Raw genomic sequence first — 144,179 nt, forward strand, 5'->3', positions numbered from 1 at the left:
CTTGTTTTTGTAAATTTTGGAGACAATGGTTTGTATAAGTCATTATGGGCAGCTTCTTGTATATTTAAATGATAATGAAATTTTCCTTTATGTCGATTTGTCCATACTACGCTCATCTCCTTATTCTAATAGTTAAAAAAATGTACACTCGGATTTGACCATCCTTTAAGGTTAACACTCGAGTTTTTGGGAAATGAGTCATATACATGGGTCCTAAAAAGTCAGGGCGTTACATCCATGCATGCATAGATCCATAAGATGTGCAATGTATGTTGGTTCTTTTTTTGTGCATAAGCGATTTATAGTGGCGAAATCCTTATTGTATGGCCGATCTCTCTCTCTCTCTTTCTCTCTCTCTCTCGTTTTCTCTCTCTCTCTATTTGTAACACCTTGAAAATCGGGGGTCGTGCGTACGCTGGACTCCCGAGTTTCCGGGGTCACTTATAATCGGTTTTCATTAATATGCATATAATCAGGTTTAAATGTGCAGCCTGAAGTTCCTGAAACATGAAACACAAATGCACCTGTCGACTGAAATGAAAGAGAACTAGCATATATATATATATATATATATATATATATATATACACACATATACATGACCAAAAAATAATAATAAAGGGTCGCACATGGTGTCACCCAACAAAATCACAAAGAATAATATGTCCAAAAAGAATATAGCTGAGCCCTTTGCGTAGCAATCCAACGTGCCATCTACAGGTCCAATGAGGGCCCATTCATCAGTTGGAAGTAAGAGAACTCGTCCTCCTCCTCGAGGCTCGCATCGCCAGGCTCCACGAAATCTGTATCACCTACATCTATGAACGGGTCTGGTTGGTGTTTTAAAATACCGTCCGAGAGTAGGAGTGAGTGATCAACTCAGTGGGTGCTATTAGCCATAAGTTGTAACAAGCATCAATTATAATAAGAATTTAATGAAAAGTAATCAATCATAAACATCTATCTAGTCTTGTTAATGCGCATGCATGCAGGATGATATGATGTATGCCCTCGCCACAACACTCCCTCGAGCGACTCCATATAACAATCACGTATGACAACACTCCCTCAGTGCGACTTCGACTGCCGAGTCGCCAACCTAGCTAATGCCATGCAATGATGATGTTAACCAGGTTCTTAGTTAAGTCCATTCACCCAGCATATTTGAGAATCTGATACACCCCACGTATCAAATGCCCTGAACTAGTTGTGAGGCCAAGACCCCCCAATGTGTGAGGCCGAGACCCCGCGATCCTTGACCCCGTCGGGTTTCCCCCATCCCCGACTTCAAGCACATGGGGGGTGCTAAATGTGGGGTCGCTCGCGGTCACTACGGGGAGGCGCGTCACCCCAGTGTAGGCTGACAGCTCGGACACCGTGTCCCATTCCACCATGCCCGGCTCACGAGACTGTGGATCAATATTACATCCGGTATCGATGGGCTACAACGGTGGTAGGGTGTTCCAGTTTCCATACATATGTGAGCAAACAAGGTTAACAACCAAGTGGGTCAGCCAGTGGACTAAACCGCACAAGCCCAGGCAAGTACGTGGCGGAATGACATCAGGTACAAGCGACCCATGTAATTTAACTACTGCCGCCCACACGTACTCGCCCAAAGCCGTGGGTTTAGCCTCAAGGTGGTCCTACCAACGGAACCAACTTCGCTCTCCTCATGTTCCTGACCAACCCAAGGGTAGGAATAATGATTCTTAGCATGCCAACTACCAATGTAACATCAAGCATATTCAACACCATGTTCTCATGTTGCTCAACATACAATTCAAATTTCTCTAGCGAGCAAACTATTAATATCATGAATAACGTGTATGTGTGTGGTGTGGATTGGTGAGGAAGTTAAGCACTTCCTACACCTCAAGGGATCAAATACATAAGAGCAAATGAATCATACATAATATGAAGCAACACATATGAGAAAAAGAAATCATCCAAACATGAGCATGTAATCATCCATACACTAGATCATGAGAGAGACAAGATTAAAATCAAAGAGAAATAAACATGCAATTCAAACAATTTCAACAACATGTCATCCCTAAGTTTCCTCTAGATTCTTCAATACATCATACCTTACAAACAAAATCATTAAACTCCTACTATAACCGGTGTTAGGCCACCAAAGGATAATAGTCCGCACCTTAAGGGAAAATTTTCATTCTTTGAGATCTTAGGGTTTGGGGATTTGGGTAAAACCACCATTTCTTAAATCAAAATCAAGAAAGACAACATTAATGCCTAGAAATCTGCATTAAGTTGCTCTATTGAAGGAAAATATACCATTCTTACCCCCGCTTCTTAGCATGGGTGGGTTTGGTAGAGGTTTCATTGGAGAATGGGTAGAGAGTTGCAAGGTTGAGCTTCCTTGGGCCCCACTTCCTACCACATACTCATTTCCTTTCTTCTTCCTCTCTCTTTCTCTTCCTTTCTCCTCTTTCTCTTCTCCCTTTTCTCTCTTCTCTTTTTCCTTCTCTAGGGCAAATTCGTATGGGGAGAGAGGTGCCCCAAATAAGCCCCTTTTATAATGCCAGATTTGGTGCAAATGGCCCAAAGTGCTAGGTTTTTACTATACTAGACCTATGAGAGGGTCTTTTTACGCTCTAGGGCCCACTATGGGGTATACAAGTCGATATACACCGCAAAATAGTTAGCCTTAATGATGATCTACGTATGGATACGATCGGCCCGCCATTTGGATGCGCCGATCGACAGATATGATTAGAAATCTGTTCAACGGTCAGCGATAGTCGATCAGGACCGCGGCTATACGGATATAAGCAGGGAAATATCCTTACTCCATGGGTAAAGTTTGGTCGCAAACCGACGGTCCGAAATCCTCAACTTTGCATAAGAGTGGACGACTCAATTCACTTAAGTTCTAACTCCTTCCTTTAGGGTATTTGCACTTCTCATGCACTCGTCCTTTGGCTCAAGTTGACCGATTCTGGGCAGTACCCAGGTCCGACTCTCGCGATGGACATCAAGCCCAGTGAGACGGATATTATTCTATAGTTTTGGAACTAGTGGCCCACCAACGAGCGGTGTAGAGCTTGTTTGGAGAATCAAGGCAGTTTTGGTGGCCCTCTGGCCATGAAACTAATAAGATAGGTGCTCCATGGCCCGATGAAGGGCCATGCAAAATTTAGGGATGATCGGAGTTTGGTCGCACGGGTCTGATTCGCGATCAACGGTCACCGTGCCACGATCGGGACCCAGGATTTGTGGGCGGGCGTAGAAAAATACATTAGACCCTCATTGTAAATTATGAAGAAATCCAACGGCTGAAATGTCTTGCATCTCAGTTTTATTTACCCGTGTCAAATTCTAATTCTGTCATTGGTGGGGCGCATCTGGCAAGTGTCAGATTCCACTTCTGGGTGTCCATTGGGTCCGTGGTCCACGATGGTCCCCAAGCCCAGTGACACCTATGCTCCCCTAAATTTTTATAATTTTCTGACATTCCCGTGTCGCGGTATAGCCTGCACGGGTTGTCGCTAGGTGTTAACGGCCATCTGGCTTGGAGGCCCGCACCAGGTTCTATCAGGACCCGTCTGGTCTATTCAATTGGGTTAATCTTGGTCTAATTTATTTGTGATACCTCAGTATGAGTGACTTAAATGAATGGTCCTGTGACAAATCCTACTTGGACGCCCCATGACACTGTTCTGGTTGGGCGGGACGTTACACTACACTTGATGTTCAAGTGATCGGGCGGATTCATTGGCTTCCTACGGCTGATTAATCGGACTGGTGCGACTCTTTACTGGTACCATGCCTGTATACATTGACATTGAGTGCTAATGGTTATTAAGTAATATTTAAGTTAATTAAATAAACTTAAAAAAAAAATTGATAGATTTTTGGAAATCCAAAACAGTGAAAACTCAGGATGTTACACTATTTCTTTCTCCCAAATATTGTTGATCAAGGTGGCCCACTTGATGTGCAAGACACATCCAACCGTCCACCCTTGATGGGACGTCCCAATGTCCCACTTGCTAGACATGTGGAAATCCGCCTTGCTGTCCATTCTCACGTGCAAGGCCTGGGTCGATTGGAAGTACGTTCCATATGTGTGTGGCCCATCTAGGTGGCCCCACCTTAATGTATGTAAGGATTTTCTTGCTGAACTTTTATTTGTGGGCTGCACTAGGTAGCAATATACCTTGTTGTCCATAAATTTTTTACAGGCCTATGTTGCTGATTTTTGGGAAGTGTTTGGCCTTCACGTTTGAATTGTTTTTGAAGGATTTAAGGATGGGTCATTGGCATGTGGACCCCACCCTGATGTATGCTAAAAACCATCCCTAGCATCCCCTCTTTGGGATGCCCAAGGGCTGGGCCTAAGGGCCTGGACGGTCCAACATGTGGGACCGTCCAGCCATATATATGGGCTTGCAAAGCCCCTTTGTGGGCCATGTCTTGGGATGGTGGGCCACTGATGTGGACCCCACCTTGATTTACAACAGCTGAGGCATCTCTCCCAACCACTTGCCCTTGATTTTTATGGCAAGGGCCCACTCCATGGGTGATCCAAAAAGGGGACAACAACCTGTATTTTCTGCAACCTTGCTGTCCATAAATTGTATGAATTAAATAAAATACTTTTGCCACTCGAAAAATTCTAAAATTTTGCAGGGAAGTGGCCCACCCATGGTAGGACCCACCTACAAAATTTTGGGGCCAATAGACACCTGTACACATTGTGGCAAGGGCTGGACCGGCCACCATAATGGGATGTTCAGATCAGGTAGTATCTTAAGACAGATTATTTTCTTAAAATAAATTAAAATATTTTTAGCTGTCCAAAAATCATGAAAATTTACAGGGAGGTGGTCCACCCATGGTAGGACTCATCTACAAAATCTTAGGGTCAATGGACCCCTATGCACACCGTGGCAAGGGCTGGATCAGTCTACCATGTTGGGATGTCCAGATTAACTAGATTTTCTGAATAGTCTGTTTTATTTAAATTAATTAAAATACTTCTGACCGTCCAAAAATTACGAAATTTTTTGGAGGTGTGGCCCACCCATGGAAGGACTATCTTACAAATTTTCAGGGCCATCAAGCCCCTGTACCAACCATGGTGTAGCCTGCAAAATTGGGTCAGTTTTTGGCCAAATACCCAGACCCGTAGGGCTACCCACCATGGGACGCCCCTACCTTGGGCTGTTGCTGGGCTTGTATTCCAGCAGCATGGCCCACTTGTAATATGTGTTATGCATCCCCCTCTCATCTGGTGGGACCCACAGTGATGTGTGTCGGTGATCAAAAAATAAATATTATAAATTAATTTATTTGCTGAACTCCAACAAACCCAAGAAGCAGGTGGGCTGGAAATTCAGCAATGGGCCCAATGTTGCTGCCCATAAATGTTTGTTTGGGGCAGTATGGCCCACCAGATTTAAGGTTAATTTAATTAGTTATCTTGCCTTTTTCTTTCAGTATTTTTGGGCTTACTTAGTGCTTATTTGAGGCCCACCCAAGTTGGGTTTTATTGGATCATTATATATGGTTAGTTGCTAGTTCTTTAGGCCTTTTGGACTGAAACTTTCTAGATAGGCCCATTTACTTTTGGGCCTATACTCTTCTACCTATTGTGATGGGTTTATGGGCTATAATATGTAAGTAGTTGGGCCCTTAACTGCCCACCAAAATTAACCCTGTACTTGGGCTAAGAAGTGAGGCCCAACTCACTAGTATTAAATGTAAAATTGCCCACATGGTTGAACTACTGGGCTGCCCATGAGGCCCATCACAATATGTGGGTTTATGACCTTTATGGTTGGGTTCAAACCTTCCTTAAGGGCTCACCATATTACCTATGAGTTGGGTTTTGTGTACAGCCCATTGGGCCATGGACCTTACTTTATGCGTAGCGGGCTACCTTTGAGACCCAGTTGAGGTTGGATGTCCTCCTTGGTGGCTCTAAGGTAGGCCCATAAGGCTCCTTTGGGTGGTTGAAGGTCCACCTTGGGCCCTTGATTAGGACCGTTTCTTCCTTGAGATTATGACTTTCTTAGCTTGTGGGTCACTAGAGCTGGGCATCGGACCGAGTCAGATCAGATTGGGTCCAACTCGACCAGATCCGAAATCTCAATAGCCTGACCCGAACTCGTTCCGATCCGGACCGAGGCCGAACTCGTTTTGATCCGGGACCAAGTCCGTGTCACCTGACTCGAACGGATTCGGAATGTGTATGGGCTGATCCGAGTCCGACTAAAATCCTATCTCAAAACCCTAAAATTACCGACAGAGAGAGGAAAAAGAAGAAGAAGAAGTAGAAAAGAAGAAAAGAAAGCTCTAAATCTGTAGTCCTAAATTCTATCTCAAAACCCAAAATCTCTGGCCTTAAAACTCTAAAGAAAGCTCTAAATTATATCTCAAAACCCTAAAATCACTATTGAATAATGGATTCCATAACCATAAAAATCCTAAATCTGTGGCCCTAAAACTCCCAAAATTGGAAGCTCTAACTTGCTAATTTTTGCACTTGAGAGAATGAGAGATAAAGAGAGAATGGGAGAGAGATACCTAGTGCCTGATGGTGCGTGAGAGCTTTGAATGGTGTGGATTTAAAAATACATCATGGTGGGCCAGAGAACTTTGACGCCAACTAGCTGGCTGGTGCGGGGTCACCTTCAAAACGGCGTTTACACGCATCGACATAGGAGGCGGGGGTTGGAGCTTTGAGAGAGAGAGAGAGAGAGAGAGAGAGAGAGAGAGAGAGAGAGAGTGGGCGGTGAGGGTTTGGGAGAGGGAATCGGTGGGGGTGAGCGTTGAGAGAGAGAGAGAGAAGGTGCACGGTGAGGGTTTGGGATAGGGAATCGGCGGGGGTGAGCGATGAGAGAGAGAGAGAAGGTGATAAGGGTTTGGGAGAGGGAATCGGTGGGGGTGAGCGTTGAGAGAGAGAGAGGGAGCGAGAGACAGAGATAGGGATCGGGCGTGTTTTTAGATTAGGGTAAAATGTAAAATGCCCTTATATAATACCCGATTCCAGATCGGGTCGGGTCGTCGGTCCGGATCCACCCATACCCGAATTCGATCCGAAATTCGTTCGGATCTGAATTACCTAATCCGATCCTGACCGATCTTGACCGTCGGTTTGGGTCGGATCGAGTCTAATCAGGTCGGATCCACCGGATTGGATCTATTTTACCCACCCATATGGGTCACCCCAAAGTATTGGGCCCCCACCAGAGGGCTTCGCTTCTCCTTAGAGTACCTGTCTATGTACTTAGACCTTGTCCCTCCTTGGAAAAGAGGAATATATCCTACAGTTAGTGCACTTACATCATTATGACCTATATGCATCATCTGTATGAATTGATTGCATTGTATGGTGGTCATTGAGAGATAGAGTTTCTCCCCTCGTGCACAATGAGTGCCTGAAGCTTGTGCATGATCTGTATGTGTGACTCATGCATTGGCATTGCATTTCATATCGACACTGCCCTTGCTTTATCAGGGCCTTGCCTCCACAGGGATATTCGTGGATGGATGAATGTGTAGACAACGGAAATGATACTTAAGCATACCGGGTGCATAAGATGCCCATGGGTGAAATTTTCAAAACTTCCATGGTACTAAGGGACTGCCCCAACACCGTGACCAAGTGGAAACTATGAGCGCACGATGGCCTTATACCGTTAGGCTACGACTCCCACTGTCATGTAGTCGGTTGGGTAGGGATATGGCCTTATCCGCTTGTGAGGGAGGGCATTATTAGGCTGAGTCTGACTAGCTCGTGAAATGGGTCCCTGTTGTCGAGCCTTGTTGGTGATTGACTGTTCACAGGCGGGTAGTGAGGTCTCTTACGCTCATTTGACTATGCGGGATCTGTAGAGTGACAGTCATTCAACAGTGTAATGGACCCCGGTGATTTCCTTATGATTGGAAATGTACTTGATATGTGGTTTGGATATGAGCACTGACATTACTTGCATCGCATTAGCATTGCCTGCATAAGCCCCTTCATGTATTGCCTTGGTATGACGCCCAATACTCATTGCATCGTATTCATGATAAGCATTGGTAAGGCTTGTGATATTGTCATTGAGCATGTTTCTCTCCTTGTACATTCTGCTATTTTTCTATGCACCATTGTCACACACTTTCGCCACCCCTTAAGCTTCTATAAGTTTATGTACGATTGATGCGTGTACGAGATCCTAGACATGTGTCGTAACGATAGAACTTGGAGTAACGCTGAGCTCGAGGACCAAGTGTTGCAGACTTTCCTTTCCCTTCCTTATTCTATTATCTTATGTATGTCATTTTAGACCTCATGGGTATTTGTAAAGGTTCAAATTCATAGTGGATTTTGTGATGTATGCCTTTGTTATTCTTAGATATACTTTCTGTGATCTTGGGTATGCTCGTATTAGAATATTTATACTGTTATGGAAATCCTCCTTTTAAGATCCCAGGATCGGAATCTGCCTCAGGAGTCGAGAATGGGGTACTACGGAGGCTGTTGCGGCCAGAACTGCCCATCAGGTTCCTTGTGAGTCTGGTTACCGAATCTGGGGCGCAACACAACTTGATTCAAAACTTATGTGACCCAAAGAAGTTTTCAAAAATAAGGTGGCCATCATTGTCCCCACTACTTTAAGTGGTGTGGTCTAGTTATTTTCAGCGGCACACATACACCCCACAACTCAACACTCACGCGTAGTTCACCAATATGAGGACTTGAACCGTTGACCTCGTGTTAAAACTCTTGTGAGTTTATCATTGGGGTAAGGGTAAGGACCCATGGTATGGTCCCCTTGAGCTTTGGATGAGCTTTATTTTTGGCATTATATCTTAAAATAATCATGCCAAGTGGATGAATGGTTTAGATATAACACATACATCATAGTGGGCCCCACATAACTTGATGACATCAACACACCACCTACTTGGCACACCACGCAATTGGCTTCCCAATTTTATCATGTGTATAATACAAGGTAGTTCTTACTGGACGTGGATTGCATCCTACCCCCACTCGGATGGTAATCCATCTGGGCAGGGCTCTGTGGGGCCACCATGATGTAAGTGTTTTATCCACGCCGTTCATCATTTTTCTCATATCATTTTAAAGTATGAGCCAAAAAATGAGGCACATACAATGCTTAAGTGGACCACAAAGTGGGGATTGAACGTTCACCATTAAAAACTTCTTGGGAGTTGGAGAAGTTCCGGATCAAGTCGATATTTTTTTTTCTCACTTCATCCATGTCTATATGACCTTATGAATAGGTTGGATGGTTAAAAAATCATCATGGTGGCCCTTAGAAAGGTTTCAACAGTAGGTGTCATTATTGTTGCAGCTTCCTTTAGCGTGGTCCATTGGAGCTGTGGACCTGCTTCATTTCTAGGATTATATATTAAAATGATCTGATAAAAGTGATTAACGGCGTGGATAAAACACTTACATCATGGTGGGCCCCACGGATCCTTGGGTAGGATGCAATCCGTGTCCGGTCCTACCTGGGAGCGGATTAGCTGTTACCCGGGTGTTACCCTTACCTTGTGGCCTACCTTGATGAATGTGTTTCGTATCCATTGCACCCATGTGTTTTTAATTTTAATTTTTTTTTTCAGCTCATTTAAGATTGGCACATTAAATCATTGAAAAAAGTGGTGAATGATCGTTAAAAATTTATTTGTAGGCTACAAAAAGTTTGATCTTATCAATGGGTTGGATTGAAAATTTTAATGGTATGCATCCAATCATCACTGTTTCTAGTGGTGTGGTCCACCTGAGTTTTCGATATACTTAATATTTGGTACCGATCTCTAAAATGGGTTGGAAAAACGGATGAACGGAGTAGATATACAACATCTCGTTATGGTGGTCCCTACATCAAAGGTAACACCCACTAAGCTTTTACCCGGGTTACACCCAATCCGCGCCTGTCCTACCTTTACCACGGGTTGGATATCTTGCAGACGTGACATTTGCTGTCCACGCTCAATGGACGGCTGATTGTCGTAACCAAATTACCCTTCCTGCCAAAAACGCTATTTGATAATCTGGCGATTTATGATGCTTGATGCTCAGAAATAGTACACGTGGCATACATTTACTCAAATAAACGTGATAAATGGTGGACCACACTAAGTAAGTCACGGTCCCAATAGTGGTTGAACCATCTGATTCGTGGACACATGTTTACTGAAATAGAACCGTTGGATATTTTTCACATCAACCGTCTAAGAAACGTCCACCAATCTCATAGAAATAAATGTAACTTTTGGTTAATGATACATCTAAACTAAGAGCCACAATTTGGATAATTCAATTTGAATAGGAGTGCCACGTTTACAGTATCTTAGTGCCTGTGTATCATCCATCACACTATGCCAGAACATCAAAATTCATCCCAGAACCCAAAACCCTACTCCCTCCCGCACTTTCATTTCCTCAAGAGAGGATGAAGAAGCTGATGCTGCGAGATGCTGCCATTCCTCCTGGCTTTTCTGGCACGAATTCCAACACCGGAATCTCATTTCAATTTCTTCCGATTCCACGCTCCTGTTTGAATCTAATCGTCTCTTCTTCTTCTCCGCAGGCAAATCCAATCTTCCTTTCTTTAATTTCAGCACTTCTATCAACAGGTACCATCTCTTCTTCCCTTCTCTGCTTGATTTCTCCCTTTTTTTTTTTTTTTTTTACGAAATCATTATGCTTGAATCGACATCGACTTCTCCAAAACCTAGAAATTTTGGGAATCATAGTCCGTGGAACTACGGTGCCCCACATTCCCAGCGCCGGGCCGTTATCTTTTCTCAATCGCCCTTTGGGGACTCCAGCTTCTAGAGGAGAATTAGGAAATAGAAAGAGAGGGTTTTCCCTACATATTGGAAGTGTAACTCGATTTCACTCGATTTCGTGGGCCCCACTATAAATGGTTCATAAACCAGAAACTATACTGCTCTGATGTTTCTAGCAGACTGGTGGGGGGACAACTAATGGATGGTTAATATGAAAAGTGATGGATGGTCCTGATTCAATAAACGAATGCATATTAATCAGATGTTAGGATTGTCTGATGAATCTGATTCTTGGGTTGGCCTATTTAAAGTGGGTCCCGTGATTTGGACGGTTTGATTTGAGTTATATATACACCACATGTACAATTGTTGAGTGAGCCTATAGCTGTTATACTGTGATAGTGTGTCAAGTAACTCTCCAAGCAGAGATGTAAGAGGGCGGTAACTGATGGGACAAGGAATCATAAGATTGGTTGAGTCTTGAGAGAAGGCAAGTAGGATATGTCTAGTGTAAGTGTGTCACTAATAGATGCTAGCTAAGAGACCTAGTTTCTAATCTTCCCATTACAATCAGGGCCATCACTTCTCTTATTCGAGTGTGACGAGAATTTGTACCAGCCATGATCGATCACATATCCTATGATACAATGGTAGGGCATCATTGTCACTCTCACAAAATCCAAACTGTCAATCAAATGGCCCATGTAATTCTTGTGTAGCGTAGCGGTGTGTTGAGAGAAGGGAAGAGATCACCATATCTTCCTTAACAAGTATACTCAAATCCACAAGGAGAGAAAATCCTCTAAAATGAAAACTAGAAGCAGATAATTTTATCATATAAAATCTCCTTACAAAACACATCTGGTGACTTTAAGTAGGCAATGCACACCCAAATTGTAACTTGACTAAATTGAACAAAAATTTCAAAAGTAAAAAATTTGCGATAAATAATAACAATCATTTGGTTTTAAAATCTTAATCAAAATCCCAAAATAAATATATTGATGCAAGCAATGATGCTAAAAACTCTAAAATGCATAAAGAAACAACAACTGCAAAACTTACTAAAAATGGTAAGTTCTAACTCTGGGCACACAAAGTCAACCTAGTAAACGGCTTTTTTTTTTTTTCCACAAAATTGGTTGGGAGCAACTGCCTACACCAGTTGCTACCCTATAAAGCTCGTCGAGACCTTTTCTAACAATATTGGCCGACTGTAAGCCCCTTTGACGGTGGCAAGCCGTTTGTTGCCTTGATCTAATTGCCTATCAAGGCTGCAGTTAACTGAGCAATCGTTGCTTTATATCTCCTGCATCTCTTGCTGAAGGCTTCAAATTCAATCCTTAATGATTGTTCCTCCGGAGCACTATCTGCAAGGTTGCTACTGCCCATTCTGCTGTTGGAAGCCATTGATCCAAGGGAAAACCTTGTCTAATACCTAATGACATGGTGGTGCGTAGAGAGTAAGGGAAGAGATTACCATCTCCTCTTTAACAAGTATCCTTGAATCCACAATGAGAGAAAATCCTCTAAAATGAGAACTAGAAGAAAATACTTTTATTGACTAGAATGTCCTTGCAAAGCAGATGTGATGACTTGAAACAGGCAAAGCACACCCAAAACCCTAACTCAACTCAAACGAACATTTTTTCCAAAAATAGAAAATTTGCTAAAAATAGTAAAAAAAATGTTTGGGTTCTAAAATCCTTATCAAAATCCCAAAATAAATATACTAGTACAAGCAATGATGCTAAAACCCCTAAAATGCATAAAGAAATGGTAGCTGCAAAACTTATTAAAAATATTGAGTTCTAACGTTGGATGCAAATTTGACCTAGTAAATGGCCTTTTTTTTTTTTTGCAAAATCAGTCAAGAACAACCACCATAGAGACATTTCCAACAATATATTACAACAAAAATGGGAGTGAAAAGTTGCACCCGTTGGAACCCATAATGTGTGCTTGTCCATTTTTGCCCTGGATCGAACTTTTTGACATTCTTTCGATCCAAACTATCCAAGAAGTCCTCCGCTACTCATTCTACATCATTGTGTTAAAAATAACTCAAAATTTCAATGTTAACTACTTGATTTGTTTTTTGGAACGGTAATAGAAGTTTCATTGAAAACAAACAAAAAGTCAAAACATAGCCATTTGGAGGGCCACATTGTACACAAATTCCAAGAGAAACTAAACACAAGTGGAAAGATTACGAGGAATCATCCTTCTCTGATTATAGAAGAACTGGTTCTACACATTCCTCCAAAATCTTTCTTATGACAAGTCAAAAACACTTTTAGGCATGTAGTCCATGCAACCCTGTTCATTTTCACTCCTTTAAAGGCCTTGTCCGGAGATTCTTCCTTGTTTTGAAGTTTCCGTTGTTATGCTCTTTCCATATTGCCCACAACTATCCCAGAAGATTCAATCATTATGCTTTGCTCCCCCATTTTCTGAATCTTCCCAATTAGCACCAGAGGAAGAATAAATTGTCTAAGGCTGTTGCATACCCTCAGCCATCTAAAAAATATCTAAGCCTTTTACATTACTGTCTTCGAGAAGGAGCAATGCATGAATAAGTGGTCTGCTAAATTTGCATTTCACTAGCACATGATGCACCCATTTATGTCATGTGTCAACATCCTTACTTGGTGAGAGCGGTAGACATCTACCCTTCCATGCTGTCAACTTTCTCACCATTCTCTCAACATTACCTGTCATGAATGTTTTCGTTGGTTCCCCACACATAAAAAAAAGTCTGATGTAAGTGGAGGGCAATTCCTCCAACACTTGAAGGAGCCCACCGAGGCATTAAAACCATCCTCCCCTAACTCCTAAAATTTCTTTCGTTTACTTTTTCAATTCTTTTTTGTCTTTCCAAAACTGCTTCAAAAAAAGAATCTTCCTGAAGCTTGAAGCTGCCTCGGTCCTATCCACATAAAGACACGAGACTTTAATAACAATCCCCCACCCACCCACCCAAAACCGTTAATGAAACATTCCTTCTTTGGTTGTGAATTATTCTACTCAAAAGAGTAATAATAAAGAAAAAAGAAAAAGAAAAAAAAGAAAAAAAAACAAAGGTAAGATGGGGTCACTTTAGTGGAGCCCCCTTTACAACCCCCCACCCTGAAGAAGCCTTTAGATGATCTATTAATCAAGATACAATAGTGAGTCAATCCAACACATTCCATCATCTAATTTCTCGACCTAATTTCAAATCCGATTTGAGAATCTGTCTTTCAGAAAAGAAAGCCCATGTCATGATGAGCCAGAGACTATACAAATCAGTACTTATATTAGCCTTCAAGTGACAATCCTCCCTAAAATTTTAAGGGGCCCCATTACTGGGCATCTAGCTTTGGTCTTGCCCGCACCTTGCCAGATTATTATATCACTCATTGAGTTAAAGCAGACTCCTTTTAATTTTAGATATTCTTGGCCTTGGGCCATTAATAAAAATCATAACCTTTAGAACAAGGAAAATTTGTAATTTTATCAATGAGTATCATGGATTGTTCAATCTGAGAATTTTGGCTAACGATTCTTGTGGGAGTCGGATTTTAAATACTTCTCTACCCACTTATGCCAATGTGCGTGGAAGACCCAGATTATTCATTTGGTGGGCCTAACCGTCAGGCTGGTCCTATCATCAGCTGTGCCAATATGTATCTGAGGATTGATCAGTGGTCCACATACCATGAAATAATGCAGTCCATCTATTGACCAGACTGGCCTCGTTTTTGGGCCATGGCACATACACCATGGGGTGATCTGGATCTCATGTGTATATGCCACATTGACATGTATAGAGAGTAGGAATCCTGCTCTCACGAGTAGCCATAGCAGTGCTCTTGGGCAAAACATCAGTGTAGATAATGTTGCTCTTGTGGAAAGTTCAGGTGCTATGCTGCTTTCAACTTTGTTGCTGACGACTCCTCTGAGAAGAGAATACCTCACGGAGTACCATTGGAGAAGTTCCCCACTGAAACAGCTTTAAGACACTATTCACTGTCACTTTCAAGCCAGGAAGTTCCAGTAGTTCAAAATCATTCTGCTGAGGATGAAGATGACTTTACTGAATTGGGCTTGCCAGTGCCTGAAGATGGAGATGCAGGCTCCAATTTGGTGACCAAAATGCATAAAGCGTCTCTGGTATGTAAACAGTCTAATATATTATTCTTTCTTTTTCCCCTTCTATCTACCTAGCCGGTTCATATCCTAACAAACCCTTCCTCTGCTCAAAGCATTTCTATGAGAGGTGCAGGCATGGCAAAGCTTGTGTTTGTTCACATTGCTACAGGTACATGTGCCATAACATGAGTTCAAGCATTATGATAAGGCTATGTGCAAAACACATTGCCCATGCTTCTGAATGCAGAGTGCAAATCAGATGAACCTCAAATTGATGTTGTGGATTCTAAGTATCCTCATTTCTTGATGCAGGATGCATACATGTGGATCAATGGTGAAGTGAGATCAATTAGCAAATTAAATTAAATAATCAAAATCACAAATCATGTCAAAATCATTAAATATCTCAAGAATCCAACATGAAACTATGAATAGTCTAGGCCACAATCAAGAAACTACGCCATACATGATCATTGAATACTAGAAATTAGGATTTAATGGATGTAAGAACACCCAATTAGTATAGGAATAAGTCAATTTCAAAAGAAAATGACTATTACTACCTCGGGTTTGCTTGATTAGAATGTAGGCTAACCTAGGGTTTGAGGAATTTGGGAGAAAATGTAAAATTAAAGTTTAGACAGTTTAATTGGCTAGGGGATTTTGGGGCATGGGTATTACCTGAGGGGAATTGAGGATTTAAGTAGTTGGAGGTTTGGGGTTTTAGGTTTTAGGTTAATTAGGGAAATTGTGATTCTGGGGTTTAGAGTAGGGTTAGGGATGGAGAATCAAGGGGTTTTTATGAGGGAAACAAGGGTCTTGGGGTCCTCAATGGTTGTGTTCAGTTGGGGTTGAAGTTGGATGATGAAAAATTGAAGAAAAGATGATTTGGATAAGAAGGAAAGAAGAACGATGAAGTTTTGGTATGAAGCCTCACATCGCTGTTGAATGGGGAATGGAATTACACCACACCCAAGCTCCAATCACATGAAGCAGAGAAAACACAAAGTTTTTTTTTTCTTCGGAATAATGGCTTTAGGGCTCCACATGCCCCCCCCCCCCCCCCGTCTTCTCTTTTATAGTCTTATAAATAGGCTTTTATAAAAAAACCTCTCTCATGATAGAATTCTCATTAAAAAAACTCAATCTCAATTAAAACATATAATCGTCCAAAAATAATAAAATAAATAACAAAAATTGCTAAAAACAAATAAATCTAAACTATTTGTGGCCAATGGGGTGGTCCACGATCAAGATGACCCACGACTAAGAGTTGTCCAAAGGCCCGTCGTGCACACTCCAACGATCTGATCGATGCAAACACTCAATCTAATGGTCCACACTCCTCAAGAATGTAGCCCACATGCATCTTCCTAGTGTAGGGTTTTCGAAGATGTATCAAATGCATGTGGGGTCTTCAAAATAGGCCACTTGACCGACTTAGGCCCGCGTAGTGGTCATCCATCCAAAGGGAAACTGGTGATGATCTCCTCCTATGGAAGACACTGAATGACACTCTGATGTCCTCACCAACTCTCCCCAGCCGAGAAAGATTCGCCTCTGGTGAAATAAAACTCCGATAACGTTTCAGGATGTTGGGGTCAAGTCGTAGAAGCTCTGTCTCTATGATCCACATGCAATCTGACACCAACCTGTCATTTTACTTGACCAAGTACTTCTAATATCCACCATGTCTAGCGGAAACTGCTTCTTCATCTAAAATATTATATATTTCCTTTCTTCTCGTAGATATGGATTGTACGAGTGGTAAATGTTGTGAAGAAGGGTCAGGTAATGGCCACGGGATAATGGTTAGGTCATGGTTTATGTGAGGGTTTGAAAATGGGTCAAATGGTGAAGTACCAAAACCCTTATATCGTACTAGATCTTTTACATTGAAGGTAGAACTAATTCCCATGGTAGGTGGAATATCTACTACATATGCATCATGACCCAATTTCTTTAGTATTTTGTATGGTCTTGCATTATGTGCTTGCAATTTCTTAACGACTCCCTGTGGAAACTGTTCGGGCCTCATATGAACTATAGCATAGTCTCTTTCCTAGAATTTCTTAAATCTGCAATGAGAATCAGCTAGTGCTTTGTATTTTTTATTACTGAAATTAATTTGCTTCTTCATTTCACCATGCAAATCATGTATCTGACATGCAAACTCATGTGCCAACTCTGAGGACTTATGTGACACTGACATGAGTATGACATCTATAGTGGTCCTAAGCTCTCTCTACATGTCTTTCCAGATCCATTTCCTCCCTCGGACTTATTTGATCATGAGGAAAGTTTGGTTTAGTTAACGCATGAATTTCCCGCACGGGTGTAAGTTGATCCGACATGTCCTCTGGGACAACGTCACTGGACTCCCCTAATGCCAAACTCACCTCAAGTGGTAACTCTACACTACTATCGGGTGTAACATCAGGTGACATCTCCATACTAACCTTAGGTGTTACCTCAATTGCCACGTGGGCATATAGATATACTGTCAAATCAACTGTAGTCTCCCTGTTAGACTCTTCGGCAATTTTTATTTTATTTTTTATAAAGATAACGGGAATATATTGATTAAAAAAGAAAGAACAAGGAAAGGATCTGCTGAGATAGCAGAAAAAAACTAGTAGCCAAGGAATATGAGGTCGTAGTCCATAAAGCCATTTACATTAGCCACCCATTCTATAATTAGATTTTTGGCCCTAGAGCACACAGCTTGAATTAAGTATTGCTTATCATTGAAGCATCTGTCATTCCTTTCCTCCCAGACTGACCACCATATAGCTAGAATCGCCATTCTCCAAATCCGAGTTCTCTCTTTGCCCAGCTTGATCCTGTGCCAAGACGCCAGCAGGTTAGAGGAGGAGTTCGGGATACTCCAACTGATTTTGAATTGTTTGGAGAATTCCGACCAAATCTGGACAATAAATGGACAATGGACCAAGAGGTGATCAACCGTTTCTTCTTCTCTCATGTAGCATATGCATATATTGAGGAGTTGCATACCCCTCTTTCTTAGATTAGCAACAGTAAGAATCCGATTTTTTCCAGCCAACCAGCCAAAGCAAATGTATTTAGGGGGGGCTAAGTACTTCCATAGGAAAGGGGATGAGGGGCCCACTGGGTTGAGAGGAGGGTTTAGGTATGAGTAGAAGGATTTCACCGAAAACATACTAGATTTGTCCCGAATCCAGATAAGTTTATTTGGCGTGGCGTGGTTGGGCAGCGCCTTAGAAATGCAATCAAGAAGCTCCACAAATTCAGTTACCTCCCAGTCGTGAAGGTTTCTGATATACTTCACGTCCCACACGATGTTGGCATCCGAAATAGCAAAGCAGCTAGCAACAAGAATTTTCTTATCTGGAGCCAGTCGGCATATGTTCGGGAATCTAACTTTTAACGGCTTCTCACCCACCCACTGATCTTCCCAGAATTGAATGGCTGATCCATTGCCAAGCTCAAAGCTGATGTTGTTGATCCCTGCTTGCTTAGACCGCAAAATCCCTTTCCAAATGAAGGAAACCCTATAAGCGGAGGAGTCTTTAGTCCACCATCCACCAGAAGAAGTGTCATACTTATCCTTGACGAGAGTGTTCCAGAGAGCACCTCCCTCACTACCCAATCTCCAGATCCACTTGTCGAGGAGAGCCTGATTCATTATTTTCAGATTTTTAATGTTGGCACTCCCTTCCTGGAAATGCTTGCAAACCTCTTGCCAATCGAGGTGTAGTTTCTTCTGGTTATCCTTCCCACACCACAGAAAGTCTCGTCTAAGTTTATCGATGTGCAGAAGTACCGACGAAGGACATCTGAACAGGGACATGTAATATATGGGGAGGTTGGAAAGGGCTGCCTTGATGAGAGTAAGTCGGCCTCCTAGTGATAAATATTGGCACTTCCACCTAGCGAGGTACTTCTGAAATTTGTCTACTATTTTGTCCCACATCGACTTCGGGGGAGGGCCGATGACAAGGGGGAGCCTCACAAAAGTGGACGAGAAAGAAGCGGACGGGCAGCTGAGAGATACAACATAGCTGGATAGTTTTGAATTCGATAAGTTGACGCCGAAGATTTTTTACTTTGCTAGATTGATTCTCAACCCAGACACTGCCTCGAAGCATATTAAAGTCGTGCGCAGGTTGTCGATAAGGATTGGGTTCGCTTTGGAAAGGATGAGAGTGTCATCAGCAAACTGGATGTGGGAACTCGGAGGGGATACTCCTGGCATCGCATTCCCTTTGAGAATACCTTCAACCTGGCCTCTTAGCAACATTTGCGAGAGGGCCTCCCCCACTAGGAGGAAAAGGAGAGGGGACAGAGTGTCTCCTTGATGAATACGCCTCGAGTTGTTAAAGAACCCTTTTGGGGTGTCGTTGAGTAGGATTGAAAAATGAGCTAAGCCTACACACGCTTTAATCCACCTTCTCCATCTTTCGCCAAATCCCATTCGGAAGAACATGTATTGAAGAAATCCCCAATCCACTTCGTCGTAGGTCTTTTCGATATCCAATTTGCAGAAAATGCTCTTCACTCCAGACTTGTGACACGAATGAAGGCATTCATTTGCGATGAGGGCACAATCAACTATCTGTCTGCCCCGGATGAACGCATACTGGTACTTCAATATTAACTTCCCCATCACTTTAGATGATCGGGACGACAGGACTTTAGCAAGAATCTTGTATGGGCCCCCGATCAGGCTGATGGTTCTAAACTCAGAGAAAGAGCTCGCTCTTGCCACCTTAGGAATTAGCGCAATGAAGGAGCACCTATCCCTTTAGATAGCCTACCCCTATTATGAAATTCGTGTAGAAAATCCATCACATCTTCGCGGACAATTTCCCAGAATGTTTGGAAGAATACCGTGGGGTATCCATCGGGACAAGGAGATTTGTCTCCCCCCAGCGATGCAATGGCCACTTTAGCCTCTTCTTCTGTAAACCGAGCCTCCAGGAGATCCGCCTCTGTTCCCTCAAGAGAGTTAAATTGAATGCCATCGAGACGGGGTCTGATCCACTCTTTAAAAGACAGAAGGGATTTGAAATGAGGGATAGCTTGCTCTGCTATCTCCTGTTTGTCGTTGATACGAATTCCATCCACATTGATACTGAAAATGGCTTTAGCTCGGGCGTGCATATTGGCTATGCTATGGAAGTATCTGGTGTTCTTATCCCCCTCAGATATCCATCTGGCCCTCGATTTCAGCTTCCAGGATATTTCATCTTCCAGAGCCATGGCCAAAATTGATTGGATGATTTGGATGCGCCTGCCCAACACTTCTGGGGATATGGAAGATCCTTCTTCTTCAGAATCGAAGCGTTGGAGTTCTGCGAATGAGGCTTCCATATCGGCCTCTCGCTTGCGAAGCTCTCCTTCCTTCCATTCTTTGAGTTTTTCCTTGAGAAGTCTGAGCTTGCAACAGAGCCTGTGGCCAGCAAATCCTATGACCTAGAGAGCGGGCCACCACTCCTCAATCTTCTGGTGAAATCCTTTAATCTTGAGCTAGGAGGAACTGAATCTGAAGGGTTTAGGAACCCAATTATCTTCTTCCATCAGTAGCAGGAGCGGGCAATGGTCCGAGGTAGTTCTAGGGAGAGCCAGCTGTGACACTGTCGGGAAGGCCTCCAGCCACTCAGTGGACAGGACAAACCTGTCCAGTCTAGATTGAATTGGATTTCTGCACCTGTTACACTAGGTGAATTTCGCCCCTGACAACGGAAGATCGACCAGCTCCTGGGATTGGATCCACTCTGAGAAGGCCTCCATGGCCGAGGATGCTCTTCTCTTGTGTGAATGTTCCGCTGCAAATCTAACCACGTTGAAATCTCCAACAAAGCAACACGAACCTGTGAAAGACTGTCTAGTACTAGTCAGATCATCCCATAAATATGATCTGTTAGAATCCACATTAGGACCATAAACAACAGAGATGAGACAACAGAAGTTAGATAACTTATCTTGTAGGATTATTGACGCCGAAAAACCCCTATTGCGGAGGACTGGAGATCCCATTTGGATGATTTCCATGCAATTAGAATGCCTCCCGAAGTCCCTAAGGCATCTAGAGTAACCCACTTTGCGTCCTTGGCTTTCCATAGAGAGGCCAGAAGTCGATCTTTGAACAAAGGGACTTTGGTTTCCTAGAGGCAGATGACGTCCGGGTCTTTCCTACCAATGGATTCCTTGATCAGACACCTTTTCTGTTTGGAACCCACCCCCCTCACATTCCAAGAGATGATTCTCATTGTGGCACAGAGCTTCCCCAGATCCCCTTTCTTCCTTGCCTTGCGTTGGACGCTGATAATGGACCTGGGCTCGATTGAAGGCTTTGGAGTTCCCGATTACTGATGGATCTGGGAAAATGTTTGGTAGGAGTTCTGGGTTCTGAGAGTGATCTTCCTCTATTTTCGATACACTGAAATAGAGTGATGTAATCCTCTGCTCTATCCCCGAACGATAGCCCCAAAGATCTTTCGACGTGTCCAACCGTGTCTCTGATCCATTTCTTGTTTTGGATCGAGTCGAATAATTCCTCAGTGCTTTTATCTTCACTTGAAATCCTAACATTGGCTTCCTATTGGTGATGAGGGTAGTCTGCACGCATCTGCAGAGGCTCTACTTCTATCACATTACCAGGAATGTCTTCGTGGAAAAGGGTGATGGGACCTAGATTGGCCCAGTCCTGAGAAGGAGGTACGGAAGTGATCGGAGATGTGGGGAGTGAAGGGTATGTTTGGGATTCGGAGAATCGGCTATCTGGTTCTTCGCCTCTGGAAATATCGTTGCCCATGGTTGAAGGGGATTGTGTCCTGGCGAGAATGGAGGGCAGAGATTGCTGTAGAATCTCCCACTTCACCGATGGGGAGGTTGGTCTGTGGAGATGGGCGAGTATGTTGTCGGGAATGGGAGGTGGACGAGACTGGGGAACTGTTTTGGGGATGGGAATGGGGTATAGGGTCTCGGGTTTGGATGCCGATAATGGGTTAAAGGTGTTTGGGGAGCGACGGATCCGGGTTGAATACGGATTCGATTTTGCGGACCCGATATCAATAAGCGAGGTTAACCTCGGGCCGGTCGATCTAGGGGCCACGTGTAGAGAGCTAAAGCCTGCCTCGGGATGACGGGTAGCCACGCGTCTTAATCCTGTCGAGATAGCTTCTTCAAAGCTTGGGCGCCTCGGAAACTGGTGCGTTGAAAGCTGACGTGGCTGAATCTGCGCCGCACACGTACTCGTCCCCGCCGAACTCTCGATGGGGGGGCACTTCGCTCGAGACGCCAACGCTGCATGCGAACCACGTGGCCGGTTCTCCGACGCCGGCGTCTGCTTTTCCTTGAAGCAAGAGACATCGTCGTCAGGAAGCGACGTAGAGACCTCGACGATCATGCCATGTACCCCTCCGATGTGCTGGATGCAGGTGCGTTCTCCAATGGCAGCATAGGTGCTGACAGGTGTCTCAAACGGGGCTCCACTGGAGCATGGAAAGCGTACTCCATCACTTGCTGTCTTCTCCGGCCCAGGGTCTGGTGTTGGAGGAACAGGTTCCTTTTCTCTCCAAAGGTCACCCCACCTGGGGTAGACAGCTCCTGGCATCTCCTGTTGCACCGAGAGTTTGATTTGCCGATTGTTTACTTTCACCAGCAAGTGGGAAGGCAAGAGAGTCACCTTCTCCTTCTCACCCGAGCTCTAATGACTCCCAGTCACCTAGCTTCGTTTTGGAATCCATTTCTAGCAGCAATCCAAGACAGGAAGCTGCCGAGATGAAAAATTCATTGAACCAACATTCCAGTGGAATATCCCAGATGAGAACCCATACATTTTCTATCCCAAAGATGGAGTATTCTTCCCACGACATAACCTTAACAACCGGACCATATGAATGAAGATGGCCCGCCATTGTTAACATCTCAGGATTAAGGCCAGGACACACCTTGACCTTGTTGTAACCCAATGGTTTAATGATGTAGTTATCGGGATGGAAACCAGTACAATCTTTGATCCACTCCCTGACTTGCGATAATGGGGCTCCTTCTTTTGTTATGATGACCACTGTCTCCGCCAGGTTTGCTCTAGCTCGATTGAAACTCTCCTGATTGACAGTGAGGCTGAACTCCATCTGTTCTTCCTTGGCTTCCTCTTGGACCGACCTGGGCGAGACACTGGCTTCCATATCTATTCTAGGAGGGTTATTGGGTAACTCTCTTGAGGTTGGGTTATTTTGAAGAAGGACATCTCTGAATGAGTGACCATCCAATCTTGCTGCTTGTGAGCTAATGGGAATATTATTGTGTTCCTTATGAGATTCCGAGGAGGATGCCTTCCTCATTTGGTCTCTGTAATTAGGCCCGAACCTGGCCCGCTGGACTAGCATCGGAACCTCCCCCCCCTGAATCTCTCTCCGTGTAGCATTTCAATGGCCCTAGCCAGCTTCGTTTCTGAGCTCATTCGAACTAGGGCAAAACCTCGGTATGCTACATTACTCCGATCTCTCGGCATGACAACATTCCTTACTGCACCCACTCGCCCGAAAACCCTCAAAATGTTGATGGGGAGCCATCCTGCCGGGTATCCTCTGACAAAGAGGGTTGGATATGAGTTTCTCTTTCTTCCTGTTGAGGTTGAAGTCTTGTGATCGCGTTTCCTATTTGAGACGTTTTTCCATCCATTGTTACCCAAATCGTCCGAATCTGCATTTTCTTCATCACCATCAGCTAGGGCTGCCGGACCATCCGTAGTTCTTCCTCTGCTAGCCTCACCCTTTCCTACTGTTGATCTTGGTTCTATTGTCATAAAGTCTTCGTTTCTCCTTGCGCTTCGCATTCTTACCAATTGAAAAGGGCGACTCTCTGGCAATTTTTTTATAGGGAGAGATTCAAACTGGAATTTCCCTACATCTTCAGGATCACATTTCTTGGTGTCCTCCTTTCTCGGGGTGCTTTTGGGTGAGAGAGGCTTCATGACAATTCTTTTGCCTTCATACATAAACGAACATGTATTTGAGCGGCTGAATAATGTTGTGTTCCTGTCATACAACTAAGGCCTACCCAAGATGATATTACCTGTATCCATACGCAAAACGTCTCATCATAGTGTGTCCATATAAGAACCAAACTGGATGGGAATGGGACAACGCTGAGAGACCGGAATCGAAAACACATCAACCCATGAGACTCGATAGGGCTGAGGGTGAGGAATGACTAGCAAACCTAAGTGACCTACAGTGCTAATAGAGACCACATTGGTGCAATTACCACTATTAACGATCACCTTGCGGTTTTTGCCACCACACTTAGCATATGTGTGAAAAAATTGAATTCCTACACCAATCATCACTTTATACAATCTGGACCAAGGCACATCTAACAATTGCAAGTGGCGCGGTCTCAACTCCATCCTCTCCATCACTAGGACTCGCCTCAGGTTCGTAGACCTCTTCATCTTCAAATTCACCCTGCTTATCCTCAACCATCTCACCAATTACAAGCGCCTTGCCTGGCTCTTTAGTGGGGCATTGTTAAGCGAAGTGGCCATACTCATGGCACTTGTAACATCACGTGGAATACTCGGGCCGTGCACTAGTACTAGCCAACCGTTTACCCTTAACATCCCGAGGGTTGGATTGGGAACTAGTAATGGGCTTAGATTGACTCCCAAAGTTAAATTTAGCTCCCTGAGGAGTAATCTTAACATTTGAATCCCAAGATTCGATTCAAAGTGTTTCCCAAATTGCGACTTGAGGTAATGCTCGAGGTCTTGCACCACTTAGTACATTTGTTCCAAGATGCCGACGTCTCGCGAGGTTTTTTGTAAAAGTCTCTTTCTAAGGCCATAGAAGAGAAACTGTGGGTGTACTGAGCCCTAATGCCAATATTTTGAAAAAAAGAACTTTGTGTTTTCTCTTCTTCTTATGATTTTGAGAATACTCCATGTGATTTGGAGCTTGGGTGTGGTGTGATTCCATTCCCCATTCAATGGAGGTGTGAGGCTTCTCATATATCATATTCCTTCTCTTTTCCTTTCCATCCAAAAGAGGTATTTTCTTAAAACTTCATCTTTCTTATTCACTTTCCATCTAAAACCATCAAAATCATCTTTTTCTTCAATTTTTCATCATCCAACTTCAACTCCAACCGAACCTAACCATTGAGGACTCTAAAATCCTAGCCAACGACCCACACGTGTGACCATATGGCCACATGTGCGAGCCCCTAGGCTGACTTTACGAACAACCCATCAATCCCTCGATTTCTCCTCATCAAAACCCTTTAATTTCCCATCCCTAACCCTACCATAAACCCTAGAATCCCAATTAATCTAAAACCCCAAACCCCAAACCTCCAACCACTTAAATCTCTAATTCCCCTCAAGTAATACGCATGCTCCAAAATTCCTTAGCCATTTAAACCGTCTAAACCCGAATTTTACCTTTTTCCCCAAATTCCTCAAACCCTATGTTAGCCTACATTTAAATCGAGCAAACCCTAGGTAGTAATAGTCATTCCCTTTTGCTAATTGGGTGTTCTTATATCCATTAGATCTTAATTTCTTGTATTCAATGATCGTCATGGCGTAGTTTCTTGATTGTGGCCTAGACTATTCATAGTTTCATGTTGGATTCTTGAGATATTTGATGATTTTAACATGATTTGTGATTTTAATTATTTAATTTAACTTGTTGATTGATCTCACTTTACCTTTTATCCACATGCATGTGTCCTGCATCAAATTTGTTATCAGAGACATAGGTTTAGCATGGGTTATTTGTGTCACACGTAGGTTAGAGTTGCATCTATATTGGAACTTTACATATGGGGTTGTTAGTACATCCCTTGCATATAGGGTTTAGGATCATATTGCTGAATTTTCAGTTAGTGTTTTGATATTATACTATTGCTGAATTTTTAGTTAGCGTTTTTAGATTATACTATTGCTGAATTTTCATATTGGTAATCTCTGATTGTCCTATCGCTGAAATTTCAAAGTAGTATTTTCAGATTGACAGCTTGCTGATTTTTCAGGATAGTGTCTCCAGTGTGTCCAATTCGGCATCTAGGTTTGTCTTTGTCATAACATCAACGTAGGATCTAGGTTTCCTCTTGAGAGTTTACCTTGTGTATGCCCACTCGTTATGGGCATAGTTTTGATCTACATCCCACCATGAATCTAAAGCAGATTGCCGAGGCCCACTCAAAGCCATTAACAATCGTCCGACGGCCACTGAGGCTCACAATTGGACCACCGCTACTCAATTGACTGCGACTAACATGTGCGTTAATCAGCTAGAAGCCTCCCTCAAGGCGTACCTCGACACTAGGGAATATGTCAAATTTCAAGCTGGGGATCAAGTTGACGGACGATGACTCGGTCGTGGCCAAGTGGTTGGCCGTGGTAGAGCACATGCGCAACCATATCGTGAGGAGCATCGTGATTGCCATGACCTAGATGCGCATGTCATGACGAGCGTTAAAGTTGAGGCACCTAATTTTGATGGTCGCCTAGACCCCAAGGCATTCATCGACTGGATGGCGGATATAGACCACTATTTTGAGTGGTATGAAATGTATGATGCCCGTCATGTAAGGTTTCCCACGATGAAGTTGGTGGGCCATGCCAAACTATTTTGGATCAACACTGAGTGTAAGATCGAGTGGTCTGGAGATGCCCCTAATAGCGCATTGGGTAGAGATGAAAGAAATTTTCAAGGAAAAATATCTCCCCCTCTTACCATCACAAGCTCTTGGATCAGTGCTAGTCCCTTTGCCGGTGAAATATGCCTGTGTCTGATTACATCGCCAAATTCGATGAATACATGATGCGATGTGACATTGAGGACCTGATGATCACACTCTCCCGTTTTAGAACGGGCCTCCGAATTGACATTCAACGAGAACTCCTCTTGCATCAATTCTTCAGTTTGCACTAGTAGGCCCTATGGTTGTGTGATCCAAGTTGTTGATCTGATGGACTGAAACAGTTGACGGACCATGCCCCAAAAATCACCTTGATGGGACGATCCTATACCGTCAATTGATGGCCTGTAGATAAATGATTAAGGAAAGAAATACAGCACTAGTCCACATTGAAATGGAAAAAGGCCAAGGATTAGACAGCTAGGAACTTCCAGTCTGGGAGATTTTTTGGCGCATAGGCAAATCCATGGTGGGGTTCATAACTCTCATAAGATCAACATTATGGATCAGTGAACCATGGCGCCACTTGTTCAATTGAAAAATCTGAGATGTTGTGCATATCTTCGGATCAAGGATATTCTTGTTCCTCTTTAATTAAAATAGATTTTATGATGTCTAGCTGATCAACAAAAAATATTATTCGTATCTGGTTATTATTTACTGAATCATTCTCATCAAATCTTACATGCAAATGTTTTATACCCAACCTGGAGCGACTATTTCAAGCAGAAAGTAGAAACTTCCAGACAGCCTGTGGATACTGATCTTCAATGGGTCAGACAACTCTTATCCAAGATGAATTTCCCTCAAAGAGAGAACCCCAGCATGAAAGTCTCCCCAAAAGAGGACTACCACCCCCTGGGTTCTTTCTTCAAATCGGAGGACCGTGATGGTGTTTCAATCGTGAAGAATGAACCCAAATTACAGAAGTGGTTCTCTGAGAAAGGCCCTAATTACAAAACCCCGAGCTTCATTACTATTGAAGAGATACCCTCAAGCATCACCCTCTCTGAGTTGAAAGAGGCAGTCTCATTTTATGGGGAGATCTCTAGTGCTTCCATGAGAATAGCCCAGAACGGATCTAATAGCTGTGACATTGAATTTGAGGTGAGCTGGGATTTTATTTGTTTTTATCATAATGCTTCCTTTTCATTTTTCTTTCGGTATCTAAAATGTGCATTGCATATACTCTAGAATCTGGATTCGATGGAGAGAGCTCTTGTAGGTAGACATGTTACTGTGAGGAACTGCCACCTACCAATTCGTAGTCGTTCTGCTCCAAAGGTTGTTACTGTTAGAATTAGCAACATTAGCGTGGAGACTGCCGAACCCACCATTCACTCAGTATGCAAGGGATGCGGATCGGTGGAGGGTCTCTTAAGGACAAAGGAGGGTGCCATAGAGGTCTTATTCAGCGTCAAGGATTCCTCAGTTGCACAAACCATACTGAATAAGTAAGAAATCTGACCCATAAGAGTTTCATCTCTTGTCAACGATATTCTTTTTCATTTCCTTAAGTCTTCCTTTTCTTTTCCTTAAGTCTTCTTTTTTATTCTTTTCCTTTTCTTTCATTATTTTACTGTGTGGGCATGCATACACGTGTTGTTTTTGTTCATGATAACTTATTCTGCCCATGGTTTCACCCCTTGATAGTTGATACATAAGTCACCAAGGACAAGGTGCTCTGCATTCGAAAGCAAAAGAAAAAGTTTCTTACTTGACTTCCCGGAGTTCGCTCCCAGCATTATAGCCATCCCTACCCTCTCATGTCATTCCCATGACACTTGCATCAAAACACTTGCTTATAGTCTAACCTATTATTAACAGTTCTTGCTTTAAGTTGCATCTATGTGCGTGCTCATTTGTGCATTCTGTCATGAGCCCCTGCTAATGTAGACTGCACGAGTGAGATAGTGAAGGGACCTTGCCACACACGTGTCAGATCTGGTCCATTAATCTGATGGGGACCACCACGAACATGCCTTGGCCCAAATTCAGGGTATTACCTTCATCAGGGGAGCCACACTTGTATGAGACAAATGAACTATTAGAAAACAAGTGACCAACCGTTCACATTCAATGTACACTGTGGCTTTCTGATGAGCCAGCCGACCTGATTTTTTGGGTCAGGGCATGTTCACGGTAGGCCCAGCCCAATGAATGGCCTGGTTCTCTCAAATGCATGTCCTTATGGGGGCAAATGCCTTCTCACTCCATGATTCCTATTTGATTTGCGTTATGTGCTTTGATTTGTTGCTCTGTTGCATGTATGCATGTTTGTGTCTGTGTATGCTTTTGTGATCTGCATGCTGAGCTCATACCCTGTTTCCCTGCTCATTGCCATGATGGTCATGCATGCATGTTTATATGCAGATATTTTACTATATTTCTGACACTGACAAATGTCTACAATCCATTTCTATCTGTTCGATCCATGATGGTCTGCATGTATCTTCTTGGTTTATGCATGCATAAACACATGCATTGAATACCCCAACTGAAATTGTTGATGTTCACCATTTTCTGTCCTCCCAGATTGAATGATGTGTCGATCAATGGCTGTCGGTGGTCAGCTCAATTACTATCAAAAACCACTCCAAACTCAATAACTAATGTGGCCGATGCACAACATGGGGTTGGGTCCCAAATTATTAACCTCATTGGAGGCTTTAGAAAGCAATTAGAAATGAAGAGGATCTACCTTGAGGACTTTGAGAAGCTGCATCAAGCTGTGGTGCACATTAGAGAATGTCCTACTGATGGCCATCTATAGATCAGTGAGCTTCTTTAACTCATACATGCATATATCAACATCTGTTCATTACATAAGGAATCGAAGTATTAGCATGCATCCATTGTTTCACCTGGGATACTTTTTGGGCCTGTTTGGTTAACCATAAATGCATCTAGAGAGTGGTTAATAAGCAATTAAGACAATTGCTTGCTGTTTGGTTAAAAGGCGAATTCCACTTCAAAAAAGGAGCAAAACTCAACCTTGTAATAGGTGGGCCCCACCATGATGTATATGTTATATCCACACCATCTTTTTTTAAAGATCAATTTAGGGCAAGAGCCCAAAGAAGAGGCGGATCCAAAGCTCGAATGGACCACACTACATAAACAATAGGGATTGAATGCCTACCATTGAGTCCTTAGGGGCTACGGAAGTGTTGGATCTGCCTCATTTTTTGGCTCATGCCCTAAAATGATCTGACAAAATGAACGGACAGTGTGGATGAAACACAAAAATCACAGTGGGGCCCACAGAGTCTATTGACGCAATCAAGTCTCTTTTCAAGAATCATACCTGGCCTGTTTGTTTTTCAAAGTTCACAGTAAATGAGAAATTATTACTTTTTCTACCAGATTGGAAAAGAGGAAATGAGGTTGTAATTTCACCTTGAAATCCGTGGCGCAAAATGGTGTCATCTTACCAAAATTATGGTGGTAAAATTTGTGGGGCCCATCACTATACATGTGTCTGATCCACGCCATCCATATGTTCTACATGCTCATTTTAGGGCATGAGCCAATAAATGAGACAAATACAAAGATCAAGTGGTCCAGACCACAGAAAACAAGAGGAATTGATTGCCAGCCGTTGAAATTTTAAACGAGCCTAAGGCCCACAGGAATGTATACCTGCCATCCAACTTGTTCATAACACCACACGGACACGGATAAGGGAAAACAAAAACAATAAGCTTGATCTAAAACTTCTGCGGCCCCAAAGAAAAAATGAGTGGTAAGCATTCATTTCCCCCTCTTTCTTGTGGTGTGGTCCACCTGAGCTTTGGATCTGTCTCATTTTTGGGCTCATGCCCTAAAATGAGAGGAAAAACAAATGGACGGTGTGGATCAAGAAATACATAACAGTGGGCCCCACAAATTTTAGTGGAAAAAATGTTCGCCCTCTTTGTTCTAGTGCAAGAGCTTTTCAAAGAAGCTTCCTGTCAACATCAGGTCATTTTCAAGAGGTGGCTGTTGTATGTAAATACATGGGTAAATAATAATTACCCATTTACATTGCATTTACCTTGGGATTTGAAAAACAAACTGGCCCTAAGCATCAGCAAATACCAAGTAAACCATGATTACTTTTTTACCACTAATTTGCATGCATTTACTGCGAACCAAACAGGCCCTAAGGACTGAAGGGCCTGTTTGGTTCGTTTCTTAGTGATCACACTACCATCAAGTTTATTTTAGTTGAGCTTAGAACTTAAATGGTTTTAGATGTTTTCTCAAATGCTTTTAACCATTGATATTTTGTTTTCATCGTTAAAAATGGTTTTATCAAATTTGATGGATATCCAATAGTTGAGATCTTGTTTTCTGTCTCTTAGGCTTACTTGGGATATGGGCCAAGGATGAATGCCACTGTTCGTGGAGGGATTTGGTCAATTTGAGTACAAGGATAGGCAGAATTACAAGCTTTTTTATGTAGGGCATACCGAAGCCTGTAGTGGTTTGGATTTTGGTTATCTTTCTTCTTCTTCTTTCTTTTCTTTTTTTCCTTCCGAATTTAGGTATTCAGTTTCGGAAGCCTTTTCGGCGAAAATAAATAAATAAAAACAAAAGGTATCGGTTTTGGAATTCTTATTCCCAAGTTTAGGGCAAGTTTTTTACATGAAAACTGAAAGGTAGTTTTGTTTCTGTTCCCCACACTGTTAAGAAGAGAAAATTTCCTTTCCTCTATTTTTCGTTGGATCTCCTAAACCACATTGAATGTCATAAATAGCCCTTTCATAGCCAACTAACTTCTTGCAGAAAATTGTCTCTATGTCAGGCTTATTGTGTATTCAGGTATTGAATCAGCTGTTGTGAGTGGTCTTGGTCAGAACTCCGGCTTTGATGAGTTTGATTCCCAAAGGTGCATGCATGATCCAAGCTTGTCGCAACTCTGTGAGATCCGTGGAGCAATGCTTGATTTGTCCAGCAAGAGGCCTGGAACTCTACATACTGAATGCTAAACCACTGTCAAGCTAAGTGGCCATGGACCAGATTGTGCTGTGTCTGGGCCATGGATCTTGCTCCTTTCCATCATGGCCATTTTTATGTAATCAACACCTTTGAGCTTCGCTGCTTCTGTTTGTAGTAAGCATTGGCAATGACTGCACGAAGCTCCGAATCATCCACCATCTTTGCACCAATCTACAGGATCGTGTCACAGTACTGCCTTTTTCACAGCAATCTGCACCATTCAGTCAGGTCTACTTCGGACCCATTATTGCTTCCAAAAAAGGAAATGGTGAAAATTAAAGATTTTTCCTAGTATTTATAATGAGGAAGTAGCCTTTAAATTGCAATTGCTTTTCTCTCAGGTCTAACTTGTAACAAATGTTAATGTGATTTGGATCCCAAACCCTCAAATGTGATTGCAATTCAATTTGATTATGGTGATCCAGACCATTGATCTGATAGGCCCCACTGCCTATGGGGGTTCTTCAAGAATCGCCCAGATTGAAAGATATTTTGAAAATCAAAAGGGACTCTACTCAATGTCCACCCAGATGGGTCAACTCGAAGACTTGACTAAGTCTTTACTAGATTTGACTCCATTTTATAATTAAATTAAAAGCATTTAGAATAATAAATATTTTTGAAATTATTATGTTGGTATACTTGTATAGGATAGTTAAGGTTGACCGAGTGAGTGACTAGGCTCAAGCCATGTCGAGTCAGCCGAGTCATGAAGCTGATCTGATGGTTCTTATCGAGTCGGGACACTGACTCGGCTCAAAATCTCACCAATTCGAGTTGACTCGGCTGAGTCAAGTCGAGTTGGTGAGCTTTAGAACTATGATTGGAAGTTCCTAGCCCTTGGGCTCGTGGCTACAGAGAGTTTGAAAGTAACGGTTCCATGGGGCCCTCGGATCAAATGGTCTGGATGAACAAACCATAGTGGCTGGGAGCATCAAGGCAGGATTCTTAATCACATACTTCAGCATTCTAGATTTCCTCTCCATTACAAATTCACAAGTATTCGCTGCTATGATGGACGGTAAGGATCATGTGATATCAACCTCTTGTGGAATCAATCGCCAGGAAATTCTCAGCTTATATTGAGGACCTTAGAGGTTTGCTAGCTAAGTTTGCCACCTTGAGCAAGCATTTTGTTCTCTCTTTCTATCCCTTGATCAGCTGATGGGCTATCTCAGATGGACATACTTTTATAGGGTATCCACTATCTGAAGGAGGAAAACCGCTCTCTAGCCCTGCTGATCTACTGGATTGGATCTTTTCTTCATACATGTGGCCCACCATGTTGGCCTGCAGCCTGAGTAAAAGGGTAGATTGATGTCCGGATGATCAGTTTGCCAATTTACCATGTAAAAGCTAACCTCAAATTGGTTGGAGAAAGGTTTGGATGATGATGATGTCCGCAGGACCTGATGAGCAAACTGCCTGATATTTTAGTCTCGGCATGTGCACCGCGGAGTAAGGGTGGCAATGGACCAGCAGCCCACCCGACCTATTTTTAGATTGAGCCTGGACCTATTCGCTTGGGTGCGGGCCTCACATTATGGCCTGATTAATTTTTGGGTCTGGCTTGAAATTCTGGCCGTACCCCAACTGGCTTTAAATGTACATATGTTGTGTCCTACAAATAAGCATTTCCAATCCTTGGTCAAGCAACCCATCCATCTTGAATGTAGAAGGTTAGCTTCATTTCTCTAAATGTTTTTTTTTTTTTTTTTTGGTTTTCTCAGTGCATTTGTCCCACTTGATGGACGTATAGCTTAGGAATATTCGAATGGGGAATAGGAATTTTATTAATTTTTCGGCTGGGCTGGGTATGGTGAGGCTAGGTCTGGGCCTGCTTTGCTATGGGCATGCAGGTTTAAGTTGGGCTCAGTCCTGTGCCTTTAGTGATGGGCTGGGTCCTAACCTAGTCCGGTCCAAACACGGGCCATCGCCACCCCTGGCCTTCATTGACAAAAACTGTGATTATGAGAATCTTTGCTAGAGTATGTTTGGACCATGGGATTAGGTGTGATTAAGTGGTATGGAATTACATCTGGTCCCATGCAAATACCATATGGCGTTTGGAAATGACAGAAATGATTAGATTAATTTAGGTATTATATCATCCAGTCCTAATAGTAGTATGCATATACTGTGAGATCTTCAATGGATTTTGAAATCCACTACTTCTGTGGGCGCCACATTGATGCCTATGTTTTATCCATGTCATCCATCCATATAAGCCTTTACACATCACATTGAGTTGCATGTGTTTATGGCATCAGTGGTGAAATTGGGTTTGTTGATTATAATTTCATAGTCCATCAAATACAAGTTTCACTTAATATAGTATTTGAATTATTTGATCCCAAGTGTGAGATTCCACATTTGATCGTAAATGTGGAATTCGGCGGTCAAAATACCATGCCATTTGCAGACATGCAATCATTACACTATAACAATATTAATTTCATTTAATGCAATTTCATACCATTTTAATTGGCCTTCTAAACGGTCCTTAGTTGTGACTTAAAATTGAGTTCAAGTTATTCAATAGAGATCATGATTCTTCCGTTACCAAGATCATTTATGATGAACTCATTTTTAAGTGGCACCCAAACGGGTCTCAACTTTTAATATCCACGTGGTTTAGCTGGGAAAAAAGGTTTTTCTTTCCCAACAAATTAAATTAGAGTTATTCTTTTAAATTCGTTTACATTAAAAAAAAAAAAAAACTTTTGTGGATTAATTGAAAAGGAAGAATTTGAAAGAAATAAAGAATAATTTTTATCCAATATTGTTAGCCCAATCTGAATGTTGTAGAAATCGAATAAACCGTCCAAATATGAGTGCCAATTCAGAACTATCATGAATGATCATCCGACCATCAGAGTTGCAGGCATTTATTGGACGGCTAAGAATGAAAAGCATCCAATGGGATTGCTCAACCAATCTGATTTAAGATTGCAAGTTTGTAACTTAGCAAAGATACGTTCGACGATCTAGTCGTTTAAACCAGAGTAAATACAAGCGCGGCTTCGTGGATCTCCGGATCCACCGAGGTCGGTCGATCCCTGACTGTGGGGCCCACCTTGATATACGTTCCTTACATCCATGCTGTCCATCCGTTTTGACAGCTCATTTCAGTTTATGATTCTCAAAATGAAGCAAATCAAAATCTTAGATTAACCACACCACAGGAAACAGTGGTGATTGACCATTAAAAAATTCTTGTGGTCCAGAAGAGTTTTGGACCGAGTTGAAATTTATGTGGTCCTTTCATCCAGGTCTTTGTGTCATTATCAACAGGTTGGATTTCAAATAAACACTCCAGCGTCCCCAAGAAAATTTTAATGGTGGGGATTCAATAACCAACGTTTCCTGTGATGCTATCCACCTATGATTTAAATCTGATTCGTTTTTGGGATCATGCACTAAAATGAGCTTTTAAAACGGATGGACGGCATGGATGTAAGGCGCATACATCACGGTGGGCTCCATAGTCAGGGATCCACCGAAGCCACCCCCAATCAATACATGCCACGTGTACAGTTTCCTAAGTGAATGCCACGCCATGTTTCTGGGAAATATATTCCGTTCATCCATTTGGGGAGCTAATTTTAGTACAAGTGACCAAAAATGAGTTGGATCCAAAACTAAAGTGGACCACACCAGAGGGAAAATTGGGAAAAGAAATGCCTACCGTTGAAACCTTCTTGGGATCCACCTTGATGTTTATATGCCATCCAAACCGTTTATAAGGTCATTACCACAGGGATGAAGTGAAAATACAAAACAAAATAGCCTGAAACAAAGCTTTTATGGTCATAAGAATGTTTCAACGGTTCTCACCAAATCTCCAATGTTTACTCTCGTGTGGCCCACTTGAGTCTTGTATCCACCTCATTTTTTTTCTTTTGTACTAAAATGAGCTCACAAAACGGATAAACGGAGTATATTTCTCAAAAACATAGTGGTGGGCCCCACCCAGCAACCTTGCGCAGGAACTTCCTGCGAAAGGCTTTCGCAGGAAATCCGCGTCCGTGAATGCGTATTCATACGCAAACGGTGTATAAAATCTCTTTTTTAATGACCAAATTACCCCTTTGGTTGGTAGAAATGCTCGTCAAACCACCTCCGCGACTATTTCCAACTTTTACCTGCTCAGCAGCTTTCCTACTCCTTTGAAAGAAGAAGAAGAGGAGAGAGAGCGAGAGCGGAAAATGGCGAAATCTCCGATCTGCTTTGCTTTCGGAACCCTAACCCTAGCTCTGCTCTTCATATCCACCCTCGCCGATGATGTTGTCGTTCTAACCGAAGAGAACTTCGAGAAAGAGGTCGGCCAAGATCGAGGCGCTCTCGTCGAGTTTTACGCTCCGTGGTATGGATTTCTATCTTCTTCTTCTTCTTCTTTTCCTGATTTTTGCTTCTTTTTTTTTTTTGCTTTTCGAAATCGGATTTTTTTTTTTTTTCACGATACAGGCCCATTTGATTCTTGAGATTGAGAGAGATCTGATCTTGACTTGTTTTATGTATGGCTTTCGATTTCATTTGATCCAGATCTGTGAATTAGGGTTTGGTGTCTGTAATTACTCGATCTTTTGATCCGGTTAGGGTTAGTGATTTGTAATAGACTATCGGTTTGGTAGTCCCCAGGACTACCGGAATCTGTAGTCCGCGAGCCATCACCAGATACGGGTCCCATCCTTGGTGATCAGAACACTTAATCTGGTTGGCCTGTTGTGGATTGTCCACTGCATTGATGGGAGATCTCGATCTTTCCAGTTGGACTTTTTGTTTGTAGAATCGAAACCGTTGGCCTTTTTAGGTCTAACAGTTCATTTTCAGGCCGGAATGAGTCCCCACTTCCAGTCAATGAGATGGTGTGAGCTGTCTACAATGGGCCCACTGGATAAATGTTATTGGTCAAGGTTGCTGGACCACTTATGGGGGCCTGTTTGGATGCCTGTAACTTTTCTAAAATGTAACAAAGTTACGGGTGACTTTGTTACAGTTGGTGTTTGGGGGAGGAAAGTCACAGGCAACTTTCTCTCAACCTGTGACTTTCTTACAGGAGAAAGAGGCGAAAATCTTACAGGCGCTTGAGTCGTTTTTCAAGTTACCTGTATCTTTGATACAGGTAACGGTTGAAAATTTTGAAATGAAAATCGTTGGGAAGAACGCACATGCATTGAAGAAGCGTCCCTCTCTCAAGTCTCCTTCTCCCTCTCCCATCGAGCTTCCACAAGGTAGGAAACCCCTTCTCTCTCTCTCTCTCTCTTTTGCTTCTGTGTTGACGGACACAGCTTGGGGAGGTGGCGTGGATAATGGCTGATGATCTGTGGGGCCCACCATATTGTATTTGTTTTATCCATGCCGTCCATCCATTCTTTTGGATCGTTTTAGGGCTTGATTCCAAAAATGAGGGATATCTAGATCTCAGGTGGACCACACCACCGAAAACAATAATGATTGAAAGTCCACCATTAAAAAACTACTAGGGCCCACTGTAATGTTTGTTTCACATCCAAGCTGCTGATTAGGTCATAAAGACCTGGATGAAGGGAACAAAACAAATATCAGTTTGATCGAAAACATTGGTGGCCCACCAAAAGTTTTTAATGGTGGGTTTTTTAATCAACATTGATTCCAGTGATGTGGTCCACCTGAAATTTTGATGTACCTTATTTTTGGGTTGATGACTTAAAATGATATGGAATAATGGATAAATGGTGTGGATGAAACAAATACATCATAGTGGGCCCACATAACACGTCACATAGCCTTCATGGCTTACTTATAGTGATAGCATCATTTAAAAAATTTGCAAATCAAGTCACTGCTGGTTTATGGTTATACTTGTTGTATTTGGCTAGTCTCCTTTGTTAATGAAATCATTACCCTGAGCTTTGCTAATCCCACACATGCAGCCATACATGCCAACCTGTCATGTATGGGAGAACCAGGCCATGCATCAAGCGGGCGCCCTTGTGTAGAGATGTATTGGCCCAAACATAGGCCATTTTGCTCGGCAGATGGATTGTTTCAGTGGTCCACGTCCAGTGTATAAGTTGGCCTTCTGATAACTGGACCATTCTAATTTTATGGGCTAGTCATCGGACACAGTGGACCCATCTGATGGTCAGCTATAATGTCAAACACATGTAGCTCAAGTTTTTCCCACACATTACTAGCATTTTGAAAACATGGGTCCACTTTTATGGCCCACCTGTTGATTAATTTAGCCTAAGAATCGGCCAAACTATTCATTTACATGGGCTTAATAAAATGGAATAATTTTATCCCATTTTTTTTATGTGTCAATCTGATTTTTCAACGATTCCTTATTTCAACTCTATCTAGTGTGAATATCCAACTTATTATCTGTAACAAAGTTACAGGTTATCTAAACAGAAAAACAAAGTTACCTGTAAGTAAGTTACAACTTACATCCAAACAGGATTACCTGTAACTTACTTACACCTGTAAGTAAGTTACATGTAACTTTCTTACAACTTTAAAAAGTTACAGGCATCCAAACAGGCCCTGGAGGATTTCATGTACTAGTTTTGCTTTTCTTGCAACCATGTGCTTGGAGCCTGCACAGATGTATTTCTAAACTACAATTATCTCATCGGCTGAACCATTAGTAGCAGTATTTCTACTTGGAGATTGAGATGCCAGAATTTGTGAGTTGGAGTTAAGAATGTGTATTTTGGGTTTTGAAACTTGAAAGAAACCCAGTTGCCAAACCCCTTTTTTTCTTCTGCTTTCAGATTTCTTTTGTTACCTTTTCTTTTCGGGTTAATGGACAAAAAATTTGTTGATGAGAGAAAGACACAGAAAAAAGCCAATTAAATTTTAATATGGAGAGAAGACCCATTGCTGTCAAATGTCATCTATGTTTTGGAGCACTCAATGTTCATACATGTGGTACTTGTATGGGCTCTGGGCCTTTTAGCTGTTTGGACCTATCGTGGATTGGGTATGCATGAGAAATCACAGAAGTCAAGTGGTCCTACTGCTGATTGGAGGGTTCTTGTGGACTACAAATAGGTGTAATGAAAAGTCTAACCAAGGGTTGATATTCAATGGACAAAAGTCCTTCCAATCAATGTCCTATCAACTGTCGGGTACACTGGATGAACTGTCCGGATTTTATAGTGTGCCACGTGTACAAATATTGAGTGCTTGACAACTAACCTAGATATTGGCTGTTAGAATTTGTATTTTCTCTATTCCCTAAGATAAACATTTAGCAGAGATGTTTCTCCTGTTCCCTAGATGCATATTGTATGCATTGTGATTGAGAGATAAAGCTGGTTAAAGTTGTGCATTCGTAAGAAAAAGAATTGAACAATCAATTTTAAGCCTTTTTGGGCCTAACCTTTAAAACGTTTGCATATTTTTGTGGCCCTCTATTATGATTCCTAGTGCCTATTTTGATATAGTTTGAGAATCCAGCTTGGTTTTTTTATTTTTATTTTTATTTTTATTGAGTTATCATATGATTTGGCCTTAACTCTTTTGTCTGATTTTCTGTGCAGGTGTGGACATTGTAAAAAGCTTGCTCCAGAGTATGAGAAGCTTGGTGCAAGCTTTAAGAAGGCAAAGTCTGTTTTGATTGGGAAGGTCAGCTGAGTATTTGAACATGACATTCTTTTCTATGCACGTTATTCGTTTTTTTTAAAGATGCGAGCTTTATTAAAACAAAAGAAGCCAAGGCAAAAAAATAAAAAAAACAAATTCGAGTTCACCAAAGTCTCCATTCCAATTTCCCATAACACTGAAGAATGAGCAGCTGCTGGAATCTGGTCTGTCAAGTGTCCAAGTAATTATCATAGACATGATTCTCCCTCTTAGCATGGCACCGCATGTTAATTTGTCATAAACAAATAATGTTATTCCTTCCATATCTCCCACAGGATCGTGAAAAACACTGGAGAAGGTTCAACTATTTTTTTTACTCCCACATTTTTTGGTTATGAAAAACACTAGAGAAGATTCAAGTATTTTTTTTTTCTCCCTCATGTTTTGGTTAAGTGGTGCTCAAAATGCACATAGTGATTCAAGTATTTTTTTTTTCTCCCTCATATTTCTTCTCACTATTTTCTTGGTTGGTATAGGTGGACTGTGATGACCAAAAGAACTTATGTAGTAAATATGGGGTTTCTGGATATCCTACAATCAAATGGTTTCCTAAAGGGTCATTGGAGCCAAAAAAGTGAGTATGGTATTCTTAATGCTTTGGAGAATGTGTTTCTTCATGTGTACTCCTACTTTGAACCTACCTTTTACTTTTTATCCAGCCATTTGTTAATTCTTTAGCTCCCTTTGGATGATCAACAATTGAATGATGCCAATGCATTGGTATGCTTGTTTAGGTATGAAGGTGCACGTACTGCAGAAGCCCTTACTGAGTATGTGAATACTGAAGGAGGTACACACATGAATTTTGTAACCTATTGCTTGATTCTGATGAGATGAAGCATTCAGTTAAGGATCGTGCATTTCTGTTGTGGCATTTTGAAATATGCATGGCCATTGGGAAAAAATCTCGTACCAAAATTTAGACCAAAATTTTATGTGGCCATCTTGGTTGCTTGAGCAAGTTGATGTTATTATCACAATGTTTATTTCGATCCAATTATCCTTTTGGAGGTGTGTACATGTGTCATGCACCAGTGCTAAGATGCTGTAAAATGAACCTTAGGCAATCAAGATCTTTAGTTGCCTCGTTCTTTTAGCACTGGGTCTGTGTGTACACACACACACATGGTGCGTTTGTTTGTGAATTTTGGTGTAACCAAGAATGAGCATAGTGAATTAAGAAGCCTTCAGCACCCATATCATCTCTTTATTAAGGTCTTGGTCAACGTGTCGGTTTATTGTTTTAAATCATCTACTCCTGGGACTTCGTAGAACTTCAACTGGCCATTTGTATTATTTAAAGGGGGAGTAATTCCTGGAGGGAAATATTGGATAATTTCCTAATGAATGATTAGAGCCTGGAAAGGGATAATTGGGTGCATGGGCCCCATATAATTCAGGGGTAATTTTTATACTCACATAAAGGTTTGAGTCCAAAGGAGCAGTGTGGTGGGCCAGAGTTTGACATGGATCTCTTGCACCAGGGTTTTGGAATTCAACAGGCATTTGTCTACAGAATTGCCAGTACAGACCTGCACAAATGGAGGCTTGAGTTCCTAGAAAAATTTTGTTGTCTCAGGTTTCATGCATGTGGTTTGACGTCTTCTTTATGTATATTCATTGGTAACTTAGTGTAGATCTCTCTCCCTCAAAATCCAATGGAAACCCGTATGGTTGGAAAAATCAGTTTCTATAGCAGTAATGTTGAAGCTTGTGTGACCGGCTGCAACCAGAATCACGGCTACACCTATCCCTCTTAAAATCTCTGGTGACAGAATCCCTTCTCTTTGAACTTTTAAGAGTGGAGACAAAGAAGAGCATATTATTTCTTTTCATTCATGAAAGGTTATTTTCTTTAATAACTCTTTGGTAGTTCTTTGGTCTCCATCATATATCTCTGCACAAATTCTTGAGATGCAGTCTTTTCCTTCTCTCTCTCGAGGATGCTTTTATAATGCATCATATATCACTCCTTTCCTGTGGAATCCACAAGATGCAGCCTTGCACTAGAGTATTTATGAGTTAAGAAATCCCGATGTCTGTATTCATCAAGGTAAATGGTAAACGTTTTTAGTCTGTCTTAATGTCTTGTGTTCTTATGGTAAATCCTCCCATTGTCTTACCCGAAGTGTTTCCTTCCTCTATCAGTTGCAAGGTATTCAATAATGGTAGTGATGGCCATAACGGCTACTGCCATTACCAAGTTATTCTGTAACGGTAATGGTGGCCGTAACGGCCACCACCATTACTGTTACGATATGGGCCTTTACAGTCTCTTTTATTGAAAAGAAAAAGAAAAAAATTGAAAAAACTGTATCTGCCCTGTAACAGACTGTTTGGGGCCTTTATGGGCTGTTACGGGGGGGTCGTAATGGCGGTTACAGGTCATTTTTTCCATAATGGCCATTACAGCCTTTACTATCTCATAACATGTAATGGTTGCCACTGTTACCTTTACGTAATGGCCGTTACGGCACACCATGGTCATTACCATTATGATACAGGCTGTAACAGCCTTTAAAAAAAATACTTTAGCGGTCCCATACCAGCCATTTTTCTTGTAATGGTAACGGCTGTAACATAACAGTTTTTGGAAACCTTGATCAGTTTTATGTATTTTAGTGCAAAAGAAAGTGCTGACATTTCCTAACAGATCTTAGATGCATTTGAGTGCAGGGACCAACATAAAGTTGGCAGTCATTCCTTCCAATGTTGTTATACTGACAGCTGAGAATTTTGATGCGGTTGTTCTTGATGAATCCAAAGATGTGCTTGTTGAATTTTATGCGCCATGGTGAGGATACTTTCTCTTTGTACTTTTGTGATCATTCTATAAGCATTTTAACCGTCAAATATTTGGTAACAGTTGTGCCATATGGAGCAGAACCGGATTCACGTAGCCTACCCTAATTAATTGGGGTAAGGCTTAGATGATGATGATGATGATTTGTGCCATGTGGAGCAGCACTAAATGCATTTTCAGTCCTTTTTTTAAAAATTTTTATTTTATTTTTGAAAGAATGCATTTCCAATCATTGTTACCAAGATGTAGAAAATACCTAGTCTTGAGTCTTTTTTCCCCTTTTCTTTTCCCTTTGTTTTGCAGGTGTGGCCACTGCAAAAACCTTGCTCCTGTGAGTACATCGACATTTATCTGTCTGACACATTTCTTTTTGTCTAAATAAAGTTACTCTTACATCTTTGTTGACTTGTAGCTTAATAAACCCTGCCATTTGTTTACCAGATTTATGAAAAGGTTGCCACAGCTTATAAACAGGAAGATGATGTTGTAATTGCCAATCTTGATGCTGACAAATACAAGGATTTGGCTGAGAAGTGAGTACATAAATATGCAAATTTTATTGCCAGCAGGTTCTTTAGAACTTCATGTCTTGTTTACTTAAAGTTGCTCTGATTTTATTTATTTATTTTTTTAATTTTTTAAATACCAACCATCATGGTTGATTCTACTTTTAATGCAGTTCATCTTGAAAATGATGGCAGCTTTCTTTTCTTTTCTTTGGAACTAGCCTCAAATGTTGAGGATAGATCTTGCTTTTCTACCATGGATGTTCAATATGTTCTGATTTTTTTTTTTCTCTCTTCTTCTTACCGGCCATCAGATGCTTGATTTTACTTTAAAAATGCTGCTCATGTTGAAAATGGTGGATGGCGATTTATTTTTTCCTTTACTTTGGAACTTGGTGCAAGTTTTTTTTTTTTTTTTCTTTCCCTTTTCCTTTTCCATGGAAACATATCTACCTTGATCCTTCAAAAAAAGGGAAAATATATCTCCCTTGAAACTGAATACTAAATAATTGTAGGAGGAGATCTTTTGAAGAGACTAATTGCATGTCAATTTGTTGTGGGAAGATATTATCGCATTGGGGTTGCAATCTAGTGTCTAAAATCCAAAAGACAAGCTACTGATTTCCGAATGTGTAATGGTATATAGGTACAGAATATCACTAGGGCTGTCAATGAATAGGGGTCAATCTCATGATCCAGCAGACCTGGCCCAACTCGGATCAGTGTTTGGAGTTTGGAAAGGGCTATGAATGGGTAGCCGCAACCATGGATACCTGAAGTATCCAGCAGGCTTTAATTGGATCTGGATCCAGATTTTGGGCCCTGATTATAATCAGGACAGGAGGGATTCATCTCCATGGACTAAGATTCAGCTAGAAATTGGGACTGATTGGGTACGGGACCTGGTAGGTATCTGACTATATGATTTCTTTGGTTTATCCTTTGAGTCAGGTAGCTGAATGCATGAATTATTTAGTTTATCCTTCAATTCTAGTACCCAAATATATATATATATATATATATATATATGGGAAAAGGTACTATGCGCTCGACCTCACAAGATCGTCCCATGAGGTCGAGTTGTGTGGGCCCCACCGTGATGCGTTTCAAACATCTACCCCATCAGTTAGATGCACCATTCCATCGTGGGCCTAGATCTCAAAAATCAAGTCAATCCGTGACTTGTGTGGGCCACACCACATACAGTAGTGGGGAGGGCCCGTGCACCATTAAAACATTCATAATCATTTTTTGGGCCCACTGAGATGTGGTTTGCAAATCCAGCCCATCCATTATGTGTGTCCCACTTGGATGAGGGTTCAGACCAAGTTTCAGCAGCATTCAAAACTCAGGTGGGCCCCACCAAGTGCTTTTATATGTTTTTGGCATGTCTTCACATGATTTTAGATGGTATGGCTCACCTGAGTTCCGTATACGGCTGATTTTTGGGATATCCCATAATTTAGAGGGGACCCATCAAATGCACGGTGTTGATGGTCGACACACATCACGGTGGGGCCCACACAGCTCGACCTCACGGAAGCTTATCGTGAGGTCGAGCGCATAGTACCTTTTCCCTATATATATATATATATTATCTTTTATTTTACTATATTCATTATCTAGAACCATATGCCAGGCATGTTTCTAGTACAGGTCTCCAATCTGGATCTGAAAATGAACCTGAGTTCTTAATCTATTCTGAATCCAAACCCTAATTCGCCCTCAAGAGTAACAGACCTGTTAGGAGCCAATGGGATACCCGATTCTGATTGGATCTGGATCTGGTGCCTCATGCATGGCAGCCTTATCCAAGCCCGATAGGATCCTATCCAATTCCATTGGTTGGGTCCAAATATGGTACACCTATGTCTGACCCAAACCTGACCCGTTGACCCAAACCTGACCCGTTGACAGTCCTAAGTTTGGACCCACATTTGAGGTCTATCGTGTCAGATCCAGAACTATGGTGGGTCAGGTCAGTCCAACTTGTTGGATCCAAACCACAAAAAACTTATGGGTGCCTTTTCTTCTTTGTGGCCCATGGAATAATTGAAGTACAAGAATGAAGAAGGCAACCAAGCCCTGCTGCCAGTGTGATTCAGACCCCAGGGTGGATGGACCCTGTAATCCATAAATCTGTTAGAAGGTCTCATCATCTCTGTTCAGTCAGTCAATCATTCCTTAATCTTGCCATTAAATTGGGGGACCCCGTGATCAGATTGTTTGATTGTTTGTGGGCTCATGATTTGGCTGATCATGTTATACCGACCCAATTAAACTACCTGGGGCATCAAGTAGTTAGTGTGCCACTTTTCAGGTGCCAAATGATATCCAAATGACATGAGTGCCCTGTTTGAAAGCTATTGAGGTAGCCTTCAAATGAGTTGTGCAATTTGACATGAATTGAGTGATAACCCTTTTATAAAAGACTTGTGTGGTTTTGATGGGATTTACAGATAATTTTAGTCATTTTATAATATTTTATGAAAATGAATGGTTAGGATTAGGCTTTGCTATTGTTAGGATTATTTTAAGGTTTGTCTTTTGCGTTTAGAAGAGTATATATGCATGTAAAAGACTCTTTTTACGAATAGTTGATTGAAAATGGTAGTTCTCATGCATACATGGAGAGATACATGGAGAGATTCCCTTGCTTTGGTAGTGATTCCTCAAAACCTATTGAGCATGATGCTTGGTACACATGGTTTGATGTTATGCTCATCCTAAGTGTGATGCTTTGAGATTGGGATTGTGGGTCGATCATGACCATCCAATGGTCATCACCACACCAGGACAAGAGGAAACAATGGTGGGTTTACCATTACTCCCATCATGCGCTCCATCCCTCTCTCCTTCCTACTAAGTTAATATTCTCAGATCCGGGTCAGATCTGATTAAGCTTTCCATTTGTCCCATTCAAACTCAGATCTATGTAGAGGTTTTATCCAATTGGACTGACCCTGATTCAACCTGTTTACGTCCTTAAATGTCACAGCATTCTGAAAGTCAGTGTATGCTGAAAATTGGTTGTTATGGCAACATGGTCTATTATACAGATCTAGAAGGGAAAAAAAAGGTCTTATTCTTTCATTCTTTTTTTCTTTTCCTTTTTTTTTTTTTTTGTTTTTTTGTCTTTTTTGTTTTTGTTTTTGTTTTTGTTTTTTTTTGTTTTTTTTTTTGGTGTTGGAATCAAAGAAGCCAACGATGCTTGCTGATGAACATACAATAGTATTCTATTTTTAACAAAATTTCAGTTGCAGTAAAAAATTACTATTTTTAGTTGAAAGAGAACTTTTCCCCCCGTGTTTACAGTCCAAATTTTTTGCTATTCTGCAAACTTTTTGCTATTGACTCTGATCATGGGAATGGAAAATTATTTCTTATTAGTTCCTTCTCATCTGATATTTCTGAGTTTGATTTATACCTAATTTGCTGTCTTTAAATTAAATCTTTGTTTACCAGTCCCAAAAATGTGTGATTTTTTCTGCAAATGATTGTTTAGCAGTTCCAACAATTTATACCTAATTTGTTTAGCTTTCTGTGTTTATTTATACCTAATGGGCTACATACAATTAATTTGTTAAGGACATGTTTACTGCATAAGAATATTCTCTGGTTTGGGCCGAGTTAAGCCAATTATCGAATTCCTCCATTTCATTGGCAGCTTTAGTTTATAGTTCCTTTTTTCTTCCTTTATTCCGATGTGCCTTTAAGGTATTTGAATTGATGCCAGAGGCACACCATGATATTTCTCCACTATCAATACAGGTATGGAATCAGCGGCTTTCCTACACTGAAATTCTTTCCAAAGGGCAATAAAGCTGGCGAAGACTATGACGGTGGCCGGGATTTGGATGACTTTGTGACATTCATCAATGAGAAGTGTGGCACCAGCCGTGATGGAAAAGGGCTACTTACTTCCAAGGTTAGCAATGGGATAGATTTCAGAAGCTGTGATGTATGTTATTGATCTCTGCACCGTCCTCTTGATGTGTTGCTCTTTCTGTTGTTATAGGCTGGTATTGTGGCAAGTTTAGATGCTTTGGTGAAGGAGTTTGTGAGCGCTGCAGGTGATGAGCGGAAGGTAGTCTTATCTAAGATAGAAGAGGAGGCTGAGAAGCTCAAGGGTTCTTCTGCAAGGTAATATGTTCATCATTAGAAAAGATTGTTTGGATTTTCCTTCAAATATTGCGCAAGTTCATGACTTGGAGGTCAATATTGTTGAAAATGCAGTGACCGTCTTAGTCTCTTAATTATTTGATGCGGACAATTAACCACTTGCTTTAAAAGCTCGAACTGTTAGAGAATGGCGAATAAATCCCTTTATCTCATAGCCCAGGCCCCACATCTCATGGGTTATGACCTTGGTTGAACCCTCCTCGTGGGCCCCAAATCACATGTGTACCGCTTCACACGAGCCGCCCACCCCGAGTGTCCCCGCATCCCACAGGCTACCCCACTCGAGCCCGGTGTGAAATGCATATTAATCACCCTCGGTGAGGAATCTCGAACACGAGACCTCCCTTGTGGGCCCCGCCCACTCCGAGTGTGCCCTTGCATCTCACGGGCGACCCCACTTGAGCCCGGTGTGAAAATGCCCCTGCATTAATCACTCTCGGTGAGGAGTCTCGAACACGAGACCTCCCACTCTGATACCAATTTGATGCAAGACAATTAACCACTTGCTCTAAAAGCTCGAACTGTTAGAGCATGACAAATTAATCCCTTTATCTTATAATAGGCCAAACCCCACATCTCATGGGTTAGGACTTCGGCCGAACCCCCCTTGTGGGCCCAAATCACGTGGGTACTGCTTCACACTGGCCGCCCACCCCGAGTGTCCCCGCATCCCACGGGCTATACTACTCGTGCCCGGTGTGAAATGCGCATTAATCACCCCCGGTGAGGAGTCTCGAACACGAGACCTCCGCCATGGGCCTCGTCCACCCCGAGTGTGCCCCTGCATCCCACAGGCAACCCCACTCGAGCCCTGTGTGAAAATGCCCCTGCATTATTATTGGCCTTTCCTTTCTACACTATTTGTTTGTTGGTTCTGTGTTTTAATGGAAAAATTGTATGATGGATGCAGACCTTTGTGTCTAACATTCAAATTCACAAGCATGGCATGTGCATGAGATACAGATCATTCATTAGGTGGGTACTACAATGGTTATCCTAAGAATTCCACTGATCAAGCGATCCTAACCCCCCTGACCGAGGTCGTTCTATATCCGTTACGATATGGCCATAAAGGCCGAAACGCGATATGGGGGTGAAACGGGGCAGTTGGTTTTTTGGGACCGTATTGGCCGTTACATGGGCCGTTATGAGGCATAACGACTGTTACTCGAAAAATGGCCTCTTCTTTTTTAATGGAAATCCACTTTTCCTCATTTTTTGATGTTTTCATTCCAAAATTTTTCCTACATTTTACAGCAGAATTCGACTACTCATGCTATAGTTTTTTGGATTAAAATAGTAGATTGAGCTGATTTTGGAGAACAGAAGCTCCAAGGGCCTTTTAAAATAAAATAAATAAATAAATAAATAAATCGAAAAGTGTTTTATATGTATTTTTTTCCTTCTGATTTTTAATTTTAATGCTTGATTCGTGATGTGTAAACATTAGAAACACAACCATGTTCATAAATTCACCAGACAACCCAAAACAACACTCTCACCAAATAGTGGACCGTTATGATACCGTAAACATGCTTAAAACAAAAAAAAAAAAAAAATGAACACAGATTTGGAATATTTACATTATTTTAGATTTTCTGGATATTTTTCCAGAATTTTCTGGGCAAATTTTTTTTTTTTGAACCGTTATGGGGATCGTGACGGTCATTACGTCCCCATATTGGCCATTACGACCGATACCTAGATCAGTAACGGTGGTGACCGTCATGGCCACTATTACCGATATAGAATACCTTCCTCCTAACAGGGCCCTTGTCTTTTCTTTTGCCCCTTCTATTGCCTTCTTACGCTCCTGCTCAGACTGGATCATCCAGTCAGTGTGATTTTTGAGCTATGGCACCCTATTACAGGGCACCTTATGAATGGTCTGTATCTCACCTATTCCTTTTCCAACTAAGGACATTCGCTCCAATTTTTTTTAAAAGCCAAGGCCTTGTTTGGTAGACGCCCAAAAATGAGTTCATCATCTCGTTTTAGTTAACAGTAATTATGTGTTAGGGTTCCTGATCCTTAACACATAATGAGATGATCCGATTTTAGTTAACAGTAATTATCCATTAGAAATCTTGATTATGTATTGGAGATCTTATTAAGGATCCTGGTCCCTAATAAATAATTACTGTTACCTATAATGAGATGAACTTATTTTTTAGGCATCTTTTAAAGGGGGCCTTAAAGTCTAAATTGGTGAAAGGAGGAATTGCTGAGAGTGACCTGAAACCTGGTCAATGGCACTTGGATGGCTACAATAAATATAATTTGCATCTCCATGCGCTCCCAATTTTTTTCTAGCAGTACTCCCTACCGACTCTGAATTTAACTTGCCTTCACTTCAGGTATGGCAAGATCTACTTGAAAGCTGCTAAAAGCTGTGTGGAGAAAGGTGTTGAGTACCCCAAAAAGGAAATAGAGCGGCTTCACCGCATGCTGGAAAAGGTAACTAAGAATTTTTATCATTAACTATATGAAGCCCTCATATAGCCATTGACTTATTTCTTGCTAAATCACTATGAAACACATTGATCTCGGAGAGAATCCTAGAATGCTTCAGAGTGATTTGCTTCTGACTTACTCCCCATGCTGAGTTGATGGAACCTGTTGTGTCTTCCGTGCAGTCTATCAGCCCATTGAAGGCCGACGAATTCATCGCCAAGAAGAATATCCTATCCACGTTTGTTTAATCATGGACAGCACAAGTCGGGCCATTACCATTTCCAGAGCCTCACAAGTTTTTTGCTTGGTGACAGGCGATATTTCACTGTTAGTGTTAGTGAGCTATCACGGAACAAGTGGACTATTTTGACAGCCTCATTTTGAACATGCTTACACTAAAAAAAATAACAGAGGTATATTTAACAGCAGAGCTGTGCAATCAGTTTGACTGTGAGTTTTTTATACACGTTAAAGCTCAGCAGGGCACCATTTCTTTCCTTTTATTATTCGAAGGGGCACATGGTTCTGGGACAAGCATGATAGGTAACCACATCTAGTTGATATGATATTGGATTATTGCTCTTTGAGTTTATCATGACATGCTGACCCAATACCATTAACGCTGACATGACATTGGATTCCATAGCTTAGGGATGAATGTGTCACCAATGCAGACATTTATTATGCGTGGGTGTTTATCTCATATTTTGGGATGGATTTATTGCAGTGCATTCCCAGTGTGACACCATGCATTCTAATGTCTGCAAGCTTGATACTAATGTGAGTGGCATTCATGATCACTGTTTAATAATAATAAAAAAAAAGCAAAAAAAAAAAAAACCAGCTGATCTGCCACTATTGCTGGGTTGGACCGAAGCCCCAGTCGTTTGCTAAAAAATTGTGAAAGCTGCAGAGAATCTTGAAGACCAGCTGTTCTTTAGGTATATGCTGCACCAGCATTTTGAGCCTAATTGAATTGAAGAGTCCTGGGGATTCTGCACAAGCGAGACTAATGCTTTGGGCTTGCCCTCGTATTTACTTTTGGCTAGGAATTTATTCTACTCGCATGCACTGTTAAGACACCCACATGGAGAATGTCTTGCCGTCGCTTCCTCAATTTTCAATGACATCCTTTCCCTGCTATCTCTTTGATACAAGCTGGTATGTTAAGCTTTACTGTGTTAGGTGATATGGTGGATACAACATGCTGGTATGGTAGAGCTTACTTTGTAAGGTGCTGTGATAATGGACTATGGTTGATACAAGCTGGTATGGTGAGCTTGACCGTGTTAAGGTGCTGTGATAATGGACTATGGTTGATACAAGCTGGAATGGTAGACAATGGTTGATACGGACTCAATTTGGCTGGACTTCTGTTGTAGCTTCCGGAGGATGCAGCTTTTTTGTTGAAACGAAAACCATCTATTTTGGAGCCTTATTTTGTGGACTAGGTAATGAATCAAGCGAGTCTTTTGGACTGGGTAGCCTTATTTTGTATACTTAAAGAGTTACTTTAGATGTCTATGCGTTGTGTCCTCTCATATTAGGCTGGCTGCGTGTAGGGTGATCAGAACCGCCCATCTAATAGGCTACGCAATGGCCGTGATGCTTCCAAATTCTGCAACTGTTGGGTGATCCAGCATTCCAACTGACGAGGGAACCGGGACGTGCTGATCCTTGAAAAATGTATGAAACGAGGTGTCCACATGGGCTGGTGAAGGTGGCTTGATCGGATCCACTAGATGGGCCATCCAAATTCACGGCCCTACAAGCCAAGTCTTGAGTATGAGAAAATGACCACTGTAGACAAAACCTTTTACCCAGCGGTTTTTATGTTGGAATACAAACTTAAGTTACCAACTTCGACTAGCACGTGCGGACAGCGACGTTGAGGACGAAACTACCCCTCCTTTTCACTTTCACTGCGAAGACGAGCGCTGACGCTCCTCCAACTGACAGTTGTGCGAGCGGCTTAAAAGAGATCAAAGTTACATGGCCCCACAGCTATGTATTTATTATATCCACAACGTTCATCCATATTTCGAGATCATTTCGGAGCATTATCCAAAAAAAGAAAATCATATCCAATGATCAACTGGGCCACACCACACAGAGCAGCGGAAAATTGATTTTCATCGTTAAAACTTTTGTAGGGCCCACCATAACATTTATTTTCCATCCAATCTATTCATAAGGCCACAAAGACCTGGATGAAGAGGAAAAACGATTTTCATAATGATCCAAAACTTGTGTGGCCCCTAAAAGGGTTTCAACGGTCGACGTTCAAGTAGAATGGTAATGGCGTGCGGACAGCGATACGGATATAGCTACGGTTATAATCCGTAGCTATAGCAGTAAGTCGGCGATCAATCGTAGATTCCAGGATTCCACCGCAAGTTGCTGTCCCTATCGGCGATTAATCGTGAATCTTGCGATTCCACCCCCGATCTATAGCTACGGATTATAACCGTAGCTATAGCCGTATCCCACCACAAGTTGCTGTCCCTTTTGGCGATTAATCGTAAACCTGGCAATTGCACCCCTGATCTATGGCTACGGATTATAACCGTTGCTATAACCGTAGCTATAGCCGTATCCCAACACACTTTCTTTCTTTTTTTTTTTTTTTTTTTTTTTTAACATGGAGAATTTTATTCTACCTACATTTTTTTCTAACACATATTTATATAAATATGTAAATATAAGAATATAAAAAAAATCTCTTTTTTTTTTCATTTCTTTCTTTATTCATATAATAAGAATATTTTCTAAACCCAAATTAGTTACTTAACGTACCATATATAATTTTAGGGCTGAAAGTTGGGCGGGCTCAACCCGACCAACTTGTGACTGACCTGACATTGGGTTGGGCTTGGTCAAGATGTATCGAGTTTGGTCTTGGGGTTGGGTCATACAAACAACAACTCAATAAAACTTGGGTTGGGCTTGGGTTGAAGTCTTGGAAATTGCCAGGAAATGCATGGAAATGACCGTGAAATGAAGGAAAATGACCATGAAATGCATGTAAATGACCATGAAATGTATGGAAATGACCGTGAAATAAAGGGAAATGACCATGAAATGCATGGAAATGACCGTGAAATGAAATGGAATCGCTAGGATTGACCATGAAATGCATGAAAATGACCATGAAGTGAAAGGAAATGACCGTGAAATGCATGGAAATGACCGTGAAATGAAACGGAATCGTCGGGATTGATCGTGAAATGCATGAAAATGACCATGAAATGAAACGAAATCGCCGGGATTGACCGCGAAATGCATGGAAATGACCGTGAAATGAAACGGAATCGCCGGGATTGCCCGTGAAATGCATGGAAATGACTGTGAAGTGAAGGAAATTGATCGTGAAATGCATGCAAATGACCGTGAATCAAAACGGAATCGCCAGGATTGACCGTGAAATGCATAAAAATGACCGTGAAGTGAAGAAAATTGACCATGAAATGCATGGAAATGACCGTGAATCAAAATGGAATCGCCAGGATTGACCGTTAAATGCATGAAAATGACCGTGAAGTGAAGCGAATTGACCGTGAGTGAGGGAAGCTAGAAATTCAGCGAGGCATGGAAATGACCGTGAAGTGAGGGAAATGACCGTGAAGTGCATGGAAATGACCGTGAATCAACATGGAATCCCCGTGATTGACCGTGAAATGCATGGAAATGATCGTGAATCAACACGGAATCACCGGGCATGACCGTGAAATGCATGGAAATGACCGTGAAGTGAAGCGAATTGACCGAATTGACCATTTGATTAAGCAGGACAAACTCGAAAATGAGCGGGCCAAACAGAAAATGAGCGTCAAACTAGAAATTGAGCGAGCCAAATCGAAATTAAGCAGCCAAACCGCCAAACCGAAAATGAGCGGACAAACTAGAAAATGAGCGGGACAAACTGAAAAATGAGCGGGACAAACGGGAAAATGAGCGGGACAAACTGGAAAATGAGCAGGGGAAACATGAAATCAGCGGGGCAAACTAGAAAATCATTATGCCCACTGTTTCCTATGGTATGATCCACTTAATATTTTGATATGCTTCAATTTGGGGCTCAACCCCTTAATCAGATAGAAAAACAGATCGATGGCATTGATATACTACATGAAACGGATTGACTACTCCCCCTACCACCAGCTAATGGCTGGTGTTCGGTGCTCTGTGGGCCCCATCATGATGTATGTGTTTCAACCATGCTGTCCGTCTTTTTTATATATCGTTTTATGATATTATACAAAAAAATGTGGTATATCCTGATCTCAATTGGACCACATTATAAGAAACAATGTTTAATGAACATCGACCATTAAAAACCTTTTGGTGGCCATAAAAGTATTGGATCAAGCTGATCTTTGTTTTTAGCCTTCATCTGGGTCTTTATGATGTAATAAACAGATTGGATTTCAGATAAACAGTACAGTTGGCCTCAGGAGGATTTAAATGATGGATATCCAATCACTATTGTTTTCCTGTATTGTGGTACATCTAAGATTTATATCCCTCATATTTTTAGGAAAAAGCCCTGAAATGACAATAGGGAAGGATGAAGATTTCCTACTAAGCAGTTTCAGCAACATAGCCATTGGAATGTTGTCTATGTAATGAAGGACTTGGTCCCATGGCTGGCTAGTGGTAGACTCAGGACATGATTTAAGGTCTAATTTGAGGCCCACATATCTAATCAAATTCCATTGATTGGAATTGGTCCTACATATCCAGAACTGGTAGCCTTATTGTTGGGTTTATGCAAAAAACCATAGAGTATGGGAGGGTTTCATACAACCATACACATATCCAAGCCCATGCGGTTGTACATAGAAGAAGTAGTTGAGTGGGTTTTTGGAGTCATTAAGTTGGGACCTCTTATTAAATTTTCTTTCCTTCATGATGGATGGATTAAGTCGAGTTCGACTCGTGTCGAGGTGGGCCAAGCTCGGCTTGACTCGTCCATGCTGAGTCAAGTCGAGTTCGAGTCGAGTCGAGTTGCAATACACCATGGTTGAACTCGGCTTGAACTCAACTTTACTCGCCTCGAGTTGGCCTTTCAATCCGAGTTGTCTTAGGTTTGATGTTAATTTTGTAGGAGCTGTATATTGTTGTGAATGATGTCTTTACTTCACAGTCATTACCATGCATTTCACGGTCAATTACGGCGATTTCGTATCTTTTCACGGTAATTTCCATGCATTGTTCAGGTCTGTTCTGGCTCTGGAGGTGGATGGCCCGCTCAATTTCCGGTTTGTCCCGCTCAATTTCTGTTTGGCCCGCTCATTTTCCAGCTTGTTCCTGCTCAAATTCTAGTTAGGCCCGCTCAATTTCGAGTTTGGTCCCTCAATTTCCGATTTGGCCCGCTCAATTTCGATGGAATGGCTGAAATTCTAGTTTGGCCTGCTCAATTTCGAGTTGTCCCGTTCATTTCTATGTTTGCCCGCTCAATTTTCACTTTGTCCCACTCAATTTCTAGTTTGGCCCGCTCAATTTCCGGTTTGTCCCACTCATTTTCCGCTTTGTCCCGCTCAATTTTCGGTTTGGCTCGCTCAATTTCGGTTTGTCTTGTTGAATTTCATTTGTCCCACTCAATTTTCGGTTTGGCCCGCTCAATTTCTAGTTTGTCCCGCCCAACTTTCAGCCATAAAATCCTATATGATACATCAAGTAACTAATTTTGGTTTAGAAGATATTCTTGTTATATGGTTAAAGAAAGAAATGGAGAAAAAAGAGATAAAATTTTGTTTATATATTTATATATACATATTAATTATAACTATGTGTAGGTGGAATAAAATTCTCCATGTCAAAGAAATGAATACGAATAAAATTCTCCATGTCAAAAAAATGGATTAATCGCGGATCTTGGGATTCCACCGCAAGTCGCTGTGATGATCGGAGATCAATCGCGGATTTGGCGATTCCACCCCAACTCGCTGTGAGGTTCGCCGATCTATGGCTACGGTTTATAACCGTAGCTATAACTATACCCTGATTTTTTTTTCGTTTCTTTTAGATGGAGAATTTTATTCTACCTATATTTTCTCTTAACACATATTTATAAAAAGTTAATCCCACATGTGACTAGCAGGCAATTTCCTACATTTAAAAACATTATAATCATTCATTCATTTAATTACCACCTGCATAATTATATATACATTCAATGACAATCATTCATTCAATAATGAATCAATTACAATCCTTCATTCAGACTAAAACTTACAATTATAATCATTCGTTTAATAATGAATCAATTACAGTCCTTCATTCAATCAATTACAAGTACAATTACAATACTGATGAAAATACAAATCTTGGTGAGTCTGTGTGCACTCGCATATGGCCAGGTGCATCCTATGGTGAGTCTGTGTATATATATACATACATACAATCCTATGGAAAAAATAAATGAAAAGAGAGAGAACATATGAGAGGTGATCCTTATCTCCTTTGATGGTTCAAGCTGCATGTGCCTTACCCAACTTCTTATAAGGAGAAGTTATATGGGTCTTGGAATAATGTTGGTGACAAATCCACCTTGCCTATTAATATTATCATATTGTGTTAGGACATGACTCTAAAAATGAGATAAATCCAAAATCTCAAATAAACTATGCTATAAGAGATAGTGGAGATGGAAATTGATGCATTGTGATGCTTGAGTTCGAGTATGCTTGCCAACAAAGCAAGATTTTTTTGTTTGTTGCCATGTGATTGGGCTACATTATTACATCAATCAAGTTCGGGTTCGGGATCGGGTTTAGGTTTGAGTTTTCAAGTTTAGGTTTAGGTTTAGGTTAGGGAGTTGAGATTAAGAGTAGGTGTAGGTTTACGTTTAGGGATTTAAGAATACATTTAGGTTTTAGATTTAGGTTTAGGTTTTAGGTTATATGTTTAGGTTATAGGTTTAGGGAATTGATAATACGTTAAGGTTTAGGTTTAGGAAATCTGGTTCAATGTGTTTAACCTCCACTAAAACCATTTGCTTGTTTGCGTAAAAATAGACTTGTTGATGCTTTATGCCATGAGAGTTTCACCTTCTCTATTAATTGCATCGTACCACAACAACATAATCACTAAATCATGTGGATGATGAACAAAATCATGAAATCCAGTAAAAAAAATGAACCTCTTTGTTGCTAGCACTGATAACTCAACCAAACAAAGAAGAGACTATCTTCTAGCCAGCAAGATTAGAAAAGAGTGACCATGAAATGCATGAAAATGACAACAACTCGATAAAACTTGGGTTGGGCTTGGGTTGAGGTCTCGGGAATTGCCAGGAAATGCATGAAAATGACCATGGAATCGCCAGGATTGACCGTGAAATGAAATGGAATCATCGGGATTGATTGTGAAATGCATGGAAATGATCGTGAAGTTAAGGGAAATGATCATGAAATGCATGGAAATGAAACTAATCGTCGGGATTGACCATGAAATGCATGGAAATGACCGTGAAATGAAACAATTGACCAAACGACCGTGAAATGAAACGGAATCGCCGGATTGACCATGAAATGCATGGAAATGACCGTGAAATGAAACGGAATCGCCGATTGCCCGTGAAATGCATGGAAATGACCATGAAGTGACAAATAGAAATTGAGCGGACAAACTAGAAATTGAGCGGCCAAACCGAAAATTGAGTGGGCCAAATCGAAAATTGAGCGGCCAAACTCGAAATTGAGTGGGCAAACATGGAAATGAGCGAAAAAAACTAGAATTTCAGCAAGATGAAATTGAGCGGCAAACATGAAAATGAGCGGACAGATCAAAATCGAGCGGACAAACCGAAATTGAGCGGCCAAATTGAAATTGAGCGACAAACCGAAATCGAGGACAAACGAAAATTGAGCGGGATAAATTGGAAATTGAGTGGGATAAATTGAAAATTGAGCGGCAAACATGGAAATGAGCGGACAAACTAGAATTTCAATGGGCAAAATCAAAATTGAGCGAGCAAACATGGAAATGAGCAGACCAAATAAAAATTGAAATGAAAAAAATGAGCAGAGCAAACTGAAAAATGAGCGGGCCAAACTGGTAATTAAGGAATCTTAAGCACTTTCGTGGGTCCTAAAGGCAACTATCAGTAGTTTGGATAACTGAACAATGGCCCCCACATGTAGAACTCCTTAAATCCTGAATGGCATGTTGTATAAGCTTTAACAAACACTTCAAAAACCAAAACATGGCATACTATATTAGCTCAACCAATAGCTATTAAAAACACAATTGAATCTCTAAAAATATAAAAATAAGAAAAGACCTAAAAAGGGCCACAATCAACTGAAACCAAAACTTTTGTAGAAAACATAATCTTAGAAAAATCATAGACAACAAAGAAGAAGATTAATTAGATAACAAAGATTGATCAATCAATATGATTTTATATATTTATGCTCCATCGACAATAGGGCCCACAATAAATCAGCATTTCTGTATGATATAATCAACTGCATCTCTCCGAAAGTACCAGCTATCAGGGAATCCTATTCATTATTGCAGATCGTGGTTGAGACGGGTCTTATTGGAAGACAAGCCAGTGGATCTGTTACCATAACTGATGGGGAAACTGTAAGTTGCTATGTTTTCTTTATGTAGGCATGATTTATTTTCCCTTGTAAGAAATAGATTCTTTCATATGCATATTACTCCTTTTAGTTGGGGATTTATTTTAGTGCTCAACTAGTAGTCCTTGGAATATTCATTTGAGCGGACAAACCGGAAATCGAGCGACAAATCGAAAATTTAGCGGGCCAAATCGACATTGAGCAGACAAATCGAAATCGAGTGGGCCTAAATCAAAATTGAGCAGCCAAACCGAAATTGAGCGGGCCAAACTGGAAAATAAGCGGGACAAACTAGAAAATGACTGGAAAATGAGCGGGCCAAACTGGAAAATGAGCGGGACAAACTGAAAAATGAGCGAGACAAACTGAAAAATGAGCGGTACAAAATGGGAATTGAGTGGGCCAAACTGGAAAATGACGAGCCAAACTGGAAAATGAGCGGGATAAACTGGAAATTGAGCGGGCAAACATGGAAATGAGCGGGACAAACTAGAATTTTAGCGGGCCAAACTGGAAATTGAGCGAGGCAATCTAGGATTTGAGCGAGGAAAGCTAGAAATTGAGCGAGGGAACCTACAACAATGCCGACGCTGAGACTGTGCGGCATTTCTACACTTCAATTTGAAATCCAAACATAAAGTCACTGACCTTTGACCTAGCATTCAAAAATTCCCTGATACCCTTTAAGGTGACTGACATTAAGAGGATTTTTGGTCAGTTGGGGTTCTCCCCAAGTTGATGAAAGAAAGAAAATAGATGGATTCTTGCTTCTTCCAAGCTGCATTTGCAGTTCTACTGACAGTTCTTGGCCTTAGCACCATGATCTGATGAACATTTGCATTGCATGCAGTCTGCAATACTTATCCATTTATGTCGTCAAACCTGTACTTTTTTCTTTTAAGTTGTTTCTTTATTTCTTAGCATATACTTTGAAGGACAAAAATCCTTCATATCAATGACCTTGCTTTGATTTTGTATTATGATTCAATAACAGTCACTTGAATGGGTTGCTTTCGAGTTTCAACACTTGATGTAAAAGTGCATTTGGATTTCATAGTTCCCATGGTTGTCATAATTCATTGCAGAACATACTGACATAGGATGGTCTTGGTGGTGTGGGCTATTTTTTTGCCTATTTTGCATCTTCTATTTCTCTTGATTTGGTTACGTTAGGTCACTCTTTTCTAATCTTGCTGGCTAGAAGATAGTCTCTTCTTTGTTTGGTTGAGCTATCAGTGCTAGCAACAAAGAGGTTCATTTTTATTTATTTTTACTGGATTTCATATTTTGTTCATCATCCACGTGATTTAGTGATTATGTTGTTGTGGTACGATGCAGTTAATAGAGAAGGTGAAACTCTCATGGCATAAAGCATCAACAAGTCTATTTTTACGCAAACAAGCATATGGTTTTAGTGGAAGTTAAACACATTGAACTTGATTTCCTAAACCTAAACCTTAACATATTCTCAATTCCCTAAACCTATAACATAAACATATAACCTAAAACCTAAACCTAAATCTAAAACCTAAATGTATTCTTAAATCCCTAAACGTAAACTTACACCTAATCCTAATCTCAACTCCCTAACTTAAACCTAAACCTAAACTTGAAAACCCAAACCTAAACCCGATCCCGAACCCGAACTTGATTGATGTAATAATGTAGCCCAATCACATGTCAACAAACAAGAAAATCTTGCTTTGTTGGCAAGCATACTCGAACTCAATCATCACAATGCATCAATTTCCATCTCCACTATCTCTTATAGCATAGATTATTTGAGATTTTAGATTTATCTCATTTTTAGAGTCATGTCCTAACACAATATGATAATATTAATAGACAAGGTGGATTTGTCACCAACATTATTCCAAGACCCATATAACTTCTCCTTATAAGTTGGGTAGGACACATGCAGCTTGAACCATCAAAGGAGATAAGGATCACCTCTCATATGTTCTCTCTCTTTTCATTTATTTTTTCCATAGGATTGTGTGTATATATATATATATATATATATATATATATATATATTAAAACTAGATTAGGCTCAACCTAGACTATACTTAATTGAACCCAACCAATTTTAACTAGCTCTAAGATGATGAACTCGTCTAGCCTCAATTTCGAGTTTGGCCCGCTCAATTTTCAGTTTGGGGTCAAATTGGAAATTGAGTGGGACAAACTGAAAATTGAGCAGGCCAAACTGAAAATTGAGCGGGATAAACTGGAAATTGAGCGGGCGTCGCTCAATTCTTCAGTTCCCTCACTGAATTTCTAGGTTCCCTCGCTAAATTCCTAGGTTCCCTCACCAAGCACACTGGAAGGATTGCAAATCTAGGGGGTTTCTAATCTTGGGGGTTCCAAATCCAGGGTTTTACAAATCCACGCTCCCAAATAGGCCTAAGGATTGTTAAGTAGCTGTAATTTTTGAGGCGTAAACGATCCATGCTGATTAGTAAATATGGATGGACAGATTTGCACCTCACACTGCCAAGTGTACTGGGTATAGATGGCTTTACCATACTCCGATTTTTTCCTCTCCTCTATGTCATCGCCCTTTGGATATGCCCACTACAAGTTCAACCGGAATACGTAGATGCGCCGAACGCACTGAAGCAAGCCTACCCATCGGCCAACCGACACACTCATGTTGAATGTATACCGTCGGTTATCATTGTTTCAACCGTCCATTTCTTTATACATGCCTGACCCACCCAACCAACGAAAATTTTAAGAAACAGAAAATTCACCATCAGAACCACCTTTATGAGCGCCAATGATCCCACAAGGACGCGGTTTGGTCGGTGACCCCAGCACCAGCCGGATAGTTGGTGTCAAAGCTATGTGAGCCACACCATTATGTATGTGTTTTATCAACAATCTATCCAATTTATTTCAGCTCATTTTAGGCTATGAGCCAAAAAATGAGGCAGATCTAAAGCTCAAGTGAACTACCCCACAGAAAACTGTGGGGATTGAATGCTTACTATTGGAAACTTCTTTAACGCACAAAAAAGCTTTGGATCAAGTTGATATTTGTGTTTACCCATCGTACATCGTGTGAACTCATGAGCAGGTTAGATGGCAAATAACCATCACTTTAGGCCCTGGGAAGGTTTCAAATGTGGACATCATTCTCACTATTGTATCTTGTGGTTTGATCCACCTGAGCTTTGGATCACTTCATTTTTGGACTCATGCCTTAAAATGAGCTGAAAGAATGGATGAACAGCATGGATTAAACACATACTTCATAGTGGGGCCCATAGCTTTTGCACTAGATAGCTGGCTCATGTTAGGTCACCTACTAGTTTTTAATGGTGGATATTCAGTCAACATTGTGTTCTTGTAGTATGGTTCACCTTAGATTTGTACGTCTCATTTTTTGTCTTATGCCATAAAATGAGCCGGCTAAATGATTGAACTGAGAGGATAAAAGAGATACATCATCATGGAGCTCACAGATCAGCTAATTGGCTGGTGCTGCGGTCAATAGCCTAATTACATCCTTGATCGTGCGTCAGTAATCAGCAGTCCTATTCTAGTTTCGATGGACTGCTTTTGATAGATGAGCCTGATTAGCCAGGGTTTAGAACATATGAAAGCCTAATTAGCCAGGGTTTAGATTCATGGTCATTTCAATGCACTTCACGGTCAATTCCCTTCACTTCACGGTCATTTCCACGCATTTCACGTTCAATTTGCTTCACTTCACGGTCATTTTCATGCATTTCACGGTCAATTCCGACGATTCCGTTTAGATTCACGGTCATTTCGATGCACTTCACGGTCAATTCCCTTCACTTTGAGGTCATTTCCATGCATTTGACAATCAATCCCGCCGATTTTATTTCCAAGTTTTATCGGTTGGTGTTTGTATGATGGCATATCGAGGGTTTAGAACATATGGAAGCCTAATGGACAATAGGGTATTTTCTCGTATTCCTCTTGGTTTTTCCTCTCTGCAGTTTCGGGATGCCTCTACACTGAGAGAGTTCCTCTTTTTATAAAGAGAATCTGAGAGGATTAGGAAGAGTTGGTTTACAATAGGGATAAGGTCTTTGTATCCAACCTCATCTCTATCCCCTTTCAATTAGATCCCAATTTGAGAGAGAGGCATGCACATAGATAAAAGGATATCTACTCAGAGATATTCCATGGGAAAACCATGTAGGACCCGCTCAATTTCCAGTTTGGCCCGCTCAATTTTCAGTTTGTCTCGCTCAATTTTCAGTTTGGCCCGCTCAATTTTCAGTTTGGCCTACTCAATTTTCAGTTTGTCCCGCTCAATTTCTAGTAAATTTCCTTCACTTCATGGTCATTTTCATGCATTTCACGGTCAATTCACTTAACTTCACGGTCATTTCTACGCATTTCACGGTCATTTCTAGCGATTTCGTTTAGATTCACGGTCATTTCGATGCACTTCACGGTCAATTCCCTTCACTTCACGGTCATTTCCACGCATTTCACATTCAATTCGCTTCACTTCACGGTCATTTTCATGCATTTCACAGTCAATTCCAACGATTCCGTTTAGATTCATGATCATTTCCATGCACTCGATCAATTCCCTTCACTTCACAGTCATTTCCATGCATTCCATGGTCAATTCGCTTCATTTCACGATCATTTCCAACGATTCCGTTTAGATTCGTCGTCATTTCGATACACTTCACAATCATTTCCACGCATTTCACGGTCAATTTGCTTAACTTCACGGTCATTTCCATGCATTTCACAGTCAATTTCGACGATTCCGTTTAGATTCAAGGTCATTTTGATACACTTCATGGTCAATTCCTTTCACTTCACGGTCATTTCCATGCATTTGACGGTCAATCCCGGTGATTCCGTTTCCAAGTTTTATTGGGTTGGTATTTGTATGGCCCAACCCCAAGACCAAACCTGATACATCCTACCCAAGCCCAACCCAATGTTGTGTGGGTCACAGGTTGGTCGGGTTGAACCCGCCCAACTTTCATTCTAAAATCATATATGTACGTCAAGTAACTAATTTTGGTTTAGAAGATATTCTTGTTATATGAATAAAGAAAGAAATGAAAAAAGGTGAGAAATTTTTTTATATGCTTATATATACATATTTATATAAATATGTGTTAGAGAAAATGTAGGTAGAATAAAATTCTTCATGTAAAAAAAAAAATAAATAAATAAATAAATTGGATAGTGATACAGTTATAGCTACGGTTATAATCTGTAGCCATAGATCGGGGGTGGAATCGTGGATTCCGCGATCCATCCCCAAATCGTACAGCAAGCTGCGATGGAATCCCGGAATCTGCGATTCATCCATGATTTTTTTTTTATATGAAATTTTCGTTGCTTCTGTGGGCCCCACCATAAGGTTTGTGTTATATCCAAACCGTCCATCTATTTGGCGAGCTCATATTAAGGCTTGAGACAAAAAATAAGACAGATCTAACTATCAAGTGGACCACACTGTAAAATGGGAAAATTGAACGTCTACCATTGAAACCCTTTAAGGGGTTACAGAAGTATTGGATCACTATGAAATTTGTTTTTCCTCTTCATCCAGGCCTTTGTGACCTTATGAATAGATTGGATGGAAAATAAATGTTATGGTGGACCCTACAAAAGTTTTAACGGTGAAAATCAATTTCCCCGCTGCTCTTTGTGGTGTGGTCCAGTTGATCTTTGGATATGATTTTTTTTGGGGATAATGCTCCGAAATGATCTCGAAATACGGATGAACGTTGTGGATATAATAAATATATAGCTGTGGGGCCATGTAACTTTGATCTCTTTTAAGCCGTTCGTACAACTCTCAGTTGGAGGAGCGTCAGCGCTCGTCTTCGCAGTGAAAAGGAGGGGTAGTTTCGTCCTCAAAGTCGCTGTCCGCACGTGCTAGTCTAAGTTGGTAACTAAGGTTTGTATTCCTTCATAAAAACCGCTGGATAAAAGGTTTTGTCTACAGTGGTCATTTTCTCCTTGAGTATTAGGAAAGGGTGCCCTTTATCTTATATCTGACCATACAGATTAGCTGATTGTTAGGATCTCCTGACCAATGTGATTTACCGGCCGTGGCCCATCCGATATGGCCTTAGCGGCTGTAATAGGCTGGGCTGGCCCCTCCTGACCAACCGTGGGATTAATACAATGTAAGATATTTTTCCTTTTTGGTTTCCGGTATCACCAAAATACAATTAGTTTGCATAAACATGTCCTTGATCCGAAGGTTAACGTCTTTATGAAGTGGATTGACCATGCCTTGGTGGCCCCACCGTGATGTTAGTTTTTGATACACGCCATCCATCCATTTTGCCAGCTCATTTAGGGCATGAGCCTAAAAATGAAGCAGATCTAAAGTTCAACACACCGAAGAAAAACAGTGGTGATTGAATTCCTACCACTGGAAACTTCTTTGGGGCTGCAAAAGTTTTGGATCAAGCTGATATTTATGTTTACCGTTCATCTAGGTCTGTGTGACCTTATGAACAGGTAGGATGGCAAATAAACATTACAGTGGGCCTTAGGAAGCTTTCAACGGTGGTGGTCATTATCCCTACTAGTTCCTGTGGTGTGTCCACTTAAGCTTTCAATCTGCTTCTTTTTTGGGCTCATGCCCTAAAATGAGCTGGTAAAATGGATGGACGGCGTGAACATAAAACACATACATCACGGTGGGCCCCTTATCCCAAGGGCCAATCCTTTAAATGGGAACCGTTAACAAGTGCCCGAGACCTTCCATTCTTCCCATGTAAAGGTGGCCCACTTGATGGTTGGGCTGGGCCAATGGGCCAAACCCTAGTCCCACCATTGTCATTCCTTTACGGCCGAGACTCGGTAGTTTTTTGCTGGTCCCACACACGCCCATCCTGGCGTAGCCCGTAGGTCATCAAAGCTGAGATCAACTGGGCCCGCCCCATACATGATACCGCCCTCAATACGGACACGGATTCGGTAGTAACCCCTCCTAAGTGGTTACTGGTCGGTGCTCTCTGGTCCCACCATGATGCATGTATCCACGCCGTCCATTCATTTTTCTAGCTCATTTTAGAGCACGGCCCCAAAAAGAAGGTACATTCAAATCTCAGGCGGACCACAAAAGAAATAGTGGTGATTGAATGCCCACCACTAAAAACTTCATAGGGCCCACTGTAATGTTTATGTGCCATCCAACCTCTTAATTAGGTCACACGGACCTGGATCAAGGGGAAACACAAATATCTACTTGATCCAAAAATTTTGTGTCCCCCAAGAAGTATTTAACGGTAGGCGTTCAATCACCACTATTTCCTGTGTGTGGTTTATCTGAGATTTGGATCTGCCTAACCTTTTTGGCCTCATACCCTAAAATGAGCTGGAAAAATGGATGGACGATGTGGATATAACATATGCATCATGGTGGGGTCCACAGAGCACCTACCAGTACTTGTGGGTGTGTTTGGCCGGGTGCTGGATATGGTATTAGATGGGATTAGGAGGGTTATCCTGTGCCATCTCATCCCATCCCCCGTTTGGGATGGCGGGATATACCTCGCCGTCGTAAACACTGCCGTAGCTAACATAGATTCTGCCCATCCCATTATGTGAATTTTCATCTCTATGTGGAGCCCACCAAGATATCAATGAGATATTCACTCCGTCCATCATTTTCACCGCCCTACATTTAGCCATAAACATGTTTTAAGGCAAATATAAAACAGTGAGTAAGACACACTACAAGAAGCAGCTTAGCTGCAAACCCATCCATTTGGGACGGTCCAAACAGGCTGCTGTATATCCCATGGCTATACCCAAACCCATGGGATTAAGGGACGAACACTGACACCACCATCATTACCTTAAAATCCATTCCATCCCACCTAATCCCATGGAATTGGTCCGGCCAAACACGCAGCGACGAGGTGTGGGACAAAGATAGTTAATAGAAAAACATTTATCGCAAAGATAATCGTCCGTGCATGTGGCATTAATGTATTAACTTCTCATCCATCAACCTATCTCCCAAACTACCTTAGCATTCTTCACTCCCCTCGACACAACTTAAAAAAAGAAAGGCCCGCCAAAATCTCCAATTCCCGCCACTTTTTTTTTTTTTTTTTGGTTTTTTTCTTCTGTTCTCGGTATATATAAATACCCAAAAATCCCTTCAAATCCTAATAAAATCAAAATACTCAAATTACCGATTCTCTGAGGTTAGGGTTTCATTTCTTCCTCCTTTCTCTTCTCTTCCCTTCCTTAAATTCGATCCGTTCCTTTTCTTTTCATTTTCAGATTTCACAAAGGAAGAAAACCCTAAATCAGATCACCTCATTTCCAACAGAACTCGAAAAGGTACGTCTCGGATCTTAATCGCTCACTTTCTTTACCTATATATAACACTTCCATGTGTTTGATGATATTCCTCTCAAGAAATGTGTTTCTGCACCTTCTCTAATGTGAGTGAATTTTGCTTTTCTGATAAGAACGGATATTTCACTTGATCTTAGCCAAAACTCGCTGCACATGCGTCAACATGGCATGTGTGCACGAGATCAAGACTGTTCATCGGGTGGTTCCCACCGAGTGCGTGCTCTGGCACAAAAGTTGTGCTGCTCTTCTCATCTGGTGGGCTGCACGGGTTGGTTGGATCTGGACCATTGGTCAATATCTTCAACGGTATGCATGTGGGCCACCTGATGAGAGGATCGCCATCACTTTTGGAACAGGACAGATATCCAGTCGGGCATGCCCAATGAATGGCATGGATCTTGCTCGCCTGTAGTATGCTGCATATATGTGGCAACTCCAGATGCAGTTACCGTACCAACGTCTCTTTTGCTTTGGTTGATGTTTCCATTGCCTTTTCGGTGGTTTCAGTTATAAGCTTTTTAGAATCTGGATTTGCTGTGAAATGAGAGCTGCAGCAGTTCTAACTCATACACTACGTAGCATGCACAAAGCACTGAATGCATCAAATGTACCTCGAAGATCATATTTCACAGTTTATGACTATTTTATACTATATAAAATCACTAAGAAATGCTATAGACATCCAAGCTGCTGCTACATACACCCATCCTTTCTACTTATTTGTTATACAATAATAGTATGATACTTGTAAATTGTGAAGCCAAAAGTATAGAGGAAGGGTTTATTTAGCAGTTAAGGGTGTTTTTAAGTTGGATTTTGCATATCAGATCATTCACCAACTATAGGCGGACATGTCGCCCTGGTTTGGGACTGTATTGCTTATGGACAACGCCACTACCAAATTACTGGTTCCGGACTATATGTCGAAACTTGGACATAGTGGTTGTACATAGAGATTCCCAAATCATAGTCAGAGTGGGTGTAAATAGAGGTTCCTAAATTGTAGTCAGAGTGGGTGTAAATGGAGGTTCCCATATTAAACCGAACGGGGTTTGGGTGAATGGCAAATGTTGTGGGTGTGCTCCCCATAAATGCAAGTTCAATTCCCCTCCCCGGGATTACCTGATGCCTGTGGATTGCAGGTGATTGCATGGATTTGCAGGGAATGGTCTCCTGTCAAAATGGGGTGGGGACACCCTAATGTCATTAAAAAAAATAGAGGTTCCCATATTGCTTCTTGCATTACTTTCTATATGTAATCTAGGAAAGATTTTAATATGTATATTGACTTTAATGTTCAAAAAGAAAAAAAAATTTAAGTGTGTAATTCCTAATTTATTATTATTATTATTATTATTTTTCCATATTCCCTGAGTCTCCCTTTCACATGTAGGGGCACAACAAAGATGAACTCGACAGTAAAAATATGGAATGCATTGATAGGATTGGTCAATTTATCACATTGCCCCAATGGTATCTTGAACGTCATTGAAGCTTTTGATTTGCAGCTCAAATGCTTTATTAGGTACATAGCCTGAATCTGATAGTGGCATGATGGGAAGATTGAATTCATGGTTCTTGATTGATTCACCATAGAACATGAAACTTCTAAATCTTGAATGTTTGATAAAATGAAAAAAATAAAAATAAAAAATCGTGTTAATGTATTGTGGAATTGTGTCTTTTGATTGAGGTGTCTGTTTGGGATGATCCTGTTACTTTCGAGGAGTATTGGTATTGTAATTTTGAGGTCCTATCAAAACATCATCATTCCCTCTGGTCAATGGCCAGAATCAACAGCTCAAGAGGTTTACTTGTCCCACATGCAGCATGCTTTCAACCAGGCATGTGTGTGGGACATCTGACAGTGTTTAGGTTGCACTGCCTTGAAGAAGGCAGCAATTAAAAATAAGTCTTCTCCATCCACCTTAGTTAATGTTGTTCTGCAGGATATGGATACGTCAAGCCCAGCTGTCTTTGTCAATGGAGAGCTGTTAAAGCTGTATGTAGGACGGCGAGTTCGGGCACTAGTGCAGGTTATGCGAAATGAAGGTGGAGCCATGATGGGGCAATCGACAGATGGCCATCAATTAACTATAAGAGGCTCTCAGCCATTGCCTAAGTCACATTTTGTAGAGGTGATTGGTATTGCTGATAACAGTCAATCTATCCGCGCCGAAATATGCACAGACTTTGGTGAAACATGTGGTATGATTCTAATTCCTCTCTTACAGTTTTCAGCCAAACATATCTCCATGACAAACTCATACTCTTTGTAGCTCAGTTGATGAGCTTGAGCCTTGACTTGGGTTTTTGTTTACTGCACTACTGTTTTACTCCTTAATTAAAATTCTATTGTTGTGTCTCACAAATTTTCCTTGTGGAATGCATGTTTGACATTCAACATGCACATGTGCCTACTCAATGACTGGACCAGTCTGTTTTTTGGTTCACATCACTGGGTGAATGGGTGGGATCTCCCTCACATATGGGAGACCTTGCTAGTTGCCTTTGGAGGGCCCACTTTCCCCAAAGCAGTGCTATTGCTATGAGCATATGCAAATTCACTCTTCCCACATGCCATTGTGGTCTGTTTATGCAAGATCCATGTCATTCATCAGGTGAGCCCCACCACGTATGTGAAAGTCAGTTCAATGAGGTCATTTTTTATGTGCACTATGGATTAATTATTTGTACTCTCTGTTTATCTTCGTAGTTTGTACATAGCACACCTGATGACTGGCCTACCCTGATTTTGGATCATGTGGTTTGGCATGACCCACTAGATGAGTGACCCAGATATCACATGTGGGGAGCAGGATTTGTTCATATTTCCCTCATTCATCCTTGCCTTATGCATCATGTCTTTTAATTATGTTTTATTTTTAAATTAATGACTGTCCTTCGGTACAGACATCACTGCCTACAATCGGGTCTGCCAATTGGCGAATGGTGAGTTCAAGAGCTTGTTCCTTTAGGAGATGCTGCAGGGTTAGTTTAAGTAACATGGGATTATGGCATAAATCAATCGGCTTCCCTTTCTTAGAAGGGAATGAATTGGCTGATCCATCACCTTATATCAGTGAATTTGGAGTACATCTTTGTTGTTTCTGAAGGCAGGAATTTTCATGATTTTGTTCAAGGTTTTGCATTGCATTTGGTGCTGTTTAGCTGCTACATGGATCCAAACTGGTTCTTTTTGTATTTTTGCATTGCATTTGGTGCTGTTTAGCTGCTACATGGATCCAAATTGGTTCCTTCTGTATTTTTGCTTGCATTTGGTGCTGTTTAGCTGCTACATGGATCTAAACTGGTTCTTTTTGTTTTTTTGCATTGCATTTGGTGCTGTTTGGCTGCTACATGGATCCAAACTGGTTCTTTTTGTTTTTTTGCATTGCATTTGGTGCTGTTTGGCTGCTACATGGATCGAAACTGGTTCTTTTTGTTACTGCATAGCCTAAGGTATTATGGTGTGCAGAAGAACCCTTGCAGAGAGATCTTGATGGAACCCAACGGGGAAAAAAAAAGATAATCTATTTTCATATTTATCCAAATTGAACCTAACCCAACCCAATCCAAATCTCTGGATTTGTGTAGCGAAACTTCATCCTGATCATTAGTATGAACTGTGAAGATCTCCAGTGGATGGCCATAACTCATCTATATTGGTGTTGGGTTGTATAATGACAAAACTCCAATTGCAACCTGATTTGACCTGGGTGTAATTGAGTTAAGAGTGGTTCGATTTGTGTTGAGCTGGCTCAAGTTGCAGTCCTGGTGAAGAGTAGAATATCTTGCATGTTGGGCCTATCTTTTGATTATCCACATTGTGTATTTGATAGGCCTCACTAAGCATGTAGATCATGGCCCTCGGATGTTTGGATTTCTCTCCGCTGAATTTGGGTTATTGCTGCATTTTTCGTACAGCTGTATTTGTAGGCCCTAATATCAAAGGTTTTTTAACATTGAATCTCGGAAATTTCTGGGGGCAATCCCATGCATGGTAAGACCTATTATATTGCCGGTTTGTATCATTGAACCATGGGTCCTGCACGCACAAAATCCTACCTGTCAGCCAATTATCCATTGAAATAGCCTCTTTAAAGTCAATGGAACTATTATGTTTTTTCACGTCTTGCTAAACTTGCATAAAGACCTTTTTACACATTAGCTGCCCCTTAACTCATGCAGTGTTTTTGGGATTTCAGCTAGTGATAGTACAGGTGGGCCAGTCTTTGTGATCTGGACTGTTCATTTGGTGGGACCTATCTTACATGAGTGGTCTGCCGAAGTTCTCTTTTACAGAAACATCTTAGCCATATGATAGGCGAGAATGTGTTCTGTTGAATAGGTCTTTCATTTACAGTACACTAATGAGATGTCAAGAGCATCCAGTGTACTAGTTTTTTGAGCATGGTCTGTTTATAATGTGACCTGCCAGATGGATGTTCTGGGTTGCTGCAAGGTGGGCCCCCTCCATTACAGTTTGGTGAGTGTTTAAATGCGGTGCTGTTAAAGCCCTCTTTGATGCATCTCTTGAAGTGTGTACATTCCACAACAGTGGTTGGTGGGACCTTAACATACAAATTTCAAAATGTGCATTTCAAAATTCTCAATTTGAATTGTGTGCTGGATTCCTGCCAACAATCCCTGTGCCTTTAGTGGATCTTGCTCTGAAAAAAAAAAAAAAAACCCAATATTTCCATAAAGATCGAACAAATAGCTTACGTTAAAAAAGTTACAAGACTACCATCACTCCATGCAGTGCCAAACAGAAAAATGCATTAAGATTTTCACGGAGCAAGATATAAGCAACTACTGATATGCTAGATGTTACTTTTTAAAGTTGGAATTCACAGATCTCAGAGAGCCAAACCCACCAATGTGGCCTTATAAAAGCATTCATCACTGGTAGCAAAACCATGAGCTGATTTTATCACATATCAGCTCATCAATAGACCCGATGTTATTATGTTAGCATTATTATTTTCTGATTGATACGGAGCCAACAATCTGAAAGGACACATCTGAAGGCTGCTCATGAGGATTAATCCCACTCACAGGCCTATGTGCCAGTTTGGCACACACAAGCAAGAACCGGGCTCCTCATTACTCTTCATCAAGTGGTCCACACAATATTCCCCTTGCCTGAAAATCAAGTTGATTAACTCATCATGTGGTCCACATTTGCATTTGATTTATTGACCATTCATTTCTTTCATTAACAAGCCATCCTCAATTTTGGGCCAGGGGCTAGGACATAAATAGTCAGTTAAACCGTTCATTCTCCTGAGTCAGCATCTGGGCCAAACCAACCTAAACTTCCTGACCATAATATCTTTGTATTTATGCATCAGCCACGTTAACAAGCCCCTCATATCATGTGTTCCACTTAGGCACTGGAAAATCCATTATTTCGTGCAAGGACTAAAAACATTGAGGTGCTATATCATTCCATGAGGGATTGAACTTGCACCTATATATACATTCTTATCAGTTTATTTATTTATTTTGTTAAATTAAAGGTAGAAAACTGTGGAGAGAACATGAATTCTCAAATGTGGCAGTAACAAAAAATGAAGGCAGATCGTTTCCTCCCCCCAATGTTATGCGATCTGTCATCCATGAAATATTCCATGTACAAAGATCCGGTCATCCAATACGTGGCTATTTGTTATTTTCTAAATTGTTTCTATATTTGACCTTAACAATCCATTTGTAGTCTACGCGTTAGGGTCTTCCTAAGTTCTAAATTGGGAATTCTTTTGAGCATCCCACAGCTAAATAAACGGTTTCGAACACACAATTGCGACCCCACTTGTATGAATGGTGCATTGGAATGTTAATCTCATTCTGATGTAAGTTGTTTAGAGGGCCATCGTAGATCAACAATCTTGACCAAACTGGATTGAATCTAGTTGTTGGAGGTGATGAGCATGTCAGTCGAGCCACTAGTTATGTGATCAAACTTAGGACTGTTGTGCAGGATGCCTTGGATTTTGGTAATCTATTATGCAGAGATGTCTTGGTTCAATTTGACCGACGTCTGATTTGGTCCCACTGAAAATTGAGAATTTTTAGGTTGCATGTTGTGAAGATTTGTACATTTTTAGTTCGATGGAAAAGTATAGTTGAGTTGGTTCGGTTCGACCAAAGGTTACATTCAGTTTGACTGAACATATTATGCGGATGAGCACAAATCGAATGTTTAGTCCAATTGCGATTAGTGCTTAATTAAAATGAATGTTTTCTCTTTAAAGGCAAGGGTTTGTGAGGTGAGAGGGTTTCTAAACACTTGTAAGCGCTTGATGAGGGAGGGACTATGGTTTTCTTATGTAAGCATCATGAGGAGAGATTTGGGTTTCATCTGCAATTAAAGAAGGTGAGTGGTGTAATCTTTAAGGCTTTGATTATAGTGAATTTCTATCACTTTGTGTTATGGTTTTTCCTATAAGGGTTTTCCACGTTAAATATCTTATGTTTGTGTGATTGCTTTAGTTGGTTATTGTTTATTCAATTGTTATATCTTTGTTAAATGTGCTTCTGCAAAGCGTACAGATTAACGGTAATATTAGATCTGAATTTCTAATACTTGTGGTTGATTTGGGTTTGTCGAGGGCTCAAAATTTTAACAAAGCGGTAATATAGCGTCAGGTTTAAGGACGTTTAAGGATGTCAGGGTCAAAATTTGATATATAAAAATTCAATGGAAAGAACACTTTCAATTTGTGGCAGCGGAAGGTTAATGATATTCTAGTATTGCAATGGTTGAGTAAGGCATTGTTGGAGACTTAATCAAAGATGATGTCAGATGATGACTGGAGCAAACTGGCAGAAAGGGCTATAAGCACCATCCATCTATGTCTAGCGAATGAGTTATCGGGCATAAAATATATGATTTTGGGGTAAAACAAGTTACTTTAGCCAACCAACCCCGTTATGCTGGGTTGCGCAAGCCGGATTTGCGAAATACCCCTGGATCGACAGTCGTTTCCCTGTTTTAATTTCGTTTTTATTATAAATAGTAAGTTTTAGTTTAATTATAACTCTTCATCCGTTGGGCTAATTAGGAGTTGCGTCCAACGTGAAAAGAACTTAGAATAATTAGGAGAATGGTTTGGTGAAGCCAAATAGGACACTTACTATTTTTGGCCGAAAACCTTGAGTACTAGTAGACATCACGACCGTCTATAAATAGTAAGTTTACTATTTATAGTAAGTCCCGAATTCTAGGAGTTTTAGTTGTAGTGTGCTTTTGATTTCTCTCTTATTGCTTGGTATCCCTATTTAAAGGGTTGTGAACTCGTTTATTGGGATTCATTAAATCAATTTCAAATTTATTAGAATTTATTTCTATTTTCTGCTTTCTTTTCTCGTGGATTCAAGAAGTCTCTGTGAGGAGTCCAGAGAAGCTCCGTGGATTCGGAGTAGTTATCCTCTTGAGGAAGATGGTGATCGACCTTATCACGTTCATCCCTACGTCAGAAACTGCCAGAAATGAAAAGATGACCTAGAAAGCAAGTGAAAATGCAACACATGGAACCGGTAGAATTGGTAAATTGGATCGGAACCGACCAAACCACACGGTTTGGTTCGGTTTTGAAGTGCACCAGTTATGGTTCTGGTTCCGAAAATCAAAGAATCATTTAGTTTAGTTTGGTTCTCAGTTTGGGGTTCGGCAGAACTGAACCGGACCGTAGAACCGAACCCTGGAACCAAACCCCCTAGTCAATAAATATTTTATTTTTTTAAAACATAAAAAACTATACCATTCATCAAATGGATCACAAACCATGACAAGATTACTCTATGTGAATTTTTTCAGTAGAGGAGCTTAGGCTGGATTTAAAAAATAAAAATAAAATCATGCAATTGAGCTGGATTATAAAAACAAACCATGTAATTGGGCTGGATTATAAAAAGCCCAGAACGGTAAAACTGATCCAGTTCTAATTTGGTTGTTGGGTGCAAACAGTCTGGTTCCTGTTCTAATTTTCTTGGAACCATTGAGAACGGTTCGGTTCCAGTTTCACCCCAGAACTAGACTGTACTGAACCGTGTGCACCCCTTTTAGCTGTTATTTGAAAACCACGTCTGGGTGGGTCCAACCACTGGCTAGAATACTCCAAGCGGGCCTACAAATGAGTCAACCTAAGCCCTATCTCGGCCCACTAAAGATTGGACCAGAGCCAGCCAGGAGGGCCAAAGTTCATGCCCAAGGAGAGCCCACAAGCTCGATGGGCCAGTCCTGTCCGTCGATAGCCCTCAGAGAGCATCCATAAGTTGCGCCATAAAACGTTGAACGGTAGAGATTCATAACTTTGTGGTCCCATGAACTCTTTCCCAGCTTGTGTGGCCCACTTGGATGATATGTGACAGTAGATCACATGGGCCTTTTAAGGTCACTACGAGACATTACATTGAAAGAATCTGAGTGTGCAATTGCCAGACTTTGCTAAATGGGACTCTTTTGTGCTGTATTGGAAAGAAAGAGCTCATCAAAGGGTTTCATGATGGTTGGAAATCCTATATCAAATAGGAATCCCAAAAAATTCCAACTGTCTTTCTCACACAAGCTTAGAAAAAGCTAAGGTACTATTTGGAAATCCTACATGATATGGGAAACCCAAAAACTTCGAACTGTCTTTCTCACCCCAGCTGAAAGTAACCTGATACATTGATGTCTGTGTCCAAAGTATCTCGAGCATTTGGATGCAGCATTCAGCCAAGATAGAGTGTATAGCTTTCATCGAGAATGCTCTCTACAATCCCTACTTCAACCTAATGAAGACTATGGTACTGTATTAAGAAATATCATCAAGGGCCCTTTCTTGGATGGGGGATTGTAAAGTCAGGATTCATGGTACTCTGCTCACTGATGTAGAGCAGGTCGCGGGCAGTTTCATGGTCAAGATGGATCAGAAAAGGCCTAGTTGACGACAAGAGTGATCTAGACCGTTAGACCTTAAATTGGGCGTATCTTGCAATTCGGAATGAGTTATTGGACGTAAAATATATGATTTTTAAAGTAAAACGAGCTACTTTAGCCACCCAACCCCACTACACCAAGTTGCATAAGCCGGATTTGCGAAATACCACCAGATTGACGCTATTTTAATTCCATTTTTAATATAAATAGTAAGTTTTAGTTTGATTGTAACTCTTCATCTGCTGGTTGATTAGAATAATTAGTAGAACAGCTTCGTGAAGCCAAATAGGACACTTACTATTTTTGGCCGAAAACCTTACACACCAGTAAACATCACCACCATCTATAAATAGAAAGTTTACTATTTATAGTAAGTTGCGAATTCTAAGAGTTTTAGTTATAATTTGATTTCAGTTTCCCTCCCATTGCTTGATATCCCTATGTAAAGGGTTGTGAACTCATTTAATTTGTCAATCAATTTACAAATTTATTTCTATTTTCTTATTTTCTTTTATCATGGTTTTGAGAAGCTTTTGTGAAGAGTCTAGAAAAGATCGGTAACTTGAGAGTAGTTATCCTTTAGAAACACGGTTATCAACCTCATCAGGCTCATCCCCGCATTATTACCACGTAAGATTTGCATCGACGTAGGGCACTTTTACCCCGCTTACTTGCAAATTCCAGGGATCTTGCATTTTGTAAATCCTCCATAATTGCAATTAAACCGAAATGCCACTTTATGAAGCTCTTCGCTGAGAGCATGGCCCCACAAAATCATATTAGGCTTAATTCCATTTTACGGAGTCCCTCTCTTTTGTTTTTTAATTCTTTAACCGAACGTGGCAACTTAGATCGAGACCGTCCATCTAATGGCCACTACTGTTTATGGCCAGCAGTTCCAAAGAGAAACTCACACAATTCCATCCATCATTTACAATTGATCATTTTTGTCCCTATCTTTGATTTCAACGACCTTGATCGATGGATAGGATGGTCCAACCATTGTGATTTTCTAAATGTGGAATATCAGCCGTTGAAGCTATTGGATTATCGGTCAGATTCATCATCTACAAAGGTAGGTTGCATGGAAACTGAGTGGAGATGAATCTACCGAACCATTTCCCTTGGTAAGATTCAACCACCAAGGTTAAGCCAAAAGCAACGGCTTTCTAACCCTTTCTTGATACATTCTCCCCATCGAAGTAAAATATATAAGCTTGTTGCTCAGAATCATTTGTGCAGAGTGGGGCCCACCTTCTGACGAATCGAGCACGTGCAATCCTCAATCCCATTCGAGAAAAGAAATAACATAGGATCCTCGGTCCATGGCTTTGTGTATTGTACTCGGGTTTTCAGATCTTACAAGTGGGGCCCATGGTTCAGTAATCCAGATCATGGGTCACGTCCCAAAAGCTTTCCAGATTAGAAGATCCTAGCCTTTTTTTTCAGTTGAATGCGGATTGGTGCTGTATTTCCATATTCAACCGTCTATTTGCATAGGACTAATTCAAAGGTTAGGATGGTTACAACGAGAAGCTTTTTTTTTTGTGTTATTGATCCATCCATCGGAGGAGCCAAAGATCAATGGTCTGGATTACAAGAGAGTGGAACCGCTTGTCAGAAGTAAACTGTTGAAGGAGGCAGACTGGGTACTACCCCCCACCAGGACCAAGCTATATTTGGACGGTCATGTTAGGGGTTCTGTGGGTCCCACCGTGATGTATATGATTTATCCACACCATCCATCCATTTTGAAAGATCATTTTAAGCGTGATTCTTAAAAGGAGGAGGATTAAAGGCTCAAGTGGACCACACCACAGATTGCAAAGGGGATTAAAATCATACCGTTGAAGATTTCTTGGGGGCCACAAAAGTTTTGGATCAAGCTGATATTTATGTTTTCCCTTCATCCAAGTCTATGTGAACTTATGAAGAGGTTGGATGGAAAATAAAAATCATGGTAGGCCCTAGGAATTTTTCAATAGTAGGAGTTTAATCCCCACTGCTTCCTTTGGTGTGGTCCACTTGAGCCTTTAATCTGTTTCCTTTTTGAGATCAAGCACTAAAATAATCTTTCAAAATAGATGAATGGCGTGGATGAAACATATACATTACGGTGGGCCTCACAGAAGCCTTAACTGGACCGTACGTCGGGTAGTACCCAATCCGCGTCCACTGTTGAATGAGGGTTCCTATACCTTTATTGTCAACCGTACACGTGGAATAATATATATTCCTCAATCCAATCCGTCCAAATCCGTTGATGCCCACTTTAGATGGCATAACCCAAAATCCGATCGATTATACGAACTTGATCTCTATGTTAAGCAAATGCAAGTTCAGTGAATTTGTTTGATCGTACACTTTTATTTCGTCCGTCCATTTGAAAATCATCTATCAGAAATCTACCATCATCATTTCAATAAAAAAATTTGTTAAGCCCCAATCGATAATAATCAAACGGATTTGGACGGCTCGGATTGAGATAAACGTTTGCCAAGTGTACAGGTTCTATCTGCATGTGTAGATAGTATTTCACTCGCATACATCAGATGACTCTTCATCTCATTTTCTGATAAGATGAGATCCCCGTCTCCTCGGATGCTCTTATTATTCTCTATGTTTTCGAGGCGGACATTTTTATTACCGAAAATACCCCTTTGGTATTTTACACGCAAATGATACACAGCACCTAGTCCGACCGAGTAATTGACCACTGCAGATGCCACCTTTTACCCAGAGTCTTTTCAACACGCTCCCAAACTTCATTTTCCCAAAGTAAACCATTCTGTACGGACACACTATTTGCATACGAAAGTATACTTACACTCATAAACTATAGCTACGGATTATAACCGTAGCCATAGGTAATTATCCACCATAAATACAAGGGTATTTGCGTCTGCAAATAGTGTGTCCGTACAGAATGGCGTACTTTGGGAAAGCAAAGTTTAGGAGTGCTTTGAAAAGACGCCGGAAAAAGGTAGCGTTTACAGTGGTCAATTTCTCATGGGAATTTGTAACTAACACAAAACCGACCAACCATTTCTCTCTCTCCTCTTATTTATGACGTCGACAACTAAACTGACAACCCAATAATTTACAGGAGTGCTACGTGTCTTAAGTCATGTATGCACGTGTGAGAGAACCTGGCCGTTCATGAAGTAGGGTGGATCGGTTGGCTAGTGACCCCTCCAACTGCCAGTTAGCCAGTGTCGAGGGACAAGGATTTCTGGGAAGGCCTTTGGCATGAAGTTGCCGCGCAAGGATGATGAGTGGACGCTGTCATGTTTGTGAGAAATTAACCTCATTCAGCCGTTTTGCGATTAAAATAAAGTCGATTCAAAACTAAAGTTAACCACATGAGAGGAAATAGCCAGGATTTAGCGAGCACTATTGAAACATTATCATGGCCATCAAAGTTTTATAATTGGCTAAATTTTTTGTGTTTTCACTCCATCTCGATGATAATGACCTTATAAAGGGTTTGAAGCATATAAACATCAAGGTGAAGCCTAGTAAAATTTCGTCCATAGAATTTTTTTTCCTACTTTTTCCTCTTGTGCAACACACTTGCGTTTTGTATCTACTTCATTTTTTGTTGAATGCCCTGAAATAAGCTTAAAAAATGGATGGATGGAGTGTGGATTTCTCACAAAGTGAGCCCCACCTAGCATCCGAACTTCCTACCAAAGTCCTTTTCAAGAAATTTGTGTCCAATGTCTACGCCCTGTGGGGCCGCCATGATATATGTTTTATCCACGCTGTCCATCCATTTTGCTAGTTGATCATAGGGAATGAGCAAAAAATGAGGCATATTTAAATTTCTTAAGGTGCACATCCTCATAAAACGATTTTGATTGTACGTTCACCATTAAAAACTTCCTATGACTCACTATGAAGCTTATTTTCTATTTAACTTGTTGATAAAGTTATACCAATCTAGATGAAAAGAAATCATATATATAAACTTGATACAAAACTTCAGTCGCCTCCAAAAGTTTTCAGCAATAAGCGTTCAATCCCTGTTATTTCTTGTGGTGTGGTCCAATTGAGATTTCAATGTGACTCATTTCTAAACTAATGTTTTAAAATGATCCGTAGATAAAATACATACATCATCATGACATGACAGACAGAGCTTTGACATCAGTTATCGTATTAAGTAAACTACGCGTAAAAAGACTCCGACGCGGATTGCTTTAGGGCCTGTTTGGACATTTGCGTTATGGTGGATTACAACGGATGGAATTGAGCCGACAGCAGCATTTATGGACGTCAGTGGACTGTCTTGGGATAAAAGTATACACCTCTATCCCAGGATGGTCCGACTTTCTGTTTGGAAATCAGGAGATTCATTTCATCCCATGGGATATCACGGTGTGGGTTGTTTGGATTGCCATGGGATATAATACTTTTCTATCTCTCCGACACCAACAACTTCTCTTTACACGTAACGGAATATCAAACTCAAAATAGGTCGATTTATAGTCACGCCAGAAGCATCAGATGCGCGACTACTGTGAAAATAAGACATTTGATGAAAACGACAACAACCTCTACATATAAGGGATCAGAAGCAAAAACCCTCCTTCCAGCTCACAGATCCAACCATCTTCATAGGCGAAATCTCCTTCATGCTTTGGAAATAAATTGTAAGCCTGAAAAACAAATGGGGGAAAAAAAGACCTGCAAGATAACAAAAAACTATAAGGAAAAAGTACAAGAAAAGATACAAAACTTCCGCTAAATCATAGATTAGCGACATATCAGATTTCCGAATAGAGGGAGGCAAGATCTCATCAAGAATCCATCAATTTGCAGATGAAGTAGCTAGGTCTCGAGAGAGGACGAGATCAGAAAGAAATGATAAAAAATAGCAGGAAAAACGCCTATCAGGACGTAGATCTGCGAGAGAACTAAACAAAAATAAAGAAAGAAAGGATAAAGGAAGAGAATAGACGAAGGGATCTAAGAAAGAAGGCGCAAGAGGATTTTGGGCTAGAGAAGTCGTACGAAACCCTCTAAATTCCGCCCGCGGGATCGCCCGAATCCCGCGCCTCTGACAGAGGGTTTTGGAAGTGAAAGTTGGGACAGTCGCTCGGTTGCCCATGACGTACATGGAATGGAATACGGGAGGATTTTACAATCCTACCCCTCATAAACCACTGTAAATCAAATGCCCAAATAGGCCCTTAATGACACTGCCCATAGCGATATAGCTACTGGACGGTTCTTCGTAGGGCCAAAATGAAATATTTGTTTTATCCACACCGTCCATCCATTTTGGATCATGATTTTAAGGAATAATCTAAAAATCGAGGCAAATTTATATCTCAGGTGGACCACACCACCGGAAACAGTGGTGATTGAACGCCTGTCATTAAAAGTTCCATATGGGGCTACCTATTGATTACGTCACATAGACTTAGATGAAGGGAAAACACAAATTACGGGTGTTCAAATCACCATTCTAGTGGTGTGGTCCACCTTAGATTTGGATTTGCCTTATTTTTGAATCATGGCCTAAAATGAGCTGGCAACACGGATGGATGGCGTTGATAAGAGATGTACATCAATGTGGCCCCCACAGAGCACCGTAGTCGTTACTGACAAGTTCAGTGTGTAATCCATCGAAAAGACTCAAGCTCTTTGGCCCCACCTTACCGAAATCCACTCGGTCCATCAGATGCACTCCACATGAAACATCTAAAATGTGACACCAACGATACGTTTATGTGCAGGGCAACCATGGTGTGTATCTTTCATCAAACCCATTCATCAGGCTAGTATTTTAAGGACCAAAATCATCTTAATCCAAAACTCAGGCCCCACAAAACCCATGAACTTAAATGCTTTAAGGGCAAAGTTACATTTCTCTCATCGTTATGGATGGACGCCATGGATAAACGCATGCATCAATGTGGGACCCCATGTGTAGCGGATTTCAAAATCCACGAAAATCTTGAATGGGACCAAATGGAATTCCTTAGAACTAAATGCAATTCCATCCCACCTAATTCCTACCTTTCTCATCCTCTCCAAATGTTGGATGGAATTACACAGGACCAAATGCAATTCTATCCTACTCAATCCCATCTAATACCTTGCGTGAAACACCCCCTAAGTGTATAGAGTAAACTCTGTAGGGTCCACTATGATTTATGTATTTTATCCACTCATTTCATCCATTTTAACAGCTTCAGCCCAAACATGAAGCATATTCAAAGCTCAAATGGGCCATTGTTCATACCCCAAGTATAGGGTTGTGATGTAGTAATAAACTCAGTGAGACCGAGGTCGAATCCCAAGGGACTGAAAACTTGTAAGTAATTTGAAACTAACCAGAACTAGAACTAGGCAAAGATGTAATCTAAATTAGGGAGAATTAATAGAATAATGGTGAATTTTATTAACTAAAATTTATAAAATCAAAGGTGGGAAACTAGGGTGTCAAGGATCCACTCGTAGCAATTTGGGAAGCTACCTTGCATGATTCAAGGACACAACTGGAATCAGAGTCCTATCCTATCCAATTGGTAAGAAGAGATTTTTCAGATCACTAAACTTCTCATGACTCTAATCATTAATAGATAAGAGTGGTAAAGATTTAGAAGTGATCCCTTCACCTAACCATGCCCAGGAGACTATGGCAAACAATAATAATTTACCAATCTCACAGCTAATCATAAGAGAATTATGAAAGTTTAGGAATGATTCCATCACCCAACCATGCCCAGGAGACAATGGTGAACAACAGGGCCTCCTAAGTTCACAATCTCATAATGAAAGAACATACCCAAAGTTATTGCAGATCTACTGTAATTTGAGTAACAATAAACCATTAAAAAAACTAAAAGTATTCCTTAATAATTAAACTAGAATCCATAAAAGTTCAATAACCATGAATCAAAGCAAAGCCACCTTCCTAATCACGCTACAAGCTTCGCCTCTTATCCTTAGATAAGAGGTTTAGCCTGACATGGTTGGGCTAGCTCTCTCAAAAACATAAAGAAAAAAAACTATAAAACAAGAGGGAAAGAAAAGAAGAAGGAAGAGGTAAGAAAGACCCAGCCAGCCCTCTCTTGTGCTCCCGTCCCAAGATCCAAACTCTGATTTCCTCGATGATCCTCTCCTTTCTCTCTCTCTTTCAGTAAGCAGCGGCTGGGAGTGGTTGTTGTATTAGAGTCGGAAACCCGTCAGTTTACGCAAAGAGACCTTACGCAACAAAGACTTTCACAGCCCGAAATCAAATGTGGTCGGTGATGTTCATCGCAGATTTCTTCGAGCACATTCCCTTGGACGGTCGGTTTTTGCTCCCATTCCATCTGGTGGCCCACCAGAGTCGACCGCAACTCCTTGTTACGAAACAGAGTCGCCGCAAGTCGACTTTGTTACATGTGTTGGCCCATTTATTGAAGCCAAGTGGAAAATCCACTCCATCCATTGGTTTCATGACGAAAAACCATCCGGGAAGGAGTGTTTTTGGAGTGAAATCGGTGTAGCCCATGAGCTTGTCTACTCCACCATCCATCTTACGTTTAACGGCTAGGATTTTGCAACAGCTTGCATGGTCTCTAAAGGTCACCTAGATGAGGGTCGTGACCACCTTCTTAGACAAGTGAACGGTTCGGATCATAGAAACGGATGATAAGTGGGGCTCATAGTGCAGATTAGCGTCCACATGGCGCGGGCGTTGTTCTTACGTAGAAGCTGTGTCAGGTCAGCGCCCGCTGATCGACCCAAGTGGTACGGTGCACCGCAAGTTGTGCACCTTCTGTGCACTCGCACCACACATGTAAGATCTACCTTGATGTTTTTGATAAATCCGCTCCGACTATCTCTTTTCTCTGCTCATTTTAACAATTAGGACAAAATTGAAGCATATCCAGATATCAGGCGGGCACCAAATCACTATTTTATGGGCTAATCTATTCGTTGGGCCACTTTCACAGGGATCCGATGGCTGAATTTTCACGTGTACGGTTAATTTATGGTCCTCTAGCCATGCATAAAGTTTCGAGCAGAATGGATGGTGGGAACCCTATGATCTTACATTCTGGACGTCTTTCAAGCCACTTGAGCTTCAGTTTCTTAATTTTCACAGATCTCTGGGGTATAAATTCATCAATCTCAGTCCCCTGGGGTCCACCCCTTGCCTTGGTGAATTCTGAGCGTTAAATTCATGCTTTTAGTACCTTGTTTCAGTCTAGGCTTCTAAATGCACCTTGCATCACAAACACGATTAAAATAAGTCGTTAAACAGTATGATGTTCGTAAAATCAGATAATAACCGGGGTCTAATATGCAATATTTGACCTTGAACAACCACATCACTGGAAACATGATGAATTCAACATCTACCATTGAAAAATTCTTGAGGGTCATAGAAGTTTTGGATCAAGTTGATATTTGTATTTTCCCTTTATCCATGTCCGTCTGATTTTATGAACAGGTTGGATGACAAATAAATATCACTATTAGCCCTAGGAAGTTTTAAATGGTGGAAATCATTATTCCCACTGTTTACTATGGGGTAGTCCACTCGGCCATTGGATATGCTTGAATTTTAGGCTCAACCCCTAAAATGAGCTGAAAAAACTGATAAACGGCATGGATAAACCTCATACATTGACATTGGGCCCAACAGAGTTTACTCAGTACGATAGAAAGGTACGGATGCAGGATCAACCCAAGGATTATCAGCCCATATAATATAGTGGCCCATAAAACTTGGGTGTCTTATATGTTGCATAAAATAAGTGTTGTAGACAACTACTCCATGCCGGTTGGCTTGTCTACAACCCATGTAAGCATATATCATGCCTAAATGTGAACTACTACATGATGGTCAGAGCTGAGTTGACTCAAAGTCTAAAAGAGCTTGACCGAAGCTGACCCACCCTTAATTTTGAGTGGGTCTACTTCAGACCAAGCTGACCCACATTCAATTTTTGAGTGGGTTAGCTTTCGAACATTTTAAATGGATCAAGCGTAGACCAAAAACTTTAGACCCCATAAAGTAGTTGATTACAAGTTAAGGGAAGGATGGAGTTAGAAATTATCTATGCTGCGAAGTCCAATAAAGGAGTAGAAATTGAGAAATTATAATTGGCTGGTTAGTGAGTGGATGAGAAAGTGAGAGCAGATGCACTGACATGTGGGACGTTGGTCAGGAAAAGAGATGAATGAGTGTGAAAGTTCACACACAAACTGTCGTATTTGATCATTTGTCACCTATCAACTGACAAGAAATGTCTTTGGGGTGTTTTTGTTTTGCACCTCATAAAAAGGTGTGTTAAGTGATACATGGACATTTAGATGATTAGCATATTTTAGCACAAGGGAATGACACCATCCATTAGGAGAAAGAATTTCTTTGTGACCACACACACAAGAATTCCTTCTTGACCATACATAGTAATATCAAAATAAAAACAAAATAGAGAAAATATGTAAATCACAATACAGATATTTACATATTTCATATTCCAAATTCACACATATCTACTAAGTTTAAAGGAAGGGAAGAAGCAGCTTTTAGTACAATAAATTTTCTTTTTCATCATATGATATATATTACCTCAAAAACAAACTAAGGTTTACATAAAAACACCATGTAAAATTACTAAATTACTCTTTGAGCTGAGGGCTACACCCCGACCCCAAAATGGAGAGCTTAATGTAGAGCTCAACCCTTGAAAATGGTGGCTGAATACACAATACATGAATCTTTGATGATCAAGCTCCATGGATCCTAACATTATCTAAACTTGAATAACATTTGCATAAAAAGATATAAATAAATAAAAAATAGAAAGACCTTCAAGAATGTCAAGGTCTAGTACTCCTTCCATGTAGGGATTATTACAGAACCCCTTGAGCCTATTCTATTTCTAATCCTATTTCTACCAACTTAGACTCCGACCTGAAATCTCATGAACTGGGTCTAGATCCTCTAATTCTAGGCATGACCCACTAAATAAATTAATCGGTTTATTTTGACTTGGACCTGGATCAAATTCAGCAGGTGGGATCTAAGTCAAAATACAGACCCAATTATCAATGGCTCAGGCTTTTCATGGACACCCCTCATTCCAACTTGACCTGACCTATTTGCACACCTAGTGAAAACATAAAATTTTAATAACAAAAAATATGGAATTTTGGAATAAATGATAGAGAAAAAAAACTACTTCTTGGTCAAGTTGATTCAAGAGTCTAACCTAACCAAGGTGATTCATCTGAGTTTTTAAACTATGTTTGGAATGGGAGTGGATTTGTGGGTGTTAACCTTAATATCCACGCCGCCTATCCATTTTTTCAGATCATTTTAGGATGATATCCCAAACCTTAAGCAGATCCAAATCTCTGGTGGACCACACCAATGGAATAAGTATTTAATGACCATTAAAGGCTTTTTTTTAGGCCACAAAAGTTTTGGATCAAGACGATCTTTATATTTTCCCTTCATCCAGGGCCTGGTTGACTTTATCAACGGGTTGGATGGAAAATTAAAATTACGGATCTGCTTACAGTGGACCATGGGAAGTTTTTAACGGTGGGTGTTCCATCACCATTATTTCCTCTGGTGTGGTCCACCTGAGATTTTGATCTGCGTAATGGTTGAGTCTACATCCTAAAATGGGCTGGAAAAATGGATAAACAGCATGGATGTACAACACATCATCAAGGTGGTCCCAACGGTAAGGGTAACACCTTTAGGGTTGGATGGTTAGGAAGCGGTCCCTTGCCTTTCACCAATTGCAAGGCGAGTAGTATAGTTCCGATGGACCACCTGTCTTTTACCAATGACGAATTTACCCTCTAATATTGGTTGTCCTTTCTTTTTATCACATGAAAAGAATAGTCATGGCATGGTTGACTGAGAAATTTTAAAAAAGGAAAAGTGTCTCACTCAGCGACAAAGCTCGTATCTGTCATGTTTAATGTTGTATGACCCCACATAGCCGTCTCATCCTTATCATAAGCTACTGTATTTTGGTAAACTTTAAATACTGATGTAATGCACTGTCCACAACCTTTTCCGTAAGTAATGGTCATAAAATAAAAGATTGAAAGAGACTCATCTCTTACCATTAGAGCTGGACACCGCGTGGAACTGACCTGGCACGATTAGTTGCCAACCTCAACTCTAGTTTGGCCCAGCTTGGTGACCAAGCCCGCTTGGCCAACTCGACTGAGCTCAGTCAGCATCTTAGGCTAAATTGAGCTGAGCTCGAGCTCGAACTTTCGAGGCGAATTTAAGTTTGGGTTCGAGTTGAGTTTTCAAGATAAGTTCGAGTTTGATGTTAAGCTTTCAAATTAAGGTTAGTAAGTAACATTGAATCAGTAATACAATAAATTAGAAAAAAAAAAAAAAAACTTACAAATTGAAAATTTTAAAATTTTAATTATAAACTTAAAACTTTACAACAATACTAGATGTATTTTTTTACTGTCATTATTTACTAATTAGTATCAGAGACGATGTTCATTGGTCGAGCTTGCGTTCCTAATCTATTATTCATATATGTCCTTTTTCAACTTTTCTAAATCAAAAGTTGAAAAGATGCTTTTATTGTGCTCTTGTATAGTTTAAATTATATCATTTAATTTTTTTTGTAAGCAAATTTATGCGTAACTGTCAACTGCTTAAAAATACATCAAGATAATTTGTTTTTGTTTTTATTTTTATTTGTACATCTTAATAATGCTTCAACACCGTATCATTAACAGCTAATAAAGTCTAATGCATCACACGTGGCAACATATCATGCATACGAGAGACCAGAGCGGATCCTGGGAGTATAGATGTCATGTCCAAAAGATGTGCCTGATATAATGGTCAGGTGGGTAACAATCGTACAAAATAACCAAAGATGAGAAAAACGGACTGATGGTTTAAATTCTTTGTGCATGTGTGGCCAACCTGATGATCGCATTCCCTGTTTGTAGATGTATGGAATTTCTACGGTGAGGATAACCTGAAGAACTGGTCAGATCTTCGATACGTGGACAGTTTCCACGTGTGAGGCCGGTGCACGTAGCAAACCAAAGATTGGATGGGCACCGCATGAAATTTGTGGAAGAAATGTACTAGCCTGGAGCCCTGCTAAAAAAGTGCACTCACACGAGCACAATTCTCTACCAGATGTTCGAACATGAATGATCTGAGCCGCTCATCAGGTTGGCCATGCTGGAACATACCTTAGGATGAAACATTAGGCTCATCTAATGATCTGATAGGGCACACGACCAATATAAATTCATCTATGGTACACATTCAATGTTTTTGGGTGGTTGATTATCTGACCGTATCTGACTCATTCAAGATGGTGGTCCAACCTGATGAGCGAATTGAAGCTCCCAAGAATGCGACTCTAGCTATTAATTAAGGTTGTGGGGCCCACCGAATAGAAGGCTTCTGTACTTAAAGCGGTTTGGTAAGGACCCAAAAAAAAAAATGTCATCCGTCAACTTGTTCGCTGTAAGATCTTGAGATACTATTTACATAGGTAAATAGATAATTAAGAAAAATGCTCCAGTGCTCTCAAAGGACAGTAAGTTATAGTGCTCCTAGTTGAATTGGTTCACTTGAACAGTCCATTCAATCGATCTGAACTGTCCACTAAATTCAAAATACATTTCATAGTCTATGGTATAAAAATCATACTGAATGAATGATCCAATCCATCTTTGAATCGGCCTTATTTTCTACAGCCATCCATTTTAATAAGCCAGGGATAGATGGTTGCAATCGCCTTAAAAAATTGTTCTTTAGAATCATAAGCATTCCACGGTAGAACCTAACAAAAAGATGGATCAAATTGTTGATCGGCCTATTTTTTATAAATGATCTTGACCGTCCACAAGAAAGACCATTGATTGAATCGTTCATATTTTCAGATCGATGTGATTTTTTTACACTAGCCCATAAAATATGTTGTTAACCTAATGAACGGTTCAGATTAATGGATTGGACTTTCTAAGTGTTCAGTGTAGGTAGGAGCAGTATAACTTACAGTGCTCTCAGAGCACTGGAGCATATCTCAATAATTAAATATAATATATTTAATGAGGTTTGCTAATTACGCTTGTGTGGTATCGTGCCCGCCCACACGCACACGCACGTGACAACATGGAACGTGCGATCAAAATCTAAGCTTTTCACGAGGTGGATTACACTAATGAGGCCATCTAGCCTAAAAAATCACGCCATCTCACGTCTCAGGTGGGCCAAAACATACTAAGAAAATGGTCGGCTAGAAAAATTGTACCAACGGTCAGCGTTTTGCAGCTTATCCGAGTAGTAAGGCAGACTGATTTTTGAGACAGAATATCCAAGCATTGTGACCAACCGAACGGAAAGCTAAGATTTTGCACACGTATTTTATATTGGCACATGTGTGGATAGATAGGGCTCCACACATGGAGCTGGTACAGGACTACTCTACTAGCCTGACTTGACTCGTCTTACTCGTTCCAACCTGACTCTAACTGAACTGAATGGGTGAATCGGCCGAACCAGTAGGCTTCACCCAATCCGAATACAAACCGAGTTGAGCCTGAGTTACCCAGTAACTTGACCTGTAACTTGATACGGTTAGACTGATTCGAAATCGGCTCAATTCAGTTTCAAATATATATAATAAAAAATCTTAATTTTAAGTATCTTTAACCTTACTTGTGGTAGCCGATCCAAACTCTCTCTTCCTCATACTCTTCCTCTTCCAAGTCTGCAGCCGCCCCTCCTCTCTCTCTATCTCTCCTCTCCACTCCCTCTCTCCCTCCTTTTCCAAGCCCCAAAGCCACCCACCACTATCATCACCCTCCTCTCTCTCTCTCTCTCTCTCTCCCCTCTCCACTCCCTCCCTCATCTCTCAATTTAACTTGATAGGTCGGACTTGGTCTGGATTAGTCTAGGTCAGATTCGGACTCGATTGGGTTAGGCATACTGAACTCATTACTAAGTCAGGTTGAGCCCGAATCAAGCCTATTTCAAAATCAAATCGAGTTGAGAGTCAACCCTAACTCAGTCTGACTCAACAAATGCCGAGCTCTATCACACACGTCAAATTATCGACCTCATGATATTCTCCTTAAGAGAAAGCCTGAAGTGTTCTCTAACCATGGTAAGAGTGCTCCCAGTTGCATGGGTTCGCATGGATACTTGAATTGATCGATCTGAACAGTCAATTAAGTCAAGGACACATATCATGGACTAATATCCAAAAATCATACTGATTGGATGATCCAATCTATGCTTGATATGGCCTTATTTACTATAGCCATTCCTTTTGCAAGCAATGAATGAACGGTTATGAATTCCTAACCAAAAAATATATATATTCTTTTTAATCATAAGCAGTCCATAATTGGGTCCTAACAAGAAAATGGATCAAATTGTTTATTGGACCATTGTTGTGCAGACAATCTTGACCATCCATATTAAAGGATATTGTTGTGCAGACAATCTTGACCATCCATATTAAAGGATATTGATCAAATGACTAATATTCTTTGGATTAGCATGAGGTTTGCATGGTAGCCAATGAAATGTGACTTATACCTAATTAACAGTCTTGATCAATGGATTGGATTGTTTGAATGTCCCCATGCAAGTAGAGTTGCATGAGACAGAGAAAGTAACAATGACTAGACAGGGCTTTCTCCAACAAGTGCACTAGACCAGCATATATCATCATCATATCTATGTCACGTCCAAAATCAACCCATGCATCTGACATGACACATGACCAAACGTCCTCCTTCAGAAGATAATAACAAAGACAGTTCCACATGGATGATAGAGGACTTACATGGTACTCAATGCCTCGAGTTTTCATCATGTACACGTGGAGCCCTTGATTAAGTAATCCTAACCATTGGTCTTTTGGGTCCACGGTGTATGATTGTAGTACGAAGAATGTCTCAAGTTGGAAGCCTCTGGCCACAAACACTCTAGGATTATGTACGGCCCCCGTCTCACCCAATAAGGTGCGGGGCTTACAGTGGGACCTACCTTGATGCATGCATTCTATATCCATGCCGTTCATCCGTTTTATCCTATGATTTTAGGTCATGAGCCGAAAAATGAAGTAGATACAAATCTCAGGTGGACCGTAACGTAGGAAACAGTAGGGATTGACCATTAAAAACTTATTATCGGGCATAAATCTTGGATCAAAATGATATTTGTTTTTTTAACTTCATCCAGATTTCTATGACCTTGTCAACGGTTTCAATGACCAATAAACATTACAGTGGGCCCTAGAAAGTTTTTACGGGTGGTGTGTTCAATCACCACATTTTCCTATGGTATGGTCCTCCTGAGTTTTGGATCTGCTTAAATTTTTTATCCCAAGCCCTAAAATGATTTGAAAAAACGTATGGATGGTGTGGATATAGAATACATACATCTAGGTGGGCCCCATGGTAAGGGCCGCATCCACCGGTGTAAGGCCAGGCCGCACCTAATCCGTTCCCCCGCAGGTCTTTAGGATGAATCGAAAGGTTTGCATATTTGAAAATGAGCTATCTCCGTTCTATCCATACTGAGAAGCAACATCCCAATGGTCCGGATCATTGAACTGTGGACCCACTGGTACGGAATGAGTGCTATACATGTTGATATGGATAGCGGATTTGTGTTCCCATGGTAAGTGGTGGTACCGGGCAATTATGGGGCCACATGATATGTGAATCAGATCCATCCGTCCATAGGGGTGGACATCGAGCCGAGTCCAGTCGCGGTGGGCCAAGCTTGGCTTGACTTGTCTATGATGTGCTTGAGTTTGAGCTCGAGCTTGGCCTCGAGCTCAACATTGAAGCTTGGCTTGTTTGCTAAGGCTGTCGAGTCGAGCTAGTGGTTCGAGTCGAGTCGAGCTCGAGCTTGTTGGGTGAGAGAGTAATGGATTTTGTTCTTGATTCTCCTCCATTGATGAAAAATTTAAAAATCTTAAGAGAATCAAAGCAAAATCCGATGAAAAAACCTAACAAAGTTTCGAATTGGATGAGGAAACTTATAAGAACCGATCTGTTCTTGATCTTCTTCCACCAGCAGAAATCCAAGTACTAGAAAAGAAACAAAGCAGAACATAGATCAGAAATCCAAGTAAAGAGCTCTAGCCAATCAAATCATTGGATTTCCTTGAAGCTCTAACAAATCCGAGAAGAACTCATTTCAAATTTCTTGAGTTTCTTGCCTAAGAAATAAATTTCAAGAGATTGAAATCATACTATTGTGGAGCTGAAATGAAAACTGATGGTGGTAGTCCGGGCAGGCGTGCAGTTGGTAATGGGCAGAGAAAGAGAAGAAAGGGAAAGGGAAGGGAGTGCGTGTGGTCAGGTAGAGACTTTAGGGTTTGTTTGTTTTTTTTTTTTTTTTTTCTTTCTATTTTTAAGTTTAAACTTAAAATATATATATATATCGAGCTGAGTCGAGTTGAAATGCCCCCTGGTCGAACTTGACTTGAACTCAACTCGAGCTTCAAATAATTAGCTTGACTCGACTTAAATCAGCCATTCAAGCTGAGTCAATTCGAGCTGACTTGATCCGAGTCGAGTGAGCTTTTTGAGCTAGCTTGACTCGTGAATAGCCCTATCCGTCCATTATGTTCTCCCTTCGATGTTAGGCCGTGAGGTGAAAAATCAGCCGGGTTTGAAGCTCAGGTGGGCAGCACCATAGGGAACAGTTGGGCGAAGATGCTCAGTCAATAGGGAGACACCAAAAATCAGGCAATTTCAAAACTGAGGTAGGCCATCCACGTGAATTTAGAGGTTTTAGATATGATGCGACATTATATTCCAATTGTGTAGCCCACCTAAGTTTTGGATCAGCCTGATTTCTTATATTTATAGCTAACATGGAGGGCCTAACACGATGGACGGAATGGATCTATGCAAATAACAGGTGGGCCCCACAGCATCAGCTATATACCATCCAACAAATGGCCATCCGTTTGATGGCCGATAATACGGCTATCATCGCCTGTTGAGTTACGTTTTTAGATTAAATACCCCAAAACAGGGACGCTGTTTGGCCGGTGACCCCAACGCCAGCGGAGACGGATTGGTTACTCCCCCTGCCACTAGCCAATGGCTGATGGTTGGTGCTCTGTGGACCCCACCATATCGTATGTGTATAATCCATGCTGTCCATCTATTTTTGCAGATCATTTTATTACATGAGACAAAAAATGAGGTATATCCCAATCTGTGGACCACATTATAAGAAAGAGTGTTGAATGAGCGTCAACCATTAAAAACCTTTTGGGGGCCATAAAAGTTTTGGATCAAGCTGATCTTTGTTTTTTCCCTTCATCTGGGCCTGTATGACATAATCAACAGGTTGGATGTCAAATAAGCAGTACAGTGGACCTTAGGAGGATTTTAATGGTCTAATTGCTATTGTTTTCCTGTGTTGTGGTCCGTCTGAGACTTATATCCCTCTCATTTTTGAATTCAAACCCTAAAATGATCTTTAAAAATGGATGAATGGAATGGATGAAACACATGCATCATGGTAGGACCCGCAGAGAACCGACCACCAGCCCCCGGACTGGTGGCAGGGGAGTGGGCGAGTAGCCAATCCGTTTCCAACGCCGGCCAGCTAGCTGGTGTCGAAGCTCTGTGGGCCCACCATAATTTATGTCTTATGCCCTTCGTCCATCCATTTTCCCAGATAATTTTAGGGCAGGAGCTCAAAAGTGAGGTGGGTCTAAAGGTTCAAGTGGTCCACACCACAGGAAACATCACCATCGGCCTTAGGAAGGTTTTAATAGTGGACATCATTCTCCCCACTATTTCCTGTAGTGTGGTCCACTTGAGCTTTGGATCTGCGTCACTTTTGGGCTCATGCCCTAAAATGATCCGGCAAAATGGATGCACGGCATGGATAAAACATATACATCATGGTGGGGCTCACAAAGCTTTGACACGGCTAGCTGGCTAGTGTTGGGGTCAGCAGCCAAACAGCGGGACCCACGACCTGAACGGCATGGATTGAGGTACGTACGGCCGCGTGTATTGATGGACAGTTCAACTTTGCTAGAGTATGAAATAACTCCACAGAAGGAAAGGAAAGAGCTTCTGAAAGCCCTAAAATAACAGAGGCAATGATAACAGCATCAGCTTTCCACGTATGCACAATAGAAAAGAAACGAAAGTGGGCCCCACCCGATCCCTAAAACCAAGGTCTAGAAACTTCCAAAAAGGACACTCGATTTACTTTGCAACATGTGGCTTAGATCAAGGGCCCACCATTGATCAACTTACTTGCCCAATGTGGGGTCGAATGTGCTTTGCCTATGTGGGTCAGATGCCGACACCGACCCCCAAAAAAGGATGTTTGCTGATGTGGGTCAGATGCTACCCAAAAAAAGCAAGAAGAGATGCTTTATCAATTTGCCATGACATGTTAGTATCGTTCTAAAAATGAACACAAATACCATTCTTTCCTATAAAACATTTATTTCCAGTGGATTTGATTGTGGGAAGAGGTTTCGGTGGATCCATGACTGTGCGGCCACCGTGATCTATGTGTCTTACATCCACACCGTCCGTACATTTTGTACGGACATTTAAGGGCATGGGTCCAAAGATGCAGTAGATCCAAATCTCACGTGAACCTCATCACAAGAAACAATTGTGATTGACCATTTGAAACTTTGTATGAGCCACACAAGTTTTGAATCAAGCTAATATTTGTGGTCCCTTCATCCACGTCTGTATGACCTTATCATAGATGATGGATGGCATATAAACATTAGGATGGCCCTCAAGAAGTTTTTAATGATGGGTGACCGACTGACCACTATTCCCTGTGGTGTGGTCCACTTGAGATTTGGATCTGCTACATTTTTAGGCTCATGATCTGTATTGATCAGGCAAAACAGATATAAGACACGTACATTTGTGAATGTGCGCCCATGTTGATTTATATTTGTAGTGGGGGTGTTTGGATTGATTTGGATTGATGATATAATAGACTTGGAATTACCACTAGCTACTTGACTCAAAATCCTACAGTCGGCTAGAACTGTAACAACCCGTCCAACCGGTACAGTGTCCTGGGGCGTCCACGTAGGATTTTCCGCAGGACCGAACGTTTAAAACATACGTGGTGGGGGTACCATAAGCTAATTAACCTAGGATTAGCCCATTTGAATAAACCAGACAGGCCATGGCAAGACCAAGTGCGGGCCGCCAAGCCGGATGACCATTTACACTGAGCAACAGCCCGTACGGGCTATACCACGACGCAGGAAGGTCGAAAAAATCTAAAAATTTAGAGAACCATAGAGCTCACTGGGCTTGTGGATCATCGCGGACCGCGGACCCAGCGGACATCCAGAAGTAGGATCTGGCACTGACTAAATGCACCCCACCCATGCCAGGACCAAAATCTGGCGCTTGCAAATGAAACCGAGATTCTAGGCTATCCAACCATCGGATCTCTTCCATATTTACGGTGGAGGTCTAATGGATTTTCCTATACCCGTCCACCAACTCTGGGACCCGATCGTGGGACGGTGACCGTCGATCACAAATCGGACCCGTACGACCAAACCCCTAAGTCCGATCGTCCCCAAATTTTGCATGGCCCTTCATCGGGCCATGAAGCACACATCCTAGAAATATCATAGTTAGATGACCACCAGAATCACTCCAATCACCAGAATGGACCCCTCAGGGCTGTTTAAAGATCAAAACCGTTGACTCAAACCCCACAATCGTCCATCCATTTGTTCCCAAATTTTACACGGGCCCTAATCGGACCATAGGGCACCTACCCGCCGAATTTGGTGGCCAAAGGAGTGTTAGGGCCACTCCAACTCTAAAAAGGAGACCTAGTAGGTTATTTTGGGAATTTGGGAAAACTCAAGGCCAAAGGGCCCAAGTCTAGGGTATAAACCCTATCTCTCATAACTCTCTCTCTCATTTGCTGCAACCACTAAGAGAGAGGAGAGTGAAGGAGAGTAAAGAGGAGAGAGAGAGAGGGAGGAGATCCAAGGTGGACCCTAGATCAAAGTGGGGCCCCAAGAGAGCCAACCCTTCCAACTCCCTACCTCTCTTACAAGAAGAAACTCTCCTCCTTGACTTCAACAACCGACCGTGGGTTGCCTAGGTAAGGTTTCCACCCATTCTTCATGAAATCTATGTAGGAAGGTGGGTTTGGCTTGGAATTCTAACATGCAAGAGCTTGTTGTAGGGATTCCGGCCGATCGACCTGAAAGCCCTCTTTCCTAGGGCGTTTTCCGAATCTCCAACGAACCATAGGTGCGGACTATTACTCTTAGGTGGCCTAGCACCAATTTCAATATGAGTTTAATGATTTTGATTGTTTAGTTGATGCATTTAGAGAATATAGAGAAAACCTAGGAATTTATGTTTATTTAGAGTGGTATGAAATTTTATGTTTTATTTGATTTCCTCACATGATGTTGTTCTTGCTTCTTATATGACTTGGTGTAATTTGATGATCACTTGTTGATGTCTTATTGGATTTGCCCATGTGATGATGCCCTATAGCATGCGTGCCTTATTCATTTCCTGTGTAATTTGTTTCCATGAGTTGTAGGAAGTGAGCAACTTCCTCACCAACACACATAACACACATGCACCATTGCTTATAAATTGTGTTAGCTTGCATATTAGAAGAATCTGAATTATATGTTGAGGGTGAGAACATGATGATGATTTTGCTAGTTGATATCCCTGTCCGTTAACATGTCGTGGACTACCATCCAAACCCTAGGGTTGGTCAAGAAAACAAGGAGAGTTAAGGCAGTCTCGTTAGTAAGACCGCCCTGAGGCTAAACCCATGGATTTGGGCGAGTGCGTGTGGGCGACAGTAGTTAGACTACATGGGTTGCTTGCACCCGATGTCGTTCCGCCATGCACTTGCCTGGGCACGTGCGGTCTAGCCTAATATCTGACCAACCTTGATTGTTAACCCTATTTGCTCACCCTTGTATGGAACCTGGGACACCCTACAACAGTTGTAGCTTATCAATAACCCACTTGAAATTGGTCCACAGCCTCGTGAGCCGGGCATGGTGGAATGGGACACTGTGTCCGAGCTGTCGGCCTACGCTGGGGTACCGCGCCTCCCCGTAGTGACCACGAGCGATCCCTTTCTCTTGGCACTCCTCATGTGCTTGAAGTCGGGGATGAGGAACCCGATGGGATCACGGACTGCGTGGCCTCGGCCTCACGTATTGGGGGGTCTTGGCCTCGCAACTAGTTTAGGGTGTTGATACGTGGGGTGTACCAGAATTCCCAATCTGCTGGATGAATGGACCTAACTAATAACTCGGCTAACACATTCGCATTGCATCGCACTAGTTAAATTGCGACTCGGCAGTCGAGGTCGCACTGAGGGAGTGTTGGCATTGGCGATCGTTAGATGGTGTCGCACGAGGGAGCGTTGTGGTGAGGGCATGCATCATGTCATGCTGCATACATGCGCATTAAAAAGATTACTTAGACGTATGTGATTGTCTGCTTTTCATTGAGATCATATTATAATTGATGCCTGTGATAACTTGAGATTAATAGCACCCACTGAGTTGATTACTCACTCCCACTCTGGGATGGTATTTTAAAACACCAACCAGACCCATTCATAGATGCAGGTGACTCGGGACAGGAGGAGCTTGGAGAGGCGAGCCTGGACGAGGAGGACGAGCTATCATACTTCCAGCTGATGGAGGATTCTCCGCCAGCTTGATTGGCAGGATTGGGTCACTGAGGGGGGAGCTCAGTTCTATTCTTTTGGACTTGCTATTCTTTTGAGATATTGATTGGGTAGCGACATGCGCCCCTTTTGTACTTTTGGACATGTATATGAAAGTATATTTATTTTTCGCTCACTTCAGTAAACTGGTGTGGTCATGTTCCATGCTCCAGGAACTTCCAAGCTGCGCAATTAAACCAAAATAAACGCATTAACGAAATATGTTAAAAGTGGCTCTCGGGAACTTGGGAGTTGAGCGTATGCGCGACCCCCGATTTTCAGGGTGTTACAAGAACCTGCAGAATATGTAAAGCCAGTGAATCCAAGGATTCTCTTTCTTTAAGTTGACTCCTGATCTGCGACCTGAGATTTTGAGTAAGAGACCTTGGTTACAAAGAGAGAAAGTGTTAGGCACCTTCTCTCTCCGTACAAATGTACGGTCTCTACCTCGTGTGGTAAGCTAATCTTATGAGATAAAATGATAAGATACGAAGTATTAAAAATAGACTAGGCAGTCTTGGATTTCTGATATGGCAATGTCTGAAATTCTGGCAAGCTGCAGAGCATATATCCAGAGAATGTCTAGAAGAGAAAGAGGGTTAAGAGTTTAGAATGTTATGTAAGAGGACTAGGTTACCATGAGTTTTTGATGTGACATGATCCGAAGTTTTAGCAAGTCACAGATCATACGTTCAATGGCAACCTAAAGAAGCAGGGGGGTTAAGAATGGAAGTAATGACACAATTGATAAAATATGAATGCTAGTGATGATTGCATGATCTTTGGCTTGTACTTGAAATGTCTTGGATGTTTGGGTGTACCATGGTCAGGAATGATTGGCCTAAGTAGGACTGAGAGGCTAAGAGATAACTGGAGGGAGCTAAAAAGATGGGAGCATGAGAACTCAAGCACACCCTCTCACTCTCACTCACTTTCTCTCTCTCTCTTACTCCATTTTCTTGGTAGGTTGGTAGTTGTTAGTTGATGAGAAATGAAGAGAAGGGAAGGGTATTTATAGCCTTTTGGGATGGTCTTTTGGTAATTTTAAGGGTTTTGGAAGGTAAAAGATGATGTGGTAGCTTGTGATTGGTTAAGGAGAGGGTAATGCCATATGACGTTCCCTTATAAGTTCTTGGGTTTGGTAGGATGGTAAATAGGGTAAGTATTGGGGTCAAAATGGTGGAAGAGTTGACTTTGGGAGGGAGTAATTACTGTAGCTCAAATGGGTACATTTGTCAAGAGAAGGCGGTAATCAGATTACCACCTCTAACTAATCTAGCTCCACGCACATTTTTCAAAAGGGGGCGGTAATCAGATTACTGCTCGAGTATAGTTGCTCGAGTAGTTTGGCCGGTGGGCTTAATTTGGGCCCTGGGCATGACCCAAAGCCTGTTTTGAATTTTTTGCTCAAAAGTGACTCGAAAATGACTTAATTACGGCTTGAAAATGGTTCAAAGATGGCTCAAAAGATGGATGGTTTTTGGGCATGCTTTGGCTTGGGTGATAGCCTGAGTTAAGTTATGGTATCGGGTAATGGGATGGCTCAAGTTTGGCTAGGGTTTGAATCAGGTTTTGGAAAACGGTTGCGGTTTTAGGTAGGGTGTGGGGTTCAGGTTCAATTCCTAAGGATCATCCATGCCTTACCAAATTCTTAGCCTAAGTGGGGTGTTTACAACATCGCAATAGGATCTACAGACAGAGATCCACCGATGGGTGTGGCTTCGGTGGATCTGAAGATACACTGAAGTGGGTGGATTCCTTACTTTGGGGACCACCATGATAAATGTGTCTTACATCCACACTGTTCATATGTTTTAAAAACTCATTTTAGGTCATGATCCCAAAAATGAAGAAGATCTAAGTTTCAGGTGGACCATAACACAGGAAACAAAGGTGATTGAATAACTACCATTAAAACACCTTGGGTGCTAACAGAATGTTTTTTCCCATCCAACTCATTAATAAGGTTGACAAAATATGGATCAAGGGATGAGAAAAATATCAACTTGATCCAAAACTTTAATAGCCCACAAAAAGTTTTTAATGGTCAATCACTACTGTTTCCTTTGGTGTGGTTCAGATGAGATTTGAATTTGCTCTTATATTTGGTATCATTTCCTAAACGAGCTGTCAAAACGGATAGACGGCGTTGACGTAAGACAGATACATCACGGTAGGCCCCATAGTCAAGTGTTCCACCCACCCTAGTTGTAAGGCCCGTATCCTAGTCTGTACCATTCCGTAAATTCCCGCGATCCTCTGTAAGACCCGTATCCTAGTCTGTACTGTTCTATCAAGTCCTACGATCCTTCCTGTCGAATTTCGGTAACCTGTGACGTATAATCGACGTTGCGATCGACCCTAAGTCGTATATTGTAGATTTGAGTCGGCTTAATTCGAGACTTGTACCATTGCGACCGCACCGTCGCCGCGGTTCCAATGCCGCGACTCGTGCACCAATCCGATACCCTGGCAGGAAGACGTAAGCCGGCATTTATTTCGACGAAACGCCGCGCGTTTGCAATCCCAAGAGAATCTCTACAACATGTCAAATCAATCCCATCAATCAATCCCATCCATCACCTCATGTCAAGTACAAGCAACCCATGCTTTCTCTCTCCAAAGTCAACTCTTTCTCACCCTCTCTCTTACACACCCATGCTAGTCAAGTACACATCACCTCACCCATCACTCACATCCATCTCTCTCTCTCTCTTTACATCCCATCTCCCTCTCTCTCTCTCTCTCATTTCTCAACTCAATTTCAAGCAACCAAGTGAGCTCACGTCCAAGCTTCTCCATGTGAGAAAAAAAATGTGATTTTGGTGGCCCACTTTCCCATCCCAAACCCTCCATCCTAGCCTTTCATTTTCCATCTTCCACCGTTGAAGTGAAGCTCAAGGGGACCGGCATTCCAACGGACCGAGAAGATCAACCGGTGGGTGCTTCTATAGGCTAAATTTTCATGTTCTTATGATGGGCCAAGTGAGGCCTACCGATCAATGGTAGGGATCTCACTTTGGACCCTTGATATGGCTAATGGCCCACCTTGATGCTTAAGATCATTCCATGATGGGGCCATTCCCCATGGACCCCATCATGATGTTTACTTTCTTGTATGAATATGGTCATCTAGACCTTTTAGTTTGGTGGAGGAAGGATCTCCACCGTTGATTTTAAATTTGGTGGGCCCATATGCAATGGGACCCACTTGATGTACGATTGGATGCTTGAAACGGAGGGCCCATAGTGCCGGGGTCCCTCCATCACACGTGTCCCACTCTCTTTTTCTCTCTTTCCCTCCCTTGTTATGTATGTATTTTATGTATGATGGAGTGGCCATATGGCCCACCCGAATGGACCCCACCATGAAGCCTGGTTTGGACCCAAATCCATTTGTGGGTGAGGCCCATCTTGCATGTGTACATGATCCCCACCACCTCACTAGTGATGGCCCGCCTAATCAGGGCCCACCCCAATGCAAGTGTTATGTACAGACGTCCAGGGACGTCCCTGGACGTTACATGAAAACACAAATATTAGCTTTCCAAGACTTATTGGGTGTGCCATTCATGTAGGCCCCACCTTGATGTAAGTGTTCAATCCACGCCGTTCATTCTATTCTCGAGATCATTTTAGGCGTTGAGCCAAAAGATGAAATTGATCCAAGCTTCTGGCGGGCCATACCTTTCAAAACAGTGATCTCCACCGTTTAAAGTTCTCCAGATTTTTCTATACGCTGAAACAGGTCCAATATTGGGCTTGATGAACTTGTTATGGACCATGAAATCTGATGGTTAGAGTGGATTACCTTGAAGAGGGCCCCACACGAGAAAAACCACAAAAATACTGGTTTCCAAAAAAAAAAAAAATAAAAAAAAAAATAAGAAGGGGCAGCGTCTGCTGCCACTGACACAGCAGCAGCAGCAGCAGCGCTGCTGCGTTCTTTGACGGGCGGCCAGCAGTGACGTATATTTGCCATCCAATCCGTCCATTAGGTGGGACCCTGCCCGAAGTGGGCCCCCTCCAAATTTCAGCCCCTTCCAAGACTCAGTTGGCCCACATCAAAGGAAACAGTGGGATTGAACTCTCTACCATTGAAACCATTTTTGGGCCCACAGCAGTTTAGGATCAATATGAAATTTGTTTTTCCACTTCAATCCAGGTCTGCGTGACCTCTTCAACGGATTGGATGCCATATAAGCATTATGATGGGCCCCACATGGGACCCCCAGTGATGTATGTGTTCTAGGCCCACCGTCCACGGCTGTGGACGGTGGATTCCACCTGATATTTGTGTTTTACCAAGGTCGTCCAGTGACTGGACGACCAGTGAGCCGCACCATGATTTATGTGTTTATCCACACCTGGACGGTGGGACCCACCATGATGCATGTGTTGCATCCAAACCATCAATCCATTTTGCAAACTCATTTTTGAGCGTGAGCTAAAGAATGAATCAGATCCATGGTCCATGATGCATGTGTTGCATCCAAGTTATCCAACCACTTGAAAGCGCGTTTTAAAGCCTGAGAAAAAAAATATATATATAATAATAATAAAATAAATAAAAATAAAGATAAAAATGAGACAGATCTAGGAATAGGTGGACCACATTATAGAAAGTAGTGGGTTTGAAGGCCCACCATTAAGACCCTTAGTCTACTAAGTTTGGGGACCAAATATGATATTGGTCTTCCCTTTTAATTCAGGTCTGTGAGGCCTTATAATCAGATTGGATGAGGAATAAATATTAGGGTGGGCCTTAGAAATTTAGTGGTGGAAATCATTACCACCACTTGTATTTGGGTGTGGCCCATTGGATATGCATATGGCCCATGCGATGTGGCCCACCTGTCATATTTAAGGCCCATTTGAGGAGGCCCACCTTGATATTTATAAGGCCCATTTGAGGAGGCCCACCTTGATGTATTCGTGGCCTGTTGTTGAGGCTCATCCTGATATATGCGAGGCCCACTGTGATGTATTCAAAGGCCCATGGGATATGGCCCATTGCAATGTACATAAGGCCCGTTGGTGGGGGCCCATTAATGTGGCCCATTTGATGAATGTAAGGACCATGTGATACGGCCCATTTGATGTACCCAAGGCCCATGGGTCGAGGCCCAACAGGATGTCCTTAAGGTCCATTGCAATGTGTGATTCCCCCTTGGTTTATGAAATAATGTTTTATGGCGGGCCATGCCTAGGGAACAATGTTGGTTTGATGTCCACATTGTAAGAATAATGTTGGTTAAATGTCCGCATTATGACTCTCCTTAGGGCCCATTAATAAGCCCATACTTGTTGATAGTTCATTACTTTATAACATGCTTAGTGCACTTCCATGATTCATGCCCATATGCATCATATGTATGCTTGAAATGAGGAATGTTTGATCATAGCATAAGCCGTTGGGCTAAGACATTTACGGGACTCCTTATGAGATGGAGTGTCCCACATGATCGCGTGGTACGCGCAGGATTGCTGCATGATTGTACGGTGTGACTCATGCATCTCGCATTGTGTGTCATGATCACTGCACGCCCTAGCGACATCAGGGCCGTGGCTCCACAGACACATCGTGGATGGCCGTATCGGATACCGGAAATACTTGGTTCTAGCACTGTGGGCACTTAGGATGTCCTTGGGTGAAAGTCCCAGAACCTTTTTGGTACCAGGAGATGCTCCAACGTCTAGACCGAGTGGATATATGAGCGCCCGAGTGCCGAATACCAGTAGGCCGCGTCTCCCACTGTGTCGTGGTCGGTTGGAAGGGGGTGTGGCCTTATCCGCCCGAGTGAGGGGGCTATATGCTAGGCTGAGTTTGACCAGCTCGTAAATGAGTCCGCTATCGGCCAGGGTAGGTATTGGCAGACTACTGGTCAGGCGGATAGTGTGGTCTCTTCCACTTGCTTGACTGTGCAGCTAGGGAGGAGGCAGTCAGTGTGAGGTGTATTAGACCCCGGTGATCTCCAGAGAGGAACTGTATTGTTATGATGAGTACTGGCACGCTTGCTTTGCATATCGCATATGACATTTGGCTACATAGGCCTCGCATCGCATAGCTTTGATATAGCTGATAGCATTCATCGACTTACCGCATATTTCTGCATTACTCTGATCTTATACACTTGGCACTCGCCTTACACACACTTTCACCACCCTCTAAGCTTTCTATAAGCTTATGCACGATAGATGCGTGCAGGTGGCGTTAGGTTGCAGTAGCGTTGAGCTTGGAGCGTGCAGCCGAGCTTCTGGAGTTCTTTTACTTTCATTATATTGTATTTTCCTTTCATAAGCATTGTACTTAAAGTTTTTGATTTAGTGGATATGTGGTGATGTTGTTTTGTGACTTGGTTATGCTTGTGGTTATGCTCTATTACAAAAAAAAATTCATACTGAAAATCCTCCTTGTAGGATCCCAGGATCGGAATCTGGCGTATGGGCGTTGGGAGCCGAGAATGGGGTGCTACGGAGGCTGTCGGCACCGGATTCGGCAATCGACAATTTTGTAAGCCCGTTTTCCGAGTTTGGGGCGTGACATCCTCCCTGTTGAATTCTGGCAACCCGCGACCTGTAACCTATATTTGCGCGCAATCCTAAGTCACACGCTGTCAACCCGAGACTTATATCCTAGCGACCATGCCGTCTCCGTAGTTTCGATGTCGCGTCTCGCGCGCCGAGGCGATACCCAGGCCAGGAGATGTAGGCCTGTGTTCAGTTCGAGGAAAACGCCACGCATTGCAAAATCCAAGAGAATCTCTATCCAAATGTCACATCAATCAATCAATCAATCAATCACCTTAACCAAGTACACACCCTATCACAAGTACAAACAACCCATCTCTCTCCTATTCCCAAAGTCAACTCTCTCTACCCATCCCTTCCTTACACCTATCACTCATCCCATCTCTTTTCACCCATCATTCTCTCTCCCTATCATTTCTCTCTTCACTCCGAAGCAACCCAAGCCCCAACGTATGAGTTTCTCAAGCTTCCATCCAAAGATCATCTCAACTGTTGAAATCATTCCCTTGGAGCTCTAAAGGCTATAGGCGGAAGAAGGAAGAGGAGATCAAAGGTGGGTATTCATCATCTAAATTTTTTTATGATTTGAGAGCCCACATATGGTGGGACCCATCTTGATGTATGCATTGTATAGGAGGGCCCATAGTAGCGGGGTCCCTCCCCTTTTTTCTCTCTTCTCTCTCTCTCTTTTTGTGATGGAATGCAGCCCACCTGATCTAGACCGTCCATGTGTTGGACCCCGCCTCGCTGCCTGTCCATTTGCACAGGCCTAGATGAAGTAAAAACACAAATATCAGCTCCTTCCAAAAAGGGTGGTGGGTCCCACACGTGTGGACCCACCTAGAATGTTTGCATTTCATCCCTGCCGTTCATTTGGACGGTGGGTTCCATGCAGCTGAAAGCTGTTGTACCACCGTTAGCAAGTTCTGTGGAGGTGGCCCACATGATGTATGTATATCATCCCACGCCGTCCATCTGTTTCATCCACGCCCTCCATCTGCAAGGTCCACCTTGTACACGTGCTACATCCAGCACGTGGCCCACCTTGATTTACGATTCCATCCACACCGTCCGTGGGATTATGGATGGCGGGGCCTGCTGCATGTGTGGCAGCCCGCACCGTCCAGTTCCTTGGACGCTGGAGCTGGTATAAATGGTATAATAATAATAATAATAAATATAATATATATATATATATGATATATATATCTGGTGGGCCCCACGTGGGACCCACCTACTGAATGGAAGCAGATTGGTTGGTGTATGTTGGCCAGCAGCCAGCTGTATAGCTGCTGTACACAACAATTTCGGTGGGCCCCATTCGATATTTGTGGGTTACATCCACACCGTCCGTCCATCAGGTGGGACCTAACTCTGATGGTATCCTGACCATCCATCTGGACGGTGGGGACCCTGCTGATGACGTTAGCAAGTTATGTGGGTCCCGCATGATGCATGGGACTAGAGGTGGGCATATCTGACCCGATCCGATGGATCCGACCCGATTCGAACCGAACCAACAGCCTGGATCAGTGCGGTTCGAGTAGGGTCAGTTTGATCCAATCGTCCATCGAATCGGGTTCGATTCAATGCCCATCCGGACTGATCCGATTAGATCCGATCCGTCATTTTTCTCATGTGTAAACACCTCCCCTCTCATTATCTTTTTACCACTCATCCACTCCCTTCAACAAAACAATGGGTTCAACCCCTAAAATGATATGGAAAAACGAATAGATGGTGTGGATCAAACACATGCATTCACGGTAGGCCCGCATGCATTCACGCTTAGAGTCGGGCGACTATACAGCCGTGTTGCGTTGATAAGCTCAAATGGGTTTCTTGTATAATACACAATATGATGAAAATTGAAAAGTGACAGACGGGTTGAGTAGCCAACAAGAGCTGCAAGACTCGTACTGAAGTCACGTCACTAGGTTATGTGGGACCCACCATGATGTATGTGTTGTGTCCACACCATCCATCAATTTGTAGAGATCATTTTAGGCCATGAGACAAAGAATGAGTAAAATCTAGATTTGGAGTGGACCCCACGACAGAAAACAGTGGGAAGAGTGACTCTACTGTTGAAACCTTCCTAAGGTCCACTATGATGTTTATCTGAGATCCAACATGTTCACAAGTTAAGACAGACATGAAAGAAGGGAAAACACAAATTTCAGTTTGATCAGAAACTTTTGTGGGCCTTAAAATTTTTTAATGGTGGGCGTCACTCTCTCCACTGTTTTCTGTGGTGCGGTCCATTTGAGCTTTAGATCTGACTCATTCTTTGGCTCCTACCCTAAATTGATATCTCCATATGAACGGATGGTGCAGATACAACACATATATCATGATGGGCCCCACAGAACTTGGTCACGTCACTTCACCGAACTTGGTCACGCCAATTACAGAACTTGGTCACGTCAATTCGGTAGGGAGTCTAGCTACTAACCTGTCAGTAGCTAATCCGCGTCCCACATGGCCACAGAAACGGATTGGCTGGTGGTCGGTGCTCTGTGGGCCCCACCATGATGTATGCTTTTTATCCATTCCGTTCATCCATTTTTAACGATAATTTTATGGCTTGATCCCAAAAATGAGAGGAATATAAATATCAGGTGGACCATAGCACATGAAAACAATAGAGATCGGATATCCACCATTAAAATCCTCCCAAGGCCCACTATACTGTTTATTTAACATCCAATTTGTTGATTAGGTCATACGGTCCCAGATGAAGAGAAAAAACAAAGATCATCTTGATCCAAAACTTTTATTGGCCCCAAAATGTTTTTAATGGTCGATCCTTATTCAACACTGTTTCCTGTAATGTGGTCCAAATGAGATTTGGATATACCTCATTTTTGGACTCGTATCATAAAATGATCTTTAAAAATAGATGGACGGCATGGATTAAACACATACATCATGGTGGGGACCACATAGCACCGACCACGAGCCATTGGCTTGTGTTAGGGAGAGTAGACTAGCCAATCTGTTTCCCACGGACACACGCAAGCTACATAAGGGTGACAGCTTGTTGTAGCACGTGTCATGTGAAGACGAGCACGTACGCACCTCGAACTCCGAGTTGTACGAACGACTCAAATGAGATCAAAGTTACATGGGCTCCACCATAAATTTATTTTCCATCTAATCCGTTAATATTTAAAAAATACATAGATGAAGTGGAAAAACAAATTTCATATTGATCCGAAACTTCTGTGATCTGAAAAGGGTTTCAATGGTAAACGATCAATCCTCCACTGTTTTTTTGCAGTGCGGTCTAAATGATCTTTAGATTTGTCTTATTTTTCAACTCAAGCCTTAAGACAAGCTCTCTAAATGGATGGACGGTTTAGATATAACACATACCTCCACCACCGACCACTTTGCTCTTTCAATCCGAATGGTACCCAACCTGATCCGATTTGGTTTTTTTGACCAGGTCGGACTCGATTTGGGTCATACTAGAAGTGCATCGGTTCGAATCGAGTCAGATGACCCGGACTCGGTCCCGGATCGAGTCGAGTTCGGATCAAGCTATGTAGAATCCGAATCGAGTCGAGTTGGACCCAATCCAATCTGACTCGATCCGATGCCCAACTCTACATGGGACTCACCCATGCCGTCCACCTGTTTTGTATCATCACTGTCCATCCAATTGACAAGCTCATCCTAAGGCTTGAGACTAAACATAAGGTAGATATATCAGGTGGACCACACTGTGGAAACAGTGGAGCATTGAACGCCTAACATTGAAACCCTTTTAGGAGTGTAGAAGTTCTGGATCAATGTGAAATTTGTTCTCCCTCTTAGTTCAGGTCTTTGTGACCTTATGAACAGATCGAATGGAAAATAAACAATTATGGTTGGCTCTGGGAATTTTAAATAGTGGAAATCATCATCTCCACTGTTATTTGTGGTATGGTCCAGATGATCTTTCGTTATGATTCATTTGTTTGGAAATGCTCTATAATGATCTTTAAAATACATAAATGGTGTAGATGGTCCGGCTCATTGATGCGGCCCACTTGATGTATATGAGGCCCATTAGTGTGGCCCATTGATACGGCCCACTTGATGTATATGAGGCCCATTAGTGCGGCTCATTGATACGGCCCACTTGATGTATGAGAGGTTGTTGAGGGTCAAATATTGCATATCAGACCCATTTAGTGCATGGATTTACAAACATAATACCGTTTAATGGCTGATTTAATCGCATTTGTAATACAGGGTGTGTTTAAGAGCCTGGACTGAAAAAGGTGGTAAATGCATGGATTTGACGCTCCAGAAGCACCAAGGCAAGGAACGGACTCTAGAAGACCAAGAGCGACGGAATTATACACTAGGGGTCCAAGAAAACCGAGAAATTGAAGCTCAAGTGACCTAAAAAGTGTCCAGAATGCAAGATCATAGGGTTCCCACCATCTGATCAGTTCAAAACTCCATACGTGGCCTGAAGACCATAAATGAACCGTACACGTGAAATTTCAGCTCTTGTATCATTGTGGAAGTGGCCCAACGGACAGATCAGCCCACAAATTATCAATCTGGGGCCCGCCCGATAGCTGGATATACTTCATTTTTGGTTTCAACCCCTTAAATGAGATAGAGAAACGGATGGATGGAGCGGATTTGGCATGAACATCATGATGGGCCCCACCTTAGGTTGCATGTGTACACATTACATGGATGTGTGACGCGCACCGGACCCATGAAATCGGTCAGCGCGCTCGCTGACCGATCCCTTCTTCAAAACAGGTTCTCTCACCTGCGAACGCAAAACAGAGCCTGCGGAAGTGTCTTGTGGGCCACCATCATGATGCGACGGTCCGATCTGGACCGTCCATTGGAATCCCACGGTCCACTGGCCAAAACCTAGGTGACCTTTTGGCCCCATGCAGATGCAAACACGAAGATCGATGCACAACATAAGATGAACGGTGAATTGAGTGAGTACAATGGGCCACACAAGAACCTACGAAAACTACTCCTCCCCGACTGATTTTTCACAAGGAATTCAATGGACGGTGGGGATTTCTCAACTGATTTCGATCAGGGCCTCCACCAACGTCCCAGCGTAAGAAGCACCGAGCTCTGTTGCGCGCAACCGGAATTTTCGGGCCGTTCCGTGATCAAGAGGAAGATCGGATTCCCTATCTGAACCGTCCAAATTCTGTCCATGGTGGGTCTGATTAGAACCAAGACGACTGAACGTCTTGGATCAAGTTTTGTTGCAGAAAATTTCGTTCCAAACGGACGTCTTTCGCTTTGCTGCGTAACAGAGAGTCGGTCTTCTAGACTGACTCTTCTCCAGCCAGATACACCAGGGGGGAAGACGCTGCGGAAGGTGGGGTTTTTCGCACGCCAACCTCAGCCTATAAGAGGTCAGTGGCTGCTGCACGTCAGAAAAAAAAAAGGAGGAAGAGTTTGGGGTTTTGTGTTCTTGAAGGGTGCTCGAATTCGGCCGAACGTGGAGCTGGGTGGCTGGAGTCTTTTTGTTTGGCTGAGAAGCTGGCAGTGTGAGCAGAGGCCGGACAGTGGACTCGTGAGCTGGACTCGGTTTTGGAAGGCTTGAACGTGGACAGGGAGAACCACGAGGGGAGAGTTCTTTTGGAGGCTAGACGTGTGGCTGGTTTTTATTCTTCTTCCTTCTTGTTCTTTTCTTTCCCTTTCTCGTTTGATAAGTATTTATTTTAGCCCATTCATGTGTGGCTAAACCCCTTAGCTAGGGCTAAGGGGTGAAGCTTGTGGCGTGATGGGAGATTCTACTTTGTGCCTTTAAATTTCATAAACTGAACTTGATTTAGTGATGACTATAAGGAATATTTTTTTCTTCGTCGTAAATGGTCCATTGTGACTGAAATTACAATGGGTTTGCAATGGCTCTGAATATTTCTTTCCCCTTTTTATGAAGTCAGGAAGCCCTGTTGTTCACTATCGTCTCCTAGGCATGGTTGGATGATCGCACCCTTCCTAACTTTCATGTACTTTTGATTGGTTGGTAATTAGTTTAATCCTATTATTTGCTTTGTCTCCTGGGCATGGTTAGATGATGGAATCCATTCTAATTCATACACCTTTCACCTCTTGAAAACCAAATCAAGTAAGTTCAGTTTGACTTCCATAACCCTTGATGCGAGCATAAGATCTCCTTGATCTCTACAAGTGGATCCTCTGAATCCCTAGTTTCCTTCCTCTGAGTTACTTACGTTTTAGATAATCATTCCGCAATTATTTCCTAAATTCTATTTGTTTTCGATCGCATCTTCGACTAGTTCTAGTTCTTCTTGGTTTCAGATAACGTACAGGTATCAGTCCCTGTGGATTCGACCTCGGTCTTATCGTTACTACATCACAACCCTGCACTTGGGGTGTGAACAAGTTTTTGGCGCCGTTGCCGGGGACTGACGGCTACGATTTTCTGAAATTAATTGGTTTTAGGATTAGTTTAAGATTAGGATTTTATTAACCTTAGTTTTTATTTATTTATTTATTTATTTTTTTTTGAGTTCAAAACTAATTTTGTTTCCTAATTTATTTTTAGAATATTTGTTTAGGAACTAACCTTCTTATTTTGTAGGCCTTTAAGATAGAAATCTCTAATTCGGTACACTCCTTCCCTACTTTCTATTTTTCAACTCTCTTTTAGTAATTTACTTTCTAGTATAAGACTTTCCTAGTTTATTTTAGAAGTTTCCACTTTCTTTTAGAATCTAACTTATTTTATTTTTATTTTGCAGGTCTTTAACTTAGGACTCCAATTTGGTAATTTCTTTCCAACTCTCCCTTTCTTTTTAGATTTTCATTTCCTTTCTTAGGATTAGACTTTGAATTAGTTGAGGGTTGTGAGTGTTTCATGCCCAAGTGGGCCCGTGACAACACTCGACGTCTCTTGACTGAAGGAGGATTGGTGGAGGGGTTGACTATCCATCGCAGGACTAGACACCGCTCAAAATCCCCTGAGTTAACTGAGGTTATGGCTGAAGACCAACCTCCTCCACTTCCACCAAGGGTGGAGGATACCCAAGATGAAAATGAGGTGCAACAGGCACCCCCGCCTCGTACTTTACGAGATTTTCTACAACCGGCGGGAGTGAGTACGCCCTCATGCATGATTTTTCCTGAAAACACAGGACAAATGGACATCAAGCCAGGAGTTATCCAACTCCTTCCCAAATTCCATGGACTTGAATCTGAAAGTCCATATTTACATTTGAAAGAGTTCGATGAGATAATAGCTACATTATGTTTTCCTAATGTATCTGAAGATACAATTAGGCTGAAACTCTTTCCTTTTTCCTTAAAAGAGAAAGCTAAGACGTGGTTACATTCACTGCGTCCTAGATCCATTGGCACATGGAACGACATGCAGAGGAAATTCATAAAAAAATTCTTCCCACATCATAAAACGATTACCCTCAGAAAAGCAATCATGAACTTTGCCCAAAAGGAAGATGAAACATTCTTTCAATGTTGGGAAAGGTTCAAAGATTTGGTCAGTTCATGCCCACAACACGGGTTTGAAACGTGGCGCATTACAAATTTTTTCTATGATGGACTGACATCTTCCATGCGCCAAATGGTCGAGACAATGTGTAATGGAGAGTTCATTAATAAAGATGTCGACGAGGTATGGGACTACCTCGACAGTTTGGCTGAAAAAACACAATCTTGGGACTATTACCCAAAGTCGAACACCACGTCTAGGCCGACTCAATTAAAGGAGAAAGGTGGATTATATCTCTTAAAAGAAGAGGATGATCTCAAGTGTAAAGTGACTACGCTCATAAGGAAAGTCGAGGCCATGGAAGGAAAGAAGGATAAGGTCAATGAAATTGTTTGCGGCATCTGTGATTGCAACATTCACACAACTGAAAACTGTCCTACAATACCTGCCTTTCGAGGAGTGTTGAATGAACAAGCCAATGCCGTAAATAATTATCAAAGACCTTTTATTGGACCTAACTCTAACACATACAATCCTGGCTGGAAAAATCATCCAAACTTCAGTTGGAGAAATGGACAAACGGCGACTCCTCCAGGTTTCTTCAATCAAAATCCAAATCAAGTGAAACCTTAAGAGGAACCGGTTCAAAATCCCATACAAGAGCTAGCTCAGGCAATGCGGGGAATTACAGATTTTATGCAAAAGATAGATTCTCGTATGACGGTTATAGAAAAGGGGATGCTTCCTGCACAACCTATCCCCAATCCTAAACCGCAGTACGAGAATAATGATCCCAGCTCTTCAAATCAGATGGGGCATGCTAAATCCATCACCACTCTTAGGAGTGGGAAGATCATTGATAAAACTCTTCCGGTTAGGCCCGAAAAGCCTCAAGAACCAGAAGAGGACAACAATGATGGATCCAGTGATGCCCCACAAAAAGTAGAACCGGAACTTCTAGAGAAGCCAGTTGCTCCATTCCCCCAACGGTTGGTTTCACCAAAACCTCTCTCTAACTCTCAGGATATCCTAGAGGTGTTGAAACAGGTGAAAGTCAACATTCCTCTGCTTGATGTCGTTAAACAGATACCTTCATATGCCAAATTCCTAAAAGACTTATGCACGACCAAGCGACGGAAAATTATTCAAAAGAAAATCTTCTTGACTGAGAAAGTGTGCCATCCTGAAGCAAGACGTGCCACAGAAATTCAAGGATCCCGGTAGCCCAACCATATCATGTGTAATCGGGAACCATCGAATTGATCACGCACTTCTTGACTTAGGAGCGAGCGTCAATTTGATTCCCTACTCGGTATACAAACAGTTAGGTTTGGGTGAATTAAAACCCACCCTAACCACACTACAACTTGCTGATCGCTCTGTTCGTGTACCAAGAGGGATAATTGAGGATGTGTTAGTCCAGGTCGATAGATTTTACTACCCTGTAGACTTTATCATCCTGGACACCGAACCCATCAATAACATGAGCACTCAGATTCCCGTCATTCTTGGTCGCCCATTCCTCGCCACGTCAAATGCAATTATCAATTGCAGGAATGGTATCATGACTATGTCTTTTGGTATCATCACTAAATCAATTGCAGGAATGGTATCATGACTATGTCTTTTGGAAACATCATTTTTGGTTTCAACCCCTTAAATGAGATAGAGAAACGGATGGATGGAGCGGATTTGGCATGAACATCATGATGGGCCCCACCTTAGGTTGCATGTGTACACATTACATGGATGTGTGACGCGCACCGGACCCATGAAATCGGTCAGCGCGCTCGCTGACCGATCCCTTCTTCAAAACAGGTTCTCTCACCTGCGAACGCAAAACAGAGCCTGCGGAAGTGTCTTGTGGGCCACCATCATGATGCGACGGTCCGATCTGGACCGTCCATTGGAATCCCACGGGTCCACTGGCCAAAACCTAGGTGACCTTTTGGCCCCATGCAGATGCAAACACGAAGATCGATGCACAACATAAGATGAACGGTGAATTGAGTGAGTACAATGGGCCACACAAGAACCTACGAAAACTACTCCTCCCCGACTGATTTTTCACAAGGAATTCAATGGACGGTGGGGATTTCTCAACTGATTTCGATCAGGGCCTCCACCAACGTCCCAGCGCAAGAAGCACCGAGCTCTGTTGCGCGCAACCGGAATTTTCGGGCCGTTCCGTGATCAAGAGGAAGATCGGATTCCCTATCTGAACCGTCCAAATTCTGTCCATGGTGGGTCTGATTAGAACCAAGACGACTGAACGTCTTGGATCAAGTTTTGTTGCAGAAAATTTCGTTCCAAACGGACATCTTTCGCTTTGCTGCGTAACAGAGAGTCGGTCTTCTAGACTGACTCTTCTCCAGCCAGATACACCAGGGGGGAAGACGCTGCGGAAGGTGGGGTTTTTCGCACGCCAACCTCAGCCTATAAGAGGTCAGTGGCTGCTGCACGTCAGAAAAAAAAGGAGGAAGAGTTTGGGGTTTTGTGTTCTTGAAGGGTGCTCGAATTCAGCCGAACGTGGAGCTGGGTGGCTGGAGTCTTTTTGTTTGGTTAAGAAGCTGGCAGCGTGAGCAGAGGCTGGACAGTGGACTCGTGAGCTGGACTCGGTTTTGGAAGGCTTGAACGTGGACAGGGAGAACCACGAGGGGAGAGTTCTTTTGGAGGCTAGACGTGTGGCTGGTTTTTATTCTTCTTCCTTCTTGTTCTTTTCTTTCCCTTTCTCGTTTGATAAGTATTTATTTTAGCCCATTCATGTGTGGCTAAACCCCTTAGCTAGGGCTAAGGGGTGAAGCTTGTGGCGTGATGGGAGATTCTACTTTGTGCCTTTAAATTTCATAAACTGAACTTGATTTAGTGATGACTATAAGGAATATTTTTTTCTTCGTCGTAAATGGTCCATTGTGACTGAAATTACAATGGGTTTGCAATGGCTCTGAATATTTCTTTCCCCTTTTTATGAAGTCAGGAAGCCCTGTTGTTCACTATCGTCTCCTGGGCATGGTTGGATGATCGCACCCTTCCTAACTTTCATGTACTTTTGATTGGTTGGTAATTAGTTTAATCCTATTATTTGCTTTGTCTCCTGGGCATGGTTAGATGATGGAATCCATTCTAATTCATACACCTTTCACCTCTTGAAAACCAAATCAAGTAAGTTCAGTTTGACTTCCATAACCCTTGATGCGAGCATAAGATCTCCCTGATCTCTACAAGTGGATCCTCTGAATCCCTAGTTTCCTTCCTCTGAGTTACTTAAGTTTTAGATAATCATTCCGCAATTATTTCCTAAATTCTATTTGTTTTCGATCGCATCTTCGACTAGTTCTAGTTCTTCTTGGTTTCAGATAACGTACAGGTATCAGTCCCTGTGGATTCGACCTCGGTCTTACCGAGTTTATTACTACATCACAACCCTGCACTTGGGGTGTGAACAGAGGCCCATGTATAGGGCCCATTGGGATGTATTTATGGCCCGTGTATGGAGCCCATTGTGATGCATATGCGGCCCGTGTATGGGGCCCATTGTGATGTACATGCAGCTCGTATGTGGGGCCCATTGTGATGCACATGCGGCCTGTATGAGGGGCCTATTGTGATGTATTTGAGGCCCCTAGGAGCAGCCCATTGTGATGTATATTAAGCCCATGAGAGTGGCCCATTGTGATGTATATTAGGCCCATGAGAGCGGCCCATTGTGATGTATATTAGGTCCGTGTGAGCGGCCCATTGTGATGTATATTAGGGCCGTGTTAAGTGGCCCATTGTGATGTAATTTCGGCCCATTGATGCGGCCCACTTGATGTATATGAGGTCCATTGATGCGGCCCACTTGATGTATACTAGACCCATTGGTGTGGCCTATTGAAGTGGCCCATTTGATGTATATGAGGCCCATTAATGCGGCCCACTTGATGTATATTAGGCCCATTGAAGTGGCCCACTTGATGTATATGAGGCCCATTGATGTGGCCCACTTGATGTGTTTGGGGCTCATGAAATATGGCCTAATGTGATGTACATATGGGCCCATTATGATGTACATGTTTTATCTACACCATCCATAGGACGTGGGCCCGACGTGATGTACATGTTGTATCTACTCCGTCTGGCCATAAGAGACGTGGGGCCACTGTTATGTATGTGTTGTATAATTTTGCACAATCCAGCTTGGTGGACGGTGGGCCCATCTGTTATGTAATCGCAGGGCCCACCATGTTGTACGTGTTTCATCTATGCCGTCCACTTATGCGGCCCACCTTGATGTGTGTATAGCAGGTACACTGCCCATCTATCGGGGCCCATTTGATATGTGCTGGGCCCACCTCAATGTGTTGTGTGTGAGGCCCATTATGATGTATTTGAGGCGCAGATATGATGCCCATTGTGATATATTTTCAGCCCATATGACGTGGCCTATCATGATGTATTTCCAGCACATACGACGAGGCCCAATGTGATGTATTTTCAGCCCACATGATGCGGCCCATAGTGATGTATATGTAGCCCTTACATGAGGCCGATTATTGAGACCGATTGTCGATGCTGATTCCAATTGTCAAAGCCGTTCCGATTGTTGAAGTCGATTATTGAGGCTGGTTGTCGAGACCGATTCCGATTGTCTAGGCTGATTCTGATTTTCGAGGCCGATTGTTGAGGCCAATTATCGAGGTCGATTATCAGTGCCGGTTATCGATACCGATTATGATTATGTGATAACATAGCATCATGTACATGCTCATACACATCATCTGCATGTTTATTATGAGTTGTGGATGACCATTGCATATGTCATTGGGTAGGTTGTTATGAGACTCCCTGTTAGGTGGAGATTGTCTCACATGAGTGCACAATATGCGCATGATTGATGCATGACTGAATTGTATGACTCATGCATCTTGTATTGTGTGTTATGATTACTGTATGCTCTAGCGACATCAGGGTCGTTGCCTCCACGGGCATGTCGTGGATGGCCAGATGGGACACTGAAAATCTGTTTCTACATGGGGTGCCATAAATATCACTAGGTGAAATTTTCTAAACCCTCTAAGTACTAGAGGACACTCCAACATTTAGATCGAGTGGATTATATGAGCGCCAGAGTGCCAAATACCAGTAGGCCGCATCTTCCACTGTGTCGTGGTCGGTTGGAAGGGGGTGTGGCCTTATCCGCCCGATTCGTAGTAGGCAAAAGTAAGCTGAGTTTTACTAGCTCATAAATTGGTCTGCTATCAACGTGCCAGGTAGGTATTGGCTGACTACTGACCAGGCATATACTGAGGTATCTTTCACTCACCTAGTTGCGAGCAATGGGGTGGCAATCTGGTTTGGAGTGTACTAGACCCCTGTGATGATCCCAGAGATGTACAGTACTGATATGTGGACTTATTGAGCAGAGTTGCATACTCATTCATTCATTCACTATCCACTCGGGCTTGTGGTGTGTAACTAATTGTTGTGTACCTTTGCAATGATAAGGATTTCGGTTGGGGCACGTGACTAACCTAAGGTCAAGGGTTTACCACATTGAGTCTGGCTATCCAAATTTAGGTATGGGACTAGTTTGGATAGAAGTCCCTTGTGATGGACCTTATAGCCTGTGATACTACGTACTATCATTCCGACTTCACTCTAACTTAGTCATTTCATACGCACCACATATTGTATTCCATCCGCGACATTTAAAATTTTCGGGTTGCTATATTTCTACATTTATATAGCTTAGATGAGGTTGATGGTATTCGTGGCTCATCAGGATTTACATATTCTATTGCATTCTCGGCATCTAATATTTGGCTCTCTATGATTCCGCATTTGTAGAGCCGATCTACATTGCATACTCTGATATCGTATGATTCATGATCTTGTCAGTATTTCCGATGTTGTACGATTTATGGCATTGTATTGCATACTTGACACTTATCTTACGCACATACTTACACCACCCTCTAAGCTTTCTATAAGCTTATGCACGATAGATGCATGCAGGTGGCGTTAGGTCACAGCAGCGTGGAGCTTGGAGTGTGCAGGTGTCTTTTGGAGCTTCCGATATTGTTATTATATTTCCTTTTATGCATTGTACTCTAAAGTTTTGATATTAGTGGATATGTGATGATGATGTTACATTTGTAATTTGGGTAAACTTGTGGTTATGCTTCTTATGAGATAAATGTACGTTGAAAAATCCTTCTTGTAGGATCTTAGGATCAGAATTTGGCATATGGGTGTCGGGAGCAGAGAATGGGGTACTCCGGAGGCTGTTGGTGCTGGATTCGTCGATCAGAAATTTTGTGAACCCGATTTCTGAGTTTGGAGCGTGACACCAATGGACTTGGGGATCTCTACTAAGACCCATTAGATAGTGATGTTGATCAATGAGAGTTTTGAGCTATTCGTCATCTCAACCTCAATTTCTAGTTACTAAGCCAGATTCATGTGTTAGTTTTGGCCCATTTGAAAATTGATGGTAACCGATTCTACTCAAGTGGTGCTGATGTATGATTAATGGGACCATGTAAATTGTGGGCCGCATGACGTATATTTAATGGGAACATGCTGCATTGTGTAAGTAGTACGCTCTTTTATGGACTATTTGTGTTGTTGTTTAATCTAGAGACATGGCCATACGTGTTATGAACGGTCTGAATTCCACCAAACATGTGGTATTGGATTTAGTGTAGACCATACTTAAGTTATCTTCGACTTGGATGGATTGAACGCTTGTAATTTAGGGCACCGAAATAGCCGAATTACAACTAGATCTATAAAGATTGGCATGACTGTTCAACAATTAAATCAAACAATTTTACAATGAAAGGGTTAGTCCTTCGAAATTGATTTTTTTCCATGGAACTAAGGACTTTTCTTTCAACGGTGATAGTAAATCAAGTTTTTCAATTAAGCAATAAGCATTGGACATAACTAAAAGTAAAGTCGGATCGCTAATTTATTAATTGAAAAGTTAAAGCAACACAATCAATGGATGAAAATAAACTTAGTAGAGGAAAGAATAAATACTTACAATGGCTTATACTAACAAAACGAATGTAAAAACTACCAGATGGTAGTGGTGTGAAGTCAGCATAATGTAATTGGAGATGTATCAAGTAAGGACTCAATAATCTGGGGATTCGACAAGTGGGTCATGGATATTTAATCTATTCATAAGTTTTTAATGCAACGATGCGTTGGATGGTAGCGAAACTAAGATAAAATAATGGCTTCGAACTTACTGCAACATGAATGGACAATTGTGAACTGACTAAGCTAAAAAGTTAAAATGAATAAAAATCCATGGAGGATAAGGGATAAGTAACTTAAAGCTGAAAGGGTTAATTTATTTATGTTAACGAAGACTTCGAGCTCTCTTTCAAGTGTTATTTTATAAATTTAGAGATATAATGACTTTGCATATAATTCAGCAACATGAGGGATTTAGATAGTTAGCCTTGCAAATCTCATCGATTTTTCAAATAAATGTGCCTTATTGTGTTAGGTCATGTGAACAAGTGATCACATGTGCCTCTTGCTATTCTGGTCGTGCATAGGAAGTTTCACTTGAGTCTGTAGACACCTATAATATGCAGAATGACTAATTACAGCAAGAACCGAACTATTGATAACTTTTAAAATCCTGAATTCATCCACTTTTAAAAAAAGAAAAGAAAAAGAAAGCCTAATTTCATATCCAAACCAAGCACAATACCAAGTTCCAATGCCATACTCAAATTAGGGTCAAACCAAGCCAAATCCTAAGCTAAGCGAAGTCCAATCGTAAACCAAAACTTAAGCCAAATTCTAAGTCATTCCCTAAGTATAGCCATCCCTAAAACCTAAGCCAAAGTCAAGCTAAATTTGAGTAAAATTCAAGTTAAATCCAAGAGGTGCATCAAAGGGGAAGCTTATCCACAGGAGAGCAGATTCAAAAGTCAAATTCCTCCCTAAATTTTCTTTAGATTTCTTCTTAATTAATCATATACCATTTCTAATGCAAATGAGGGGATGCCACGCGACACGAAGTACCTCATAGCCAATAAGAACCTTCAATGTGTTATTTTTAACTCTCATCCAACCTTAATTACACCCATGCCATCCTGCTAAGTATAAAAAGGTGTTTCCTCCTCTCATTCTCTATACACCTAATAATTCACTAAGTTCTATAAAGTAAAGACCGTACATCAGTACACGCATAAAAGGTACTTAACACATTCTTTTTTTGTCAAGTCCCTTACTCAGAATCACAGGTCGTAGATTATGAGTCATTTTAAAATAGGAAATCCACATATTCTCTAGTCTAAAGATTTTGCAGGGTATAACCAACTATAAAAATCTAAATTGTCTAGCTAGTGGCGACTCTAAATTAAATATATAATACCCTGAGTCATAATTGTACAAGCAAAAAACCAAAAAAGGCCCCTTTGAGTGCGATCCTCATGATTTCTAGTGTTAATAGAGTCTCTACATCACTAAACTCTTGCATAAGAAACTTTGTTAGTCTTAACATCATGGGGCTCTTTCATTTGCAGAGAATTGTATTTAGTGGGACTCTAACATTTAATGCTTGCAACAGATTTATTTTGATGAGACTTGTTTTGCAGAGAATTGCTTTTGATGGAATTATAATAATTAATGCTCATACATATACACATCTCTAAATCCTCCATTTAAAGTTCATCTATACCAGGTGTGACATGGCTGCCACATGGCATCTTTTAAATCATTTAATTTGGTTGTGACCGGCTGAGTGTAAACAAATGCCCCCCCCCCCCCCCCCTTCTTTACATTCAAAGAATATGAGCAGATGTTAACTAGCTTTTAACAATTTTTCATCAAATTGACCATTAAGACATCCATTTTTTTTACCCCTGTGATTCCTATTATGAAGGATATCCTTGTCGGATTGGTTGTTAGATTAATCATTTTGGCCATGCAATCGGCCACTATAGTCGTTAATTTGACAATTCCAATTGAATTGGCCGTCATTATCCATTGAACTTTTCTGGTTGTCCAAAATAGCCATGATGTTTCTGTATTCGGCCATGATAGTCTTGATGATTCCCCAGTTGTAAATAGAATTTGTTTCACTAATTACCATGGTAATGTAAACGAAATATGTAATGATTACAAATTATTTTACATGTGTCCTAACAACATCTCATTTAACTGTCAATTCTTGTGTTTGGTTTATCTATTGTAAACATGAAATGATGGCATTTTTTACATTAGTTTTATGTGAAATAATTACCAAAATACACTGATCTTGTAGTTTGAATTTGAGTTTTTCATGGTACTACCATTAAAAGTATAGTGTTACAAATTCGTATTTATTTTAAATACATTTGTATTTGAATAATGATTCATGTATTTACTTTATCAGTTGTAAAATCGTAATGATGCCACATTTACATAACATTACTGTGGTAATTGGCCAAATAAACAGGCTCTTAACGTCACAATAGTCAAGAGCTATTGGTCAACCAAAATTGTCGAATGGATGATTAAAGTGAAATAGTTCGTGGTCCAAATTCAAAGCGAGGGTTAAAATCATCCTTTTAGTCCTTTTGGAGCATATATAGTTGGGTCAACTATTTAAATGGTCTAGATTGTCATACATCCATACCATGTGCATGTTTAAAGTATCACCACTATTTTTATAACAAGTGCAAAAAAAATAAGAATTTAATTCCCTCACTTATTCAAAAAATACACCTAAATAATTTTTAGAAGGTAAAAAATTACATTATTTTAGGAAATGGGAGAGTTTTTTAAGCCATAAGTTTTACAAAATACGATTTATATTTGGCCTCTTAAAAAAGACAGACGACATAAATTTTGCTCAACTTACACCCAAGAAGGTCCTTGTATGGGCTGGAAAAATGGATGGACGACATGGATAAAACACATCCATTAATGTAACATCCAGGATTTTCACTGTTTTGGATTTCTAAAAACCCTTGAAAACCTTTGATATGATTAGTCTACGTTGTTGCTTATTGGCCCTTGACGCTCGAAGTGAGCCAATACGCGGATGATACCAATAAAGAACCACACAAATTTGATTAATCAACTGTAGAAAGCCTACGAATCCGCCCGATCACTTAAGTATCTAGTATAATCTCATGATTTGTTCATGTAGGGCCCAAATCTAACCGACTTATCACTAACCAATCGAGACAACTGTAAGTAAATAAAGACATGTCAAAAGTTGAGACAACTAGGGGTCGAATCTTAATTAAGAAACCAAATCAATCTAGTTACTCCTTTAGCTTAAGAACCAATGGCTTAGACCGACTTTAACCGAATCACCATTTTTTATAATTGTGAATAGGCCACACTACAAACTTAGCTAATCCAAACCTTAATCATTGCGCACAAGAAATCTAGATACCCAATTCATTCTAGAAATGCCTCGATTATCCAAACAAGCTTTAGACCCTCGTTAGTGGCCCACTAAACCCGATGTTATAGAAATACGTTCGTCTTAGTAGGCTCGACGTCCATCACGAGACATCCAGTCGAGATTGTGACTCGAATCACTCAACTTGGACTTATAAGGTCGGTGCATGAGTTGTGCAAATATTCTTGAAATTAACCAAGAACTTAAGTCACTTATATGCATTCAGTCTTTGCCCAAGTTGTGGCTTTCAGACCGTTAGATTACGACCAAATTTGGGGCAATAACCTAGAGTAATGTCCTACATAGATCTGTATAGTCGAGGGTCTGATCGATAGTCGGTGAGTGTCGAACAAACTTCTGATCATACCCGTCGATCGACGCGTCCAAATGGTAGACCTATTGTGTCTATGAGTAGATCATTGCTAGGGCTAACTATCCAATGGTGGGTGTCGAATCCTACGCCCATTAGTGGCCCCTAAAGGATAGAAAAATACTCACCTAGGGCTAGTATAGTAAAAACCCAGCCCTTAGGGCCATTTACACCAAATCTAGCCTATATAAAGCCTTCATTTAGGCACCCCCTCATCCCATACGAATTTCGTGCCCTAGAATAAGAGAAAAAGGGAGAAAGGGAGAAGAGAAAGAGGATAAAGGACAAGAGAAAGAGCTTAGGGTGTGAGTGTCGGTGCACATCCACCCTCTCATCCTCTCTTTAGTCACCTCGCCGTAACCGGAGCCGACGTCGGAGCTTTTCCGGTAATGATTGGGGGTAAGTGTTGAATCTCACTTGTAATGTAGGATTTCAATAGTTATTTGTCCCTAATCTCACAGGCTTGTATGCTTGTTTAGGTCTTTCAACGATTTTCTCAAAACAATAACCCTTAAAGCGTCATGAATTGGGCGAAACATCACAAGGTGCGGACCATAAGTGCTTAAGTTGCGATTTATCAATGCTAGTGCTCCAGTTAATGATTTATGATTGCTAATGTAGTATGTGTATGATAACTTACATATATTTCAATTTATGTTTAATGGATTACAATTTGTAGTATAGCAACACTTACGTGTTTGATGAAATGCCTGAATAAGTAGATTATTGATTTTAATGATTGAATGTAAATATAATCATCTTTAATGCTTGTTGATTTGATTAGATTAAGAAGTAGGACTATAAGAGTAGTCTGGTTAGTTGACAAATTCCTAGATATGGGTTGACCAAATTAGGTTGGCCACCCCGGACGTGTTCGATTGATCCGGTCGAAAACGGACGACCGACAGTAGATGGGCCACGCGGGGCGCTTACACACTCCATGCCGGTTACGTTGGTGTTCACCTGTATCAATCAAAATTGTCCAAAGAACCGGCTAACCCTATATATGTTCACCATGTAAGATCATAACTATTTGAATCTGGGACACCCCCCCTAACCAATTGCAAAAGTCTACTATTAACCATTACCATCGCGATCCTCAAGACTCGTGAGCCGGGCATGGTGGTATGGGACACCGTGTCCATGCTGTCGGCCTACGCTGGGGTGACGAGCCTCCTTATAGTGACCGCAAGCATTACTTTTACAACTTGCCTTTCGTATGTATTCAGTTGGGAGTGACGAACCTAGATGGATCAGGGATTACAAGCGTATGACAGTCGTGGTCATCCCACATCTAATGATTTAATTGAGACCAATGACTAAAAGGGAGTGTCCTAGCTTCCCGAAACTGCTGGATGAATGGGCATAATTAATTACTCGGCTAACATAATCATTCACCGCATTGCATTAGCTTAGAATGTGGCAAAATCGGCATTGGAGTCGTTAGTTGAGGAAGTGTTGTTATTTACGAAACATGTGGTCGGAGCCATGTGTTGAGGGAGTGTTGTATGGTGAGGGCATGCATCATATCATAAACTCCATTATTCGCATTAAGAATAGTAATTAGGAAATGCTTGTTCTAGGTTGCTTTATCATTCCTTTACTAATAGACTTAATAACATGTGTAACTCATGCTTTATGAAACCACTGAGTTGATCACTCACTCCCACTATGGGATGATTTTTTAAAACACTAACCAAATGATGATATAGATGTAGAGACCACCGAGGCTGATGCATTGGACTAGGCGGGCATGAATGAGGAGGAGTTCTCTTACTTCCACTTTTCTAATGGGCCGATGTAGGCTGCGCACTTCTCGACAGAGAGTCGAGCGATTGAGCTTAGCTAGACAACACCTTTCCACATTTTTGTTGATTTTGAAATTGTATTTGGACTCAACTGGACCTATACTCTAGATAATCATACTACATATGTTTCAATTTAATTTTCTGCTTTAATCATGTTTATTCTGGAGTATGATACACTGTTTAATATAATCTTATACATGCTTAATTGCCTAATGTAGAATTAACCGAGAAATCAGCTTCCGCAAAGTATAAGTAATGTCCAGAATCTCGGCAGTCGAGCATTACTTGACCCTCTAAATTCAGGGCTTTATAGTTATGGTCGGGCTCATAAAGCTTTTCAGGTAATAGAGGGGGATTCAACTTAATTGCAACCCGAATCCAACAATGTGGCTGGGACCCTGAACATGGGGCCCACCTAGATGTATGTGATGCATATTTACATCATCCATCCATTTTGCCAGCTTATTTTAGGGCATGGGGAAAATTGAAGTAGATCCAAATATCAGGTGGACCATACCACAACAAACAGTGGTCATTAACCATTAAAAACTTTTTTAGGTCACAAGTTTTGGATCAAGCTGATATTTGTATTTTCACATCATTCAGATCTTTATGACCTTAACTATAAGTTGGATATCAAATGAACATTATGGTGGACCCTTAGAAGTTTTTAATGGTGGCAGTTTAATGACCACGGTTTCTTATGGTGTGGTCCCCACGATCAATATACAATGCATACATCGAGGTGCACCCCATGGTTAGGATCCCCCTCATCACTGGTTAGGATCCCCTCATCATTGATTTTGCTCTCCTAAAGTCACTACCAAATCTCAGTCTCAAGTCATGCCTAAAAGAAAATTAAGTATCGTTTTCCAAACCCTCTCCCAAAATTGAATCTCATTGTCAAAAATCTCTCCTTAAAAACTCTACACTCTCCCACCCTTTGTCCCCACTGCACAATGACATGATACCATTAACATTATTATAGGGAGAGGGGGCTCGAAAGATACAACTTACTTGTCGAGCATGTTGTTGCTTGTAAAAGTGAGCAATAGTATCAGTAATCGTAGCACGACGACAGCAATGGTGCTCATTAACATGGAAATCATTATCAAGTTGGTGGCTACCACGTTGATAACAATCACCAGCACACCTATCGGGTGGGCTGCTAAATGGCAGTAACAATGAATTTTTTGAAAATTATAATTCTTCTTTAAAACATTTAGTTTTTCTAATCTTTTAAACCTAGAATTGTGTTCTTATTTACATCAAATTACATCATATTTCACTTTTTATATTTCATCGATCAAACCAATCTGAAAATTGTTTTAAAAAATGTGAAATATTTTTTCTGCATTTTTTAAAAGTTCTTTTTTTTTTTCATTTTGAAATACAATGCAAACGTGGAGCATTTATGTAGGATTTGTTATCGCAGTTGTTGTTGTTATTTCTTTAGCTAACAGTGCGATGTGTATAAGTGTAACACCCTAAATTTCAGGGGTCAAGTAATGCCCGACTCTCAAATTTCCAGGTGCTACTTATGCCTTGCGGATCGCCTAAATGTGGGTTTCATTTAATTAATGTATGAGCCTTTGAAAAATTAAATGGATCATGCGGCATGAACTGCAATTAACTACTGAATTAAAGTACGACTAAATAAAGGTATGACTAGCAAAATGAGGTGATACGCATAAGGCATGGGACTGTGTCCCAGCAAAATATAAGTAGTCCAAAAGATATACAAAATATCCCCTGCCCTAAGGCGCCGTCGCTGACCCTAGGTGATCTATGATGACCTGCCCAGTAGCTGAAAGTAGGAGAGCTCCTCTTCCTCGTCTATAATCACTTCATCCAGTGCATCAGGCTCCGTGATACCTGTATCTAAGATAGGGTCTGGTTAGTGTTTTAAAACAACATCCCAAAGTGGGAGTGAATGATTAACTCGGTGGTTCAATTAGCATCAAGTTACACAAGTTATCAATTTCATAGGTGTAAATAATGAAAAATAACTAAGCACACAATTTCCTAGTTACTTTTATTAATTCTCATATATGATATTATGATCTGATGCATGTCCTCGCCATCCAACACTCCCTCAAGCGATACCATTTATATGTTCGCATATGTCCAACACTCCCTCAATGCGACCTCGATTGCCAAGTCGCTAACCTAACTAAATGTAATGTGGTCGTGATCATATTAGTGAAGTGTTTAGTTATGTTCGCTCGTCTAACAAATTTAAGGAAATTGGGACACCCTTACGAATTCAATGCTCTATCCCGATCACGGTTGAAGCGGCCTTGTGCCTGCGATCTTTGATCCGTATGGGTTCATCACTCCCAACTAACTCATACAAATGGAAGATTTGTAAACTAGGTTACTCGCAGTTACTACGGGGAGGCTTGTCACCTTAGCGTGGGCCGATAATTCGAACATAATGTCCCATACTACCATGTCCAGCTCACGAGACTTGTGGATCGCATTATAACTGTTGTAAGTGGGTGTTCCATGGGCATGGTGTCATGCCCCGAACTCAGAAATTGTGCTCAAAAAATTCTCGATCACCAAATTTAGCGCCGATAGCCTCCGTAGTACCCCATTCTCGGCTCCCAGCACCCATATGCCAGGTTCCGATCCTGGGATGCTATAAGGAGGATTTTTAATCATCAATTTAATTTGTAATGAGCATAACCAAGCATAACCCACAAATAATAACCACAAGAACACCATCACAAAATTCACTATGATCAAAAACTTTTGAGTACAATGCGTGAAAAAGAAAAATACAAGATGACGATAATAACAGGAACTCCAAAAGCTCGACTGCATGCTCCAACTCTGACAAGACTACGGCTGCGTCCTGGCGTCACCTGCACGCATCAATCGTGCATAAGCTTATAGAAAGCTTAGAGGGCGGTGTAAGTGTGTGCACAATATAAGCGTGCTCAGAATGCAAGGTCAGAGTAATGCGAAATCATGCTGATGAGTACATGAATGCAATCAGCCGTAACAAGGCTATGCGGTGAAAGATAAGAATGCTATCGACCATAACACAGCCATGCGATACGAGATGCAACTCAAGCATGCCAATCCTCATCATATATCAGTACAGTTCTTATTCTGGATAATCATTGAGGTTCAGTACACTCCAAATGGCACTGTCGCTCTCCTAGCCGTACAGTCTAAGTGATCGTAAGAAACCTCACTATCCGCCTAGCAAATAGTCTGCCAATACCTATCCGGCACGTCAATAGCAGACCCATTCACGAGCTGGTCAAACTCAGCCTAATATTGCTCCCTACCCTCGGGCGAGTAAGGCCATACCCCTTTCCAACCGACCATGATACAGTGAGAGACGTGGCCTCCTGGTATTCGGCCCTCGTGCACTCATATATTCACTAGGTCTTGACATTGGAGTCATCTTCTAATACCATCGGGTTTAGAAATTTTCACCCAAGGACATTTATGGCGCCCCGATGCTTAGTAACAATATTTTCGGTATCTAATCCAGCCACCCATGATGTGTCTGTGAAGGCTATGGCCCTGGTGTCATTAGGGCATACAAAAATCACAATCACACAAATGCAAGTGCATGAATCATACTATCAGAAATGCAATAATCATGTGCATACCAAGCGCTCATGTGAGGCGACTTCGCCTATTAGGGAGTCCATAAACAATCTGCCTGAAGGCATATGCTATGATTAGTCACTTCTCATATCAGGCATACATATGATGCGTATGATCATGAATCATGGATCTATATTAAGCATGTTATGTGGTAATGGGCTCTGTCATAATGAAGATGGGCCTAGACAGCCTACACACTACAAGTATGGGCCTGTCAATGGGCCCTAGGGAGAGTGACAATGCGGACATTTAACCGACATCATCCTTACAATGTGGGCATCTAATCATCATTGCTCCCAAAGCATAGCCTGCTATAAGGTTCATCACATATACCGTGGTGGAATCACATTATAATGGGCCTTATGTACATCCTATTGGGCCTCGACCCATTGGCCTCTAATACATCAAATGGCCTTACAACATGGGCCTTGTATATATATCAAGGTGGGCCTCAATAACGGCCACACAAATGGGCCTCAGGTATATCAAATGGGTCACACCCAAATTATAAGTGGTGATGATGATTTCCACCATTAAAAATTCCCAAGGCCCGCCATAACCTTTATTTCCCATCCAATCTAATCATAAGGTCCTAAGGGATTTCAATGGTAGCTGTTTAATCCCCACAGTACAGTGTAGTCCACATGATAAATAGATTTGTCTTATTTTTGCCTTATGCCTTAAATTTATCTTTTAAAAAAATGATTGGACAGTTTGGATGCGACATAAGCATTATGGTGGGTCCGATAGGGATGGATAGCATAGATAATACACATATCTCATGTTGGGGACCACACTGATGGGAAGTGTGGTGCACACACATAAGTGGGTCCCACGTGGGGCCTACCATAATATTTATTTTCCACCCAATCCTGTTGATAAGGCCATGCAGACCTGGGCCCACCAAAATGTTTATTTTTCCACCCAACTTGTGGATAAGGTCACACGGACCTGGGCCCACCGTAATGTTTATTTTCATCCAAACTGTTCACAAGGTCACGTGGACCAGGGCCCACCATGATATGTATTTGTCATCCAACGTATACATGGGGCCCACCGTGATATTTATCTGACATCCAACCTGTTTTAAAAGGTCACATGGACCTGGGAAAAGCTGGGGCCCACTGGAATGTTTATTTGCCACCTAAACTGTTCATAGGGTCACGGTCAGGGGCCCACCAAAATGTGGTTCTCAAATCCAGTCCACCCATTATGTGTGTCCCACTTGGCTGAGTGTTCAGACCAAGTTTTAGCTGCATTCAAATTTCAGGTAGGCCCCACCAAGTGTTTTTATATGTTTAGGCATGTCTTCACATGATTTTAAATGGTGTGGCCCACCTGAGTTCCGTATACAATTGATTTTTGGGGCGGCCTCGTGGTCCGAGGGGACCCATCAAATGCATGGACTTGATGTTCGAAAGGCATCACGGTGGGGCCCACAGCTGGAGCCGTGAGGGCCAGCCCGCCGTCCGTCCGCCAGCAGCAGGCAGCGCCTGCTGCGTCCTGACAGCAGCAGCGTTAGCTGCTGCGTCCTGACAGTAGCAGCGTTGTTTTTATTATTCTATTTTTATTTTTCTACGGTATTTAGTAGATGGGGCTCACTTCGGACAAATCCGACCCCGTCATTGAATTCCATAGCTCGGGACAGACTCATCGAGTCCAATATGCAGCGTGTTGTGGCGGATAAAAGCATCAAGGCGGGTATTAACAGCCCCACTATTTCCTATGGTATGGCCCGCTCAATTATCGGATTGACTCCATTTTCTGGCTCAACACTTAAAATAGGCTGAGCAATGGGATGGACAGCGTGGATTATATACGTACATCGAGGTGGGGCCTGCATGAGTGGCCCACCCCAAAACCACCTTTTTCCCTTTTTTTTGCCAGCTTGTAAGTACACGCCCTGCCAGTACACGCACTCCATATTAGCCACTGGACGCTGGACGACATGGACACAACATTGTGGTGGGTCCCACGTGAACATGGCCCACACATCAAGGTGGGTCCCACATGAACGTGGCCCACCGGTTGGATCAACATGATATTTGTGTCTTCCTTCATCTTCGCAGTCTAACGGACCCACTACAGGGTGGGCCTCACGATCGGGCGACCAAGATCACCTTGTACATGGTGGCCACAAGACATCACACTAAAGAAGGAGAAAGAGAGAGAGAGAGAGAGAGAGAGAGAGAGAGAGAGAAATGAGCGGTGTAGATGGAGGGACCTCGCCACTATGGGTCCCTCATATGATTGCAACACATACATCAAATTGGGTCCCACATAAATCATGAAATCAATGGTAGAAACTCAAGGATCACCCACCTCTAGGCCTCCTTCCTTGCTCCCTTAGCCTTCTATGCTCCTTGCCTTCTCTTTTGATAGTGATTGATGAGATTTTAATGGTGTGGATGAGAGACGAGAGGGTGGGCCACACTTGATGTTTTTGGGAAAACTTCGAAATGCTTGGACGTGTGAAGCTTTGAGTTGCTTGGGAGATTTGAGAAATGAGAGAGAGAGAGTGAGTGAGATGATGGAGTGATATGGATGGGTGAGGTGTGATGGGTGATGGGTGGAGTGATGGGTTGTAAGAAAGGGATAGGTGGAGAGAGAGGGAGAGTTGACTTTGGGAATGGGAAGGGATGGGTTGATGTACTTGGGGTATGGAGTGACTTAACTTGTACTTGACATTGATTGATTGATTGATGAGACATATCATAGAAATTATCTCGATATTCACAACACGCGGTGTTTCTTCGAAACAAACGCTGGCCTACATCTCCTGGCTTGGGTATCGGTTCGGTACGCCAGCCGCGGCGTTGGAACCACGGCAACGATGTGGTCGCTAAGATATAAGTTTCGGGTTGAGCCGACTTCAGCATGCAAGTCCCAGCTTAGGATTGCGCGCAAACGTTGGATACAGGTCGAGGGTTGCCAGAATTCGACCAGAAGGACCGCGAAAGCTAACGAAATGGTACGGACTAGGACACGGGTCTTATACGTGAGGTGCCTTAGGTTTAAACAGGAGTGATCATACATGGTAAATATATATATATGGTTAGTCCGCTAGTGGGCCAATTCAGCCGATATATGCGAACTACGGAGCATCCGACATTGGGTGCGAGCATCTTGTGTAGTCGAACTGTTGCCGACTATCCGTGTTCAACCTAGATTGATCGGATCGGTCCCTGGGTAGCCAAACCGATAGGGCTGCCCGTGTGGCTTTTTGCAATTTGTTGGCCAACCCAATGGATTGATCATTTAGCATTTCACAGGGGGTCATATACATCAATTAATCCAGAAAATTTCAGGCATGCATGGCAATAAGTATGGGCATTCAACTCAAACGAAACATTGTGACGGCATGCTGGTACATTACCCCAATTCATCGTAGATTTTTGAAATAAATCATAAACAAATTTCATATAGCAGAAAGCAAAATAAATGATGGCCGCTGTTCAATTGTTTGGCCTAATCTAGCATGGAAGTAATCATTAACTACTCTAAGCATGATTAGAAAAAATTATGGAGAAATAACTACCAAGGATTACTTGCTAATTAACAAGCGTACCCATTTCGCACAACACAATCACTAGTTGTAACCTAGGTTCGATGATTAGTCACCTAAGGTTAATGGTCCGCACCTAGGAGTAGTCCGATGGTTCGTGGCACCGCTCTTAAGGTTTCGGGTCTGTGAGTTGGCGTATTGAAGCCCTGCACCGATAGAATTCACTTATTAGGGCGCATGCAAGCGGCCTAAGATACCAAAATCTAGAGAGGGATAGATGATTACCTCTCTATTGTTGGTGGACCGCTCTCTACGGTGGCTGAGTCGTGGGCTCTGATCTGAGCAACAGTAGGAGAGAATTTTTCTGAAGTCAGCTCCCTAAGGAGCTCTCTTCCTCTGCTCTCCCCACTCCCTCTCTCCCTTGTAACAGAAAATTCATATAGGAGTGAGGGAGTGTGATTTTTAGGCTTAAATAGTCTGAATTTTTTGTCTAAATGACCCTGGGGTCCTTTTTCCAACATGCATGCCCATATGGCTATTCTAGGGACCCACTGACCCATTTGTGCCATGAGGCAGGTACCCCATTACCAGATGAGCGATCGGTTCAAATTTGGTGGAAATTAGATGTCTTGATTGACTGTGGGGACTCTACTTGCGATCGACGACTATTGATGTTCGATCACGGCCATAGTTATATGGATATGAGTAGGGAAATATCCCTAGCTCATGGCCCGAGTTTGATCGCAATCCAATGGTTTGAAAGTCGCAACTTCACAGTTTAGTGGCCGGGCCAACTTCACTTAAGTTTTAGGTTTAGGTCCAGGAGAGTCGCGCTTTTCAAGCACTACCTTCTCGGTCCAAGTTGTATAGTTCGGGACACCATTTGGTTTCGCCGTCCGCGTCGAACTTCAAGCCCAGTGAGGCCTACAATTTCATATAATTTCAGACTTAACGAACTTTCGACGGGCGATACACGGTCATTTTAGTCTGTTGTAGCGAATTGTTGGAAGAGTCGGCCCCGTGTCCCATTTCTGATTTAGGTCATACTCAGGTCTGACTACGTTTGTGACCCTGTCCTTTGATAATTTGGTGACCGCGACACTTGACATCGTTCCTCCCTAGTCTTTTAGAAATTCACACATGTGTTCCATATGACCGCCCAGAGCGGTCTTGTGGCGGTTCTGCTAGAGGACGCCCTAAGACGTCGTGACAGTTGGCCCAGGTGTTACAGTAAGGTTTTACATTTTCACATAATGTGTTTTGTTGATTAAAAGAAAATGTTTTGATGATTACACCCTCATTTTTTTAATCAACAAAATATATTACAAATGAATATGTAAAATCCTACGCACATCGCGCTCCTAGCTAAAAAAACAATAACAACGACAACAGCAAAATAAGTTCTACATAAACCTCTACATTCATATTGCATTTCAAAATCAAAGGAGAACCTAAAACATCATGTAGAAAAAAATATCATATTTTTATAAACAATTTTCAGATTGGTCTGGTAGACGACAATATAAGAATGATCTAATTTGTTGTGAATAGGAACAATATCTTAGATTGTTCAAAAGATGAGAAAAATTAAATGTTTTAAAGAATAACTATGATTTAAAAAAATAAAAATAAATAATCACTACCAATGCCCTCTAATGGCCCAGCTGATGAGCGTGGTGGTGATTATTATCGTCGTGGTTGCTACTACATGTGTGGCGTTTTCCATGCCAATGGCCACCACCGCATTTTATTGTTATTGCTCCTCTTACTCTCTTCAAGTAGCAACATGCTCAACAAATAAGCCATGTCTTTTCAACTCAAGCCCTATCTCCCTACAATGGTGGTAATGATATTTTATCATTTTGTGGTGAGCAGTAGGGTGAGAGATTGTTAAGGGAGAGAATTTCGACAAAGAAATTGAACTTTGGGGGAGGGTTTGAATAATGACACTTTATTTTTATTTTTTTAACCTAGACTTGGGACTCGAATTCGTTATTGACTCCAAGGATGCAAAACCAGCTATATGGGCCCACCTTGATCTATGCATTGTATATCTATCGTGGGGACCACATCACAAGAAATAATGGTCATTAAATGCCCACCATTAAAAAATCCCAATGGTCCACCATAATGTTTATTTGACTCAAACCTATTGATAATGTCACACATACTTGAATGAAGTAAAAAGACAAACTTGTGGCCCACAAAAAGTTTTTAATGATTAATGACCACTGTTTCTTATGATGTGGTCCACCTGAGAATTGCATCTACTTCTTTTTTGGGCCTATGCCCTAAAATAAGCTGGAAAAATGGATGGATGGCTTAGACATACAATGCATACATCTAGGTGGGCCCCACGGTTAGGGTCCCACCCATATTACTGGAGCCAGAGCGCAGCTAAGTTGTGTCCCCCCTCCAGTACTTGAAAAGCTATGTGGCCCCTGTTAGAGTAGATGGCATGCCTGGAAAATATCTCATGGATCCACCCTGTAAGGCAACTCGTGATCCATGAGATATCCTGGTGTTTGGAAAATATCTCATGGATCCACCACGTAAGGCAACTCGTGATCCATGAGATATCCTAGTGTCCTTAGATAATCTTGTTCCAATTGTACATAGTTATAATTAGCCTCACAATATTCAACTACCATGTATATCTTGTAACAACCCTCCAAATCAGTGGCTGGTTGTTCTCCTCTCAAGTTATTAATAGAAACCGTGCACCTCCATGAGATGCATCGGATTACATCTCAATCTATCTTGGTATCAGAGCTATTACGAGTGCATCCACCATGTTAAGCACTTCATCTTCCTCCTTGTCGTCATCTGTTTCTAACATCACTCACTTCCTCAACATCAAACTTGACAAAGGCAATTTTTTGGTATGGCATTCCCAGTTCCTTCCCATACTAAAACTCCATGATCTTGAAGGCCTTATCGATGGCACCTCTCCATGTCCAGACCATTTCCTCCCTCCAACAGAGAAGGATATCTTGCCTATCCTCAATCCTAACTACACCAGATGGATCAAAATGGACCAAATGCTCCTTTACTGGCTCATCTCCTCCCTCACTGAACTGGTCATGGCCCATGTTGTCGGCCTCACCACATCTCGTGATGTGTGGTGTGCTCTGGAGAGGATCTTTGCATCGTCCTCCCGAGCTCGCGTACAGTAACTCAAGTATCAGTTGCACACTGTCAAAATGGGTGCTACACCTATGTTTGAATACATCCAGTCTGTCAAGTCTATTGTGGACAACCTCGCTGCCGTGGCTAATCCTGTCACTGACTCCGACCTCGTGTCCACCCTCCTCAGTGGCCTGTCTCCTGAATATGACTCGTTCGTCACCTTTGTCAACACACAAGTCGACCCTATTTCCTCTGAAGAACTGATCGGCCTCATGCTCAATCAAGAGATACATCGTAGGCGCACCCTTCCCAACCCTGAGTCCACCAGCCTCATCTCTCCTACACCTGCAGTTCACACTGCTTCACGGACTTCGAGGTTCGTCTCCGCCCCACCTTCGTCTTCCTTCCGTGGGCATGGTCGAGGACGGGGTCGGGAACACAGTCGTGGGTGTGATCGGTACTCCTCTCTACATCCGACCTCGGGTGGCCCCCAACATCAGACAGCTGGTGGTTGCTCGCAGTGCCAGATTTGCAACCGGTTCGACCATTACGCCAACCACTGCTACAACCGCTATGATGAAGCCACCCCGCCTTCCAACCCGACTGCTCTCATGCACTCGGTCGGTAGTAGTAGCTCCTCCGATCCTAACTGGTATGTTGACTCTGGTGCTACACATCACCTGACTGCTGATATGGCGAACCTGACAATTCCGACTGAGTATCATGGCCCTGACAAGATTCGGATGGGTAATGGGACAAGTCTGCCTATCCATTCTACTGGTTATTCTATTCTGAGTTCTCCATCTTCCTCCTTTGCGTTACATAACCTCTTGTTCGTTCCCAATATCACTAAGAATCTTCTCTCTGTTAGTCGTTTCACTGCCGATAATAAAGTCTTACTTGAATTTCATCCTGAATTTTGTCTTGTCAAGGATCTCTCCACCCGGAAAACTCTACTGCGAGGACACCTTAAGAACGGTCTGTATGCCTTCTCTCTGGGAGACAAGAGTCTTGTTGCTTCTCCTCAGGCTCTTCTTGGTGAACTTGTCTCTTCCTCGGTGTGGCACGAGTGCCTTGGTCATCCCACCAGTCGCATTGTCTCCAGTCTACTCTCTCAGCATAAGCTTCCCTCTCTTCCTGATCGTGGGGGTCCTTCGGTTTATGCTGCCTGTCAGTAAGGGAAGAGCCATTGTTTACCTTTTTCCTCTTCATCTTCGGTTGTTACTGCTCCTCTAGAACTTATTCATTCAGATCTTTGGGGTCCGTCTCATGTACCTTCTGTAAGTGGTCATCGCTACTACGTTAGCTTTGTTGATCACTACAGCAAATATGTTTGGCTTTACCCATTAATGAATAAAAGTGAGACTTTTTCAGTTTTTGTCACTTTCAAAAATTATATTGAAAAATTCTTAGGTCATTCAATAAAGGTCCTACAGACCGATAGTGGTGGTGAATTCCTAAAATTTAAATCATTTCTTTCTTCTCATGGTATTGTTCATCGTGTTTCCTACCCATACACTAGTGCCCAAAATGGAACTGTGGAACGGAAGCATCGTCATCTCGTTGAGACTGGCTTAACCCTCCTCGCTCGGTCCCATGTACCTTTCTCTTATTGGCCATATGCTTTTCAGACTGCATCTTTCCTTATCAACCGAATGCCAACCATGGTCCTACATAACCTTTTCCCTTTCCAAAAATTATTTCAGAAATCACCTAATTACCTCTCCTTGAGGGTGTTTGGCTGTGCTTGCTACCCTCATCTTCGCGCCTACAATCCATATAAATTTGACTTCCGCTCTGTGCAATGTGTCTTCTTAGGGTACTCCGCATCCCACAAAGGTTACCAGTGCTTACATATCCCCACTGGGCATGTGTACATCTCCCGGGATATTGTCTTTGATGAATGCACCTTCCCATTCCTCGACCTCACGCCTAACCTCTCTTCTCCACTGTGCCCGTCCCAATCACCAATTCCAATTTCCATTGGTTCCCTGCCTGTCCCAGACTCCTTTCTGTCTGCTACACCAGCGCCCTCTATCGGTCCAGTAGATCCCTGTGTCTCTCCTCCACCTTCGCACCAATCCCTCCCTAATCCTTCTATCACTAGTTCATCCACTCCATCTCCTGATCCCCCTTCCTATACTACTCCCTCCTCGGTATCTCCCTCCCCTATAGTTCCTACTAATCCACCTCTCATCTGAAATCATCCAATGGTCACCAGGACTTAGGATAACACAAGAACACCTAAAGTCTAGCTTATCACCTGGTACCCACTGCCCACTTGTCTCATGACTGATCTGCACACCTCACCCGTCAAACCCACCTATTTCACACAAGCAAACTGTGATACTCGGTGGCATCAGGTCATGGACACTGAGATTAATGCTCTACTCCAGAATGGTACCTGGTCTCTTGTTCCCTACCATCATGATATGAACCTCGTTGGTTGCAAGTGGATCTTCACGTTGAAACACAACCCAAATGGTTCGGTGGACAGGTACAAGGCGCATCTTGTGGCCAAGGGGTTTCACCAAAAATCGGGACTTGACTATGGAGAAACATTCAGCCCTGTCATCAAACCAACCACCATCCGAACTGTCTGCAACCTTGCCGTGTCCAAAGGATGGACTTTACGCCAACTCGATGTTAATAATGCTTTTCTATAGGACTTTCTTACAGAGACCGTCTATATGGCACAACCTTCAGGGTTTGTTGACTCGGCTTGGCCCAACCATGTCTGCCGACTCCATCGCAGCATCTATGGCCTCAAACAGGCCCCGCGGGCCTGGTTCTCTCGTCTCAGTAGTTACTTGGTTCACATGGGCTTTGTGGGATCCAAGTCCGATACTTCTCTATTTATCCGATGGTCTGGGTCCAATCTCTAACTCGTTCTCATCTATGTGGACGACATCATCATCACAGGGGATAACTCCAACTCGGTTGATCATCTTATTTGGGATCTTGGCCTGGAGTTTTCCCTAAAAGACTTGGGCCCACTTCACTATTTCTTGGGAGTCGAGTGTCACCGTACTCCGGATGGTATGTTCTTATCTCAGCAAAAGTATATTCGCGATCTCTTACTCAAACTCAAGATGGATAGTGTGAAGCCTGTCAACTCTCCCGTGGCCACGTCCTTCAAGCTATCAAAGTTTGAAGGTACTCCCTTGTCCGATCCTTTCCTCTTTTGAAGTACTGTTGGGGCCCTCCAATACCTCAGTTTCACTCGACCAGACATTGCCTTCTCTGTTAATAAGGTCACCCAATTCATGCAATCTCCTATAGAGGATCACTGGTGCTCGGTCAAGAGGATTCTCCGTTATCTCAAATCTACTATTACACATGATCTCTATTTCTCCACTCAGTCCATATTAGGTCTTACAGCCTATACTGATGCAGACTGGGCCGGATCTATTGATGATCGAAAATCCACTAATGGGTATTGTGTTTTTCTTGGCAAAAATATTATTTCCTGGAGTTCAAAGAAACAATCTACAGTAGCACGATCCAGCATCGAGGCCAAATACCGGGGAGTTGCCAATGTAGCCGCCGAAGTTCTCTGGCTTCAGTCTCTCCTTCGTGAGTTAGGACTCCCCCTATCCACTCCTACAGTGCTTTGTGATAACCTTGGAGCAACTTATCTATCAGTCAATCCGGTATGTCACACTCGGTCGAAACATGTTGAGATCGACGTTCATTTGGTCCGTGATCATGTGACTAATGGAGCCTTTAATGTCCGGTTCGTCTCCACTGAAGACCAACTTGCTGATGTTCTCATTAAATCGTTAAATTCCACCCGTTTCTCTCTTCTCAAGTCCAAGCTCTCGGTTCTTTCAGAACCGTTACACTTGCGGGGGGGTGTTAGAGAAGATGGCATGCCTAGAAAATATCTCATGGATCTACCCCGTAAGGCAACTCATGATCCATGAGATATCCTGGTGTCTAGAAAATATCTCATGGATCCACCCCGTAAGGCAACTTGTGATTCATGAGATATCCTGGTGTCCTTAGATAATCTTGTTTCAATTGTACATAGTTATAATTAGCCTCACAATATTCAGCTACCATGTATATCTTGTAACAACCCTCCAAATCATTGGCTAATTGTTCTCCTCTCAAGTTATTAATAGAAACCGTGCACCTCCATGAGATGCATCGGATTACATCTCAATTGATCTGCCCCAACCATGATGGATGTGTTTTATCCATGTCGTCTATCCGTTTTGCTAATCCTCATCCCTACTAAATACATTTTAGTATAACAATATATTTTACTTTGGAAAAGAAGCCCTCGAATCTTTGGTTATTTTTTATGATCAATCGCTTATATGGTAGCCAAATGGTAGATGTTTAATAACCAAAACAATCTTGAATGTTGGAGGACTATAAATTACCACAAAAGTGAAACGAAAAATAATATGCAATCGAGGAAATGACTGAATTTGATACAAAAATATCATATTTGAGGATTCAAGTTTTAACTTAAATAGTTAATATCTATTACCTTTTCTAAATATTTTAACAAGTCTAAAAGAATATATAAAAACGACAAATTATCTTCAAAATACAGTAAACTCCTAAATTTATAATTCAATACCAAGATTTGCACCTAAAAAATGATAGCATAGGGTTATGGATAGCTTAATTGTGAACTGCATACTTTTTTAAAACTATGATATCCAAGATATATAAAACTTTAAGAAATATAGTGTCATTTTTAGATAGACCCTGCTGCCTCTTCAAAACATCCATACACCCATTTACATGCAACAATCATATTTGTCCTGCATAGACATGTCCTTTCTTATAGTAGTTATTTCCATCTCTTTTGAACAGAGACAACTAAATAATAACAAAAATTTACTACCACATGGAAACATATGTAACCATCAGCCATATTGTAATCTACTAAACTATTGTCACGTATTAGATATGTGCAACCGATGTTATATGTACAATCATATGTGAGGTATACTAAAATTAAATTATAACTAGACCCACATATATTAATAGATTATACATCTAGCTAGATCCTAGTTCATTCTCACGCTATGGCTAAAATGTGTCCGAACCAAGTGGAAAAACAATTAAGCTCTCCAAGCTCCTTATACACACGTTGGTCCTCATAAAATACCAACAAAAACCCAAACTGTCGCAAAAAGTGTGACATAAACCACTCTTACTACTAATCCACACAAGTATTTAAAAAAGTTTTTATATATAATATATTTATTTACTTTCTAAAATTAAATATTTTATTATTAAAATAATAGAACCAACAAATGATATTAATATGTTAGGAGGGAAATAGTTAAATTAATTACCAAAGGGTTAAATATTTTAATCCTAGTAATTTTTTAAGTATGCATAGTCGACGGTGGGCCCACCACATGAGCATCTATCTTCACTGAAACATCACCTCAAACTCAACAACCACTGTCGCAACATAAGGATAGCACACTACTACACCTCGTAAAAAGACCTTTTTCATGACCCATCTTTCAACTCTTCCTGCCTATAGCAATTCACTTCCTTTTCTCTCCACCTTTCACCTGTCATACTTCCACTAGGATTTTACATCAACGTGCTCACGTTAGAATTTTTTTCTTCTTTTTGGCTTCATTCAGTTATAAGATTCCGTCATTAGACTACAAATCCACAGACCTATTTATACCATATCCTTCCAAAATGGCCCTGTTAACACAAAGTGGATCGCGTCCTGCACTGGCCAGTGGCCTGTCCTGATTTAATCCAGGTAAGGGCTCTGTGGGACCCACCATCATGTATGGGTTTTATCCATGCTGTTCATCCATTTTCTTCAGATCATTTTAGAGTATAAGCTCAAAAATAATGCAGATCCAAAGCTAATGTAAACCACAATGTAGGGATTGAATGTCCACCATTAAAAACTTCACGGGGACCACAGAAGTTTTGGATCAAGATGAAAATTGTGTTTTCACTTCATCAGGTCTATATGACTTTATAAACAGGTTGGATGGAAAATAAACATCACAGTGGACCCTATAAAGGTTTCAACGGTGGGTGTTATTATCACTGCTACTTCCTTTGTTGTGGTCCACTTGAGCCTTGAATCTGCCTCATTTTTTGATACATATCCTAAAATGATCTCAAGAAATGGATGAACGGTGTGAATAAAATACATACTTCACAGTGGGCCCCACAGAGCCCCTGCTGGACTGATTTCCTGTCATGCGGGGGCAGGCTGCAATCCGCTCCTAAAAACCATAATTCAATGGTTTATATTTATGCATTACCGTCCACAACCGTCCTTTTTCTCTGTCTTGCCTACCAACCACTCAATCCATTAGGGTCGAAGATGTGGGGCCCATGGGATGGGAACCATCTATTTAATGGCCTGCCATGGGTGGGCCATTCCCTGAATTTTACAACGGTCTAATTAACCTTTAGCAACCTTCTAAGGGACTGCAGATGAGAAATGTACCGGCAGGGAGAGGTCTTTCAATCCCATGGATTGTTTGCTTTACATGTGGCACACGTGTGCAATGATCCTTACCACTCATCATGGGGGAAAATGTCAAAAATTTGCTTTGATGGAACCACGTTAACCACCTGATAACTTAGGTTTCTCTCCCTACTCTTGCTCTGGTGGTAGACTCGAGATTCAACACCCGTTCAAGGGTTCCAGTATCCATAGGTTGTGAAATTCCACTATAGCGAGAGTGTGTGGAGGTGTGTGCATGTAGAGGTGTACACGGGTCGAACCGAGAGCTTAACCTAGCTTGGCCACTAGCTGACCCAGCTTGAAGTCGGCTTGGCTCGGTCCTCAAGCCTAATAGGCTAGCTCGGCTCAGCTCGATCAGCAACTCGGGCCAATTCGAGCCAAGATTGAGTCAAGTTCACTTGTGCAGCATTTTCACAAAAATATAAACTGCATTTTTAAATTCTTACTGTATGTAAAACAACAGCAGCAATTTTATAGCTATTTCATCAAACACCTTATAAGCAATATCAAAATTAAAAAAAAAAAAAAAAATTTGTATTTGTTTCATATAAATACCTTCTTTGTCATCAGCCAATACTTCCTTGAGTCATTTCATCAAACACTAGGTGAGCAACAACAATATCAAATTAACTATGTCACCGAATTGGTTCGATTAGAGTTGGATTCAATCCGAGTCAAGTCCAAGTCAAGCTCCGGCAAGCTTGAAGTAATTTTTTTAAGCTCAAAAAATCAGCTCCACCTAGCTTGAAGTTGTTTTGAACTGAGTCAAATTGAGCTTTTTCAAGTCGAGTCGAGCAGGCTAACTGAGCTAACTCAGTTCGTGTACAGCCCTATTTGTGCGTGTGTTTAAAAAAAAAAAAAAAAAGTCTCTCCCTGCGTAGGAACCTTTGCTGATTTATCCTTTTAATGTTCATTTGTATGCTACCAAGGGCACGGATCATCCAAATATTGCTATTTTGGGACCGTGACCTAGCCCAAAAGTGAGCTGGTACAAATCTCAGATGGACCACACTACAGGAAATGGCAGTGATTCACCATTAAAAACTTCATGGGCTCTGCAAAAGTTTTTGATCAAGCTGATAGATGTGTTTTCCTTTTGTCTGTGTGACATAATCAACCGGTTGGATTGCAAACAAATTAGGCGGTCCCTGAGAAGCTTTTAATGGTCGGCATTCAATCACTTATGTTTCTTGTGGTGTGGTCCACTTGAGATCTGTATATGCTTCAGTTATGGGCTCAAGCCAAAATGAGCTGGCAAAATGGACGTCCCGAGTGGATGTAATACGCATACGTCAGGGTGGGCCCCACAATCAGAGATCCACCGACCTAAGGGACCCGCGTCAATATCATCCGCTTATCCCCAAGCATGCGAAAATAACATGGAGGATCACCGATGTATTTACAACTAATTCCCAAAATGTCAATAGATTTCCAAATATAAGACCCGTTATTTTGTAAAGGTCTACTTCGCAATTAAGGTATTAAATACCAATTTCCCAAAAGAATAAAAAGTGAATGCAACAGATTGCTCTGGCCGAGACCCTTTATTACCCGAAAACACTTGGTACCTCGGGCAGGGTACCTACCCGGTTTATTTCAACTACCATGGGAGAAACGACTTAACATGGGTGAAATCCACGCCGTCCATCATGTACGGCACAGACTTGATAGTCCTTGATCCCTAGAATTGGAATTATTCAACGCTCAGGTGGGCCACCCCAAAATTTTATACCTAAAACATATGAATTCATGTCTTGTGAGCCACATGAGTCTTACTATGCTGTAAGGTTTTGGTAATTCTTTCATCGTGATGATGAACGTCAGATAAACAGATAGGATGGCATTTAAACACCACGATGAGCGGGCGTTTCCATCCCAACCGTTTAACTGTGGTACGACCTGCATGAGCCTTGTTTAGTCGTGATTTTTTAGTTCAATGGTTAAAACAAGGCCGCGTACCTAATTAACGTGGTGGATCTCATTAAAGTTCCACTCACATGGCCGTCGCTTACTGGTGGGTACCTAGCTGAGTTACCCTAGTTTTGCACCATTTTAAAATGGTGGTGATTCATCTTCTCACTTGTGGCACTGATGTGTAGCCATCCAGACCATCCAAATTGTGGGCTGCATCATGGATGAATCTTTTCTTCACAATCACAAATCCTGACCATCCAATTGATGGCCATGGAATTGATGGTTATAAGTAGTGCATGGTCCAAATTCAGAGGGAATTCGGACGGTTATTGTTATCTTCTCCGTGCAAATTTGATCCACAGTGGGGTCTAAGATTTAGACGGTCTGGATTGCCGTAAAACTATGTCATGCGCGGGGTCTACTTGCCACCAATTTTTAAATGGTGCGAAACTAACATAGGAGTCCAGGCCAAAGTACAAACAGCTATCTCGCATGCCTACATTCACATGCGGCACTCGCGAACCTCTGTCGGCACCCGCCAAAATCATAGCAATCATCCAAACGATGGCTATGAAATGTATGATCAGAACTAAAAAAATGACTGGTGAAAATTGCAGTTGCTTTTTAGGCTATTATCCATCCACAACTGGGTCCGAGACTTTAACGGTCTGGATTGTCATTGAAACTACCTGGCCAACCGTACACGTGGCGTAGATGCATGAGATCTAATCACCTGCCTACCAAAGACGAAACAAAAGCGAAACAGATTAGGATCTAAAATCGCTGTCAAAATCATTACCCAAAAGCTCCTTACTTCCCACGCTTCCTAAAAACAAGACGTTAGTCTCAGCTAATTTTCGCAATTTTATCAATCAATCCTCGCATTTAATTTCATTTCCCAAACAACCCAAAAATCTGTAATTTTAAACCACCCCCAACTGGTGTGTACAGATCCAACCCGTCCATCAGGCAAGCCCTTCGACGTTACACCACCGGACTAAAAATCAGCCAAATCAAATGGGCCACACCACAGGAAGCAGATGCCCAACCAATACAACCTTCCAAAATCAGTGGGGCCCATCGTGAAGTGTATATGCCACATCCAATCCATGCATCTGAAAAGCCCCACCAGGATAAAGAGACACTAATCAAAATTCACGCATTCCAGGACTCAAGTGGGCCACATCATATGAATTTGTTGGTTTTAGACATAATTCTACATTGTTCCATATGGGTCGGCTCAAATGACTACTGGATCAGCCTAATTCTTGAATTCTACGGTGAATTCCAGGGGCTGAACATGATGGACGGAGTCGATCTGATGCAAACATCATCTGGACCCAACAACAGCCCGGATGAGCGAAAACCTTACATTCCATAGGCAAACACTATCTTTCTTCCAATACTAAATATATTAATTAGGACTTAAAAGCCCCACACTAATCCAGCATTAGGAATTCGAGAAGCTAAAACTCTATTCATCAACAGCTTCTCTGTGAAGAAAATCACCCCCAAAAAGATACAAAAACTACCCAAAAAAAAAAAAAAAACAATTTTAAAAACTATACAAAATGATTCTACTAGAAATGATTTTTGTTATTGTTTTTGATTTTTTTACCTGGAAGAGACGGTATTTAGGGTTTTGGCAAAACCAGTCATGGCTCCATATCCTTTTGAACTGAACCCCAAACACCCCAGAAGGCCTTGTCTGTACGGCAAGAACGTCTTCTTCCTCAGCTCCTCTGCCTGCGCTCTGTTCGCCGTGTAATGCAGCTCGTGCGGCGACGGTGGGACCCGCCGCTTCCCGACGCCGTTGGTCGGCTTCACGGCGGCAGCGGGCTTTGCCGGGATCTGAGACCCTCTCTTCTCCTTCCTTGCTTCTGTCGCCGGAGCGGCCGGAGTACTCTGACAAGTTTTCTTCTCTTTGAAGGAATAGAAGAGAGAAGTAGGAGAGGCGGAAGCAGAAACAGGAGATTTCTTCTCTTTTGAGGGAGAGAAGGAGATAGAATGCCAGAACTTCTCTTTCGCATTTGCTCTCCCTTCGCTTTTGCTTCTGTATAAGAGATCTTTGAGGAAAATCCATCTCTTCGAGCTTCTCCCGGAAGAAGAAGATCGCGAGGAAGACGCAGAGACGGACGGCGTCGTTTCCACGGACGATTC

At 41.8% G+C, this 144,179-nt stretch overlaps 4 protein-coding genes and 1 non-coding gene across 10 annotated transcripts in view; 3 read left to right on the forward strand and 2 right to left on the reverse strand.

The window, feature by feature from the left end:
* The first annotated feature begins 10,380 nt into the window (after window positions 1-10,380).
* LOC131225278 (uncharacterized) lies at window positions 10,381-32,013 on the forward strand. Of its 5 annotated transcripts, XM_058220788.1 has the most exons (8): window positions 10,381-10,494; window positions 10,584-10,629; window positions 14,688-14,940; window positions 27,346-27,488; window positions 27,534-27,723; window positions 27,811-28,070; window positions 29,152-29,393; window positions 31,406-32,013. In XM_058220788.1, exons 1-7 carry the CDS (start codon window positions 10,446-10,448, stop codon window positions 29,387-29,389), a joined length of 1,179 nt encoding a protein of 392 aa, XP_058076771.1. In that variant the 5' UTR covers window positions 10,381-10,445; the 3' UTR covers window positions 29,390-29,393; window positions 31,406-32,013. The 5 variants fall into 5 exon arrangements, with proteins under 5 accessions (XP_058076771.1, XP_058076769.1, XP_058076767.1 ...); XM_058220786.1 differs by having other exon boundaries at window positions 10,383-10,494; window positions 27,346-27,723; window positions 31,387-32,013; XM_058220784.1 differs by having other exon boundaries at window positions 10,384-10,494; window positions 27,346-27,723.
* Window positions 32,014-35,705: 3,692 nt separating this feature from the next.
* On the forward strand, window positions 35,706-49,607 carry LOC131225958 (protein disulfide-isomerase like 2-1). Its single transcript, XM_058221583.1, has 11 exons — window positions 35,706-35,965; window positions 39,132-39,216; window positions 39,711-39,808; window positions 39,969-40,024; window positions 41,911-42,028; window positions 42,341-42,368; window positions 42,479-42,570; window positions 46,315-46,471; window positions 46,562-46,686; window positions 49,083-49,182; window positions 49,362-49,607. The coding sequence occupies exons 1-11, from the start codon at window positions 35,808-35,810 to the stop codon at window positions 49,425-49,427; spliced, it is 1,083 nt and encodes a 360-aa protein (XP_058077566.1). The 5' UTR covers window positions 35,706-35,807; the 3' UTR covers window positions 49,428-49,607.
* A 431-nt stretch (window positions 49,608-50,038) lies between these two features.
* LOC131225959 (replication protein A 14 kDa subunit-like) lies at window positions 50,039-69,381 on the forward strand. Of its 2 annotated transcripts, none has more exons than XM_058221585.1 (4): window positions 50,039-50,630; window positions 66,039-66,098; window positions 68,066-68,324; window positions 69,030-69,381. In XM_058221585.1, exons 3-4 carry the CDS (start codon window positions 68,069-68,071, stop codon window positions 69,092-69,094), a joined length of 321 nt encoding a protein of 106 aa, XP_058077568.1. In that variant the 5' UTR covers window positions 50,039-50,630; window positions 66,039-66,098; window positions 68,066-68,068; the 3' UTR covers window positions 69,095-69,381. The 2 variants fall into 2 exon arrangements, with proteins under 2 accessions (XP_058077568.1, XP_058077567.1); XM_058221584.1 differs by lacking the exon at window positions 50,039-50,630 and adding an exon at window positions 65,855-65,959.
* Window positions 69,382-110,744: 41,363 nt separating this feature from the next.
* LOC131226411 (small nucleolar RNA R71) lies at window positions 110,745-110,851 on the reverse strand. The gene has a single exon (XR_009161798.1). It is a non-coding gene; the product is annotated as a small nucleolar RNA R71 (small nucleolar RNA).
* A 32,546-nt stretch (window positions 110,852-143,397) lies between these two features.
* LOC131225543 (uncharacterized) overlaps window positions 143,398-144,179 on the reverse strand; it is a 1,522-nt gene continuing 740 nt past the window's right edge. The window contains exon 1 of the mRNA XM_058221080.1: window positions 143,398-144,179. This exon is cut by the window's right edge and continues 740 nt beyond it. Coding sequence (XP_058077063.1) covers window positions 143,634-144,179 — 546 coding nt within the window. The 3' untranslated portion in view covers window positions 143,398-143,633.

Source organism: Magnolia sinica, chromosome 14 (assembly GCF_029962835.1).
Source record: "Magnolia sinica isolate HGM2019 chromosome 14, MsV1, whole genome shotgun sequence".
Taxonomy (NCBI): domain Eukaryota; kingdom Viridiplantae; phylum Streptophyta; class Magnoliopsida; order Magnoliales; family Magnoliaceae; genus Magnolia; species Magnolia sinica.

Coding starts and splice junctions, on each gene's coding strand:
- LOC131225278 (XM_058220786.1), top strand. CDS start 10,446: ATGAAGAAGCTGATGCTGCGAGATGCTGCCATTCCTCCTGGCTTTTCT. Junction 10,495..10,583: donor CATTCCTCCTGGCTTTTCTG/GCACGAATTCCA, acceptor TCTTCTCCGCAG/GCAAATCCAATCTTCCTTTC. Junction 28,071..29,151: donor GCACAAACCATACTGAATAA/GTAAGAAATCTG, acceptor CTGTCCTCCCAG/ATTGAATGATGTGTCGATCA.
- LOC131225959 (XM_058221585.1), top strand. CDS start 68,069: ATGGATACGTCAAGCCCAGCTGTCTTTGTCAATGGAGAGCTGTTAAAG. Junction 68,325..69,029: donor AGACTTTGGTGAAACATGTG/GTATGATTCTAA, acceptor CCTTCGGTACAG/ACATCACTGCCTACAATCGG.
- LOC131225958 (XM_058221583.1), top strand. CDS start 35,808: ATGGCGAAATCTCCGATCTGCTTTGCTTTCGGAACCCTAACCCTAGCT. Junction 39,809..39,968: donor GGGTCATTGGAGCCAAAAAA/GTGAGTATGGTA, acceptor ATGCTTGTTTAG/GTATGAAGGTGCACGTACTG. Junction 42,369..42,478: donor ACTGCAAAAACCTTGCTCCT/GTGAGTACATCG, acceptor TTTGTTTACCAG/ATTTATGAAAAGGTTGCCAC.